The sequence below is a fragment of the Nilaparvata lugens genome, chromosome 4 (genome assembly GCF_014356525.2).
Source record: "Nilaparvata lugens isolate BPH chromosome 4, ASM1435652v1, whole genome shotgun sequence".
Classification (NCBI taxonomy): domain Eukaryota; kingdom Metazoa; phylum Arthropoda; class Insecta; order Hemiptera; family Delphacidae; genus Nilaparvata; species Nilaparvata lugens.
Window position 1 is genome coordinate 63,811,455 of NC_052507.1, and position 125,951 is coordinate 63,937,405.

General features: G+C 34.9%; 3 protein-coding genes across 5 annotated transcripts in view; all 3 read left to right on the top strand.

Annotated features, from left to right (window-relative positions):
- The window catches only part of LOC120350903 (riboflavin kinase), an 18,733-nt gene extending 12,491 nt beyond the window's left edge, over positions 1-6,242 (top strand). The window contains exon 4 of the mRNA XM_039426160.1: positions 5,278-6,242. Coding sequence (XP_039282094.1) covers positions 5,278-5,417 — 140 coding nt within the window. The 3' untranslated portion in view covers positions 5,418-6,242. The remainder of the gene's footprint in view (positions 1-5,277) is intronic.
- A 14,624-nt stretch (positions 6,243-20,866) lies between these two features.
- On the top strand, positions 20,867-82,042 carry LOC111064227 (eIF-2-alpha kinase GCN2). 3 transcript variants are annotated; one of them, XM_039426162.1, is made up of 20 exons: positions 20,940-20,955; positions 21,238-21,493; positions 22,187-22,279; positions 25,352-25,530; positions 34,942-35,077; positions 36,716-36,835; positions 38,901-39,025; positions 43,513-43,579; positions 44,457-44,609; positions 45,735-45,935; positions 48,818-48,951; positions 51,675-51,881; positions 57,006-57,203; positions 60,619-60,805; positions 63,074-63,240; positions 66,963-67,137; positions 68,470-68,860; positions 77,105-77,283; positions 78,776-79,009; positions 81,848-82,042. In XM_039426162.1, exons 3-20 carry the CDS (start codon positions 22,229-22,231, stop codon positions 82,025-82,027), a joined length of 3,084 nt encoding a protein of 1,027 aa, XP_039282096.1. In that variant the 5' UTR covers positions 20,940-20,955; positions 21,238-21,493; positions 22,187-22,228; the 3' UTR covers positions 82,028-82,042. The 3 variants fall into 3 exon arrangements, with proteins under 3 accessions (XP_039282097.1, XP_039282095.1, XP_039282096.1); XM_039426163.1 differs by lacking the exon at positions 21,238-21,493 and having other exon boundaries at positions 20,867-20,955; XM_039426161.1 differs by having other exon boundaries at positions 20,876-21,493.
- A 17,271-nt stretch (positions 82,043-99,313) lies between these two features.
- Positions 99,314-101,835, top strand: LOC120350904. Its single transcript, XM_039426164.1, has 2 exons — positions 99,314-100,533; positions 101,707-101,835. Exon 1 carries the CDS (start codon positions 99,334-99,336, stop codon positions 100,513-100,515), a length of 1,182 nt encoding a protein of 393 aa, XP_039282098.1. The 5' UTR covers positions 99,314-99,333; the 3' UTR covers positions 100,516-100,533; positions 101,707-101,835.
- Positions 101,836-125,951: the final 24,116 nt, after the last annotated feature.

Genomic DNA, 125,951 nt, shown 5'->3' on the forward strand with positions numbered 1-125,951 from the left:
TAATAAACTACTAATTATGTATCGTGAATCGCGGTATTATGTCTATAATAATATATTTTATAAATTACTGTTTCATAATTAATATTTATTATTGTGCTTTTGATATCAAACAATAGAATACGGTGATATATCTCCATAGCATCAACAATATAATGTTGGCTACATTGTCCATTGTCAGAAAGGTACGTATCGCAAGTATTTAAAAGTGAAGAATCGAATTTGAATTCAAAGTACAATAATTGTATCAATATTTAAAAGTGAGGTAGAGTAATAGGCTAATTGTTTTTTTTTTATTATCGAATTCCACTTCTTAATGCAATACAATCAACAATAATAATAAGCAAATACAGCAGAGATCTGAAGTTTAAGGTAAGCCTACTGGTGAAACTCAGCCTTGACTGAAAATGCCTAGTAATTTTTCTGTAATTCATTATTAAAACTTTTAGATAATTTTTCTTCAATATTAAACCATAAGAGAAAACATTAGGCCCACTCAAGATTGAATCTTCGAATGTTTTCTCTATGATTTAACTATTTTCAGAGCATATTTTGTTGTGAAATGCCAGCAAACCGGCTTCAATTTGCGCTATACTCTATTATTATAGTGCCTACATAGCCTACGTTATCTGACTTAATTCAGAGTGAAAATTTTATTGTGAGACAGATAATAATATTAATTTTAATAATATAAGTCATGAGCCAAAGTCTGTTGTACGGTTTCTTTTTAGGAGTGAAGTAAACTTTTTTAGAAGTCTAGTATTACAGTATTACGTGTATGCTAAGGGTTATCAGTCAGGCCCAAACGTTCAACAGTACGGAATAGCCGAGAGCGTAAAGGCGTATACATCAGTCAGAACTCAAAGCTCAGTGAATAACAAACATGATCTAGGTTCGAATCTCGGTCAATGACTTTTTTTTTGTCGATGAATTTCAACTTTTATTACCTATTTTTATATTAGTTACCGTAATTTAAATTTCAATCAATTTTTAGATATATTATTTTGAGACAAAACTGTGAAATATGCAATTATATTAATTTTTCATCACATTATTTCAAAATAGTAATGAAAATTCTATTCATCCACCTATCCATGATATTGCACCGGGCGCAAAGCTCGCGCCTAATATTAATAGTATAAAAATATGGTAATTATGTAAATTATTAATTAGTAATAATAAAATTACACAGAAAAACATTTGATGCATTTCAGGCAATTTTACCCATAATTACCCACTTTTCATATTCAATGGTAACTGTAGGAAAAACTTAATGTGAAATACGTGCGCAAAGTTCCTCTGCTGCACTCAAGAAACCATTCCGCCCTCGCCTACGGCTCGGGCGTAAACGTTTCTTTCGGTGCAGCAAACTGTCACTTTGCGCACTAGTTGCACAAATAACTATTTCAGATTGATGAGTTGGTGTAGAAATTGAAAAGGACATAACCTATGTATGATATTTGGACAATTTTAAACTAAATTAGGAAATTGAAAAAGTTTTGGGCAATAGCCTGTTTTTCCTTTGCCGATCATTGTATTGTTTGTGCTAACCCGATAAATGAATACTACAAACCTCAAGTTGGAGGCTTAAGATGATTATATACATTTTCTTGTTGACCGAGCGAAGTGAGGTCTAAGATTCAAGTCGACGGTTTGGCATTTCTCTTAATGTTTAAATGTTTTTATGTTGCGCATTTACGGCGAAACGCGGTAATAGATTTTCATGAAATTTGACAGGTATGTTCCTTTTTTAATTGCGCGTCGACGTATAGACAAGGTTTTGGAAATTTTGCTTTTCAAGGATAATATAAAACGAAAAAGGAGCCTCCTTCATACGCCAATATTAGAGTAAAAATCAGACTATAGAATTATTCATCATAAATCAGCTGTCGAGTGGATTATAAATTGCATGCAATTCAATATCTCAATGTAACTTAGTGAAAAAACAGCTGTTGTGTGGACTATTAATTGCATGCAGTGAGGCATGCAATTGATAACTTGAAGTGGCATAGTATTTTCTCCCGACTTTTCTCTGCTTTCAACTCGGTAAGCTTTTGATGATACTGTAGTAGCATAGTTGTTTACAACAAATTAGCATTCAAATGATAATAAGTATAACTAATATTAATAATTATTGTCGATTCAACATTTGAAACAACCATTAGTTGTTTACACACCGATATCTCGCCGACACGTCAGGAAGGACATAATTCACTCTGATGTAGGCTGTAGTTTTTAACTGCGCGAGGTCTACTGTTCACAGAACTACTAGTTGTATAATTTGACAAATCCATACACCTCTTTTTGTAGGAGGTCAGTGGATGAAATGAAATGAAATATAAGTTACATAGAGGAAGTTGTTGAGTAATAGATTATTGAGAAACGAAGAACATTTATGGTACTCAAAATTATTGACATTCTCAGTCAATAGAGAGAGAATCATACTTAAATAAAATAATTAATAAAATTAAATATTTATTAAATCATGCTTTATTTTGTGGGACGAATTTGAACAGTACAGAATACAGAAACTGTAACCGTAATGATTAACTCTTAATCATTATTTGAAACTCACATCTACTGAAGGCTATTTTCCAATTACCTCCGAAAGTATGGTCTGTGAACGATGTAAATAAAACATAATTATTAACATTCTATTATTAAGTAGTTATACTAGTAGTTCTGTGAACATTAGACCTCTGCAGTTAAAAACTCCAGCCTCCATCAGAGTGAATTATGTCCTGTCTTGACTTTTATAACCTTTGTTGCAAAAGTTTTATCAATAATAACGGGAAAGTTTCTTTTTACTTCCACATTTTATTAGCAAAGTAGTGTTAGCTGTTTAGTCACATTGTTCTATGTAAATTTTCGGTAATGCGCATTTGTCAATTGAGAATAATAATCCATTCATCAAATTACAATTGAAAAACAAAACAAATCTTGGTTTCTTAGCTTTGAAGTTGAACCTGAATTCTTTTAATAATATTGTTCAGTTATTCAGGGCTCGGCCACACAGAGAGCGATCTGATATAGGTTTCTATATACTTAGTGAGGTCCATGTTATAATGACAGTGGAAAAACGTAGGAGGACAGCGTTGCCGATTCTCTGTCTTTCCACTGCCTTCTATAGATTATAGCTGATACCGGTATATCTGATGTAATATTAAGTGTTAATTTTTGTTTTATACAATCATTTATATTTTATTCGTCAAAAAATTCATTTTTCAACTATTAATAATCATTTGTATAATTGAAATTGAATATTTTGCTAATTAATTATATTGCTACTTTGTTAAAACCCGATCTGGCAATTTAACCGAGCTAGAAAAGGATAGCGCTATCTGTATTGTTGAATGATAGACAAGAATAGCAACACAAATTTCAATAAAATATTGCCATTATAGCGTGGACCTCACTATAGGGTGTCATCCTCAGTATTTTCATTATGTATGTCGCATGTTTTTCGAACCCCTAGTACTATGCGACGGAAGGGGGTATTGCCCTGGAACAAATGTTGGCAGACGGCTCATACTCTGCCATTTCAGTCGCTATGGAGCGTTGGAACTTAGAACATCGTGTGTTCGCTGTGGAGCAGTTTTCTAGAAACAATGAATCTGTAGTGACAGTGCAACGCTTTTCCGTCAATATTTTAGAGTAGGACGTCGAGATGCAGTACCTGATCGAAATACTGTACTCCGATGGGTTGCAGCGTTAAAAAGTATTGGTTCTGTAATGAAAAAGAAACCACCTGGTCTTCCCCGTTCAGTTCGTACACCGAAAAATGTAGATCGAGTCAGTGTTGTCTACTACTGAGACCATATCGTCAATTCGATCGTCTAGGAGTAGTAACAACCGCTGTTCTGACTCGGTCTACATTTTCCGGAGACCGGTGAAGACCAGGTGGTTTGTTTTTTCATTACAGAACCAATACCTTTTAACGCTGCAACCCATCGGAGTACAGTATTTCGATCAGGTAACGATGTTGTGTCGCTGTGTTGAGTAGTTTTTTCAGAAACAATGAATCTGTACTCAAAGTGCTTCGTTCTGACTTGATCCACATTTTCCGGAGTATGGACTGAACGGGGAAAACCAGGTGGGTTTTTTTTTCATGACAGAACCAGTACTTCTAAACGCTGCAACTACAGTATTTCGAACAGGCACTGCACCTTGACGTCCAACTCTAACATATTGACGGATAAGCGTTGCACTGTGACTACAGATTCAATGGGCCATATGAATAAAGTTGAGAATTTGCTTCATTTTCTATGAATAAACGTGAGCAAAACCTTTTGCTCATGCTCATCGAAAAAATAGTTTGAGCATTTGCTCAAAAGTAAAAGCTTATGCTCAAAATTGTATGAATAAACTAGAGATCTAGAGCATTTGTTCAACTTTTGAAGCAAATGCTCCAAAAAAGGTGATTCTAGTCTGGAGCAGCTTATCACCTTTTGCTCATAGTAAACTACTATGCTCAAATACTCAACTAATTCGTGTGAGTAATAGGAAACCATACCAATACAATCACAACCAATAGTTAAGAACTAAAGAACTATAAAACTCTTTTTAGATTCAACCATGATATATATCACCATTATTCCTACAAAAGAATAAATACAAAAGATAAGAAGATAAGAGTGTAGACGATTATAAGAAGGCTATTGATATCGTAAGAATATGCTGAAGATTATTATAGAGATGACATTTTTACGCTATTATTTCAAAATTCTAAACTCAACTAACCTAAAACTCTATTCATAAATAGAAAACAGAGCAGATGACGCAAACATAAGCGGTGCCCCCTACTTGCATATTTGGCGCTTCCGTGAGCTATAAAAACAAAGTAAGGCTACAAAAGCGAATCAGCTGATGAAAAATCTTTAAAATACGTGAGCATTTGCTCCAGAGTTCAGGAGCATAAGGTAAGAGTATAAGGTAAAGCTTATTCATATAAAAATGAGCAAATGCTTTTGCTTCTACCTTATGCTCCATGCTCTTGCTCATGAGCATTTGCTCTGCTTTTATTCATATGGGCCATTGTTTCTGAAAAAAAACTGCTCGACAGCGAACACACGATATTGTACGTTCCAACTCTCCATAGCGACTGAATTGGCAGAGTATAGGCCGTCTGCCAAAACTTGTTCTAGGTCAATACCCCCTCCCGTCACGGAGTAGCGGTTCGAAAAACATGCGTTTCCTCTGCACCACTCTGTATATCACCACATCTCACCAAACACTGTTCCACTCATGTCTTATAAAATTTGACTTTGATTTGTTTTGCAGATGAACTAATTGATATGATAAAGAACGACATATCAACTGCTAAGGAAAGGCTGACTCAACCCCAGTATGAAAAATACAGGACACATCCGTTCTTCAGCCATGAAAAGAATGGCTGTGAAAGCAACGGTGAACATTCGTGAGATTCCTCCTGGTGATGTAATCAACAAGCCAACATTTCTAGATTTTGTACATTTTATAAAATTGTGGGGTGGTAGCACTGTGATATATAAATAACTTTATAGGTTTCACTAGAAAAATTTGACAATTTGAGTTAAAACTCAAACTTTGAAAACTTTGAGTTAGCACGAGAAACTTTTGACAATAAATGCATCAGTGTATTAACCAATAATAAAAATTCTTAGAGTTCATTTTAATTAAATCAACTATTATTTGGTTGATGAGATAGAAGAACGTTGTTCAAGGAAACAAATGTTAGAATTTAACAATGAATTTTAGTGCTTAGTGCCGGTTGTACAAAAGCCAAAGTTGATGAACGAATCAGAGAAGCCGTCTTATCAAAGAGGCCTTCTCTGATTGGTTCTCCTGAAATTAATGACGGTTAAAATTCAACCGGCTTCTGTGCAACCAGTCCTAAATTTATATTAAATCAATATGCTTGGTTAAAAATATGAAAGAAAGTTGTTCAAGGAAACGAACTCTAGAATTTAATACTGAGTTATAGTGCAGTTAGCTTTTACAAAAAGCCTGCTTAGAAGTAATTTGTTTGAAAATTTTGAATTTGAAATTCATACATTACAGACGTTGATTTCGATAAGATTAGTTTAAGTATAGCCTAATAAAAATGAATATCTCAAACTAAAACTATTGTAACTTATAAATAGTAGAGTATAAATACTATGCAATCTAGAAAACTTTTAGGAGAAGCCCATTATTTTAAGAATAGCCGGCTTAAAATAGTTTATTTGAAATTTTAATTTGAGAATTCATACATTACAGAAGTTAATTCTAATAAGTTTAGTTCAAGTTTAACAGAAACAAATATCTTAAACTAAAATTTGAATTCTGTAGTTGTGATACAACCTAGCAAACATGATAGAACCCCAGTTTCTATCATTTTCTCTGAATTTATAATAATTATTATAGCAATTTATAATAATTATTATAGCAATTTATAATAATTATTATAGCAATTTATAATATAATATAATTTATTTATAATAAATTGCACTGTAACTACAGATTCATTGTTTCTAGAAAACTGCTCGACAGCGAACACACGATGTTGTATGTTCCAAAGCTCCATAGCGACTGAAATGGCATAGTATGGACCGTCTGCCAACATTCGTTCCAGAGCAATTCCCGCTCTCGTCGCCGAGTACTAGTGGTTCGAAAAACATGCGTTTCTTCTGCACCACTCTGTATATCACCACATCTCACCAAACACTGTTCCACTCATGTCTTATAAAATTTGACTTTGATTTGTTTTGCAGATGAACTAATTGATATGATAAAGAACGACATATCAACTGCTAAGGAAAGGCTGACTCAACCCCAGTATGAAAAATACAGGACACATCCGTTCTTCAGCCATGAAAAGAATGGCTGTGAAAGCAACGGTGAACATTCGTGAGATTCCTCCTGGTGATGTAATCAACAAGCCAACATTTCTAGATTTTGTACATTTTATAAAATTGTGGGGTGGTAGCACTGTGATATATAAATAACTTTATAGGTTTCACTAGAAAAATTTGACAATTTGAGTTAAAACTCAAACTTTGAAAACTTTGAGTTAGCACGAGAAACTTTTGACAATAAATGCATCAGTGTATTAACCAATAATAAAAATTCTTAGAGTTCATTTTAATTAAATCAACTATTATTTGGTTGATGAGATAAAAGAACGTTGTTCAAGGAAACGAACTCTAGAATTTAATACTGAGTTATAGCTTTTACAAAAAGCCTGCTTAGAAGTAATTTGTTTGAAAATTTTGAATTTGAAATTCATACATTACAGAAGGTAATAAGATTAGTTCAAGTTTAACAGAAACAAATATCTTAAACTAAAATTTGAATTAAGTCCTAATACGAGCCAACGTGAAGTTCTCGTACAACCTAGCAAACATGATAGAACCCCAGTTTCTATCTTTGCATAACTGATTTGAAAGAATTAAAATAAGATATACTTAATTACAATTTTAATGAATCATTGCCTACTTGTTTATAATTATTACAAGAGGGTATTACAACGTACATTACCATTACTATCATATTACAGCATAAATTATAAGGGTGGAAGCATAGTGGGGCGGCGAAGGTAGCTCCAAGCTTGAAAGTGCTGCATTTAATGCATGTTATTCAATGGTGACGCTGTATGTTACGTCCCATTTAAATACATGCATTACATCCAACACTCCACTAACTATGTTTGCACCATAGAGAAAATATAGCATAATAAGATATCCCTTATATAGTCGTTTATGTTCCAAATTTCACTGTTAACTCAAACCGATAGTCCTAGTAGTTATTTTTTGTGAAGCTGTGTGACGTTGGTAGTCTCTCATAGTGTGCTGTTCTTACACTCTCACCTCAATAACACAGTAATCTAATAGACAGTAGTTGACAGTAATCTGCTTGAGTTAACAAAAAATGGGCTTGATATTTGGAACATAAACGACCTATACCATGGGATATCTTCTTATGCTATCTTCTCTATATTGTTTGAACCCTCAGTTGGTCTACAAGATCTATCCACTTAGATAGAGTTCCGTCAAATAAGCTCTTGTGAGTGGTTCAGAAACATTCCTCTAAATAAATAAATCATGTTCAAGAAAGAAGAAATCAGTTCTTAAGATGATCATTTTCTCTGAATTTATAATAATTATTATAGCAATTTATAATAATTATTATAGCAATTTATAATATAATATAATTTATTTATAATAAATTGCACTGTGACTACAGATTCATTGTTTCTAGAAAACTGCTCGACAGCGAACACACGATGTTGTATGTTCCAAAGCTCCATAGCGACTGAAATGGCATAGTATGGACCGTCTGCCAACATTCGTTCCAGAGCAATTCCCGCTCCCGTCGCTGAGTACTAGTGGTTCGAAAAACATGCGTTTCCTTTGCACCACCCTATTTGTATCAATCAGGTCCACCTAATACTGCAGACAGCAACGTTTTAAATATCTATTGCAAATTGAGAGAAAATGATCATCTCAAGAACTGTTTTCTTCATTCTTAAACATGATTTATTTATTTAGAGGAATGTTTCTGAACCACTAACAAAAACTTATTTGACGGAACTCTATCTAGATAAATCATCTTGTAGACCAACTGAGGGTTCAAGCCATATAGAAAAATAGCATAAGAAGATATTCCATTGTATGGGTTGTTTATGTTACAAATTTCAAGCCGATTTTCTGTTTATTCAAGCAGACTACTGTCTATTATCACTGTTTTGTTGGGGTGAGAGTGTAAGAACGGTAGAGTATAAAGACTACCAGCATCACATAGCTTCACCAAAAAATCTGGTGTGGTGCACTCACACAACTTTCCTTGCCGTTATGAAAATTGATCCCTTGACGCTAGTGTTCACGCGCATCTCAAGTCTACTATTTAAAGATCTGAGCCAGCTGGTGACAGGACAATACGCTGGAGACACACGAGGTCTGCTATCTCTTCATAGTGAATGATTTAATAGAATCAACAGGTGCAAACAGTTTGCAATTGAATAATCACATTTTCTCGAATTTCGAGCTTATTTTCAATTTTAGGTGAACATGTTACAAGACATTAATTGTAGAGATTTTCATGCTCAATCTTTTCCACTTGAAATATTTTTGTTTAAATTGTATCTGAAGCCTGATAATTGGGAAACTAAAATCAAACTTTGCATAGATGGGGCGGATCTCCTGAAATTTTTACAGATATGGGATTTGTGGCAGTTGATAGAGCTTATCAATACCTATTCTAGGTAGGTGTGAGGGGCCGAAGCCCAAAAATTCCCGGACACAGGAGCCGACTCCTGTATCCACCTTCCACCCCTGCAGTATATAGGCCCAAAGGCCTCTCCTGCAGAACTTGCAACTCTCCCGCGCGTGCGAGCTGCTACTGAATACTCAGGCCGCAGTGATGTTAAGATCAGCACTGAGTTAGCGTGGCACTATGATACAAGTATCACAGCACCACTCACTGTCCTCGGCCTGCTACCAACACTGTTACCAGTGTCAGGAGCAGACCGAAATTTTCCGCCTAGTGTTAGTCCTCCTACTTCGGTCTACTGGTGCTACGAGGGCACCACTTCTAAGGGTTACTGTGGCTATTTATGAATAGAAAATGTTTATTACGATAGCTTGTCTTGTTATTACTCAATCTTTAGTCAATTTAGCCCCAGATGCATAAGCATCAACAATAAGTCAGTCAGTCAGTCAATTAGAGATTTTTGATTTTATGATTTTTATGTGCTTTTCCCATTTTTATTAGTTTTTATTTGATTTTATCAGTTATATTGATTTTTATGGATTTTCATTATTCATCAGATGATATTTTTGGGCCACAGTACCTCATAAATCTAAAGCAAACCCACGTCAAGTCATTGTCAGAACCTCCGTCACTAATTTGGAGGAACTAACCCCAGTCAGTCTTTAGTCATGATTACTCCAAGAGATCACTCCACAGTACAGCATTCATTACTCCTGAAATCAGCAGTCAAGTTTAAGTTTATGTTGACATAATTTCTCATCAGTCCGGTATACGACCAGCACAAGCAAGGGCATGGGGCCGCCGCCAGAAGCCATGAACGGAAAGAGGCATATGCAGAGCATATCCTGTGGCACAGCTCAACCTAGCCCGCTCGCTGCCTCTTGACCCCTTCCGGATACTATCCAGGCGGGATCGTGGGAAAGCCAGACCGGGGAACCACCCACTGCCCAGTGAGGTCCCCGAGCAGCCAGCAGCACCATTTGACCTCTCCCGGGTTCTAGCCAGTCGAGATCGCAGGATACTACCTTATGCAGCCCGGGGAACCACACAAAGGCCTCGCCCACGACCTCCAGAGGCCACACCACACACCTACCAGACAAGAACTCAATTTAGAAAGTTTACATTTAAGTTTTACATTCAAGTCAAAGCTACAAGTTGTCAATTTCGCTCACCATTCACTGGAGACAGCAGACCAATCCAAGGACGCTGGAAAAGACAAAATTACACACAAAATTTAAACACAAAATAGAAACATTTTTCAGAGTTGGCTCATTCTAGCTGTTATTAGATGTTTGACATACAGACTAGTGATTTTCCATTCAATTTCTTTTCTTATATTTCCTCTGAGATCCAGTCTGGCACCAAAACGACGCAAGTATCTCTCCGTTGTTCTCCTGTCCTCTACATGCATGCTACATTGATACAAAGCATGAGCTACATCATCCTCCTGTCTCAAGCACTGAACACAACGAGGATCCTGCAAAACATGAAATTTCCGCAAATATGTTCCAAACTTACCATGTCCAGTCAATACCTGGGTCGAGTAATGGTCAGGCTGAAACCAATACCAATCTCTTCTTTCAGTAACACTTGGTATCACTTCAAATAGTGATCTTCCGACTGCCGCGTTCCTCCAACGCTGCTCCCAGGCCAACCAAGTTGCCTCCTCAATCTCCCTCTTCCTTCTCGATGTTAACCGGCCTTCTGCCTTCAATTCATACATTGTCTTCAATTCTATCGCTCTCAGGTCAGCCGGAAGAACTCCACATAATACGCACAACGCCTCATGTGAAACCGTTCTGTAACCACCAGTAACCACTAGTAAAGCTAGTCTTTGGTATCTGTTCAGTAACTTTCCATACGTTGACAATCTTACTCTATGTGCCCACGTTGAGGCCGCATAGAAGAGAATTCCCTCAAAAACTGCTTTATACATTAGTAGTCTATCTTTGAAAGCTAGACCCCAACTTGCTCTACTTATTCTCTTTATCTTAGCAAAGGTATCCACCGCTTTCCTTCCGGTGCGCATTATGTGCTCTTTGAAACTCAGCTTCTCATCCAAACAGACTCCCAGGTACTTGACCACATCTCCATAGGAAATCAGTTCTCCCTGCAAATGTATTCTTGGCCTCCTATATCTATTAAAATGTCCTTTTAGCATCAATGCTTGTGTCTTGGCTACACTTATATTCATCTTGTGCATTCTGCACCAATTTTCAATCAGCTTCATTGAGGCTTCTCCTCTTTCCTCTATCTGTACTCTTGATGACGCTTTCACAACCACAACCAAATCATCCGCATATGCCAAGACACTACACCCTTCTGGCATTCTTATTCTTAACAACGAGTCAAACTCAACTATCCACATAGTAGGTCCAAGAATACTACCTTGCGGACATCCACGAGTCAAATATTTTCGACCTTCTACAGCTCCAACCTTATACATTACTTCTCTTTGGTCAAAATAACTTTTCATTGCAAGGTATTCCTGTTTACTCACTTCTCTCTTCTTAAGCTGATATAGGACTGAAGGCCACCACAATCTGTCGAAGGCTCCAGCGATGTCAATGAAGATGACATACACGTATGTCTCCTCTGCCTCATCTGCAATCGACAAAAGCTTGTTTATAGCCATCTCTGTACTTTTACCACTTCGGAAACCATATTGGGTATCCTGCAAGTGTCCCTCTATTCTTGATGTTATCCTCTTATTAAGCACTCTTTCGTACCATTTCCCAACTACAGACAATAGCGTGAGTGGCCTATATGACGATGGACTGTCAAAAGGCTTGCCCTGTCCTTTATGAATCAGCCTAAGATTACCTTTTTTCCATTCGGTCGGGAAGTAACCCGAGAAGTACAAACGGTTGAACATACACAAAACAAAATCTTTAATTTTTGGATAAATACTCTGAATAATTTCAACAGTGAGAGCATCTTCACCTGGTGCCTTCTTTCTTGCCATACCATACAAGGCTGTTTTCACTTCATCTTCCACAATAGCTGCACCCTCTTCTAGGTTCCCAAACACTTCCAACTGTCCTCTCATTCTTCTATGAAACCAATCCTCATTACCAACCTCATCATCAGGCATAAGATGGTTTAGCAACCTGGAAACTACAAATCTTGGTTCAATCTCAATGCCATTCTCAAATCTCATCGCTTCTAGTGGCACGTTTGTCTTCATCTTTCCCATTACCACTCTATATGCCAAGCCCCACGGGTCCTCACTCGACTCTTCAACAATACTTCTCCACGAGGCCCTTTTACTCTCCCTTATTTTTGAAAAATATTCTCTCTCAAGCACTTTATATTCAGCCAGGACAAATGCTCTCCTCTCTGGTTCCGGAGTTGACTGCAATAGTCTTCTCTTCCTTTTCACATTTCTTTTTAAGTTGGTCAACTCGTTATTCCACCATCTTGTTGACACATGTTTTAATCCACTTCTTCCCAGTACCTGCTCACACACATTGGTCAGACAGTTCATGAAATTTGTCACAACAGTATCCACTTCAATATCCAGTTGCAGTTCTCCAATCTGACGGGCAATCTCTCTCGATAGTCGAGTCCAAGCAGCATTTCTCGTGTTAAATCGTTTTACTGGTCTAACTACATTCTGAGGTCTCTCTCCTTCCATCTTCATACAAATTCTTATAAGCCGGTGGTCACTGCTGCTGTCCTCGGTGACAATCCACTCCATGTCACAGTCCTCCAAGTTCTTAATCAGTGTAAGATCGATATTTGTACCTTCAAACTGTCTTCTTAAGTCAACATTTCCCCTGTACGTACTTAGTTGTCCAGGTTTGTTCAAAATTTCCAATTCTTTAACAATAATAAACGTTTCAACCTCAATACCTCTCGGGTCCACGACCGATCCAAACCATAGTGGTGACTTCGCATTGAAGTCCCCCCCTATCAAGATCTTACCATTTCCGAGTCTATCCACGACTCTTTCAAGCCTTAACAAATACATATCTACTGGATCACGAAATTGACAATACAAACTAACACAAGTAACATTAAAATCAAACAACAAAATATTAACGACAATCATATGTTCTGAAGACATTTCTCGAATCAGAATCGAATCAATTTCCTCTGCCACTAAAATAGCAGTCTTTGGGTCTTCACCAAAAGTATACTTTTTCCAGCCATTAAATCCTCTCATTTGTCCTTCAATTGTATAAATCTCTTGTAAAAGTAGAATTTTGAATCGTCTTTCTTCAACTAGCCTTTCCAGTTCAGACTGGCAAACGTAGGAACCCTGCAAGTTAAGTTGACACACTTCAATCATCATCAAGATTGAATCTCCTCCTTTCCATGTCTACTGCTCTCAGATAGACAGGGCATCTCTTAGCATTAATGCTGTGATTACCCGGCTTCTTTTCTCTCAGGCAATTTACACAGGATGACTCTTTGGAACTTCTTTCACAATCTTTAACAAGATGATCTGTCTTTCCACATCTGGAACAATGAGCCCTTTCTTCCGAACAGGACTTGGCCATGTGTCCATATCTCAAGCATTTGTTACACCTCAAAGGCCTAACAAAATCCACAACTCTGTGTGACTCATATCCTCTGTAAAGGCGACCTTTGGTGAGGAACAGTTTCCTCACCGCAGGTGCCACTTCAACCACATAGTGTCTTCTCTCCTTCTCTCTCTGTCCAGTTTTGAATAGGACTTTCACACTTTCTTTGAAATGCTCTTTAGAGAGCTTCGTGTTCTGCGCTCTAAAATCCTCAAGGACCTCCTCTTCCCTGTCTTCTACAGGCACATCGAAAATGATCAAACGCGGTTTCCTCTTCACAAGCTTCTCTATCTTCAGTCCCGGTTTTTTCTCTTGGATTGATTTTTCAATCAGATCCGCAGTCCTCTTATCCTCAACCGCTACCACCAGACCACCGGCTTTAGCTTCTCGTACTCTTTTCACATGCAGTTGTTGCTTCCTTGGGCTAAGGCAGGCCTCAAATTTTGCTCTCAATTCTTTAGATGTTTCCTTGCCTTTGAGACTGTTCACCCTGATTACAGTCTCTTGTCTTTGCTGGACTCTCACAGCTTCAGCAAACGTCTTTTGCGGCCTTACCTCTTCCTTCCTTGGGCCTTCAGTCAGGACGTCCAAGGAGTTGCCCAGTTTAACAACACTGGTTTTGACTTCTCTGATCCTCTTCGACAGGTATTCAGATGCTGTCTTTGACATGTTCTTGTTTCCACCCTTTGTGTAATTTGCCATTTCATTCAAAAGTTTCTCAATATCTAGTAACAATGCCGCTGATGTCATTACTTTGCCCCGTTCAGGTGTTTTCACGAAGACTTCTTCTTCCACCTCATCATCTGAGGAGGATAGGTCACTCCTTGCTGTTTTCTCTCTGGGCGGACTCTTAGGTTTCCGCTGCTCCTTAGGTGCCAAGGTCTTATGTGGGCTACCCTTACCATGCTCTGGTCTGGAGCGCTTCTCCTGTGTTCTATCCTCCTCTGGTTCTTTCTCGGATCTTGTCCGCTTCTTCTCTCTTTCTTTCGGGGACTTCTTCCTCTTGATTTTTTCTAGAGCCTCCATAATGATTTTACGACTGTCCGTGTCAGTTGTAACAGCCTCTGATGTTCCAGCATCGCTTGATGGGCCTGCGCGCTCCGCATCATCAGCCCACGCCGTTCTGGTAGCCAGACTTTGTTGGATCTCTTCCTCTAGTGATTTTCGTTGGCCGGAGCCAGATGCTTTTCCACTTTTTTCGCTCATATCAAACGCCTTCTGTAGAAGTAACTACTCAAAATATCGATAAGTTGCCAATTTCCAACAAGTACCCAATACCCCTATTTAATACAGCTTTCACTTGGCTACGATCCTCAAGATCAATGCTCCGACGGTCGTTGGACTCCGTCCAGCACCCTTCGTGCAATGTGCTGATTGATTACTACTGCACTGGGAGTAATCTTCCACCCACGACGAACGATAGTCTTCGCCCAGCACTGTGGTGCAATGTGCTGCTTAAATTTTCCTCACTCTCCATCCCTATCTGGCCCTGGGGGTACTCTCTTAGCCCGCCGGTCACTACCGCGTGTCTGCAGGATGCGCGCATCCTGCACACGACTTACCGACCGGCTGGTTTCCAGCCGCACCTCGGGGAGGTGGAGTACCATTTTCGCCATTTTAGCCGCCATCTCGAATTGCATTTGAAGAAACGTATAGAAATTTAGTAATTTGGGTACCTTGATTTTTTTCGGAAAGCTATACTTTCCTTACCTCTGTTAATAGGGAAAGGAAAGCAAAACAACAACTAGGACTATCAGCTCGAGTTAGCATTGAAAATTGGAACATAAATGCCCTATACCGTGGGATATATTTTTGTGCTATTTCTTGTCTATGCCAATACTTACTTAGAAAGTAATATAATGTTCTAATATACAAGATAATATTCTAATGTACCAAGAGTTAGATACATACTTCTTGTATGAGAATGTAACATGTGTTTGTCACAAGAAATTATGCATTAGTAAGACGATTTTCTTGCAAGCATAAGTTGTTTTGTTTCTTTAGAAACAATAGTCAGCTTGAAGCAAATTACGAAAATAAACAAGATTCGTTTACAGAATAAGGGTAATGTGCAAAATTTCAAGTCATTATTATCATTGGGAGGGCTCAAAATTTACTTGAAGTCAGAATACAATATTTAAAGCCAATGTGTTAATATTATCAACGAATATAATATACAAAAATTGGATGAGTCATATAATATACTAATATAATAACTTATTATTAAGTTACTCAGAATAATATTGTTTTAAGAAAGTCTTGTTTTAAAGTATAGGACAATCCTACCTGTTATTATTTGTAGGATTGCTTAAATTAATCGGTTACTTATTAAATTACCATTTTATCCAAGGCAAAATTAGTTAATTAGTTAGATTGACTTAGTTCCAGTTGCACAAAAGCTTGTTAAATTCTAATCATGATTAAATGCGACAAGAACCAATCAGGGAACACTATTCTGGTAATAAGGCTTCTCTGATTGGCTCTCGAAGCATTTAATCATGGTTAAAATTTAACAGGCTTTTGTGCAATCGAGTCTGAATCTTTGTTACTTACATTTTACTTACAATTTTAATTATGATTGAATGCGACGAGAACTAATCAAGGAAGTCTTTTCTAGAAGTAAGGCTTCTCTGATTGGCTCTCGAAGCATTTAATCATGGTTAAAATTTAACAGGCTTTTGTGCAATCGAGTCTGAATCTTTGTTACTTACATAAATACCTGAGTAGATCTTATTTTTGTTTGAATGTTTTGACATATATTTTTGTTTTATTATTTTTATAAACTTGAAAAAAAATTAAAATGTTTACCGTACTATTCAAAGCATTACCAAATTAAACCGTAAGCTTGAGTACGATGTTTGCTTCCGGGTTTGAATTGTTTTCTACAACAGGGATATTATTTTAATATAATAAGATATTATCTTATAGAATATTTTCGTAGTCTTCAATTAGACAAGTTGTAGGTGTTATATCAAATTTGTTATTGAAATAATTATATATTGTGCATAAAACTTGAATAAACGCATCTGTTGTTTTGAAAATTTAATATTTCAGTTCTGGTAACCCAATTGCATAGCTTTTATTTGTAGTGTCAACTTTTTTAATGAGGGCTACTCTAGTAAGGTCCACGTTATAATGGCAGTGGAGAAAGATAGAACAACGTTGCCGATCCTCTGTCTTGTCAATGCCTTCTATAGAGGGTGACTGGTACCGGTTTATTGATGTTATATTAACTGTTCATTCTCGTTCAAAATAATCAATTTTATTTTATTAAGCAAGAAATTATATTTTTCAATAATTGCATAATGAATTTTTATAATTAAGATAAAATATTTTGTTGATTAGTTATTAATTCTACATTGTTAAAAGACGATCTGGCAACAGAGCAAAGCGAGAAAGAGATAAAGCTTTCCGCTTTGTTGAATGATAGACAAGGATATGCAATAGCATTGGTAATCAAATAATGCCATTATAACGTGGACCTCACTATAGTATTAATCTGATTTTTTTTAAATTGTAGGTAGTACTTTTTTAAATACTTTACTTTATATACCGTACATCACTTTAATACTTTATACTATACTAATACTTTACTGTACTCTACTAATGAATACTTTACTAATCCTTTAGTATATACTTATGCTATACTAATACTTTATACTATATACTTTACTTTGAATGCTTTACTCACTAAATTTGTAGCCTTGGCCGGTACTGCAAGCCAAATATGGTCAATCTTTTGGGTTTCCACCTGGATACAAAACTGCAGTGGATCTAGCATACTGATACTTGATGTCGTTGAATTGACAAATCCTTCATACCTGGCCCATCTTGTACAGAAATGTGCCAGGGGTGATTAGGGAAGCAGAGGCATTTAGTTTGGTAGTGTTTAGGAAGAGGGTGGTCAGGTGGATGTACCAGATTGTTTGGGAAGCTTCAGAAGAACTACTCCAATCTCGTTATGCTTGGTGACCAACACGACTTCAAGGTTTCCAGACAATTGATTGGTATTTATTTTATCATTGATATAACCGATTTGACTGTTTTGCCTTTCTGGTTTATGCTTTTTTTCATTCTCTCTTCTGAGAATTTCTGGAATCCCTGCCACTGCGGTCTTCAATAAAATATTGTTTTTTCTTCTTTATTTATTCTTTTAAACAATCAATGTATTAAGTATACTTATTCCTACATACTCATTCTTAAATATACATCAGCACAATATATTATCTACTTTATAATCAGAATATTAATAATACATCCATAATATAAGTGTATTCTCTATTATTTACTTCTATGCCAATCAAAAAATCAAAATAATAGTCCAAGTGAGACAGTCAAAGTCAATCTAGCTTGGATGTGGGAGATGATCAATGATGAATATTCCACTGCAGATGAGCAGATTAAGCTTATTATGTATAAAGTGGAACTCCCCCCCTACACACAGATGGATAGTCTAGTAGGGGGATTCCAAAATATGTTGTATATTGTATTTCTTATTCGTGTATTATGTTTTTTTGGAAATAAACTAAATTGAATTGAATCGTTGACAAGGAATTGGATTTACAGATGGGCAGTGTCTGAATTTTCCAATTATTATTTTATTTATTGTATAATTTAACATAAATCACATAGAAGAGCAGAGCTCCTGTGATGTATGAAATGTTTCTATTACAGTATTACAGTAGATTTCAGTAGAAGTACAATTAAAATTTCAATTCAATTTATTCACAACAATTAACAGTAGAATAACCCGATTATGTCTGCGAGAAGTTATCTTGAGTTGTCCACCTGCTGTGCAGATTTAAGTCTGTGTTGATGGACAAGCATCTAGTTTTCATCTACCATGGGCTCTTCTAAAGCCACCTGAGTTATGGTCTGCAGTTGTGGGGCTACGTCTCCAGCTGTGAAAACATCTGTGGGAGTGATCTCTGCAAGTGGCTATCTGGATCGATGTAGGCTAACTTTTCGGCTGCTAGAAACCAGAACACTACACAGTTAAACTTGAATTAAAAAAAAAACACTTTTGGAGTGAAAATGCACTTACTTTGGTAGTGACGATCAAATTTAACAGTGAAAAAGTATGGATATGCAACAGAGAATACAGTTACTACATTTCAGTAAATTCATCAGTCTAATTCACGTGAAGACAACCTTTAACAAGTTCTCAACAAGAGCATAGCTTTATGGCCGGAATCCTTGACACAGTACGTCAATAAATCTCCCGCACATCAATAAATATTCCACATCCATGACCAGTTTACTGGATAGATGGCAGGTCAAACTATACTGTCCTTGTGCGCATCAAAATAGACCTTCACTGAGTAGAATGGATTTCTCTTCAACCAGATTTCAACTGGGTTTCCAAAAGCGAAATCCTGCAGGTTCTTCACCATTTTCTAGGGATTGTTTCCCCAACCTGGTCCTCAGGATTTTCTACAGACTGCCAGCTGCAGTAAAGGGCCTGGATGACAGCAGCTTTAGAAAGAAATCCTAGTCTAGGCTTGTTGGTAGAGTTTACTGCGCGCTGAAAGAGTATATTCGGAGGACTTCTGTCTAGACCCTTCTGTGACGCAATCAATCCAGCTCGGTTGGTCAAATATGACGACATCAAGATCAAGTAAGTAGCATATCATAGAAGCATAGCTTCATATCGTCCCCGTACTGGCAAAACTCACCAAGTCAAAAACTACAGTTTTGAGTTATAAGCACATAACACTTGGTGAGTTTTGCCTGACTACCAAACAGCAAATATTGCTCACCATTTCCTAAATAATGTTATCACTATCCATTAATGATTAGTTTGTGGGAAGCAAAACTCACGAAATATGTTTAGTGAAGTGATGAATAGTGAATTTATGTATAGTGCTTGATGAAGCTCTGTATTCATGAGGATGAAAACTCATTAAAGATGGTTAGTGAAAATTGCTAGGCGATTCCTTGAAGACTAAAGGACTTTGGTGAATTTTGCCAGACAAGAAAAATGTGTCTAGCAACTTAGTGAGATCTAATAAAGTGGAAAAATAGAAATAGTAATAAAACATATGACTTGGTGAGTTCTGCCTACTCAAAGAACTACATTTTTTGAGCCTATCGAAATACATTACTGAAAATGAGCATTTTTGTAGTTAGTGAGTTTTGCCAGAACGGGGACGATATGCTAGCATATCCTCTTCAAATTTGCAAGGCTGGTAGTCCATTGTGGATTCAAGAAAATAAATCGCTCCAAGTGCTGTGAACTACAAAAATTCAACTGCTGATGAATAAATACAGATGAATATCTTCAATCTATTTTTGTTGCATTTTCTCATGTTCTTGAGAAAAAAGTTCAGCTAAATACCTATAAGATATTACAATAATTTCTTAGATATAATAATACAATCAATCTTCATTTGTAGGACCATTAACCAGCAAGATGAGCTGGGTAGGTCATCACGTCAAAAAAAGTACTGAGGGTGATGCCCACATAAGCTCTCAGGCTTGTGCGTGGGTAATGAGTGAGAGGGATGATGATGAGAGATGACGAATACTTTTTAGGTAGTCGGGACCGACGCCTTATCGGCTCCTTCGAAAGACGGCGGGGTGGCCGTATCTATGAGATTGTGCTGTGGGCAAAAACTTTTGCTCACAATAAAATAAAATAAATTGAGAAATTTATTAATTCTGCACATTTTTTGAACATCTCAGTAACCATTGAATATATTAATTTGAATCCGGTTGTATTGGACTTTAAATAAAATTTTACAATGAATTTTACCATTATTTTATAAAAGATTGGTGCTTCAAGGAAAGTATATAGGTATCGTAGGTAGCCAACGGTTATGGAGATATTACAATAAATTGGGTATTCCATGAAATTTACCTACTGACTTCTCTACACATTTTTAGAAATATTTCAATAATCATTGAAGATATAAACTTGAAACCGGTTGCAATACGACTCTAAATTCAATCAAATTTTACATGAGATTTGATCATTCTACCAATGCTGACAGATTTAACTGAAACTGAATCTTCCTATAAGGTGAGTTGACTATCGAGTTGTCGTTAGTATCAACTTTTAGTATCGATCGAAAATCGATATGATAGCACGTCAACCTAACCTCACTTCTATGTGATAGTTTTGAGTTTTGTATTTTGTTTTGCACCTTTGAAAAAGTTGAAATTCAACCTGTTTTGGAATGCATTTATGTCCGTTATCATTGTAAGTCAATTTTCTAGACTATTATATTGCGTTTTAAGTAAAACTTAAACTCAAAGTATACTGTAATTCAAAAAGATCTATCATAGTTTTACTTGAGACGTTTTTGGATTGCTAATTATGTGGAGTCAGCAATTTAAACGTGAAAAATAGATTATCAGGTCAAAGAAGTTCTTGCAAATTTGGCATTTTGAGTTTATTGGGAAAAGTGTTTGTCATGTTTTGCTTTCCAAAGTGTAAAATTTCTTGTAAACAATAAGCTAACAGCAATGAATTTTGTTACAGCGTATTGTATACATCATAATATTTTGATTTAGTTTGAGGGCATGCTGTATTCATGACGAGGAGCTATAGCAATTTTCTTCTTCGTTGGATACGTCAGGTTGTTTATGAAATTATTAATCAAATTCCTCGATAATCGTTTTTAGTCTTCTTCACAAAGTTAGCTAGCTGGCTTCATCTTCAGATCTTTACTGAATTAGTTGATCCTTAGCTGAAGAAAATATTTTCCACATCATCATCATAGTTAATTATTACTTTGGTAAGTCAAACATTCATTGTTTACCACTCAAATTTAAGGTAGTCACAGTTAACACTTCATTGTATTTGTGGTTTTGTAATCACATTAGATTCTTGAAAAATACGGAATGGAGACTATACTTTAGCCAGTCCTTAAATTCCTGTTCTTACTCTCACCTCTATCAAGAGATGGAATTGAAGGTTTCCAATGTCTATCGGTTTTTGTTTTTATGAAGGACTGAGCTAAAATTAATTCATATCTAGGTGAACTATTAATAGATATGTGATAATAATATCAATAATCTAGTATTTTTCATTCCTTTTAATAGATATCTCAGTTTTGATTGAAAATTGCGCTAAAGTTAAGACTGTGTTTTATGTAATTTCAATTTGTGTCTCAAGCCGGCCCCCCGAGGGGAGCCTTCAGACAATAGACATCAGGATGATAAATATTCTTGTTTCTGTTATATCCTTACGTGTCCCTGGGGGGCAAACGCCCACCTTATGGACTTCACATAAAATAACATTGAAAAAAAAGAATATATAACAGTATGAATATAACAGTAAGGTTCACTGTAGAGGATCCAGCTGATGAAAATTTTAATTTTGTAATTTAGAATAATTTATGGCCTGAAATTGTCTCAAGCCTAATACTTCTGCCCTAATTAATGTGTTATAATTTCATATAATATGGAATATTTCTCTTCTTCTACAGTAAAAACAAATGAAAGAGACGGGTCTCTGAAGAGATGTGCCTATGGCAGAAACGGCTCAAGAAAGACAAGAAAATGAACTCGAAGCTCTCAAGGTAATATCAACAGTCAGATAATTTTTCTTTTTTAACAGCCAAGCTACTAGAAAGTGTTTTTCAGACGAGTCGTCAAGGCAGGTAGTTCTCCGATTATCAGCTGATCTCCGAACGCCAAACCAATCAGCCAATCGGAGAGCTTCCTGCCCTGCCTACTCGGTTGAAAAACGCCTCATTTGGCTTGGCCCTTAGACACTCTTTATACTGTGAAGTTTATTCCATTTTTGCTAGGCCTACTAGCCTACAAGTATTTTTATATTATTTTTACCAATATGAACGGCTTTCCATACGTCATATCCACAAAAAATGGCCAAGAAGATTTGTAATGCCCTTCCAAAATCAATACGCCGGCCGGGTTGGTCTTACCATAGAGAAACAATAGCATAAGTAGATATCCCATGGTATAGGGCGTTTATGTCGCAACTTTTACTGTTATCTCAAGCTGACAGTCCACGTAGGCTAGTTCTTTCCTGTGAAGCTTTATGACGCTGGTTGTCTCTCATATTGTGCCGTTCATACACTCTTACCCTGTCAAAACAGTAAACATCGACAGTAATCGGCTTGAGATAAAAGTAAAAGTTGCGACATAAACGCCCTATACCATGGGATATCTACTTATGCTATTGTTTCTCTATGGTCTAACTTAGTGGTGAGGAGCGTTACAATCTTCGGTCTGCTGGCACCGCTTGGTTCGAATCCCGCCAATGGGATGGACGTTTGATCATCTTATTAGTATACCAAGGCGCTTTCCATTACCCATGCACAAGCAATAAGTTGATGTAGCCATCATACGCAATGAAAAAGATATTTTTGAGAAAATCGTGAAAAACATGGTTTTTTAGTAATTATCTGCCATTTTTCTCAAGAATATTACGGAGCTTCTGCAATTTTCCCAGAAATGAGACTGAAGTCAGTTGATGCTATCCATGGTATAAATTCGAAGAAAATCGTTGAAGCCGTTTTCAAGAAAACAGTGAAAAACATTGTTTTTTAGTAATTATCCACCTATTTTCTCAAGAATATTACGGAGCTCCTGCAATTTTCCCAGAAATGAGACTCATGTCAGTTGATAGGGCTTATAAATAGGTATTCATGGTATAAATTTGAAGAAAATCGTTAGAGCCGCTTTCGAGAAAAACATGGTTTTTTAAGTAATTATTCGCCATTTTTTCCGCCATCTTGAATTGAATTTTATTGAATTTCTTATTGTCGGATGCTCATGGTATAAGGACCTTAAGTTTAAAATTTCAAGTTAATCGGTTAATTAGAAATGGAGTTATCGTTTTCACAGACATACACACACATTGAAACGTATAGAAAACTTGAAATAAGTGTACCTTAATTTTTTTGGGAAAGCAATACTTTCCTTACCTATGGTAATAGGGCAAGGAAAGTAATAAAAACTCTTCAGCTGAACCAATCAGAAGAAGATTGTGTTCACATTGAATGCGTGTATGTGCAAGTGCACGCTTGGTTATGCATGACCAAGTGCAAAGATTAAAAATAAACTATGGAAAGAGCAATTGGAACACTCACACTGAACGCATCCACGTACCGGTGGCGTTCAGTGTGAGCAGCTACATGCAAGTCACAACGTGTTTGTATGAAATATATGTTCGATAACAAATAAAAATGTTGATTGATTGAGATTCAATCCCTGGAAGCATCTAGGAGATGTAAATTACATTTACATTTTACATTTTTTTTTTGCTGTCTTCATTCAAATGTAATTTATTGTTAAAGATCATAATCCCATCTTGTGAAAAGCACACTGATTATTGTATAAAGTTTATTTTATTGTTTGATACCTCAAAATTGTTATTGTATTATAATTAAGTTGACTCAACTAGAGAGCGAGACATCCCTCAACACAGGTTTAGCCTAAAGAGGGATGCACTGTGGTTTTTTCTGCTACATGCTTGATTATTATTATTATTATTATAATTTTATGGCCTTAATTGGACCACTGTAGTCAGTATCTTCCACCTTTACTCCGTCCTCTCTCAGCCCAATATTTCTTCATTCGTTCAGAAATTAATTTCCTTTCCTCGTCCGAAATCACTCTTCCCATTCTGTGTCTGACTTTGATCTGCAGTCTGGTCTGTTTGTCCTTCAGGATTCTGATGTTGTCCGACTTGTTCTTCAAATCTTCGAATGTTATATTCAACTCTCTCATATCCTCCTTGAGTTCGTCAATCCATTTTATATTTGTTTTACTTTTCCACAACTTTTCAATAATTCTTCTGCTTAGTCTGTCCTCCGAAGCTCTAATCAGGTGACCGAAGAAAGATATTCGCTTTTTTTTTATTGTACTTGTGACAGGTTCAATTTCTTTGAACATGCTTAATATTATCATCTATGTTCAATTATTATGCTTAAGGTATGTATTTGTATTACCAATTGTAATGTTCAACCATTATGTTTTATGTATGTATTTGTATTACCAATTATTGTAAAAATGCAGTGAAATAAACGAATTATGATTAAAATATTATTATAAAATTGCTTCTGTTCCTGTACTATATTGAACAACCGTGTTCTTTCCACATTTTGTTTTACGGTTCATGCATGATCTGACGTTCCCTTGCAAATTCAATGTGATCACACCCTTGAATTGATTCCCAACTGTGTGATATTCTCAGGGTACAAACACACTGAAGGCGGGGCGGAGCGGAGCGGAGCGTGGCGTGGCGTGGTCAGAGCGTTCATGATACACACTGGAAGCGTCTGAGCGTCAAGCGTCAAGGGCTTAGAAAAGTACAAGAGTAGACCAGACTGGCACTCGCACTGTGACGCTCCGCTTGTAGACGCTCCAAAAACAAACCAGCTTGTTCCAAAGTTTGACGCCACGCTCCGCTCCGCTCTGCGAGTAGACGCTTCCAGTGTGTTTTAGCTCATTACTTAACATGATATTGTTCACGACGCTCCTCAACGCCACGCAACGCTCCGCTCCGCTCTGCGAGTAGACGCTTCCAGTGTGTTGCAGCTCATTACTTAAAATGAATTGAATTGATCTTGTGAACAATTCGATCAGGTTTTGATAAGTAAGATGGGTTGTCTGGTTGGTTTCAGGCAATATTCGGCGCACAACTCATCAGCACAAATGAGTGTCGCAACTCAGAGGGTGACACGTGGTCGCCGCTGGAGTGTGTGCTCAGTCTGGGCCCTCAGCAGGGCAGTCACTGTGGGCCACAGGAGAGTCATGCTTTCATCAAAATACGAATCGTGTGCGGTGTCGACTATCCTGAAAAGTGAGTGTTCTTCCCCGTTCACAATCATAATTGAAACAAAGTATTAAGTACTAGCAGGCAACCCGTGCTTCACAAGGGTCTATTTTAAAACTTGACAAACTGAAAACTTGAAGAGTTTGAAGTAGGCCTAGAGTTAATTAATTACTTTAAATAATTAAGAATCTATATGCAACATTTCAAGTTAATTTCAGTCCAGTAGTTTAGAGGTGATGATGCATCAAACATAATTTCCCTATCCCGTACGTGTATGAGCCAGTTCTTCCCTTTATTATAGTATAGATAAGTTCTTCAACTTGGTACTTACATAATAAAGTGACAGAACTCAAATCTTGCTTAGAAACCTTCCTCAACTTAATGCCAACCCGACAAAATTGGACTGATTATTAATTTAGTAACCAAAGAGTTTGTGCCACCCGGCCAAACTGTAAACGACCAGTACTACAGAAAGGTGCTACGTCGACTAATCGCCCGGGTTCATCGAGTCCGTCCGGGGATTGCCGATTCGTGGATCCTCCATCACGACAATGCTCCGTCGCACATCTGCCTGCTCGTCACCGAGCAGTTGGCCAAACAGTCGAGGGTAACGTTGCCACATCCTCTTTACAGCTCGGATATGGCACCACCGGACATCTTTTTGTTCCCCAAGATCAAGAGACAACTTAAGGGGACGCCGTTCAGGTCTCTGGGAAACGTTCAAGGTGCTACGACGAGTGCTCCAGACAGCATAGAAGTTGCCGACTTCCAGGGAGCGTTCAGGGATTTGAAAATCCGATATCAGTGTGTTATCGACTACTTTGAAGATATCTAATGAAAAATTGTACATATTTTGCCCATAATAATCCAAAATTTGGAGATATAAATCATTCCCGTTTTTCCTGTATGCAATCCACAGGTTGACATGTTTCGTTGCCAACAAACGAACAAACACTACCCCACTCTCTTTCATTATATAGATGAGAATAGTAGTTCATACAACTTGACAACTAGAGTTTCCAATTATCTCTTACCACCGCTTTCTCCAGTAGATAGCTTTGATTCAAATTATCCGGTATGTCTGAATAAAAATAACGGGTTAAAGCAACGAGACGGAGACGCCGAAAACAATGGATGGACAGGTAGAAGTTCTAGAGACCCTTCAGTGGTCACCTATTGTTATTGAATTTCGACATTTTCGTGGTCTATTGTTAAAGTTTCCACTCCGAGCAATATTTATTTATTTATTTATTAGAACAGACACAAACACGATATTTGGAAAGAGAAACAGGCAATTGCCCAAAACTTCTTCAATTCCTTGATTTTGGCACCAATATATTGGTGGATATGAAGATCAATATTTGGAACAAACAATAGATATTGAAAATGCATTTAATTTCAATTTTGTTACTGAAACAGAAATCAAGGAAGTAATCAAAAGTTTGAATGATAATAAGGCACCGGGATGGGATAACATATCCAACAGCGTGCTAAAACTATTAACTGACACAATCTCTAAACCTCTTTCAGAAATTTTCAATTGTTGTTTTTCATCTGGATACTTTCCCTTGCATTTCAAGCATGCAAAAGTTATTCCTTTACACAAGGGGGGGAGTAAAGAAATACCTCAAAATTATAGACCAATTAGCTTGCTAAGTTCTATTTCTAAAATTTTCGAAAAATTGGTAAAGAAAAGATTAGTTGAATATCTAGATGTTAATAAAATCCTTGATAAGAGGCAGTTTGGTTTCCAACAGGGTAGAAGCACAGAGGATGCATTGGAGTCCTTAACTGAGACAATATACAATGGTTTCAAAACAAATAAAAAAACCTTGGTAATGTTCCTGGACCTGGCCAAGGCTTTTGACACAGTATCACATGATAAAATGATCCAGAAACTATCTAATATTGGTATTCAAGGAATAGAGTTAGATTTCTTTGAAAGTTATCTAAGGGGTAGAAGCCAAATCGTTAGCTGTGGTGGTAGTAATAGTGAGATTAGAGATGTGACATGGGGTCTACCTCATGGGACTGTATTGGGACCAGTTTTATTTTTTATCTATGTTAATAACCTGCCTAGTGTAGTGGACTCAGTTGGGTCTAAGACAATTTGTTTTGCTGATGACACAGCACTTATCTTCCAAGAAGGTTCCTGGGAAGATGTTATCAAGCAAACAAAAGTGGGTTACTATAAGGTTTCTCAGTGGCTAAAATGTAATTATTTGAGACTAAATCTTGGTAAAACAAAATGTATGACCTTCAATCCAACAACAAGAGGAAATCTAGAGATGAACAGGCTTTGTTTGAATAATGCTTGTAACAGGTATCCATGTGATTCTTGCAATGAGGTTATTGAGAGTGTAAACAATTACAAGTATCTTGGTATTTTTGTTGATAAGCATCTACGCTGGTCACCTCAGATTAGCTACCTTTGTAGAAAATTAAGGGTGGTCAATTTAAAAATGTACATGCTTAGAAGTATTTTGAGTCTAAAATTACTAAAATCTGTTTATTTTGCTCTATTCCAATCCTTAGTTCAGTATGGTAATACTATATGGGGAGGAACTTTTGATTCAACTTTAAAACCTCTATTTGTTTTACAAAAGTTAGTTATCAAAACAATAATGAGGTATCCGAGAGATTTCCCAAGTGTCACATTGTTTCAAAATTCCAATCTGTTCACTATAAGACAATTGTTCATTTTAAAGACTATTAAGAAACATGTGCTCAAATTAAAAAATATTCAAAATTTTCAAAGAGTAACTAGACAAGTCGCTCAAAACTTAATCACAATTGAAAGAGTTGATAGCACCCTATCCCGTAGAAGTATTTCATATTTGAGAAATAAACTCTATAATAAAGTTCCAAGAGGATGGTTGATAAAGAAGCCTAAAATAAAAGATTTCCATACCTGGGTGAAAGAAAATTATTTTTATTCAATTAATGATTTGGTTTAATATTGATTGATGTTGTATGAATCTTAAATTCAGCTTTATGTATATCTTTAATTTATTGTTATTTCTTAGAATAGAATATTTAGTTGGTTGAATGTTAATTACTGTTAGCCTATATTATAATATTGTAGGATCATTTTATATATTAATATTAATGTATAAGTGAATAAGTTATATTAAGACTCCACGTCGGCGTACAAGTTTTCTTTTGCCGACGTGTAGCACAAAGTTGTCAATTTCCTTTCAGTTGTATTCTGTATATATCTTTTGCAATAAACGATTTGATTTGATTTGAACCAGTGTGGTTACTTGAAGACACTTTCAGCTGTAAACCAGTGCTAGCATACAGTGATTGGATAAACACACACATTACCATCGATGACAAGTGATCTATGACTCAACACATTTAGTCAAACGTACATGGTGTGTAAAGCCCACATCGATTTTTGGACGTACATTTGTTAGCCGTCTTTATAAATTTTACGAGATTGAATGGGACTTGACAAGCACACGATACACATCATATGTTTGCCAAGTTGTGTTCAATCTAATGGAATTTGAAAGGACACACATATTACCATCGATGACAAGTACACATTTAGTCAAACGCACGTGGTGTGTAATGCCCACATAGATTTTTGGACGTACATTTGACAGCCTACCAGCTCAGCAGCTGAGAACTACTCGACAAAAGAAGAAGAATTGGCTAAAGAAACTGAATGGATCAGAACTCGTACTAAGCGGGCTACCAAGAAGAGGAAGCTTAGCACCCCATCGCCAGAAATCAGAAACTTATCGGAATATTACCAGAGAATTGATTAAAGATGGGCTCAACTGGCACTCCTATGAAGATAAACAGTCGAGACCAATAAGAGTGATGATTAAAAAGCTTCATCACTCTTGTAGTACAGAAATGATTCTGGAAGATTTGAAAGTAAGAGGATTGAAAGTTCTAGAAGTTGTAAACAAGCTGAGGTGGAAGACAAGGGAACCATTAGATATGTTCATGGTATCATTCAGCGCGGAAGAAGATATAAAAACAGTATTTGAATTGAAAAATATACTTGGATGTAGAGTAGAAGTTGAAGCATTGAAGAAGGCCAATCTGATACCGCAATGCAAACGTTGCCAAGCATACGGCCACACTCAAAAATATTGTTACAAGGAGCCTAGGTGTGTTAAGTGTGCAGGTAAACACCAAACAAAGGAATGTTTGAAACCCAACGATGCTCTACCAAAATGTATTCATTGCGGTGAAGCACATCCAGCCAGCTATCGAGGTTGCATTGTTGCAATCGAATTGCAAAAAATCAGGAATTCTACTAAAAAAAACTATTGCAGATTCACGAAAGAAAATCATTCAAAATATCCCACCAAAAATCACGGAAAATACAGAAGCTCACAATCTAAACAATGGTAGTGCAGTTAAAAAATTGACTTTCGCCCAGATTGTCTCAAAAGAAAATAGATCGAAATTGGAAGAGCCAAAAAGTGGAGTAGAAGAAGGCACCAATAATATTTTGCAGCTAATCTTGGCAAAACTGGATAGACAAGAGCAAATAATCACCTCACTACAATCTAAATTTCAGAAGTTAGAACAGAGTAGACTACTGAAATTCAAATGATTCATTCACTAAAAATAATGGAATGGAACGCGAATGGATTGTTACAACGGCAACAGGAGTTAGAAGCAGTTCTAGACATAGAAAAAATAGATATATGTCTTATATCTAAAACTCACTTTACAAATCAATCGTTTATCAAATTCAAAGGCTTTAAGATCTATCATGCTTTACATCCCAGCAATGTCGCGAGGGGTGGGAGTTCCATCATTATCAGAGACAATCCACAACATCATGAAGAAGTGAATTATGAAAGTGATAGACTTCAATTGATAGGTGTAGCAGTTCAAACAGTAAATTATCACTTCGTTGTTGCAGCTATTTACTGTCCTCCCAGATATTCCATCAGAAGAGAGGAGTATTCGACATTGCTTGATATGTTAGGAGAAAAATTCATTCTTGGTGGTGATTTCAATGCAAAGCACGTGCATTGGGGATCGCGCTTAACAACTCACAAGGGAAGACAGCTCTTCGAAGCAATGAAAGAGATGAGGTGCGAAGCTCTTTCAACTGGTAAACCAACCTACTGGCCCACCGATACGGAAAATCCCAGATCTCATAGATTTCTTCCTGACAAAAAATGGCAACAAATGTATCAGTTAATTATTTGCATTTAGAGGATAGTTTCGACCTTAATTCCGACCACTCACCCATCATTATGACTCTGAGTGATTCAATTCTACGGAAGGAAAATACTTGTCCAGCGTTAGCAAATAGCCGCACTGATTGGGATGGCTTCCAACAGATGCTGGAGGAAAGAATAGAATTGAACTCACCATTAAGAAACGAAGAACATATTGATCGGGAGTTGGAGAAGTTTGTGACTGATATCCAACAGGCAGCATGGTGTAATACCCCACAAATCAGAAGAAGAACCACTGGAAATAATTACCCTGCGGAAATCAGAGAATTAATTGTTGAAAAACGAAGAGCTAGAAGGAGATGGCAGCAATCACGTTTCCCCAAGATAAAAGAGTTTTGAACAATCTAACTCAAGAACTAAGGAGAGAGATTCAATGTATCAAGGATGAATCAATTAATAGTTACTTGAGAAACTTGACAGCAGAACAGAATGCAGTACGGACTACTCACTCTGGAAGGCAGCTAAAAAAATGAAACGAACCATTCAACAATCTCCTCCTCTCAGAAAGCAGGACAGACAATGGGCAAGGAGTAGTGATGAAAAGGCACAGACATTTGCGGATCATCTTGTAAACGTTTTCCAGCCAATCAACTCAGGTGAAGAGGAAACTTTAGAAGCGGATGAGAATATCTTACAGCCGAATTAAGAAATAATGCGTGTCACAGTAGAAGAAGTGAAAAGAGAAATAAGAAATCTGAATAACAAAAAAAACCTGGATTTGACATTATAACCGGCTCAGTCCTCAAACACCTACCAAGGAAAGCAATAGTGAAATCAACAAACATTTTGAATGCTTCTTTGAGACTAAAATTCGTACCAGGAATATGGAAAGTAGCAGAGGTTATAATGCTACTGAAGCCAGGTAAAGAGCCACATGAAGTATCATCATATAGGCCAATATCATTGTTACCGGTCCTATCCAAGTTGTTTGAAAGGATTTTACTTAGTAGGCTAAAACCAATAATTGAGAGACAGCACATAATTCCAAATCACCAATTTGGCTTCAGAGTGAAACACTCAACATTAGATCAAGTGCATCGGATTATAAATGTAATAGAGAAGTGCTTAGAAAAAAGTTTGTTCAGCAGCTTTCCTTGATATAGGGCAAGCTTTTGATAAAGTATGGCATGAAGGTCTCATTTTCAAGATCAAAAAAGTGCTACCAAAGCAATATACAGATATATTACAATCCTATCTGACTGACAGATACTTTAGGGTCAGGCATGAAAGTTCATATTCTGATTTGAAGGAAATTAAAGCAGGAGTTCCCCAAGGCAGTGTTCTGGGACCAGTTCTTTACCTACTCTATACCAGCGATATTCCCAGCCTTGATGAGAATACTACAGCAACATTTGCAGACGACACAGCCATATTATCAGTAGACAGTAATATACATATTGCAACAGAGAAACTACAGAGATCCATCAACAAAATTCAAGATTGGACTAGAAAGTGGAGAATGAAATTGAATGAAACCAAGTCCATTCACATCAATTTTACCAATAAGAAGGACCTGCCCATACCAATAACTATCAACAACCGAGTTGTACCATATGTTAATGATGCCAAGTATCTATGTATGACCTTGGACGCAAAGCTTCGCTGGAAGGCCCATGTCAAGAAGAAGAGAGAAGAGCTTGGAATCAAATATAAGAAGCTGTATTGGCTGATCGGAAGAAACTCCATTCTTTCAATCCGAAACAAAGTACTTCTGTACAAACAGATATTAAAGCCAGTATGGACCTATGGTATACAACTTTGGGGGTGTACCAAAGACAGCAACATCAATATCATTCAACGTTTTCAAAACAAAGTGCTAAGGAACATTGTGGATGCTCCTTGGTATGTCAGGAACAGCGATCTTCATAGAGACCTGCACGTCGACCTGGTGTCCACCGAGATCCAGAGGCATGCGGAGAGGCACGAGGGGCGACTGCACCAACATGACAACGTCGAGGCGATCCAGCTGCTAGACAATGGAGGGTTGGTGCGGAGGCTCAAAAGGAGGAAACTGTTTGAACTAGTGTAGTGCTTGTTCAAGTAGTGTCCAGTGAAAGAGCAGAGCAGTGATTGAGTGAATCTAGCTTCTATAGTGCAGTTAATAAGTGTACATATTATTTAAACAATAGCAGTAAGAGTTTCTAATGAGAAATTCACTGTTCAATTTTTCAAGTAGTAATTTAGGATAGAAAAAATTAGCTCATTAGTCTTTAGACTAGATGGCTATAGTATTGACCAATAGAAAAAAACATTTGTTAGCCGTCCTTATAAATTCTACGAGATTGAATGGGACTTGACAAACACATGATACACATCATATGTTTGCCAAGTTGTGTTCAATCTAGTAGAATTTGAAAGGACGCCATAAAATAGTATGTTCAATAAGTATCGAATTGTATGTAACCATAGAGAAACAATAGCGTAAGTAGATATCCCATGGTATAGGGCGTTTATGTCGCAACTTTTACTGTTACCTCAAGCCGATTACTGTTGATTATTTTCGATTTTTACTGTTTTGACCGGGTAAGAGTGTATGAACGGCACAATATGAGAGACTACCAGCGTCATAAAGCTTCACAGGAAAGAACTAAGTGGACTATCAGCTTGAGATAACAGTAAAAGTTGCGACATAAACGCCCTATACCATGGGATATCTACTCATGCTATTGTTTCTCTATGATGTAACTCAAGTTAGTCTGTATACAGCTTGTGAGCAAGTTGATTTTCATCAAATGAACCATTTAGAATAATACAATTACAAGTACTGGATCACTGATTTATTTATTCATATGCAAATACAATTCAGGTAAAAACAACAGGCATTTGCCCAAAACTGCTTCAAACCTTAATTTGGAATACACAGTCTAAAGGTTATGCTACTTACGTAACTTAAATGATAATTCAATAATTCAATAATTGCAGAAAATACAAGTAACAGATGTAAGGTGCAAAGTAATAGAGAAGTTGGTGCTTCCAGCTAGAATTGCCTTCAAGAAAGCACACGGGGCCACTAATGAGTGCAATGAAGCTGAATCAGGGGACAATAAAGTATGCTTGTTGAGAGTTAGAGGATGCACCTTTTTGGAACGACAGCCCAATGCACAGGTAGCGCGGCCTCGTCTCCTTTCTTTTACCTAAAACAACAAATATGTTGATCTCTGGAAGCTAATCATGGGTTGTATAATGAGGTTCACTTTTCAAAATAAGTGGAAATGATGGGACAACAGAGTTGCCATTTGTATGTTACCATCACATTTGTCACCTGGTCATATGGGACATATATATGAATCATATATTCATCTCATATTGATCAGTATTTTAGAGTTTTAAATTGGAAAAGTTTAATGAACAGTGTTTTTGTCTTTGAACAATTTTTGTAATCGACAGAAAGATTGTTTATTTCATTTGTTGTCAAAATTAATGTAGCTTCTCTTTTGTTTTTAATAACAAACGTGCCGCTTGTGTGACAGATAAAAATATGTACTTGAAATGGCTTTCATGTTTGGCATTGACTGAGTTATATTTAATACCCAAAATTTTACTTTTGGTCAGTGTGTGAGCTCGTTCGATAGGACTGAGAGAAAAGTCCGGCTGTTCTGGTGAAGGGGATAGATTTTGCTCTTGTTTTATAATACAGTTTTCCTGTCACAGTTCGGGCAGTTTAAAGAGAATTGTATTATTGAATAGGACGGGATCTGAACCCATTTCATTAGATCAGTTATTTTGATTTTTTAATTAATAATTAACGCCGCGAAATACCAGTGGATGCCAAAGTGGGAAGCTATTTCAAAAAGGTAGGTGACTACTGAATCATTGTTCTTAAATTTTTCATAACCACAAACATTGAATCCTCATTAGCAGCAAGCGAGTGTTTCCCCATTAATTCATATAAAATATTGTTTTATAATCAAATTAATCTTGTTTTGTTCAAATGTATATATGTTAATGATTCATTAATTAAAGTTCTAGTTATTCTGTTCTTTTTTGTTATCATAGTTTTTTCCTCCTTACATATTTGGTGGAGGCTTCTCCTGCCGTTCCACAACTTGCTTACATATTTGGTGTAGGCATATCTTGCTTACCCATTCTCCAGTAGATAGCTTTGATTCAAATTATTCCGGTATATCTGATGTAATTAATTGTAAATGTTTGTTAAATATAATGATCAACTCTATCTCAAATATTTTCTATGTCAATGTTGGAATGTCTTAATTTTCAGACCGCCGGAACTATTTGTACAGGAAAGCAAGGGATTGTCGACTCTACAGATATCGACACTACAAAACGATCTTAAACAGTTGACAGAGGAGAATAAGGGCGAAGTTGTCATCTACGAGGTCGCCCATTATATTATGGTGAGTTTTCATAAATTCAGTATCGATTCAAATCAAAAATTAAGGCTCAACTTACACTTACTCGACTCAAGTCGAGAAGAGACTGCGACTCTAGTCTCTTCTCGACGCAGCATGTGTTTCCAAATGGTGACACTCAGACCAGTCGATTCTAGTCTCCGCGACGTCACCGTTTGAAAACACATGCTCTCAACTAGAGTCGCGTAAGTGTGATTTGAGCCTTATTGCTTCATTCCCATAAAATATACAACAACATAATAATAATAATAATAACTTTTATTCACTTCATTGTACAATTTTACAAAGCAGAATAACATAAAAAATATCAAGTGCACTCCTCATTAGGCTAGGCCTGCGTCGAGGAGTGGTTCGTCTTATGAATTACAGAAAATATATAAGAAAAATGATTCAGCTGCTTCAAGTACTATATAGAGCTACTTACATAAATAGTATTATCTAAAGCCATTAAGCAATCTAAACAAAAATACACATCTTCCACAAAAAGAAACAAATTGATTACAATGCTTAGTTTATATAGCCTAGTTTACAGAATAAAGTTAAACATATTTCAATGAAACAAAACGAAACGAAACGAAACAATTCATGAAGCCGTTAAATACAGTCTTAACCTTCTACAGAAAATCGATAAGGAGGACTCTGTAGAAATACCGAAAGGTAAAACATTAAATAAACGAGGACCCTGAAAGGCTGCATGACCAGCCGCAGATGCAGTTACACATCTCGGCTCATACAGTTTCTCTCTGGCTTGACCACGAGTTGTATATCCATGTTCATGAGTCACTGGAAATATCTAATGGTCGTTCAAATACATATTTTAATAAGTTCAATTTATATAAATTCTCAGGGCTTAGAACTTTGAATTCTTTATAGATTAGGTTAGTGGGATATCTAATTGGTCTATTCAGACATATTTTTACAATTTTCTTATACTGCAAAATAAGGGGTTGTAAGATGGAAGATCCACAACCTCCCCATCCAACAATGCCGTATTCAATTACAGAAGAGATTAGGGCAAGGGATACCATCCTCAACTGGTACAATGGAAGAATATTTCTCAATTGAACAAACTTATAAAATGTTTTCCTTAATCTATTACAAACATAAGAAATATGTGGCTCCCACCTTAGTCGAGAATCTATCATGATGCCTAGGTATTTTACAGAATCATGAACAAAGAGAGGAACACACTGGCAATAAGACTGGTTACAGTCAGGTTTATGAATAATAATTTTAAGTTTGTACTCCTCAGAGGGCTTACCAGCCATTGTGAGATAAAAGGGTAGAACATGATATTGTATAATAAAGAAAAATATAAATTTTTATAATGAAGATTAAATGTGGATTCCCACATTTCAGTATCAGTGCAGTTACAGTGAGAATATAATTCTCATGTGTTCTAATGTGGCAATTCACACTCGCTCGGCCGGGCTGAGTGTGACTAGTCCTATAAGAACTTATGAGTATTATATTTTCACTGTACCGGATACTGCAATGTGTATTTAGACTTGTGTTATTGTATGTTATAACTTGTCTTCTGTGTCCTTGAATATTGAGTGATTGAATTTGTCAACATTGCTATATTTGTGATTGAGTTGTAATAGTTGTGTTGGTGTTGACCAGACCTACTTGCACCGATACAGCCGTCCAGGGTTCGAGTCCTTCTACGATGAAATGCTGGCTAGAAAGAGACTGCAGCAACAGAGAGAGGCTGATCGTCGACGGGCTGTTGAGAACAAGAAGGTCAGTTTCATTCAGATTCAGATTGCTTCATTCATGAGTTGTACAACAAAAACATTCATCATACGTTCAAGAGTTGAACATAATTAGCAGTTATAGTAAAATACCATGACGAATCATATCAACCTACAGACTGAAGAGTTCTACAATAATATTGAGCAAAATCTTGAGACGAAAAGTGCAGAGTGTGATCTTTGGGTAGAAATAAGAAAGAAGGAGTCGTGAACCCCACAACATCGAACAGCCAAGAAAGGATGAAATTGATGGCAAATGGAGCAGCCGAACATTACATAATAGTGACCCAATATAATGATTAGACGTGCTCTCTCAAACGAGCTATTCGGGAAATAATATTGAACATAGGAATATGATGAAATATGCGAAAGTTGAGGTATTACTGTAATGTTTTCACAAGAAACTGTCAAGTTTGGACCTTTAGTAGTTCATTCTCAGAAAGGGTATCTGAGGATACCCTCCCCTCCAACACTTGACCGTTGATAAAGAAAGTTAAAAATGGCATGAGCGAATGATCCGTGGTCTAGTGGATATAGTGATTGCCCTGGGTTCAAACCCAGATACGAACCAAACTTTTTAGCCAGATCACTCCTGTGGCCAGTTAATTGTCGAGAATGATCCGTGGTCAACAGTGAGGTCCACGTTATAATGGCAGTATTTGATTAACATCGGTGTGGCTACCCTTGTCTATCATTCGACAAAGCAGATAGCGCTATCCTTCTCCAGCTCTGCAACGTTGCCAGATTTCTTTGAACAATGTAGAAATATAGATAATTAACAAAATATTTGATCTCATTCATGGAAATTCATTATTCTATCATTGAAAATTCTATTCTTGACGAATAAAATATAATTGATTATTTTAAACAAGAATGAACAGTTGATATTACATCATTTACACTGGTATCAGCTATCCTCTATAGAAGACAGTAGCAAGGCAGAGAATCGGAAACGTTGTTCTCCTATCTTTCTCTACTGCTATTATAACGTGGACCTCACTATATTGGATATAGTGCTAGCCTAGCAGACTAGAGATCCCGGGTTCAAACCCAGATACCAACTAAATTTTTTAGCCAGGTCACTCGCGTGTTATCGGATGGGCACGTTGAACTTTTGGTCCCAGATGATGTATGTAACAGTTGTGAGACCCATTGAGGCCTATTTAGGCTATAGTGAAGTCCACGTTATAATGGCAGTGAAGAAAGATAGCAACCAATCCTCTGTCTTGTGAATGCCTGCTATAGACGGTAGTTGATACAGGTTTATTGATATAATATTAACTGTTCATTCTCGTTTAAAATAATGAATTATATTTTATTAAGCAAGAAATTATATTTTTAAATAATTTCATAATTAAGAAATATTTTGTTAATTAATTATCAATTCTACATTGTTGAAAGACGATCTGGCAACAGAGCAAAGCGAGAAAGAGATAGCGCTATCCGCTTTGTCGAATGATAGACAAGGATAGAAATACCATTGCTAGTTAAAAACTGCCATTATAACGTGGACCTCACTATAGGTGAGCTGCCTTCCCGTGAGGGATTCTCCAATGCCATACGAATTTATTAGTTGCATGAGAGTATAACATAGAATGTAAAACCATAGAGAAACAATAGCGTAAGTAGATATCCCATGGTATAGGGTGTTTATGTCGCAAAATTTACTGTTATTTGAAGCCAATAGTACACATAGTACTTTCCCGTGAAGCTGTGTGACGCTGGTAGTCTCTCATATTGTGCCGTTCATACACTCTCACCCCAACAAAACAGTAATAATCGGCTTGAGATAGCAGTAAAAGTTGCGACATATACACCCTATACCATGGGATATCTACTTATGTTATTGTTTCTCTATGGTAAAACACAACCTACAAATCGAGAGAATTTGAGAGTTCAAAATTCGAGTAACTCACAAACTTCAAATTTAGCTGTCGATATTTTCAAGAAAAGTTCAGTATCCGTGAAAATGTTAAATATAGGACTTTTAATATGATATGAAATGTTTCTTATTTGTTATGTACCTTGTTAATTATTCACCATCATCATTTCAGAGGCAAGAGATGATTCAAGAAATTCAAAGTAAACAAGAAGCCATGAGACTAGAAAATAACAAGAGACGGAAAAATAGTTTCATAGAATCTGAATCAGACGATGAATCTCAAAACACAAGATGCAAGTGAGTACAAAATAATTCATTATTTTAGTAAAAAATGATAATATGAGGGTGTGATCACATTGCATGCGTATATGTAGATGCAAGTGAGTACAAAATAATTCATTATTTTAGTAAAAAATGATAAGATGAGGGTGTGATCACATTGCATGCGTATATGTAGATGCAAGTGAGTACAAAATAATCCATTATTTTAGTAAAAAGTGAAGATAAGGGTGTGATCATAATAATGAATGCGTATATGTGTAAGTACACGACGAATCATGCATGAGTCGAAAAACAAAATCTGGAAAGTGCCATTGTGACTTGCATGTAGCTGCTCACCCTGAACGCAACCAGCAAGTGCACGCGTTCAGTGTGAGTGTTCCAATTGCTCTTTCCACATTTTGTTTCTCATCTGCACGCGTGGTCATGCATAACCTAGCTTGCACTTGCAGATATACGCATCCAATGTGATCCACACTACCTCCGTAAACAAAGCCGTAGTGCATTCGTGTGACGTCAGCACAGGTAGGTTTCCTACACTAGCTGATATAGATCAGCTGAAATCAACGAATTTTTATTGGTGTAGGACCCTACTTGTGCTGACGTCACAAGAATGCACTACGGCTTTGTTTACGGAGGTAGTGTGTGATCACACCCTTACAAACAATGTTAGGATATTAGGCCTAGAGTATTTTGTACCTTACTTTCAACTAATTTTTAGAATTCCTGTAATTTATTTGGGTAAAAGAAACCAGCCGGGGCCGCCGAAAACAATTGATGAACAGGTAGAAGTTCTAGTGACCCTTCAGTGGTCGCCTATTGTTATTGAATATCGACATTTTCGTGGTCTATTGTTAAGGATTTCACTTTGAGGAATAAATTGGTGGACCAGTCTGATTACTTAAAGGCATTTTCAGCTTTAAACCAGTGGTAGTCTACAGTGATTGGATAAACACACATATTACTATCGTTTATAAGTACAAATTTAGTCAAACTAAGAACGTATTGTTGATTTTTTTATAAAGATTACGTCCTAATACGTCATTTTATACTTATTCTTACCTCCTATTATATTCAGTGTACATGATGAGACTAAATAGATGAGCACGAACACACGCCGTACACTTTCCATAAGCTGATGCTATAATTATCATATTATACATATTTTCGATTATATGATTACTAGCCGTCAGGCTCGCTTCGCTCGCCATATTCGTCTAGCCAGGGGGCTCCGCCCCCTGGACCCCCGACTGGATCGTCCAAGAATAAGATTAGCAGGCTAGCTTCGCTCGCCTGCATTTTTATCATGTTAGGACAATCCAGTCGGGGGTCCAGATTAAACGTCTGGCTAAACGGATATGGCGAGCGAAGCGAACCTGACGGCTAGTAATATAATATTCCCAGGATTGAAGTAGCAGTGCCCAATCAATTTTTCCGCGATAAATGCATTTAAATCTTCAACTTGGTGCCAACCTAACAAAGTCAACTCAACTTAATGCCAACCTGACAAAATTATTAATTTAGTCGCCAGTTAACAACTGTTTCGAAGAGGTACTCTATCTAAGTCCATAAAAGTCAATTTCTCAGGAAATCAATTTCTAATTTCTAACATCAATCATAATTTCCTTATAGTGATTTTTCACAAAATGATATCATAATGCAAGAAATGAAATATTCTTCATTTGTTTGATAATTGATTTGATTTAATATTCATAGTTTATAGAATTAATTAAAAAATCATGAAAAAAATGGGAAAATTGCACTTGGTGCATTGTACGCCCATGATATGATATGGAAATTTCAATTATAATTTAGAGATTGAGAGAAGAAGAATATACATGCTAAAAGACGAACTTTAAACCCTTCAAAACAACCTTTAGAGTTAAAATATTGCCAAAAGATTTCTTAGTGCGCCTCTAAAGGGCCAACTGAACATACCTACCAAATTTGAACGTTTTTGGTCCGGTAGATTTTTAGTTATGCGAGTGAGTGAGTGAGTCAGTCAGTAAGTCAGTCAGTCAGTCAGTGAGTGAGTGCCATTTCGCTTTTATATATATAGATTATATACGAATAAATATAATACGCATATCATCAGCTGATGAATAGCGCACGTTGTGTGTTACGAATTGTATGTAACTCAAGTCAGTCTGTATACAGCTTGTGAGCAAGTTGAGTTTCATCAAATTAACCATTGGGAATAATTTAATAACAAGTATTTGATCACTGATCTAGATTCAATAATACATTTTAGAAAATACAAGTAACAGATGTAAGGTGCAAAGTAATAGATGAGTCGCTACCAGCTAAAACACTCCGGCTACTAATGAGGGTAATGAAGCGGATTCAGAGGACAATAGAGTGTGATTGTCGAGAGTTGGAGGATGAACCTTTTTGGAACAATAGCCCAGTGTACAGGTAGCGCGGCCCCGCGGCCCCGTCTCGTTTCTTTCACCCATTTATTTTTGTTTTAAGTACATTTTAAACCAGTCTTATAAATGACGGTAAACTGAATTGATTTGGAAGAATGCATTATCATACATTTATTCTAACTTATCATGTGTATTTGACAAATAAGACGTTGATATTGTCGATAACACTATATTCTATCTTCTATCTATATATATAAAAGCGAAATGGCACTCACTCACTCACTCACTCACTCACTCACTCGCATAACTTAAAATCTACCGGACCAAAAACGTTCAAACTTGGTAGGTATGTTCAGTTGGCCCTTTAGAGGCGCACTAAGAAATCTTTTGGCAATATTTTAACTCTAAGGGTTGTTTTTAAGGGTTTAAAGTTCGTCTTTTAGCATGTATATTCTTCTTCTCCCAATCTCTCAATTATAATTGAAATTTCCATATCATAATTATGTTACTATAGAACTATAATCTAGATAGAGTACCTCTTCGTAACAGTTGTAAACTGGCAACTAAATTAATAATTTTGTCAGGTTGGCATTAAGTTGAGTTGACTTTGTTAGTTTGGCACCAAGTTGAAGATTTAAATGCATTTATCGCGGAAAAATTGATTGGGCACTGCTACTTCAATCCTGGGAATATTATATTACTAGCAGTCAGGCTCGCTTCGCTCGCCATATCCGTTTAGCCAGCCGTTTAGTCTGGACCTAACATATGATAAAAATGTCCAAATGAAAAATGCAGGCGAGCGAAGCGAGCCTGCTGATCTCATTCTTGGACGTTCCAGTCGGGGGTCCAGGGGGCGGAGCCCCCTGGCTAGACGGATATGGCGAGCGAAGCGAGCCTGACGTCTAGTGCTACTATATAGTACTACAACATCAACGTCTTATTCTTTCGAATATGGAGGAATACCATAACATCTCTTACCATACAATCAACATATCATGTGTATTATAATTTCAATACCTTTCACGTTTAAAATACTGTAAACATATTTTGCTGTAGAGAAAATTAAGTTGTTTTATCGTTGAATAACAATCCTATAGAAGAGCTATTGATAATATGTTGTATTATCATGAAATCTTTTTGTGTTCATTTTCAAATACTGGTGGTGATCCAGTATAATAAGTATTAATAATACTTTTGAATTTAAATTCTACCTGTGAACATATACGTTGATATAAAAAGAGTTTAGTTTCGTACTAAACATTTTGATAGTTCAATATTTTACAAATGAATAGATGCCTACCTATAGTGATGTCCACGTTATAATGGCAGTGGATAGAGATAGGGGAACAGTGTTGCTGATTTTCTGCCTCAATTAATTGAAAAGATAAGACGATTGGCAGCCCATCATGAGTCACGTCTTCATCAACACGACAACACCGAAGTCATCCAACTACTAGACAACACTGAACTCACTAGGAGGTTGAAGAGAACAAAGCCCTTCGAGTTGGTGTAGTGCTAGTGGAGTGATTAAAGTATATTGAATAAAAGTGTAGTGAAATAATTTAAAGTATTGAAATTATAAATTGGAACTGTAGCCTTCACTGGAAGACTTTAGCAATAAAAATTAATTTAGGATAAGAAATAACAGAACAAAATTAATGGTTAGTCCTAGTGACTAGTTTTAATAGAAAAAAAATAATTAAATAAATGTCTACATTGTTAGACAAAGATAGGAGAACAGCGTTTGCCGATTTTCTGCCTCAATTGATTAACTAAATGTCTACATTGTCTACAATGTCTTTTAAAAATGTCTATATTGTTGAAAACAAAAATTTGGTAACATTCCAGAGCTAGAGATGGATAGCGCTATCTGGTTTGTCTTATGATAGACAAGGATAACAACACCATTGTTAATCAAACACTGCCATTATAACGTGGATCTTACTATAGTAGAACTCGTTTTATCGGTCGATATTTGCAAATTACAAAGATGTAAACTTATCATGTAAGCTTGCAATCATTTGTAGACATAATGATTCATCCAACTCACTTCAAACAAATAATTTAAATACATAATATCATAGAAACACCTCATTCTTTTGAATTGAATTTTAAATTTTCAAATTTCTTTCCTAGGTCACAGTCTCCAACTAAGAAGACTGCCCACATCAGTGCTGAAGCTAGGAAGACAAACGAAACAAAGGTTTGCTATTATTATTTTATAATATACTAGCAGGTAACCCGTGCTCCGCAAGGGTCTGTTTAAAAAATTGACAAACTGAAAACTTGACCTACTGAAATCTTGACGAATCTAAAATAGGCTTATAACCATCCTCGGTAAATTAAGAATATTTATGCAAATTTCAAGATTAATCAGTCCAGTAGTTCAGACGTGATGATGTGTCAGTCATGTATTTTCCCATCCCATATGTGACAGCCAATTTTTAAATTATTATATAATAGATTACTGAAGAAGACATAATACTTGAAAACCTAACAGTATCATATTGATTTTTTTTAATACATCAATTTTAGTATCGATTAGATCCTCCACAATTTTAATCAAGCAGCCTTTTGTTTCCCCAATTTCCCAAAAAAATACCTACAATATTCGTTTCACTCCGAATTTGTGTCTGAGAGTACATCCTAACTGAAGAATATAAATTATTACTAATTTTATTGTTATCTATATTGTACCTATGTTTCATTTATACTATATTGTACTGGTTGCAAAATTTTACATTTAATAATTATTTGATGAAATCCAATTTCAAACATAATGAAAACAATTTCCTTGAAAAAATAATTTATAATAATACGTTTCGAGGGAAAAAATCAAGAAAAAAAGTTGTAGATGGTAACTGATAAATGGTAAATTATAACTAATTCTCTATAAATTCTCGTTAAACTCTATAAATTCTCTCTATAACTCTAACGTTTTCATTGGTAGAGTTCACAAGATAGTTAGTACTTGCCCAGTGAACTCTACCACTAACTCTACCAATGAAAACCAGGCTATTCTGCTATTATAACGTGGACTTCACCATAACCCACTAAACTGTGATGTATTTATTTTGAAGGTGAAAGAAGAGGAGCTTGAGAAGGAATCGGAGTGCAAGGAAGAGGAAGATTTCTGTCCGTGGACTTTCTCTTCTAAAGGAAATTCACGAATTGAAAGTGAATTTCAAGTGTTGAAGTGGCTGGGTGAAGGTGCATTCGGAGATGTGATCAAGGTACGTTTCAAGAATTATAGGATTCGTTGATTATATTTCATTCTCATCTTCAGATCTGCTAGATTTCAAATCGTCTTGTATATAAACATAGCCACCTATAATACAAGGCCGTGTTAAAATAAATGTATGATAATGGATTCTTCCAATTCAATTCAGTTTACCGTCATTTATAAGAGCATAGCCACCTCTAATACAAGGCCATGGCCTACGATATTGCAACGTCGCAGCGTAGGCCTAGAATCTAATACATGATTGGTGAAAAAGATCAGCTGGTATTTAAAAAAAAATCACCACTCATGTATTAGATTCTAGGCCTACGCTGCGACTTTGCAATATCGTAGGCCGCGGCCTTGTATTAGAGGTGGCTATAATATAAATAATGTTTTAAAGGTAAAACGGAAGGTTAGGTTTTGGCTTTTGAATGGCAATTATGTTGATTTCATTCAAAATGTTTCATAATTCTTGATAATAAATACAACTAACGAAAAGATGAAATACTTGAAGATTTGAAATACCAAATGACAATCTATTTCCTTGCTCATTCATATCAATAACATATTTCTCTCATAGAGTTTCTTAGTTTTTTTCAAACGATGTTAGTTAATTAATGTTGAAACAATGTCAATTTTTTGAATATTTGTCGCTACCATCATGATGTAAAAGACTAGCTTCCAGAGTGAGGCTCACGTTATTCTCTCAGTGGAAATGATAGGAACACAATGTTGCCACTTTTCCGTTTACACTGTCTTCTATTCTATACTATTAATAGTGAGGTCCACGTTATAATGGCAGTGTAGAATTGACAATACTGTTGCTGACCTTTTCTATCATACAACAAAACAGATAACGCTATCTCTATCTAGCTTTGCAATGTTGTCTGTTTGCCAGAATATTCTATTGTTACTTTTGACAGTGACTGTACAAAAGCAGACAAACAATTTCTCAGCCGCCATTTTTTTCTCTATCCACTCTATATACCACTCTTTTCTCTATAAACTCTATATAAATATATAAACATTTAAACATTAAGAGAAATGCCAAACCGTCGACTTGAATCTTAGACCTCACTTCGTTCTGTCAATTATTTAATTACATTAATTAATATATTGATTTTTTTCTCTCTAGGCTCGCAACAAATTAGACGGTTGCCTGTATGCAATCAAAAGAATCAAGCTGTCTTCAACCACCAATGTTCTCTACAGGAAAATCACGAGGGAAGTCAAACTGCTGTCAAGACTTAACCATGAGAATGTCGTCCGTTACTTCAATTCGTGGATTGAGTCAGCATCGGATTCTACCGAAAACTCCAGCGAGTGTTCTCCCAAAGTAAGTGTACAACACTAATGGCTGGTTTCCGAGCTCGGGATTTAGCTAAGTTCTAGACTTTAACTGGCTTTAAACTCTGGAGTCAGGAAATTGGCTTTACGAGTCAGAGCGTTAACGTAGTCGAGGACTCAAATAGACCCTGGAGTTTAGAGATCACGTTAGACTCTGGAGTTTATAATTTCGCTTTCTGAGTAAAGGGCTTATAAGTCCAGGACTTGAATTAGATTCTCGCCTCTCTCCGAGTCATGGATTTATCAAAGATTGTTAAGTCCAGAACTTGAAACAGCGTGATTTTAAACCCTCGACTGAGGTATGTTTTTAAATTACGTTCTGGACTTAAACTGAAAAAACTCATCTCAGTTATTGTTTTGGAGTAAATGAATAGCCAAATAAATATCGTGGATTACGTAAATTATTTGGATTAGTACATCTAAATTCATAATTTATAGTTTGCAAGTCTATTTTAAAATAAATTTCTATCAGAATTATGCGTAAAAAACTAATCTTATTTTACCACTGTGACATAACCTAAAAAAATTCAAGAAAAATAATACAAGGATTGCCTTGGAATTTTATCTCCCAATATGTTTTATCTGTCCAATAGCCTCCTAAAATTTTTATTCAAAAATCACTGACAAGGATCAATGATCAATAATAGCATAACGTGAAATTAAATGTTCATTCATTCATGTTTCAAAAGGCTAGGTTTTACTTTAAATAGACCGACAAATACATTGAGACGTATTTTCACAAAATAATTGTTTCATAATAGTTTTGAGAGCATGCTCATTTGAATAAGCCCGCTTCTATCAGCTGTCTCCCATTTCCAAAATAACAACAATATACTATTGTGAATATCCCTCTTGTTTACTGCGTTAAAGTCCTGGACTCAAATAAGTCGAGAACTTGATAGACCCCGGAGTTTCGAAGATAAACCCGTGACTCAGAAAATCGATTTAGACACGAGTGCTGTCACCTGGTCATATGGGACATATATATGAATCATATATTTATCTCATATTCATCAGGATTTTAGAGTTTTAAAATTAAAAAAGTTCAATGAACAGTGTTTTTGTCTTTGAACAATCTTTGTCATCGACAGAAAGATTGTTTATTTCATTTGTTGTCAATATTAACGTAGCTTCTCTTTTGTTTCTAATAACAAGCTTGTGCAACAGATAAAAATATGTACTTGAAATGGCTTTTATGTTTGGCATTGACTGAGTTTATATTAATACCAAAATTTAACTTTTGGGCAGAGCTCGTTCGTTAGGACTGTGAGTAAAGTCCGGCTGATCCAGTGAAAAAGGCTAGATTTCGTTTCGTTTTATAATACAGTTATTCTGTCACAGATCGAGTAGTTTAAAAATAATTGTATTGTTAAGGGAGACGGGTTCTGAGCCTATTCATTGGTTCAGCTAATTTTTGTTCTTTTAAAATACTAACTGTAAAGTCGCGATTAAACCAGTGTATGCCAAAGGGGGAAGCCATATTCAAAAGGTAGGTGACTACTGGATAAAATCATTGTTCTTAATTTTCATAACCACAAAGATTGAATCATCATTAGCAGCAATCGAGTGTTTCCCCCATTAATTCATATCAATAATGTTTTTATAAAAAAATTGATCTTGTTTGGTTTAAATGTAAATATGTTCAAGACTCATTAAAGTTCTAGTTATTCTGTTCTCTTTCGTTATCATAGTTCTTTCCCCCCCCCCCCCTTATATAAAGGCACAGCCTGCTTACAGTGCTTATTTCAGTCATGGACTCTGTAAGTCCAGAACTTATAGATCCTGTGCTCGGAAACCGGCCTTAAATCATGTAACATAGTTTACGAAATAATTAAACATGTTCATTAAGAAGCGTTTCGGTGGGGCCAGATCGTTAATTGTTGTCGAGTTATTGTAGACCCCGAAACACATAAACAAGGGATTTCAAAAACCCCCATAGAAAAAATCACAAAGGTTCAAATCGGGAGGTCGGGCTGGCCACTCCATATCGCTCCTAATTGAGATGAGGCGTCCTGGAAAGTGCTCCATCAATTGAAGTCATGTTCAGAAAGTTCCTACTCAATTGCCATCTTGTATGGATGGAAATGAAGATCATCATGAGGAATTCGTCTCACAGAACGATCGGAAAGTCCAAGAGCAGACGCATGTTTGCGCGCAGAACGCTGTGGTGATCGCAACATTGAAACTCCTGCTGCATCAATTTTCTCATGTGACCTAATGGGCCGAGGGACCCCAGTTCATCGTCTTGTCACACTTGCAGTTTGTATGAACGTAGTGACCCACCTAAGTAATGACAGAGACAAGCAATATAGGGTTCATATTGGGGCTTCATATCAAACCTAGCAATTTGATCTTGTCTCATTTGATTTTGCTCTTGCCTAATTTGTTTTAAAAACTCTATAAGATTAAAATCATTCCTAGCTCCTACCATACTTGTTTTATTTGATATTTCTACTACTTATGCTTATCGTTTATCTATGGTAATGATTTCCGGTCCGGGACAGTATCCAAAAGAGGTTTAATTGAAGCGATTTCGAAATGCAGGCTGGGTTGTGATGTCATAACATCCACTCGAAAAATAAGTCTCAACGGCAAATGGACGCTTCTCATTGTTCCAATGCATGATGGCGTCTGAACATGTCGGGAAGAAAACTTTATGATCTGACCTCTGTAACGACACCAAATTTTGTTCTACTACGACATCAGCTGATTGAATGGCGTTCACTTTAAAAATGGAAGTTTTGCTGCCGCACTCGGTATAGTACATTTGTGATTGTCGATAAATGAAAAATATGTCCCTCGAGCATACTTCGGTGTGTATTGTATTATCTGTTTTATTGAATTATTTGAACAAAATTTGTAAATTTTCAGTCGGAGGAGAGTAAAATTGTCGAAATGCTTCCAAAAAAGGAGTTGACATTGGATTGGAGCGTGGGAAATGAGGGCGTGGCTAATGCTAGTTCTGATGATGATAGCTCTGACGATGAGTGTTGGATCACTTTCATGTAAGTTTTCATTTTAAAATTTTAAATTAAATCCAAAAATTATTTTGGATCACTTTCACGTAAGTTTTCAGCTACAAATTAAAAATTAAATCATTAAAAACTCTATGGCTCGGTTGTACAAAAGCTCGTTAAATTTCAGCGGCTAACAAATGCCACAAGAAACAATCGGAAAAGCCTTCTCTGATTGGTTCTCGTGGCATTTAATCCCAGACTTTTGTGCAGCCGGGCAACAGACAAGTTTTTGTAATTTTTGGTTTTGGGAAACGTCGCTTGCTTTCAAAACTCCATCGTAGAACAATTCTTAACTTGAAATGATTATATAGTTTAAGTAATTCAGTTTCAATTGATTGAGAAAACATCTGATTGAGTGATTTATTGAAGGGGGATTTCCACAAACCAGTATCAGTGATGATATTATAACCATGACTTCTAATGTATATTTACACTCAGCTCGGCCGAGCGAGTAATTTGAAATTACCTTGAGGCAGAAAAACTATTACGACTGTTTAATAAGATTGTTTTATTCTATGATTGAGGTTAATCATGAATGAACTGAACTTTACCAGATGATTTTATGTTTGTTTCATTCTATGCTTGAGGGAATGCGACTAGGTGCCACCCCGACTACTTGACACCCCGTCAACCTGTCTCCTTTTAAACCCGGTTTTGAGGACACACGTTGTCGTGAGCCGTCCCGTCTACTGGTCTCCTTTTTGAGGAGGTGATAACTTTTCGGGGGGACACTCTGACGCGAGGGTGCGAGGTGTCAAGTTGTCGTTTATGGTCATGACAAGTTGGCACCTTTGGTCCAGTAGGTGACAAGTAGTCGGGGTGACAACTAGACCAGGCACGGCCCTAGGGACTTTGCCGCCTTGGGCGAAATCGGCAAACGCCGCCCCCCCCCCCCCACCACCAACCAGGTATCCCGTCTAATAATTGTTTAATCAGCTGTTCAAGTTAAAAATGACATTTTAACAAATATTTGGCAAATATAAATATTGAGGAATTAGTGCATGCAACGAATGCTCAAATAAAGGTATGGAGAGAACATTTTGAAACACAATTTTCAACTCTACAGCTCTTTCAAGGATAGTAAGAGGATTGAAACATTTTTTAAAAAAACACGTCTGCCTCCAATTTTTTCTTCTTTTCGGCCTTAATTTTTGAACGATTGATGAAAAAAAACCGTGCTGATTATAAGCTGACGGAGCATCAAATTATCTTCAATTTGATGTATATTTTCACTATTTTATGCATTTCCCTACGACTGTTGCAGCAGTTTTAGTGGTTTGTTCAACACACTTGTTTAATTAAGTAGAACTCGTCTGACCTTTGCATAGAAAAATTCCTTTTCCAGTTCTTCAAGATCTAGGGATTGATCTATTTTATGTTCGCTAGACCACTTAGACGTTCCTGGGACATTGTTGATCTTAGATATATGTCTTCATTAGCTTGAGTTTGGAAAAGCTACTCATAAAATTTTACTATTCACATTGAGTTTATTATTTATTTGCATTTAAAAATTTTCCCTTCCTTAAAATTTGCCGCCCCAAAAAATCTGCCGCCCTGTGCAGCCGCCCGGTCCGCCCACCCCTGGGGCCGGGCCTGAACTAGACGGCAATGTTATATTTTTACGAGGTTACAGGCTGTCGTCTACGGTCACGACAACCTATCACCTGGATTCCACACCACAAAAAATCACCATTCCAGCAAGCTCTTCATTTGAAAGTTGGAAAATGAAGCCAAACTGTCAAGTCTTATATGAAAAGGCATTAAGATTCCTAGTTTTGTATTTTCAACATTATGTATTTGTGAGTGAACCTTTTTAACCATGGTGCAATCAAGAACAAGTATAGGAATCGACTGGATGTTGAAAGATCCTCAAAATATTTGTCTAGCATTAGTGACAAGTTATTAGTAATCTTGAGTAATCAATAAACCCTAAAACTTTTCAATTATTCGGGCGAATATCTCCCGAACCGTGCGTTTGACGGGAAAATGTTACTGAGCTGAAAGTGCTTAGGCGGGATGCACACCGGAGAAACGCGTTTCATGAAAAAAGTTTCAGGAAACGTGAAACGAAAGTTGCTCGCAATCGACTGATAACATTAAGCAGGGAACGTTTCTTTTGTATGCATGCGCGAGTGAAACGGATTGCATGAAACAAGTTTCATGAAAGAGGGCTTCACGAAATGCGTTTCTCCGGTGTGCATCCCGCCTTAGAATTCAATTCTACATCATAACCAGCAATAAAAATGGCTTGAACCCCCTTCTCCACGCCGCGGGGGTGTAAGTTGTGCCAACTGGTATTCTGTAAGTGACAAGTAGTCAGGGTGACACCTTGACACCAGCGTGCAAGGTGTCAGGTTGTCTTGAACGGTGCTGACAAACTATCCCCTGCAGGTACAGGAGACAAGTAGTCGAGGTGATACTCTGACGTGTGTGCGAGGTGTCAGGTTGTCGTTTACGGTCATGACTAGTTGGCACCTCCGGTTCAGTAGGTGACAAGTAGTCGGGGTAACAACTTGACGGCAATGGTATATTTTTACGAAGGTACAGGTTGTCGTCTATGGCCAAATTGACCAGGTGTCAGGTAGTCGGGGTAACACCTAGACGGCGACCCAATTTATTGAACTGTACTTTACAATAAGATTTTTTTATTCTATGCTTGAGGTTATTTGTGATTGAACCAAACTTTACAATACGATGATTTTATGTTGAAGGCCAGGCGTGGACGATTCAAGCTCGTCGATCGCTGAGGAGTCGAAGAGTTCGGATAAAGAAGAGCAACCGTCGAACGGAGATGGTGGAAGAGAGACAGCGAATGAGAGAGAAAGAGAGCAAACAGATGAGACGACTACAACAACTAATGTCACACCTCTGCACTTCATGTATATCCAGATGGAGTTCTGCGAGAAAAGTACATTGAGGTGAGTTGAATAAGAGTATACTAAAAGAAAGATCTACTATTCAATGGTGCAGAGCACTCTCTTCTATGGAATCATCATTCATTATTTAACACCCAAATATATAAATAGCCACTGCATAGGGCCATCGAAAGAATATTAAAAACACTTTTTAATGGTGGTGAACTTCACTTGTTCGGCATTATGACGGTGAAAGCTTCAGCCAGGTTCACAGATTTGTCACGAAACTACTTTAAGAACGAATATAGAGAAATGAACTAAATAGAATACACATTGAGACAAAGAAGTTATAGAACCCAGAAATATAACAATGCCTATGGTAAAAGAGAGCTCCAGAATTCAGAATCCCATTTCTTTTAAATTCATTGCCATAAACCTAGCTCCGCAGTGCAGGCTGGATGCTTGTCTGACTCGGACTAGGCGCCGAGACAGCAAATAATAGCAGCGTTGGTGGGAATGCGAGCGGCCGCAGTAACATCTTCCACCCAGCAATGGTCGGGGTAGTTCCGCCTAGCGGACAGACGAAAGATCAATCCAGTCGGTTATTTGATCCCTCCAGTCAGGCTCAGCCAAGCAGTCGAGACAATAGAACAATGGAGTGGCAGTCTTATTCGCGTTCATCTGCAGTTTTCTTTCTCACGTTTATTTTTATTTTTGTGTTGCCTATAAACTCCAGTCACCAGTAAAAAGTTTCCAGAAACGTGGTGTACTACCATATTAATGACTTTTCATGATGAATTTCAATTATTTAAAAACATTGTTGACATTCTGAGCCTTCAGGCTAAACTTGGGGTCGCTGAGAACGAATCTGCAATCAGAATTTCTCTATCACGAAAAATAGCTAAAAAACCCAGCTGTTGATCTTCCGCCAACCGTTAACAGTCATCCTGCAATGCGGCCGAAACACTTCCAAGCCAGACACCCATCTCAAATGACAACAACGCCAAGCTGTGAGAAACCATCCTGCACTGCGGCGCTAGGTTTAGAGTTGACAATGTTGCAGAGTAAAAATGAGATTCAAGCAAAATTAAAGTGCACTGCATAAGAATAAATCATTTTTATTAGTTTCAGGAAGGAATATTATGCATTGTTGAGTTTAAAATTATTTTAATTTTACAATGAAGATGTATTATGATTTAAATAAATATTTGTGTCAGAGTGAATAACATTAGGTAATATACCAAAGTTATACAGTCGAACCTCTATAACGAACCTCCACTTAACGAAATCCTCTACACAACGAATTTTTACCTGGTCCCATGACATTTTAGAGTTTTTGCTGCTTACTTACCTCTATTTAACGAATTTTGGACCTCTCAACAACAAAGTTTTCTCTTAACTTCAACATACAAAGTGTAGTGTGTATAGAAAGCAGACGGTCATTTTCAAGGAATTCTTTAGTTTCAACAGAAAGGTTAATAGACTAAAAATAATGGCAATTCAGGTAGGAAGAAGATAGGGTGGTAACAGTGAATAGAGGGTAAAACACATGTCGGAAATTGAATTCCTAGAGCTTGTCATTATTGGGTGAACGACTGGACTTTCCCCCTTCTTGCTTTTGTCATACATTCACAATTCTTTGAACTGACTATGATGATGATGATGATGATGATAATGATGACTGTGACGAACCTGAGGAGAAGAATCCGTCAGATCAAGAAGTTCTAGAGGCTTTCAATATTATCAGGCAAGGATTAAAACAGAAAAATAGTGAACCAGACATGTCCGACTGTTTGAATAGATGTGAGTCGTTTATCGAACATGATGTTATATTCAAATGCAAAATTCAACCGATATTACTCACTTTTTCAAATATAAAACAAAAAAAATAGGAAATTTGAGTATTTATAGTGAAGTTATTAACAAAATAACCGTATTTTGCGTTCCATCTAATAGTAGTGTAAAAAGTTGAAAAATATTGCTAAAGAGTAAGTACTTTGATTAAGCTCTACTAATAGTACAAATCAAGCTTTCTAGAAATAAATTGGTGAGTTTACTTATTACATTCTACAAATATAAAAAAACATGTTTTTTCAACAGCATGAATTTTTAAATTTTTATATTAATATTGGCCTAATAGGTACCCTACCTACGTTCGCGAAATATGTTTTATGTACCATATTCATTTATTTATGAGTGTATGTGTGTCTGTGTACACGATATCTTATCTCCCAATTAACGGAAAGACTTGAAATTTGGAACTTAAGGCCCTTACACTATAAGGATCCGACACGAACATTTTCATCAAATGCAATTCAAGATGTCGGCTAAAATGGCGAAAATGTTGTCAAAAACAGGGGTTTTCGTGATTTTCTCGGAAACGGCTCCAACGATTTAGATCAAATTCATTCCTAGAAAAGTCATTGATAAGCTTTATCAACTGCCACAAGTCTCATATCTGTAAAAATTTTAGGAGCACTGCACCATCTATGCAAAGTTTGATTTTAGATTACCAATTATCAGGCTTTCGATACAATTTAAACAAAAAATTTCAAGTGGAAAAGATTGAGCATGAAAATCTGTACAATTAATGTCCAGTTACATTTTCACCTAAAATTAAAAATGAGCTGGAAATTTGAGAAAATGTGATTATTCAATTGCAAACTGTTGGCAACTGTTGATTCTATTAAATGATTCACTATGAAGAGATACCAGACCTCGTATGTCTCCAGCGTTATTATCCTGTCACCAGCTGGTTCAAATCTTTGTTTATAAGTAGACTTGAGATGCGCGTGAACACTAGCGTCAGGTGATCAATTTTCATAACGGCAAGGAAAGTTGTGTGAGTGCGTCACACCAGATTTTTTATGAAAATTATCCAACAATCAGTATTTACATTAATTTTATACCTCAATATGGATTTCCTATGTGCTTAGTTAGTTGTGCAGCGGTTTGTATCTTTTCATTACTTATTATTTGGAAAGTGCTTCTATTCTCCTCGAACATTTACTGTTAAAATTTTAGTATATAAATTTTCCAACTGCAAAATAAATAATGTACAAAAAATCAATTGATTCTGAACACCGAAGACAGCACAATTATTCGAAACAAAGCAATGTCTTTAGAGCATGACAGTCTTCAACCTGAGGTCGCACTGCTGGATGGTTACACAAAGAACAGTCATTTTGATTTTAGTCGGGGGGTTTAGAATAATGAAATTCATGGGCGGTTATGGAGCAGCACACACTATTGTCAACTATATAGCGACGACTGTTGGATGACGCGAAGATTATAACAGCTGATTTTTATTTCTGTGTGTGGCCAGCTCACAAATCTTCTCCCATAACGATTACATGTAAACTTTGAAGGACCGTAGGAAAGAGTCCTGAAGTCGGATTATAAATTTGATAGGCCATAAACCTGGTCCTGAACATAACAAACACAACTAAATAAAATCATTAATTCGGTGCACATATAAAAAAGTTATTGAACGTCAAATTTGAGGCTCGAATTTTATTTATATAGATTACCCATGTATATGGATATTATACAGTCGAACCTCTCTAAAACGAACCTCCACTTAACGAAATCCTCTACACAGCGAATTTTTCTCGGGGTAATCGACTTCGTTATACAGAGGTTCGACTGTATATTGTTATTTGTCGCTTACCGAGCAAAGTCTTTTTCTATTTTATATTTAAGTGCCATGTACAAAAGTATGTACTAAAAGTATTTAAGTATGGTGCCATGGACAAAACAGGAGAATCAGTTACAAGAAATTAAGAAATGTAATCTGGTCGCATAAGAAAACAGAACTGTTGTTATTGATTGTTTTATTGTATGTAATGGATTATTTATATTCATCCCTCAAATAGCTTACAGCTAGAAGGATACTATCGCACTATTGTAATATTCAAATAAATAGTGAGGTCCACGTTATAATAGCAGTATTTGATTAAGATTGGTGTTGCTATCCTTGTCTATCATTCGACAAAGCAGATAGCGTTATCCTTTTATATGTATAGTGAAGTCCACGTTATAATGGCAGTACTGATCAGCATTGGTGTTGCTATCCTTGTCTATCATTCGACAAAGCAGATAGCGCTATCCTTTTCTATGTATAGTGGGGTCCAAGTAATAATGGCAGTTTTTGATTGACATTGGTGTTGCTATCCTTGTCTATCATTCATTAGAGTGGAAGAACATAACCTTCTTTCTGGACGTTATAATAGCAGTGAAGAAAAACGTTGTCGATCCTTTGTCTTGTCAATGCCTTCTATAGACGGTAGCTGATACAGATTTATTGATGTAATATCAACGGTTCATTCCCGTTTAAAATAATCAATTATATTTTATTAAGCAAGAAATTATATTTTTTAATAATTTCATAATAAAATTAATATTAAGATGAAGTATTTTGTTAATTAATTATTAATTCTAAATTGTTAAAAGACGATCTGGCAACAAAGCAAAGCGAGAAAGAGTTAGCGCTATCCGCTTTGTTGAGTGATAGACAAGAATAGCAATACTTTTTGTGTAGTTGAGAAGTTGATATTGTGGTAATTATTCATATTAAATAAAAAGACTAAGAAATTGTCAAAAACCACAGATTTATTGATAGTTAGAAAGACCGGTTTCGGTTGTTACACCATTGTCAATCTCTGATAAACCCCGTTTATCAGAACTCTCTGTTTATCAGAGATTGACAATGGTGTAACAACCGAAACCGGTCTTTCAAACTATCAATAAATCTGTGGTTTTTTACAATTGTTTAGTATTTTTATTTAATATGAATAATTACCACAATATCAACTTTCTGTCTATGATAAACTCCGTTATCAGAACTCTATATTTATCAGAGATTGACAATGGTGTAACAACCGAAACCGGTCTTTCTAAGTATCAATAAATCTGTGGTTTTTGACAATTTTTAGTCTTTTTATTTGAAGGAAATACCATTGCTATTCAAACACTACCATTTTAACGTGTACCTCACTATAGTATATGGATCAATATTCGGGGGAGGAACAGTTTGGGCTTTGCCTGTTGGTCGTTTCCAACTATTTTAATTAATAATTGTGTATCTTGTAAGAATAATAAGAAATTTTTATTGTAACTAACTATTGTATGTAATTTTAATTTATATGTTTTCTGTAATAAATTAATTATTAAATTTATTTGTTGTAGGAACGCCATCGACGAAGGCCTCTATTTGGAGGAACCACGAGTCTGGCGCCTCTTGCGAGAAATAGTTGAAGGCCTGAGTCACATTCATGGCCAGGGCATAATTCACCGGGACTTGAAGCCGGTCAATATTTTCATCGACTGCGATGATCATGTCAAAATCGGTGATTTCGGTTTAGCCACTTCGAATATTTTCCACAGGTAAGTCATTATAGCCCAGTTTCTAAGACATTTATTAATACCGGGTGCGGCAGCAAAGCTTCCTTTTTTAAATTCAAATTCAAAATGACTTGTTATTGACAAAGTCATCAGGTAAACATATACATACATTATACATACATTTCACATACTCAAAACAGAGAAATACCATCACGGCCAACAATTTCTTCACATTTATATTTTTAATTGGCAATAATAATATTATAATAGACGTCAAATATTAAAATGAAATTTCAGCTTTCAACATCTCTTCAATCCAATAAAAAGCCCTATCTTTGAATAGTTTGGAAATTGCGTTCCTGAACGATCTAGAATTTTATCATGGATACTCTCTGGAAGTTTATTGGATAATTTTATACCGGTATATACATACATATTTTGCGTTTTGGAGAGTCGTACCCGCCCGGTATTTATTTGATTACGCTCTCTTGTAAAGTGCTGATGTACATCGCATCTTAGATCGAATTGCCTCAGATTATCTTTGATAAATGTCAGAGCTTGCAGCATAAATATACAGGGCAGAGTCAATGTGCCGTTTCTTTTAAAGAATGGCCTGCAGGAATCCATTCTACCAAGATTAAAAATTGTTTGCAGAGCTCTCTTCTGACACAAAAATACGTTACTGGCACCACTTGAATTGCCCCACAGAAGGGTGCCATACTGTAAATGAGAGTGGAAAGAGAAAAATATGCCATCAACGTTATACCAGCACTAGTACACAATTTCAACCTTTTCAATAAGAATATTACTCTGGATAGGCGACTGCAAAGAGTTTCAGTATGAGTACTCCAAGTGATTTTGGAATCAAGGTTAATCCCTAGTAGTTTTACTGATCTTTTCTCACAATTTCTACTCAAACCAAACAATATAGATTCTGTTTTGCTCTCGTTCACCATAAGCTTATTTGCAGAGAACCAAATATTGGCTCTGTTGGACATAGTAAAGTAAGTGAACGCCATTCAGTCAGCTGATGTCGTAGTAGAGCAAATTTGGTCTCGTTAGAGAGGTCAGATCTTAACGTTTCTCTTCGCGACATGTTCAGTCGCCATCATGCATTGGAACAATGAGAAGCATGCATTTGCCGTTGAGACTTATTTTTCGAGCGGATGTTCTGTGGTCACAACCCAGCGCGCATTTCGAAATCGCTTTAATTTTACCCCTTTGGATACTGTCCCGGACCGGAAATCAGTTGTTACTACGTTCAGACAAACTGCAAGTGCGACAAGACGAAGAACTAAAGTCCCTCGGTCCATTAGGCCGGTTACAGAGCTCGACCGACCGTCAGTGCGTGTGTACCATCCTGACCGTACGCATCGATGAATCAGTTTTACACATTCAGAGCTCGACCGACCGTCAGTGCGTATGCACCATCCTGACCATACATCACTTTTTCTGACTCACAAAATGGACGCCTTTACAGATTGTTATTGCAGCTTATTATCTTCGTAAACGAAAGATTAAAAGACGTAGATATCAAGTTCACCCGATGGTCGCCCAAAGAGCATTTCAAAGTGAATTTAGTACCATTATATACATCATTTCTTGGGGTGAAGATACATTTTTCAACTACCTCAGAATGTCCATCAGAAATTTTGATGAGTTATTTCGAGCTTGTATCACCATTGGGAATAAGTTACTAGCAGTCATTTTAAGCTACGGATCAAATAAATGTAGATAATATTAATAATATATGATTTTTTCAATAAAAAAATTTAGAAATGATTGAATAAATGTATAGAAAAACTCTGAATTCAAATATGACACTATTAATTGAATTCACTCATTATGCTATTCAGTTCAATATCAGCTGATTGTTGGGCAGAGGTGTCAGCACATTGGTTATGTTGCGATCGGGCTACTGATCAGTACAGCTCTGAAAGCTTCTATTTGTTTCAATAGCGCATCAGTCGACCGATGGAACGGATGCGCACGAGCTCGACCGATGGTCTTCGTACGCTGTATAAAACGCATGGTCCTGACCGTGCGCATGCGTGCCGTCAGTCCTGCTCTGTATGGATACATGGAATATCTATGGAAAAGACAAGCGCGACCGACGTACGCACTGACGGTCGGTCGAGCCCTGTAACCGGCCTTAGGTCACCTGAGAACATTGAGGCAGTGAGAGTATCAATGCGGCGATCACCAAATCGTTCTGCGTGCAAACATGCGTCTGCTCTTGGACTTTCCGATCGTTCTGTGAGACAAATTCTTCATGATGATCTTCATTTCCATCCATACAAGATGGAAATTGAGCAGGAACATTCTGAACGTGACTTCAATTGAGGGAGCACTTTCCGGGACGCCTCATCTCAATTAGGAGCGATTTGAAGTGGCCAGCCCGATCTCCCGATTTGAACCTTTGTGATTTTTTTCTATGGGGGTTTTTGAAATCCCTAGCTTATGTGAACCGTCCAAGGACCCTACAACATTTGAAAACCAATATCAGGGAAGAAATTGCTAACATAACGCCTGCAATGCTGGCAGGAGTCATGACAAACGCCAGAAATCTGTTTACTCAGTGTATGAAGAATGGGGGACGTCATCTACCTGATTTGATATTCAAAACTAATTGAAACAAAACTTTATGTGTCTACATTACAAAGAAATAAATACAAACTTTCTGATCCATACAAAGGGTTTTATTCACTTTCAAAAAAGGAAGTTCCGCTGCCGCACTCTGTAGAATAGACTATGGAACCTATGGATTTAATTCAGATTTTTCTGAGGCATTTATTAAATCAAATTGGGTATTAGACCTCTAGTTTAACGATAATATGGATTTAATGGTCCCCCCACCGCTTGACTGTGTCTTATGATGTGTTGAAAAATGGTCCTCGTACAATAATATTGAATGACCACTTCAATCACCTAGCACCAAAACTCCACAATTTACTTCCTGTACACATCAAGATAATAGAAAACTCAAGAAATTTTAAAATGCGCCGTTAAAAACTGTATAACAACAACTGGAAGACATAATATAGTAAACATAATTTCGAACAATATGTGAGCTGTCTCACCCAATGTATTTGCACCCCACTCTAAATTAAATGTATTACACTTGCTACACCTGCTCTAGAACATGGGTTTCCCATAGTTGGTGTGATGTACGCAAGACAACTCTACTCCCTAAGGAGGTTAATTTCCGAAAAAATGCAATTTATTTATATTTGTAGTAAAATCATATATTGTATTTTTGAATATTAGACTATGTACATTTTATTGATTAGATTGCTTATTTTTATATATTAATGGAAATAAAATGTATTATTGTTATTATACATTGAGGAAAGGATATATCACTTGAGGAAAGGATCAGTCCAAAAAAAAAAGTTTTAAGAGTCACATCTTGAATTGATGAAAAGGACCTCACAATGGTAAATTTTGTTCTCCACAGTGCCTTGAAGCCGGGTGGCGAGCAAGGTGGCCTCCTGGTGGGCCTTGCTACAAAATCCCCGGCCGTAAGTTCTTCAGCGCATGCGCAGATGGGCACAGCTCTGACGTCACACACGGGACAAGTGGGCACTGCGCTTTATGTGGCTCCCGAACTCAACACGTTTGGAGTCAAGGCGTCCTATGATCAGGTATGAGAACTTGCATACTCCCATAATTATTTACTAATCAATTAATTGAATTTAAAAATGATTTTTGTGTGTTTTGAATTGTTAATTGAGTGTGCAATTAAAGCATGTTTGAAGAATGTTGGTAGTGAGTTTGTAAACACTCTGTATAATGAACATAACATACATAAACATATGATAATTATTGTAACACCCAATTTTATGAGATCGTACAATAAATAAATGAGAGAGGCTAATGTAATTTAACTACAAGCGTTAGATGTAGGGGCAGGGCCAGCCGGCTGTTTGCCGAACCGTGTGTTCATCTCCATATGTACAATGCCCACCTACCTGCCGGACGGCGAACCAGCCGTAGAATCGGCGAAAAAGCCGGCCGGTGAAGTAGAGAATAGCCGGCTGATTTTCTCGCCGGGTCCGGTTTTTCGGCGGCCAGCTGAAGTGTGTCCTTCTCCATGCCTTTCTGTGTATTTTGCACTTCGCCCGACAAAAAAAAAACGGCCGGCAAAAAACCGTTCGTGTGTCCCCGGCCTCAAGTGACCTAACATAACCTAGCTACATTAGGACTGTTGTAAATAGTATATTTCGCACCTAGAGCAGAAAATGAGATTTTTCCAGCTCGAAATCGGTTTTTAAGTCCGAGACCGTAGGCCGAGGACTAGAAAAGATTGAGAGCTGGAAAAACATTTTTGCCCGTGGTGCGAACGATATTTTTCGCCACACTACAGGTATTGCTGACAAAATAAATAAAGAATACTCGTTAAGCTATCGTACCTATCTCTTGATTTTAGTGGTAGAAGATTTGCAGTCAGGATTTCAGATTCTTTTAAAATTTCACTTGGAATACCACAGTCATCTTCAAGCATTTTTGAAAATTCGGAATGCACTAATCAACAATAAATAATTGAATAAAACTGGTTGCGAAGCGAATTAGTTTGATTCGAAACTGGAACTGAAATCATGGCGACTTTAGCTGATGATGAAAGTGGACACTCGCCCGATCTAGCGGATGACTTATTAACTACTTCCATGAGCGGCTGGAAAGAGACAACTTTCTGGCCTAGACCGGAAAAGAAACCCTTTTCTGACGTCGTCTGCAAACAAGGTCTTTCAGATCTACGTAGGGACTGGAAAACAGCTGCTTTCTGTGCAGTGTGGCGAAAAATTAGAATTGGAACCGTTTTGGGTGTATAAGCTTGTGGTACTTTTCTGTAAGTTGTGTAATTTTGAATGATTAAATAAATAAGTAATTCATGGTTATACAGAGTGTTTCAAAAGTCACTTTACATCATTCATGAAAATGTAATGAAACAAGGTTGAGAGTTGATTTTGGTGTTGTTTTAGAGAAAAAAACGTCAAGTTTTTATTAGAATAGTGCCAAATTGCGTCATAGCATGAGCTAGCAATAGTTGAATAGTATTGATAATAGGACTCAAAATTGGGCAAAAATCATGAAGTTTTAAGCATAACCTATTTTTGGACTATTTCTATCTAAATTTGGGAAAGGAACAGTTTTGGGCTCTAAGCCTGTTGTTCCTCCCTCAATCATTCATAGTTGACAATGATATTGTATCTATCAATGTATAAATAAATAAATAATAGCATTAGAATTTTGATTTTAGTAATTCTTAAACGATATTTGTTATCGAAAACTGGTTTAATATTATTTAAGATAAACAATTTTAACTCCATTGAGTAGATTATTAATTTACTCACTCCAATTAAAGTGTAAGTTAGTCATGGATTGTAATAGTAGGCCCCAACTTGGGCTAGGCGCACACCAGTTAGTCAAGGCAAGACATAATCAGACACGTTTAGTCACAATTCTTCACATTGTTGCTTATGAAGACATGTCTAATTGCAATGACTAATCAGTGTGAGTTGCGTCATAAGCAAATATGTGAAGTATTGTGACTAAACGTTTCTGATCATGTGTTGTCTTGTCTTGACTAACTGGTGTGCGCCTAGCCTTACATTTTAGACCCGATTATTCCAGTTTCAATTATTTCTTTATTTTAAATTCAAATTTATTTTGTCAAATTTAAAACAATAAAATGTAGATTATGAATCATGAATCATAATAGACAAGCAAGATATACATAATAAGATTCCAATAACACATAAACTCTTAAATTAAAAATAATTTGTTTTCTATCTGACGAAGCCAGCGAAACCTAGGTTTGTTCATTTAGCTATACTCACAATAAGTACATCATTGAAATAATGATCAATTATAATCAATTTCAGCTTAATATCGTATTGTCTTTTTCACAGAAAGTGGATATCTACAGTCTTGGAGTGATTTTTTTCGAGATGTGCTATCATCCAGTTAGCACAGCTATGGAAAGACTGAAAATACTCACTGATCTGAGACAGCCGGACTGTATTTTCCCGTCAGATTTCTTGGAAGATAAGAAGCCTGAGCAAGCTCATGTAGTCAGGTACGGCTTTTATTGTTCTCATTATTTATTAGTCTTCAAATCAAATGATTTAGCCTTCACCATTAGACCAACTCTTGATTGATAATTATTATAAAATGAAAATCCAAATTAAATGCTGTAAATCACCCCGAAGACTTCTGCTACTGCAAATTTTGACAACAGGGTAAACAGCTATGATTGCTCTAAAGACTTGGGACTGTGAGTAAGTCATAAGCTGCGTACACATATACGCGCCTCCAACCCGCACCGAGCACGCTCCGCCCTCGTACCGCCCTCGTTCCTCCATCGCACCGCAGTCGCTCCGCCCCCGCTCTGCAGTCGCACCCATCATGAACGTTACGGAAGATGTTAGCTCTTCTCGCGTTCCCCCGGTCGATCCACTCTTGTTCCCCGGTCGATCATCAATCGCTCTGCTGGAGTGACGTTCGGTTGCGGAGCAGAGCGAAAGTCTGTACGCACCTTTAAGAATAACGGTCTGAGAAGCGTGGAGGCTTTTAAAGCATGATTGAAATAACACATTTTAATCTTTGTCACATCCACATTTACTAGATTTGTTCACATGACTGCAGTTTCGTGTTGAAATTAACAAATCTTCAACTGCACTCTTGTACTGAACTGTATTCTCAACTTGTCATAGAATTACAATCAAGTAGACAAAATCATAGAGAAACAATAACATTAGAAGATATCTCATGGCACAGGGCGTTTATGTCGCAACTTTTACTGTTATCTCAAGCAGATAGTCCACGTAGTTCTTTCCCATGAAGTTGTGTGTCTCTGGTAGTCTCTCATATTGACTCTCACCCGGCTAAAACAGTAAAAATCGACAGTAATCGGCTTGAGTTATCAGTAAAAGTTACGACATAAACGCCCTGTACCATGGAATATCTACTCACGCTATTGTTTCTCTATGACAAAATGCAGTGGAGTATGAATAAATGCATGAACATATCAGTGCTCAATCATAATTATCTCAATATAATATTAAATATGGAATAATAATGTAAATATTTTGCAAAATGTCAAATGTTAATACAAGTATGGTCTATTAATTTTGGCTCGACTAGCATAAGATAAAACTTGTCTTTTACAGTACAACCATAGAGAAAAAATAGCATAAGAAGATATCTCATGGTATAGGGCGTTTATGTTCCAAATTCCACTGTTAACTCAAGCCGATAGTCCTAGTAGTTATTTTTCGTGAAGCTATGTGAGGCTGGTAGTCTCTCATACTTTGACGTTCTCACACTTTCACCCAGCCAAAACAGTAATAATAGACAGTAGTCGACAGTAATCGGCTTGAATTAACAAAAATCTGCCTAAAATTTGAAACAAAACGACCTTTGTTATTTTTGGGGTATGGGATATTTTTTATAATCTCCATGGGACAGCTAAAGATGTGTTAGTTTCAACTCGAAGTGGTAGTCATGTGAACAAATGAATAAATGAGGATGTGACAAAGTATGAACTGTGTTTTTCAACTATGGAGAAATCCCACAATATTAATTCCTATAGTGTGGTCCACGTTATAATGGCAGTGGAGAAAGATAGGAGAACAACGTTGCCAAACCTCTGTCTTGTCAATGCCTTCTATAGACGGTAGCTGATACAGGTTTGTTGATGTAATATTAATTAATTGCTCATTCTCGTTTAAAATAATCAATTATATTTAATTGAGCAAGAAATTAAATTCTTCAATAATTTCATGATGAATTTTTATAACTAAGATGAAATATTTTGTTAATTAAGTATTAATTCTACGTTGTTAAAAGAAGATCTGGCAACAGGGCAAAGCGAGAATGAGATAGCGCTTTCTACTTTGTTGAATGATAGACAAGGATAGCAATACCATTGCTAATCCTATGGTTCAAATCCTATCTTGTGGGTAGAAGTCAGTGTGTGGAGATGACTAGAGAGGAAAATGGGCAAAAAATTGAATACAGATCAAATAATCTTAGAATAAAAACAGGTGTACCACAGGGTTCGATCCTCGGACCATTATTATTTATTTTATATGTTAACGATTTACCACAAATAATAACAAGTGGTAAGGTTTTGATGTATGCTGACGACACATCCTACATTTGTAGTGCAAAGGATGCAGAAAAATTAGAATTAGATACTTTTGTCAATGTACATGCCATAGCCCAATTCCTCAGTCAACATAACCTCAAAGTGAACGAAACTAAAACGCAGTTCTCGCAGTTCAAACATAGAAATAATTATAGAGATCTTGAAGAAATAAACGTTCAAATAAATGGAGTGAATGTTGAACAACCTCTGTCTGTGAAATTTCTAGGTGTCTTGCTGGACCAGAACTTGTCTTGGGATAACTATATTGATCATTTGTGCTGTAAAATATCATCTGGAGTGTTTGCACTAAGGCAGATTTCAAGATTAAGTACTGGTAACACTATCTTAACATGTACAGTATATCATGCCATCATAATGTCACATATTCGATATGCAATATTGGTTGGGGGGGCTTCAGTCTCAAAAATTTAGATAGAATCTTTAGAATGCAAAAGGGAGCTGTGAGAGCGATTAAAGGTCTTAAGCCATTAGAGTCCTGCAGAGAGTATTTTAAAGATCTAGGACTACTAACTGTGCCTGCACTGTACATTTTCGAAGTGATCATGTATATAAGAGATAAAAAATTTATAAGAAACTGTGACATACATAATTATGACACTAGAAATAAGAGTAAATTTTCTGCACAATACCACAGGACAGCTCAGTATGAAAATAAGCCTTCTTATATGGGTATGAAATTTATGAGTAAACTGCCGTCAGCTTTGAGAGAAAATGAGAATAAGGATATTTTCAAAAAGCTATTGAGAAAATATTCAGCAAACGGGGTTTACTACAGTATTCAAGAATTTATGGATGGAGAATGAGGATTTTGGGAGGATTAAATTGCAATGTACATTGTGGAATGTGATGTATAATAATATATGTTTATATGTATTCCTTTATTTTTTTGACAAATAGTCCTTGACGATTTCCTATACTCTTTAAAGAGTCTCCAGGGAGAAAATTTAATCAAATCAAACACTGCCATTATAACGTGGACCTCACTATATATAACAGGTTTTATCATTTTTAAACATGACTACTTCTATTTGATGTGGCAATTTCCAATACAATTAAATTCCATATTTTTTTATAGACCTATTGTATTGTATTTTATATATTTTGTACTTTTTATGTTTATTACTTGTTTGTATTTTTTAAAGGAAATACATTTATATTATTATTATATATTATTATTATTATTATTATATTATTATATATTATTATTATTATTATATTATTATTATTATTATTATTATTATGTATTTAATTTTGGCTTGTATTTGACGTTGATATAACATTGTTCAATTTTTTATACACTAAAGATATTGGCTTTCAATTGTTTTGAACTTTTTTTTTGTGTAGTTGAGAAGTTGATATTTTGGTAATTATTCATATTCAATTAAAAATACTAAGAAATTGTTAAAAAACCACAGATTTATTGATACTTAGAAAGACCGGTTCAATCTCTGAGAGATTGACAATGGTGTAATAACCGGTCTTTCTAAGTATCAATAAATCTGCGGTTTTTTGACAATTTCTTAGTCTTTTTCATTCAATATTGTCTTTAAAATGTATTTATTGGTAGTCAGGTGCATTAAAGATATTGATTTTGTATTGCCTTAGATATCTATTTGATTTGTGATCAGATGGCTGTTGAACCACGACGCATGTAGACGCCCGAGTTCACAGGAGTTGTTGCAGTCTCCGCTGATTCCTCCGCCCCAACTGGAGGACGCCCAGCTGCAGGAGATGGTCAGGCATACACTGTCGAATCCACAGAGCCGCGCATACAAGCATCTCATCGCTGCTTGCTTCAGTCAGGTGATTACTAAATCATCGGATTACTAATCCGAAATTAGTTTTATTCCAACTAGTTTGGCCAACAGTTTTGGATCTTTCACCACTCACGCTCCGGCTGGCTAGGTGGTCTCGCCCTTATTCTATGCTATGAGACTTTTAATTCAATTCAATTCTTTATTGCCAGAATTAACAATGCAACAAATCAAGGTTAATAAATCAACACATATTACACGAAAATAAAATAAAATTAACTACCAAGAACTAAAAACTAAAAAATTTTTCAGGCACCACCAGCAAAAAGAAAAGTCTTTGACCGCTGGTGGGAGTCGCAAAAAGTCCTATTTAAAATAAAAACTAAAAACAAAATACAATTTACAATACAAAATCGAGTTGATTACAAGAAAAAAAATACTTCACTGAAAAACAAAAGAGTGATAACGAATTTTGAGAGAGAGAGAAAAAGATTTTCCAATAGGAAAAACTAAAATAAAACAGAGATAAAAAATATGACTACCAACCAGGTCTCAGGAATTACAAAAAATAAAATAAAGATTGCTTTATAAAATATATATAAATATAGGCTATTATTACCACCATTCAGGTCCCAGGGAAAGAAATACTTTTCCTTAATCTAATCCTCTATTCCCTCCAAATCTACTCTTTGATGAATATCAAATGTGAATATTAATAAATCTAGAGCTCATACACATCAATTGTCTTCTTAACAAGCTCAACTAAGAATCTTGAACAACATACCTCAGCGAACTGTCTGGTCTCAAGTTGTAAAATGTTTTATCAATCCTACAGAATTTATCATTATTTTTGACTATATATTTGAAAAGTCTCTTGAAATAAAGTTGCCTTACTGTCAAAACTTTGAAATCAAAAAATAGAGATCCACTTGGATACAGCCTAGGTTTATTTAATATTGTTTTTATTATGCACTTTTGAATTATGAATAAATCACTAATGTGGTTATCATAGGCCCCACCCCAAACGACTACACCATACTGTATTAACGATTGAACAAAAGCAAAATATATCATTTTAAGGTACTCTAGATTTAAGATTTTATAGAATTTATAGGAAATGTATTTGCGTTTTTTACAAATAAAGCTTATGTGAGACTAAAGCTACTTTTAAATAGTAGATGGACAAAAACGTTTGCTATTTGTTTTTCTCTTTGAATTGTATTGATTCACATTGTTTTTCTTGATTTGTCTTGTTTTTTGTTTGTGAGAAATAAAATATATATTCATTTATTTATTATCCAATTTTTTAATGTATTGTTTTCTCTTGATTTTTTTTTGTATTGTGTTTGTGAGAAATGAAATCTATTTGTTTGCTGTTCAGGAACTATCGCCGGCGCAAGACGTGACCTTCGATATGTCGCCGAGTGTTCGCGGCGCGTCGCACGCGGCACAGATCGAGTTGGTCGCCGAGAATGTGCGCACTGTGCTCAAACAACATGGCGCCGTGCACCTGCCCATGCCTCTGTTGACACCGGCTGCATCACACGCGGCGACCGGAGTCGTACGACTCATGTCGCGCTGGGGTGGCGTGCTGGCCGCGCCCTACGACCTGCGACAGGCGTTTGCGCGACACTTGGCGCAGAACGCGTTTGTCGCGCGACTCAAGCGGTATGCGATCGATCGCGTCTACAGGGAGAGACGGGTGCTCGGGTTTCATCCGAGGGAACTGTACGAGTGTGCCTTTGATATTGTCACGCCTTCTTCCGCGCCTGGTCAGTTTTATACAGTTTAAAGGTAAATCATTTTAAAGCAAGAAAATCCATACAGGAAAACATTTTTGTTCAATTCTATTTGGAACTCGCTCCTCACTCACAGGCATTTGCCCATACAGGCATTATGCCTCCTTCACATTTAATATTCTATTTTGTAAAAGAAGAAGAGAATAAATCAATTTCAATGATCCAAGCGTTTTGGAGACAGGGAATGAATAGAATAGAGTCTTTATTGCAGCAATATCTGAGGTCTTCAGATACAATAAAAGAGTCAAATGATACAAAATACAAATATATTACATCAGTAAGTTACACTATCAGTACCCTATGATAATATGTCACCTGATTTTCAACTTATAACCTAATATTCCTAGCTAATGTATAAAAATCTTCAATCTTGTTTAAAGGATTAACTGCTAAGAAACGTTTCACATGATTTTTAAAAGTTCCATTCTCCATATTTCTAAGATCTTCAGGAAGTGAATTAAACAATTTTATTGGTAAAAATAGAAATGTTTTTGTGTACTAGAATAGGTATACCGATAAGTAGTCAAATTACCCCTATTTCCAGTGTTATGGCTATGAACTACCCTCTGCTCCACAAACTGCTCCAAATTCTTCTTGACATAAATAAGGCTTTGTTGAATAAATATTGGAGGTAGAGTCAATATTCCTAGAAGTTTAAAATGCTCATCACACTGTGCTCGCTTAGAAAGCCCACAAATCAGTCTGATAGCCTTTCTCTGTATTCTAAAAAGTCTACCACTGTAAGCTCTGGAACCCCAAAGTATGGTGCCATTTATGACAAATGAGAATTGATGTGAGCGCAATAAATCACCTTCAAAACATCCAAACTGACATATAACCTCAGTTTTCTAATTAAAAAGACTCCCTTATTCAGCTTGCTAGCAACAATGTCAATATGCTGGGACCAACTAAGGCAAAAGTGTCAAGTGTGAAGCCCAGAAACTTTGTCTCTTTCTCCTCATTCATAGTCAGTCTTCTATTATAACTGATAGTCAAAGAATGTAGAATCTGACACGTTAAGGGGCTTATTGACAGGTAATGTTTTTAGACTCGAATTCAAAAGTGAATGAAACATATCCTACTTTTTGGATTTAGTATATCAGTCAAAACTCGGGGAAGAAACAGTTTTGGGCTATGTCTGTTGGTCCTTCCCCAATCATGTTAATGATTTGTGTTTTGTCTATTATTGAATAAATAAAACACACTGAGCTTAATAGAAACTGGAGGTAACAGTGATTGTGGTAGCAATATTTTATTCATTTACATCAACCTTGTGGCAGCAATATTTTATTCATTTACATCAACCTTGTGGCAGCAATATTTTATTCATTTACATCAACCTTGTGGCAGCAATATTTTATTTATTTACATCAACCTTGTGGCAGCAATATTTTATTCATTTACATCAACCTTGTGGCAGCAATATTTTATTCATTTACATCAACCTTGTGGCAGCAATATTTTATTCATTTACATCAACCTTGTGGCAGCAATATTTTATTCATTTACATCAACCTTGTGGCAGCAATATTTTATTCATTTACATCAACTTGTGGCAGCAATATTTTATTCATTTACATCAACTTGTGGCAGCAATATTTTATTCATTTACATCAACCTTGTGGCAGCATATTTTATTCATTTACATCAACCTTGTGGTAGCAATATTTTATTCATTACATCAACCTTGTGGCAGCAATATTTTATTCATTACATCAACCTTGTGGCAGCAATATTTTATTCATTTACATCAACTTGTGGTAGCAATATTTTATTCATTTACATCAACCTTGTGGCAGCAATATTTTATTCATTTACATCAACCTTGTGGCAGCAATATTTTATTCATTTACATCAACCTTGTGCAGCAATATTTTATCATTTACATCAACCTGTGGTAGCAATATTTATTCATTTACATCAACCTTGTGGCAGCAATATTTTATTCATTTACATCAACCTTGTGGTAGCAATATTTTATTCATTTACATCAACCTTGTGGTAGCAATATTTTATTCATTTACATCAACCTTGTGGTAGCAATATTTTATTCATTTACATCAACCTTGTGGCAGCAATATTTTATTCATTTACATCAACCTTGTGGCAGCAATATTTTATTCATTTACATCAACCTTGTGGCAGCAATATTTTATTCATTTACATCAACCTTGTGGTAGCAATATTTTATTCATTTACATCAACCTTGTGGTAGCAATATTTTATTCATTTACATCAACCTTGTGGCAGCAATATTTTATTCATTTACATCAACCTTGTGGCAGCATATTTTATTCATTTACATCAACCTTGTGGCAGCAATATTTTATTCATTTACATCAACCTTGTGGCAGCAATATTTTACTTTTAGTAGAATTGATGGTAATGTTGTGAAATCTCTCCATAATAAGAAAACAAAGATATTGTCAAATTTCACTAAAAATTCTATTAAAAACTTTATAACATAACCATGGTTTCACGTAGAGGCCATTGAAATCCACAAATTAGAAAAGGATAACTCAGTCACAAGCCTGAATGAACAAACCGAATTTGTAAATTGTAGAATATAAATTTATTGTGAATTGTGAATTTGTAAATTGTAGCATAAGTAGAATAGTTGAAAATCACCTATAAGTTAGATTTACAATTGCTTAACAATATCCTACAGTTTTTAAATTTGAAGAGCTTCAACTTCAGTTCATCATCCCATTATAGTCAAGAATAATCTTTCACTGATTAGAAGATGATACAATAGTAGTAATTTTGTTCTTTCCATAACTAGTTTAAAATAATCATGTTTAAATTTTTCCCAATAGTAATTATTAGCCCTGTATAGAGTACCGGGTGATTACAAATGAAATAGACAACTTCAATAGCCTGTACAAAATTAAACTGGTGTATTTCAACATAGTAGGTGATATAGGTTTGTAGGGAATTTCTTAAAGTTTATGTTGGTAGAACTGTTGGTGGCTATTGTTGGCTGCTCCGTGTTTCAACAGCCAGTTTAGTTTAGCAATATGGCCGCTACTCAAGTGGAGAAAGCTTATTGTGTTCTTGAATTAGCCAAAACAAACTCTGTTACTGTTGTGCAGCGTCATTTCAGAACAAAATACGGTAAATACGGTAATATACAATATTTTATTCATTTACATCAACCTTGTGGTAGCAATATTTTATTCATTTACATCAACCTTGTGGCAGCAATATTTTATTCATTTACATCAACCTTGTGGCAGCAATATTTTATTCATTTACATCAACCTTGTGGCAGCAATATTTTATTCATTTACATCAACCTTGTGGTAGCAATATTTTATTCATTTACATCAACCTTGTGGTAGCAATATTTTATTCATTTACATCAACCTTGTGGCAGCAATATTTTATTCATTTACATCAACCTTGTGGCAGCAATATTTTATTCATTTACATCAACCTTGTGGCAGCAATATTTTATCATTTACATCAACCTTGTGGCAGCAATATTTTACTTTTAGTAGAATTGATGGTAATGTTGTGAAATCTCTCCATAATAAGAAAACAAAGATATTGTCAAATTTCACTAAAAATTCTATTAAAAACTTTATAACATAACCATGGTTTCACGTAGAGGCCATTGAAATCCACAAATTAGAAAAGGATAACTCAGTCACAAGCCTGAATGAACAAACCGAATTTGTAAATTGTAGAATATAAATTTATTGTGAATTTGTAAATTGTAGCATAAGTAGAATAGTTGAAAATCACCTATAAGTTAGATTTACAATTGCTTAACAATATCCTACAGTTTTTAAATTTGAAGAGCTTCAACTTCAGTTCATCATCCCATTATAGTCAAGAATAATCTTTCACTGATTAGAAGATGATACAATAGTAGTAATTTTGTTCTTTCCATAACTAGTTTAAAATAATCATGTTTAAATTTTTCCCAATAGTAATTATTAGCCCTGTATAGAGTACCGGGTGATTACAAATGAAATAGACAACTTCAATAGCCTGTACAAAATTAAACTGGTGTATTTCAACATAGTAGGTGATATAGGTTTGTAGGGAATTTCTTAAAGTTTATGTTGGTAGAACTGTTGGTGGCTATTGTTGGCTGCTCCGTGTTTCAACAGCCAGTTTAGTTTAGCAATATGGCCGCTACTCAAGTGGAGAAAGCTTATTGTGTTCTTGAATTAGCCAAAACAAACTCTGTTACTGTTGTGCAGCGTCATTTCAGAACAAAATACGGTAAATACGGTAATATACAGTATTTTGTTCAAGTATAATGAGCACCAACACATTTCAACATCAATTTCATGAGACTTAATTTAGGTTTTGGCTGCAACCCAACTTTATATTATATTTCCAATATTTCTGCTCATTGTAGGTTAGTATGAATAGGCACACATAACTATTAGCCAAAAACTCGATAAAAGTTTAACAGATTAGAGTAGTCTTGATCAAACAAACATTGTTTGAGTTGTATACTTCCATTTTATTCTCAAGTTCCTAATTTTTGTAAGTAATGAGCTATTGTAGCCTATATGGCCATATTTTCCATCTTATTTCTCAAGTTTTTCTGATACATAATATAATATAACCATTATAGGACTGTTGTATTGAATTTGGGACATTGGAATTCAACTCATTGTTATCATTGAAATTTGAGTTAAACTTTATTTTGCGGTAATTTTTAAAAGGTTTGAAATATAACCTTTCAAGTAAATTTTTCTCTAATAGCCTTTAGATTGTCAAGCCAAATGCCAAAGACTTGATAGACAGTCTCCAAGTCATAGACAGAGTAACAGACCAGCTGTATTATAGAGTGGTCATAAAAAAAATCATCCCTTTTACTGAAAGAAAATTCAATTTTACCTAGAAAATAATCACAAAGGTATATATATTTTGATATTATAATATTCATTACTGTCATTACTTTAGTTATTGCCACCCAATTATTTAGGAGCTCTAGACTACTAAGATTAGGTTAAGAATGTTTCTGTATCCTCATTCCTCATTCCCCATTTTGGTAGAGAGTTAGTGGGGAGGATATTTTTAATATTCTTTCCGAAGAATGGACATTGATATGTCCAAAGCTCCGCCAATTTATGTAGATGCATAACAATTTAATTATTATCTATAGTTATTATATTACAAATTGCTTTTTCATATCATATACAGTTCAATAATTATTTTCTTAGTCTATATTATGTAAATTCATCTATAATTTTGCTGTATTGTCAGCTATTGTATATAAGTGTATAAGACAGTATTTATATTGTAATCTACATAAATAAAGTACTCAATCAATCAATCAATTCCTCAGTACAGCTGATGATGCGTTGGTTAACTACGTGAAACCATGGTTCAGTTTTAAAGTTTTTAATAAAATTTTTATTGAAATTTGACAATAACTTTGTTTTCTTATTCTAATATTTTATTTATTTATCCACTTACATTAACTAATGCACAAATCAAATACATGATTAGAAAACGACAAACAGGCCTAGCCCAAAACTGTTCGTTTTCCGAATTTTGATTGATATACTAAGTCCAAAAAGTAGGATATGTTGCTTCACTTTGAATCAAATTCCGAGTCCAGGAATATACAAACCAAAATTTAGAATTTAATTAGATTGAACCCCGAAAAGAATAAAAATATTGCACCAAACTGTAAACTGTAAAGTTTTCAAAACTTGTAAACATTGAATTATTTAGAAATATTTTGTCTGGTATTACTTGAAGGAAAAAGAAAACAGTATTTTTTGCTGGTTCATTTCAAATTCATCAAAACTGAAATCTGACATGAGTTGAAATAAAATGAAAATATCATTCAATGCAGTTCTCTTCTATATTTTATTAGTGAATAACATTTTTCAACTCATGAGAAACATTTTCAAATAATGTGGCTTATAGAAAATGAATTCAGAAAATATAGACAGCTGACACGTTACATGCGGCAACATGCCTCTTCAACGTGCCGTTTACATTCGCCGTGTAAATGGGTACTTGCCGCGGTCACATTGACATGTGATAACCGGCGGAATGTCTATTGATAGACAAGGATAGCAACACCAATGTTAATCAAATACTGCCACTATAACGTGGACCTCACTATAGTAGAATCTTCTCTTTGAAGAACTGTCAATTTCAATTTATCAAACACACAAAACAAGACAAAACAAAATGACAAAGAATTACAAAACAAATGAAATAAAATGTTACAAATATAAAGAAACCATGGGCTTTGTGGTTGGGTGTGTTGGAGAAGAAAAAAAAGAGAGGAAGATACCTAGCCAACTATGGTTTCCCATGTTGGCAGGCAAAGAAGAGAAGAGAGAAGTGATGAGGAAAAAAGGAAGGGAGAAATGGGGGAAGGAAGAAAAACAGAGGAATAGGTACGCAAAATAAAGGTAAGCGAGTCCACTGAAAAATGAGAAAAAAAACAATGCTGGAGCAGAAATCTTGAGTCTTATTTATATCTAAATGGAAGAAGAAATTACTGTATGTCCAGTTTTTTTATAACCAGTTTAATTTTTCCGCTGATCTTATTGTCCATGAGAAAGTGATTTGGAATAAGGTTTATTATTTTAGTACCTAAACTAAATTAACTGCCTCCTTATACATTCAATATTAGTGTTATAGGTTACATATTTCTTAGCAGTGGCCCTTAGATTATAATAATTAAGTGTAGAGTTTAATGTAAGAGGAAAACCGGATCTATATTTTATTAAGTATTCAATTACGGTTTTTATGTATAATTGACGTATAGTTATGACCTCAAAATCACTAAAAACCATTTCCGTTGGATAGAACCTGAGTTTGTTTAATATAGTTTTAATTATCAGTCAATTTATGGATTTCTTGCTATTCTTTGGTGAATGTATTATTGAAATAATTTATGAATTTCACTTTATTATTGAATTGATGGAAATTACTGAGATGTTGCAATTACTCAAATGCTAATGAATTGATAATATTATTATTGAACGATGTGGATGTCGATGTGGATCTCAGTGCTCTTGAACAAAAGATGTCCAGATGTCAGAGCGAGGCAGAAGCCTGGTTTAGGGCAAACCGTCTATTTTTGAATACAACCAAGACCCAGAAGCTAGTGCTTGGTTTGAGACAGATCAGTCAGAGTGCAAAAGTGCTAAGCTTCTTGGCATTACACTAGATTATAAACTCACATGGATACCTCATATAGAAAGTGTCTGCTCCAAACTTAGTAGGGTTATATACCTTCTTCGAAGGCTCAGGGATTGTGTACCCGCACACTATTTAAGAATGTGCTATTTCGCTTTTTTCAGAGTGTCTTTATGTACGGATTGGGGTTGTGCCCCAGATGTGCAAAGAGTGTTCTTACTACAGAAAAAGGCTATAAGAATTATATCAGGTGCAGCGTATTTGGAGCATTGCAAGCCATTATTTATAAAGGAAAAAGTTATGACAGTTTACAGTATGGTAGCTTTCAAACTCCTACTTCAAGTAAAGAAGGATATAGGATCATATAGATGCAGAGTTGACATCCACAGCCATAATACACGAAATAAGACAAAAATAGATGTACCTTACACAAGACTGAAAAAAGTATTAACTAGTCCTAATCATGTATCCATGAAACTTTTTAATATTCTGCCAGACTCAGCCAGAAACTTGCCTTTAACAGTATTCCGACAAAAACTTGAAAACCTTCTCTTACAGTTCCCACTATACTCGCTTTCTGATTTCCTCCAGCTGCCAGTAGAGAATCATTTTTGGAAACCATACGTGATAGTACTCTGTAGTCTTTTATATTTTTATGTGTTTATATTTAAATGATGCATTATGTACGTTGGATTATTTTACTCTTGATATTATTGTTTTATTGACATATATGGAGGAAACCTTAAATAGAGGTTTCCAATAGCATTGTTTGTGTCCTGAATGGAATGATACTTATATTCTATTATTCTGTTATTTTATTATGATGTATTTATAATGTTTATTTTGACGTTTCCGATAGCATTGTTTGTATGCACTAAAGGAATAAAAACATTCTTATTCTTATTCTTATTCTTAACGAAAATCCTAATTAAATGCTGTAATTCACCCCGAAGACTTCTGCTACTGCAAATATTGACAACTAGCTGTTCACCCTTTTGTCAATATTTGCAGTATCAGAAGTTTTCTGGGTGAATTACAGAATTAAATTTGGATTATCGTTAAAATTGAATTGCTTTTTGTTGTCAGCGACATTGGCGGCCGCCGAAGCGGAGTTGTTGTTTGCCGCTAGACAAATAGTGGGTACTAGATCCGGCAGTTGCTTCATAAGACTGAACCACATGTGCCTCGTCACAGCTGTGTTGCTCCACTGTGGCATCGACTACTCGAGTCATGAGAGAGTGTGTTCGCTCCTCGCCAAAACCAAGGTATCAGAAATGCACACAATGTTTCAGTTTTCTGCCATTTGCTGTTTTAGAGTACTTCACAAAAACAAGACTTCTGACAGCAATATATTACTTCAACTAGTGGGCCCCCCGAGCTGCAGAATTCGCTCAAAATGCCGCTATTCTATTGAAAGCAGTGAAAATCTATAGAAATAATTCACGTTGCATTGGGTTGTCAATTGCATTCCTTAATATTCTAGCGGATGTGTTTTTAAAATGATAAATTACTAAATGGATAAAATCTCCTCTTATGCACTTCCAATGTTATCCAGTTATATCCTCAAAAATCTGGTGTGGCGCACTCACACAACTTCCCTTGCCGTTATGGAAATTGATCACCTGACACTAGTGTTCACGCGCATCTCAAGTCTACTATTCAAAGATCTGAGCCAGCTGGTGACAGGACAATAACGCTGGTAACACACGAGGTCTGCTATCTCTTCATAGTGAATCATTTTAATAGAATCAACAGTTGCCAACAGTTTGCAATTGGATAATCACATTTTATCGAATTTCGAGCTTATTTTCAATTTTAGATGAAAATGTTACTGAACATTAATTTATTGTAGAGATTTTCAGTATCAATCTTTTCCACTTGAATTTTTTTGTTGAGATTGTATCTGAAGCCTGATAATTGGGAATCTAAATCAAACTTTGCATAGATGTTGCGAAGCTCCTGAAATTTTTACATATATGGGACTTGTGGCAGTTGATAGAGCTGATCAAAATCGTTGGAGCCGTTTTCGAGAAAATCGCGAAAAACCGTGTTTTTGACAACATTTTCGCCATTTCAGCCACAATCTTGAATTGCATTTGATCGAAATTGTTCGTGTCGGATCCTTATATTGTATGTACCTTAAGTTCCAAATTTCAAGTCATTCTGTTAATTGGGAGATGAGATATCGTGTACACAGACACACATACACTCATATATATATATATATATATACACCAACACCCAAAAATCACTTTTTTGGACTCAGGGGACCTTGAAACGTTTCGAAATTAAGGTACTTTAATTTTTTTCGCAAAGCAATACTCTCCTTACTTTCCTATGGTAATGGGGCAAGGAAAGTAAAAAGGACAAAGAAATGAGTCAATTTCGTTGGCCAATGAACTAAATTTGTATAATGGCACAAAGGATATGAGTTGACAATTTGAAGTTCATTGATGGAAGCAATTGAAACTAATCGTTTAGAATTCTATTAATAAATGCCTATAAATAGGTACTAAAACTTAATTCAAATTAACCACCGTATTTCGGAGGAGACGATAATTCGTCGGTCCGGACTACCTCAAAAGTAGTCTTCATCTCTCATCATCATCCCTCTCACTCATTACCCACGCACAAGCCTGAGAGTTTCAGGTGAGGCATCACCCTCAGTATTATTATTATAAAATTTTATTCAATCCAACTGTGGCATTTGAATTTGGCATTGTTTTTCCAGCATTGTTGGCATTGGTTATTTTCCAGCTGCAGGAAGGAGGTAGCAGCAGTCGCGCATCGGCTGAGTCGGCACTGATCGGCAGTGATCTGGCTGAACAGACTGTGGCGATGCTGATCTCCCTGTTGACCAAGGAGGATTCCTACGAGCGGTTGTCTGCGTGGCTGCGTCCCCTCGTGCAGAAAAAGGCCAAGTCGGTCTGTCAGCAAGGACTGCTGCATCTCAAACAGCTGATTGAGTATATCGGGTTGCTGGGAGTTGAGGTTAGTACCTGTTTCACCAAGGTCAACATATAGAGGTAATAATACCAATGCTAATTTTGGAGTGAGATTCAATGGGCCATATGAATAAAGTTGAGCATTTGCTTATACTTCTAAAATTTGGAGCATTTGCTTCATTTTCTATTAATAAACGTGAGCAAAACCTTTTGCTCATGCTCATCAAAAAAATAGTTTTAGCATTTGCTCAAAAGTAAAAGCTTATACTCAAAATTGTTTGAATAAACTAGAGCATTTGCTCAACTTTTGAAGCAAATGCTTCAAAAAGGTGAGTCTAGTCTAGAGCAGCTTATCACCTTTTGCTCATAGTAAAAAATGGCTCAACTAATTCGTATGAGAAAGAGAAAACTATACCAGATACGATCACAACCAATAGTTGAGAACTATAAAATTATTTTCAGATTCAACCATGATATATATCACCATTATTCCTACAAAAGAATAAATACAAAAGATAGCCATCACAAAATAGGAAATAGGCATTTAAGAAGATGGAGAGTGTAGACGATTATAAGAAGGCTATTGATATCATAAGAATATGCTGAAGATTATTATAGAGATGAATGCCATTTTTTCATGCTTTCATTTAAAAATTCTAAACTCAACTAACCTAAAACTATTCATAAATAGAAAACAAAGCCGACGACGCAAACACAAGCGGTGCCCTCTACTTGCATATTTAGCGCTTCCGTGAGCTATAAAAACAAAGTAAGGCTACAAAAGCGAATCAGTTGATGAAAAATCTTTAAAATACGTGAGCATTTGCTCCAGAGTTCAGGAGCATAAGGTAAGAGTATAAGGTAAAGCTTATTCATATAAAAATGAGCAAATACATACATACATTAAACATAATGGTTGAACATTACAATTGGTAATACAAATACATACCTTAAGCATAATAATTGAACATAGATAATAATATTAAGCATGTAACAGAAAAAACCACAGTGCATCCCTCTTTAGGCTAAAAGAAGCTTTGCTTTAGGCTAAATGCTTTTGCTTCTACCTTTTGCTCATGAGCATAACCTTTTGCTCCATGCTCTTGCTCATGAGCATTTGCTCTGGTTTTATTCATATGGACCATTCAATTAATAATTTCTCGTTTCGTTTAGTTCAAAATTCAGCACGAGTAGTGTAAGGGTATGATCACATTGATTGTGTATATGTGCAAGTGTAAGCTTGATTAAGCTTAACCAAGCTTGCAGATGAGAGACAAAATAAAATAACAAAACAGTCAATAAGAAATTCATCATAATCAAATCTGTAAAAATTCTTCAAATGAATATAAGGACAATCCTATCAGATATTTCTTCAGCTTAGCTCTAAAAATCGTTAACTCCTCTATGAACTTTAAATTTCGGGGTAAAATATCTATATCCCATGAAAGTTGTCTCCATTTTGAGAAATTCTAAATTATGTCTCTGTACGATTCTTTCTGATCTAGTATTATAAGCATGTTAAATACTACTTCTCTTTTCTAAATCAATGAATTTTTTAAAGTACATTATGACATCAAAAATATATAGCCCATAGTCTGTCAATATGCCTAGGTGATAGAAAATTTGTTTCACAGAGTCCCTCCTTTTAATATTCATTATTATTTTCAGTGCTCTTTTCTGCTGAACTAATATCCTATTATCCTTCACTTTATTATCCTATTATATTAAGCGAGCAATTTCTGTATATTTATATATGGTTATTTTTATATCTGGTTATTCATGTTCAACGGATCTCGAAAACGGCTCTAACGATTTGGAACATAGTAGATCTATGATATAAAAATTCGATTGCACTACTTGGTCTCATTCTTTGGAAAACTCGCTGAACGACACTAAAAGGATAATTATTCATCCTTGGAAAACAGATGATAATTTCGTCGTCTCTCGATAACAGAAGATTCGTGTGCCTGTGTGGGATAGAGACAGAATTATTTTCAGCTGTGTAATCATAATCAATCAGCAAGAAATTTCATCTAGCTAGACATTTAATCGATTTGATCAACATAATTTGATTTGTTGACATGACATGATAATTCTCCTAAGCTAGAGTATATCATATTTTCAAAGTTGATCTTTATTTGACAATTTTAAGTGATTAGTGAGTGTTATTTTGTTATTCAATTTGGTTTGTATATAATCTAAATTATAAACTTTTTGTTTTTGAATGTTTGAAAAGAAAATTGAACCTGAATTCAAGTGTATGGAACATAACCTACTTTCTGGACTATTTATAGGGTATAAATCAAAATTCGGGAAAGAAAAAGTTTTGGACTGTGCCTGTTAGTACTTCCCCAATCATTTTAAATAATTGATTTGATTTGAAACTTCTTTATTGTCAATACAATTTTACAAAACAAAAATATATAAATATCCTTGAAAACAATAAAGCCCAAAGGTAAAAACCTGTTTGGGAAACATAATTTTTAAATACATACATACAACTCTTGAGAATAACATCGAGAATATAATAATTGTGTTCGGTTTATGAAAAGTAAATAAATAAATAACGAGCGAAGCTCGATGCCCCGATATTTTTGATTATACATACATTTTCCATACACAGAAGCAGATAAATATTATATCAACAAACAATGTCGGTATATTTATAGCAATTACATATTCCAATAAATTGTAACTAAGCACTGCAGAAATATGGAGAGCTCAAAAAACTCCTCAATACTCAATAAGAGTTTCTTAAAAGATACTCATCTAGTTTGTGAAAAAAAATCTTCTTTGAATACTTTTTCAAGAGGTTTAAAACTTATTATAAATCTTTTCTCTTCTTGTTTCTTGTTTATTTGTCAATAAAGTTGATTGATTGCAGTGGTCAGTGGTTGTAAGCCTGGGTCTGATTCACGAGCTGCGAGACTACTCGGGGGTTGTGTTCCAAGTGGTGTGGGATCAGAGAGGCAAACAGGGGCGCACTGAGCGATGTGTCATCGCAGCCGGCGGACGGTATGACTCCATGATACATCGGCTCAGGTATGTACCAATTTTGATATGAAACAATTTAAGATTTCATAACAATGAGATTGAATTATATCTCTTTAAAGGATAGATCCCAAAATATTGACCTTAAATTCACAGAAAAGCATCCTTAACCTCACATCTTATGGATTACCACAGGGTACGGTCTTGTCACCTGTTTTATTTCTCATTTATGTGAATGATCTTTCAAAATTAAAATTGAAAGATGGCAGGATTGTGTCTTTTGCGGATGATACAGCAAAAATCTTCACCAGTGCTGACTGGCGGTGCTTGTTCAGCGATACAGAAGGTTAGGCCTATATATTGACAGTCAAAAGATGGCTTGACATGAATACCATGAGTCTTAATGTAAATAAAACAAAATATATAACATTTTCACCAAATACAACTGAAAAACCAGAAAATCGTTTCAAGCTAAAACTGCATTCACTTTGTTCAAATCATTCAATATGTAACTGCCCAGGAATAGAAAAAGTAAATAATACTAAATATCTTGGAGTAATAATAGATGAAAACTTGAAATGGCAATCTCACATATATTATCTGTGTAAAAAACTGAAATATATATCTTATAAATTCTATAAACTAAACAAAATATTGAATATAAATAATTTGAAAACAGTTTATTATGCCATACTTCAATCAGTTTTACAATATCAGTGTTACTATTCTTGTCAATCTCCCTGTTAGCCTACTTGTATATACATACTCTGAACTATTGTTATTCTTGATATTGTGTTATGTATCTTATTATGTACACTGTATTTTTTTAGACGAGCTTATACATTGTAAAAAATGTCAGGCAGAATAAAGAATTTGAATTTGAATATGGATTAATGATATGGGGTGCTGCATATGATGTACACATCCAAAATCTATTCATCATTCAAAAAAATATAATAAAAACTATTAAATAAACCAAGGTTATACCCAACTAATCTATTTTTTCTGAATTTTGATGTTTTTACTGTGAGACAACTATATGTCAAAGTCTTAATGAAATACTTCAAATCATTTCAGACCGGGTGTAACAAAAATATCAAGTTCATTCTACAAGACTTTCATTGATCAGAAGGCAGCTAATTTACACAAGCAGTAAACTGATCAATGAGATACCTTCTGATTTGGATTTCAAAATTAGTAAAAAGAGCTTGAAAGAGTGGATTAAGAGAGAATATTGTTTTACATTGAATATAACGGTTTAATATAATTTAATTTCCTTTATTTTTATTTTACAGTGTTTTCTCTGCACATTATTTGTTGATTTTTCTACTGTTCTAATGTTAAAATCGTTAGAGCCGTTTTCGAGATCCGTTGAACATAAATATATACCCATATAACCACATAACCAGATAATCATATAACCACATAACCATATAAATAAATATATACAGAAATTACTCGCTTAATATAATAGGATTGATGACATCCTGGGTACATTTTTATTCGGTGCTCACCACAAATCAGTTACAGTTTCCAATGTGAAAGATATCTGGCTTCTCTTTTAATGCAAATTAAAGTATGAATGGTTCTTTGAAGCACTGCTACACGCCTGGTTGTAAATTCCTTGAGGGTGTGGAGGGATTTTTGATTCAATGAAGTCATGCGTAAAATTCACGCATGATTAGTATTCTAGGGTTGATTGAAAATACTATACATTATATTCAATTCTAATTTCTCCACAAATTCCCTTCTTTCAAACGGTTATATCTAAAAACAAGAGAATATAATAATTCAAACAATATAAGTGGATAATGATAAATAGTTCATAATAGAGCCTATAGTTGCTTTTTGCTTGTCAATCCTGAACCGTTGACTTCCTTCTTCCACTTTCCTGATTTGGTTTTCTTAACTATCTACAGATATCTGTCTGATCAGCTCAAGGCTGCGACTACAGTTCGTATAATTTTGACTACCTATACACTGTATAGTGGATTGTTGAATGAGCAGGTTGCCGTGTAATATCTGTAAACACTGCACCCTGTGACATTCGCCTTTGGCCCGGGGTGGGACGGGGCACACGCGAATTCAACACAAGCCACTCTCTCTAGTAACTTGAATAGATTTTCAAATTCTTCATTGAATTGTTATATGCCGTAGATTTTGAACATTTTCGGGTTTTTTATTTGTGTCTATCTGTTTTTGAGCGATTAATTCAACCTCTCCCGGTCTGTAGATTATCCTTGTAAGCTATCTTATTATTCCTTATATTCCTTGTCACCTTCTCTTCACAAAATCCTCTTTTGTTCTTCTTCCACAAAACCTAACAACTTTTCTGAACATTTTTGTTTTTAAGGTTCTAATTGATCGAACGAACGTAAACCCAATTTTTCACGTCAATTCTTCAGGTTTTTTCTGTAAAATTATAATTTTTGATAGGCTAAAAATAGATAAATCAAATTATTTCCCGATTTCATTCTAAATTAACTGGTTTCTACATAACTAAATAAAAGTAGCTCAAAATAATAGCATTCAAATTAGTAATAACTGTGGTTAAACAACATTTCCATAAGTTTCCCTTTTGATAAGTTGAGCTTCATAATTGTTTTTCTATAATATCTGAAACAAAGACTATAATAATTCAATATAAGTAAATAACTATAAATCGTTCATAATAGAGCCTAGTTGATTGAAAATACTATACATTATATTCAATTCTAATTTCTCCACAAATTCCCTTCTTTCAAACGGTTATATCTAAAAACAAGAGAATATAATAATTCAAACAATATAAGTGGATAATGATAAATAGTTCATAATAGAGCCTATAGTTGCTTTTTGCTTGTCAATCCTGAACCGTTGACTTCCTTCTTCCACTTTCCTGATTTGGTTTTCTTAACTATCTACAGATATCTGTCTGATCAGCTCAAGGCTGCGACTACAGTTCGTATAATTTTGACTACCTATACACTGTATAGTGGATTGTTGAATGAGCAGGTTGCCGTGTAATATCTGTAAACACTGCACCCTGTGACATTCGCCTTTGGCCCGGGGTGGGACGGGGCACACGCGAATTCAACACAAGCCACTCTCTCTAGTAACTTGAATAGATTTTCAAATTCTTCATTGAATTGTTATATGCCGTAGATTTTGAACATTTTCGGGTTTTTTATTTGTGTCTATCTGTTTTTGAGCGATTAATTCAACCTCTCCCGGTCTGTAGATTATCCTTGTAAGCTATCTTATTATTCCTTATATTCCTTGTCACCTTCTCTTCACAAAATCCTCTTTTGTTCTTCTTCCACAAAACCTAACAACTTTTCTGAACATTTTTGTTTTTAAGGTTCTAATTGATCGAACGAACGTAAACCCAATTTTTCACGTCAATTCTTCAGGTTTTTTCTGTAAAATTATAATTTTTGATAGGCTAAAAATAGATAAATCAAATTATTTCCCGATTTCATTCTAAATTAACTGGTTTCTACATAACTAAATAAAAGTAGCTCAAAATAATAGCATTCAAATTAGTGATAATAATAATTAAATTGATATTATTAATAGATATATTAGAGATTTACTCTGTGATGAAGTTGCAAGAGGCCATAACTAGTAAGGGTAATCCTGCGGTGATTCTCGATGGATATAAATTTAGGAAAGATAGAACTTCATCCCAGGGTTACATAATTTGGCGATGTTTAAAAAAGGAATGCAAAATTTCAATAAAAACAGACCAAGCGTATTCTCTTGAGTCCACTCCAACCTGCAAGCATAATCATCCACCTAACACCTCAGGCAGCGCTATGGAAGATAATTCATTATCTCTAAATGATTCAAATAGGAAATCTCCTGACAATGTTGCAGTAATGGAGAGATCCATAAATGATCATTTACCGAAAGTCACTGATATCTCGACTACTGATAATAGCTTGTTATCGCTGAATGAAATAACCTTTCATGATAATAATGTTGCTGCTTTTAGCGAATCTATTTTGCCTGTTGAAAATTCTGAAGTGATAGCATCAGCTGATCCTGAAGTCTTTAATAAAAACAACTCGTGTAGCACCCCTATAAATACGAGTTCTCCAACATAATCGATTTCGAATGCTATGCGTAACGATGAAGATTTGACAGTTCTATCATTGCGAAAAGAAATCAATGATTTGATGGATAAAATGGCAACTTTGAAACAGCAATGGAACGATGCAATAGAACATGCTATTGAAACTGATAAGAAGCTGATGGAAAATAATAATATATTAGATCAAATGAAAGTAAGCATAGAGGTTTTGGAGGTTGAAAACACTGCCCTGAAAAGTGAGAAAAAATGTATGGAAATTGAGCTCCAGGATCTAAGAAATTTTTATAGGCCAGGTGATACGTTATCAAATCATTCATTGAACTCCTCCATTACTGTAGCGAAAAACTCATTTGACATTTTAAATAATTATGAAAAACTGACAGATATGACTTGTAGTACTAATAAACGCTCAAACGTAAGAGCACGAAGAGTGAAACACAAAAAAGAGTGTTAGTTTTGGCAGATAGTCATGGACGAGATTTAGGTTGGGATCTAAATCGTGAATTCGAGAATGACGGTTATGAAGTAACTGTAGTTGCGAGACCAGGAGCGAATTTCAAGACAGTTACACATGACATGAATAGATTGACCAGAGATTTCAGTTTTGACGATAAAGTTATTGTAATTGCCGGAACAAATGACGTAGTGAGTCACACAAAACAGCCTACTGAACTTGACTTGCAACCAATCATGGAAACAGCTAAGAAAACTAAAGTATCAATCTCGACAGTTCCTTACCGATACGACAGACCGCTCATGAATGAGAATGTTGGTAAATTGAATGCATGGCTGTCTGAACGAATCTCTCATATCAATGATGTACAATTGCTAGAGCTTGCAAACTTTGAAATAGCTGATTTCACTCGCCATGGTCTGCATTTGAATAATAATAGAGGAAAGCCTAAACTTCGGAAATTGATTCGTGAGCACGTAACAGGCAGTTCAATAGCAAAGAGTACAAATCATGGTAATGGAGATACTAGTATGTCACAGATGACTCAAGAAGGTAGAGATATTTCGGTACTGTCAAATAGTGCTTTTTTTATAGGATGTGAAGTTTTCCATGTAAATTGTCAGGGCCTCTCGAATGCCAAGTTAGACCTGGAAATTCTGCTTTCGAATAAAAATTCAAATATCGACGTTTTGTGTTTGACGGAGCACTGGCTTACTGAGTGTGAATTGAATGTTTTATCACTGCCTGGTTATAGACTTGTGTCACAATATTGCAGAAAAAACAAAATTCGAGGAGGTTCATGTATATTCACACGAGAAGAATCCACAAAACATTTCAAGTGTAGAGAAGATCTAGTTGCATTGGCGGAAGAAAGTCATTTTGAAATATCGGCAGTAGAGCTCAAATTGAATGATATGTCTCACAAAATGGTATTCTTGAACATATATAGGGCCCCAAATTCAAATTTTGAAGTGTTCATCGAGCTTCTCAGGTCAGTCCTTTCTAGAGTCATAAGAGAGAGGAGGAAATTGGTTTGCCTTTGCGGCGATTTCAATATAGATTTTCTTAAAGAAGATAGAAATAAAAAGTTATTTGAGAATCTATTATCCACATTTAAATTGAACAAGTTGACAGATGGCCCGACACGTATCACAAGAAAAACAGCATCAGAAATTGATTATATTATATCCAATTATCCTCAAACTCTGTGTTCCAGCGAAATAATTCCCTGCTCATTCACGGATCATGAGGGAAGTAGTGTTAAGTTTGGATTAGAGAAACCAAAATCAAATTATAAAAAATATGTTAAACCAAAATGTGGGAAAAGGAAATGTTTTCGTGTAATTGATACACCTAATATAAATGCTCTAAATGACGGGCTATCAAAAGAGACTTGGCATGCAGTATATGATTCAAATAATGTTGAAAATATGTTTGACAATTTCATGAGCTCCTACATTAACCATTGCAACAGCTCAGTTCCAGAGAAATCAGTTAGCAGGGAAAGAAAGAGAGATCAGATTCCCTGGATTACTCCTGGCATTAGAATATCCAGTGATAGGATGAAAACTCTGAATTGTCTTGTTAAAACTCAATATTTTAATGACTCTCTCATTTATATCAAAACAAATACAGGATTTAGATACCTTAGCTTTGAAATATATTATAAAATTTACAAAAGTATCTATAAGAAAGTTTTGAAAGTTGCTAAAAAAAAGGCCGCCACTGCTTATATAAAAATTCTTCTAATCAAGTTAGAGCTATCTGGAAGTTTGTTAGGCTTGAATCAGCGAAAAACCAGGAATTAACCTCAGATATGTGCATTGCTAATGAAATAGGGAATATCAATAGAGGAAAGCCTAAACTTCGGAAATTGATTCGTGAGCACGTAACAGGCAGTTCAATAGCAAAGAGTACAAATCATGGTAATGGAGATACTAGTATGTCACAGATGACTCAAGAAGGTAGAGATATTTCGGTACTGTCAAATAGTGCTTTTTTTATAGGATGTGAAGTTTTCCATGTAAATTGTCAGGGCCTCTCGAATGCCAAGTTAGACCTGGAAATTCTGCTTTCGAATAAAAATTCAAATATCGACGTTTTGTGTTTGACGGAGCACTGGCTTACTGAGTGTGAATTGAATGTTTTATCACTGCCTGGTTATAGACTTGTGTCACAATATTGCAGAAAAAACAAAATTCGAGGAGGTTCATGTATATTCACACGAGAAGAATCCACAAAACATTTCAAGTGTAGAGAAGATCTAGTTGCATTGGCGGAAGAAAGTCATTTTGAAATATCGGCAGTAGAGCTCAAATTGAATGATATGTCTCACAAAATGGTATTCTTGAACATATATAGGGCCCCAAATTCAAATTTTGAAGTGTTCATCGAGCTTCTCAGGTCAGTCCTTTCTAGAGTCATAAGAGAGAGGAGGAAATTGGTTTGCCTTTGCGGCGATTTCAATATAGATTTTCTTAAAGAAGATAGAAATAAAAAGTTATTTGAGAATCTATTATCCACATTTAAATTGAACAAGTTGACAGATGGCCCGACACGTATCACAAGAAAAACAGCATCAGAAATTGATTATATTATATCCAATTATCCTCAAACTCTGTGTTCCAGCGAAATAATTCCCTGCTCATTCACGGATCATGAGGGAAGTAGTGTTAAGTTTGGATTAGAGAAACCAAAATCAAATTATAAAAAATATGTTAAACCAAAATGTGGGAAAAGGAAATGTTTTCGTGTAATTGATACACCTAATATAAATGCTCTAAATGACGGGCTATCAAAAGAGACTTGGCATGCAGTATATGATTCAAATAATGTTGAAAATATGTTTGACAATTTCATGAGCTCCTACATTAACCATTGCAACAGCTCAGTTCCAGAGAAATCAGTTAGCAGGGAAAGAAAGAGAGATCAGATTCCCTGGATTACTCCTGGCATTAGAATATCCAGTGATAGGATGAAAACTCTGAATTGTCTTGTTAAAACTCAATATTTTAATGACTCTCTCATTTATATCAAAACAAATACAGGATTTAGATACCTTAGCTTTGAAATATATTATAAAATTTACAAAAGTATCTATAAGAAAGTTTTGAAAGTTGCTAAAAAAAAGGCCGCCACTGCTTATATAAAAAATTCTTCTAATCAAGTTAGAGCTATCTGGAAGTTTGTTAGGCTTGAATCAGCGAAAAACCAGGAATTAACCTCAGATATGTGCATTGCTAATGAAATAGGGAATATCAAAAGAGGAAAAGAGGCTGCTGATATATTGAACAATTATTTTATTAATGCACCATTAAAAATACAAAATTCACTCCTAGAAAAAAATGATATATGGGATTATCGTTCAGTATTCAATATGAATCTTAAAAGTAAACAGAGGTTCTCAATCTTTAAGCCTTTAAGTTGTGAAGAATTAAAAGAAATAATTAAATCCTTAAAAAATAAAAAATCCTGCGATTGTTTCAATATATCAAATTTTCAAAAATAATTCCTACTTATAAAAAAGGCAGAAAGGAGCTTCCAGAAAACCATAGGCCTATCGCTAACACTCCTGTTTTCCTAAAAATCTATGAATATGTAGTGCTTGAAAGAATGAGAGAGTATCTGAGTCAAATAGGTTTGTTGTCATCTAATCAATTTGGTTTCCGGCCAGGTTTCTCAATAAACGATGCACTTTTCTCGGTTGTAGATGAAATATTGTCATCTGTGGATAAAAAAATGAAAGTGTATGGGTTGATAGCAGATCTCTCATAAGCTTTCGACCTGGTAAATGTTGAGATCATGATGAACAAGCTGCAACTGTATGGATTTGATGGCGCCGTCCTTAGATGGTTCTTTTCATATTTTGATAAAAGGTATCAGCAGGTTGTTATTGACTCCCACTTATATGAGTGTCATTCTGATTGGATGAGAACAAGAAGTGGGGTCCCCCAGGGATCAGTACTCGGCCCCCTGCTTTTTGCTCGCTGTGGCGCAGTGCGCAGCCAGTTCTTTATCGCTTGTATTATTTCCGCGTTACTAGCAGTTTTTGTTTTCTCGTACAGCTCCTGTGGGATGTTAAAAATTATAATAAATCAGAATGTATTTAGACAAAGGAGCATTTTCAATTTATAAAGACTGGCTTACCATGGTTTGCTTATAAAGACAACTTTCTTTATAGAATTATAACACGAACATAACTGTAAAAACACTTCCAGTTCTTAGCAAGAGGGACTAAATAGTTGATTCTTTAAACAAATTTTTCCTATTGGATGTTGGTACCGACGCAATTTTAGCACACTGGGCAGATTGCCTTCTCATCTTGCAATGTCTATACCACTGAACTACTTTTCAACATAAATTGTTTTAAAAATTCCAATCAATTCTTAATTAATACAGAATGAAGAGATAATATTTTATACTCGCGGTATAGGTTACCCCCAGTGAGGTGGGTTAGCTTCGCCTGCCCAATTGCCTTTTATGATTGTAGAGGGGTCGGGGTGGAGTCCAAGCAACCTCCGCGCTTGGCGCTACCTGTTGGTACTCCATAATAGTTGAACAATGCATGTGTCTCAAACACTTTTGAATTCAATGGTGATTTCTCTAGTTGCCAGAACATTTATTAGTGCGTATAGAACTAATGTAAACCCAGCATTGGGAATATAATATAGTAAATGCATGCATTTTTACTTTCCTTGCCCTATTACCACAGGTAAGGAAAGTATTTCATTTCATTTTTCATCCCACTGACCACCTATGAAAGGGGTATAAGGATTTGTCAATTATAAAGTCGTCAATCTTTGCATTCCATAATGCAAAAAGAATTCCTCACTGGAATAAGGACAAACCTGCAACAACTCCTACCTCACCTTAATTCTGAACTGATTATTACTTTCCAAAAAAATTAAGGTATCCTAATTTCATGTTTTCTATACGTTTCAAGGTCCCCTGAGTCCAAAAACATGATGTGTGTGTGTCTGTGAACACGATAACTCCATTCCTAATAAACCGATTGACTTGAAATTTTAAACTTAAGGTCCTTATACCATAACGATCCGACAGTAAGAAATTCAATAGAATTCAATTCAAAATGGCGGATAATGCCTAAAAAACCATATTTTTCACGGTTTTCTCGAAAACGGCTCTAACGATTTTCTTCAAATTTATACCCTAGATAGCTATTTATAAGCCCTATCAACTAACATGAGTCTCATTTCTGGGAAAATTGCAGGAGCTCCGTAATATTCCTAAGAAGAATGGATTTTGTTAAATTTCTATCACGATTTTCTCAAAAATGATTTGACCGATTTTTTTTCAAATTCCATACCCTGTATAGTTATATATCAGCTCTATTAACTGGCATGAGTCTCCTCCCTGAGAAATTAACAGGGGGTCCACTCCATCCTTGAAAAATTTACTTTGTAACCTCCTTTTCGTGCGTGAGGTAGGTAAGTAGAGCAGTTTATTCAAAAGAACACATGTCGATATTTTATTTGTAGAACAGCTGTTTAGACAACTTTTAAAATATCCTCAAATTTCATAATATTCAAACAAAGGAAAATGTACTCTGAACACAATAACAATAGTATAATCATAGTTTTAATTATTTAGCCGCCAATCGGCATAATGTTATTCCCCGAAATAATGATTATCCTTGTTTAAGAATGAGGCTTATAGATCAATAAGCAAGGAAAGTTGTGTGAGTGTACCACACCAGATTTTTGTGAAAGTGATTTGGTATCGAATGGAGAAGACTAGAATAAATTTACTTGGAACTGGCAGCCTGGTTTGAGTGGGAAGCATCGATGTGTATTCAAGAGAAAAGCTGACAATTTGAATTAAAAATATACTGTAATGAATATTGAGTGACCTGGCCGGCTGTGAGTTTTCGGGTAATCTCATTAATTCAATGGCATCTAGCATGACCTATCGACTGTTTTAGCAGCTGGAACCGACGGCTTAACGTGCCCATCTTGAACAGGAAAAAAATATTTTGGACGGGCCTGTGTTCGAACCCAGGACCATGGAATTATAAAGTCAGTCATCTATATAGATTTAGTCATACATTGAAATCTTGTTAGTAGTAAGTTGTTATTAATATTATTTGTTTTCATTTATTTTTGGAGTGTAGTAAATCTGGAGGACGTCATTCAATGTTTTGGCAGTGATATTTGGACGACATCTGTTTCGGGCTTAAGCCTGTAGTATGATTGAATAAATAAATGAATTATTATAGAATGAATCCTACTGACCTTCATATAGCGATAGTAGATCACACCAACATAATGGTTAAGAAAATTCGGGTATAATTCCAGTGCCTTCTTAATGGATTGCACCGCCAAATTAATCCTTCTATAAGGTTTTGGAAGGTTTGCCAAACCAAATGCAGTGCAAACACCATTCTTTCATTCTCTCACATCTTCCTGGAATAAAATTTAGAATAGTTCAAAAACATGTTGTATTATAATTTTTTTTAAATAAAAAAAATAAATACAGTATTATTGAAGTAATAGATGGTCTATGAACTGCAATGTTCATTGAAATATTAATGACATGAAGTATAGCTTTTGAATATAGAATATTTATGTAGAATCAGTAAATTTGTCAGCACAAGTAAGAATCACTGAAAAACAATTGCAAATTCCAAGAGAGATGAAAATGAATCGATCTCGGGTGAAATTCCGTACTCTTTTACACTTCATTGTTAATGTTAAACGTGCTATCGTATCGATACGGAATATTGCCTATGATTATGTTTGTTCTCTCTGAAAGTGGAATGAGTTTATTCAATTGATGTAGATGAGCGTTTAAATCGATTTCATAATAATAATAATAATAATAATAATAATAATAATAATAATAATAATAATAATAATAATAATAATAATAATAATAATAATAATAATAATAATAATAATAATAATAATAATAATAATAATAATAATAATAATAATAATAATAATAATAATAATAATAATAATAATAATAATAATAATAATAATAATAATAATAATAATAATAATAATAATAATAATAATAATAATAATAATAATAATAATAATAATAATAATAATAATAATAATAATAATAATAATAATAATAATAATAATAATAATAATAATAATAATAATAATAATAATAATAATAATAATAATAATAATAATAATAATAATAATAATAATAATAATAATAATAATAATAATAATAATAATAATAATAATAATAATAATAATAATAATAATAATAATAATAATAATAATAATAATAATAATAATAATAATAATAATAATAATAATAATAATAATAATAATAATAATAATAATAATAATAATAATAATAATAATAATAATAATAATAATAATAATAATAATAATAATAATAATAATAATAATAATAATAATAATAATAATAATAATAATAATAATAATAATAATAATAATAATAATAATAATAATAATAATAATAATAATAATAATAATAATAATAATAATAATAATAATAATAATAATAATAATAATAATAATAATAATAATAATAATAATAATAATAATAATAATAATAATAATAATAATAATAATAATAATAATAATAATAATAATAATAATAATAATAATAATAATAATAATAATAATAATAATAATAATAATAATAATAATAATAATAATAATAATAATAATAATAATAATAATAATAATAATAATAATAATAATAATAATAATAATAATAATAATAATAATAATAATAATAATAATAATAATAATAATAATAATAATAATAATAATAATAATAATAATAATAATAATAATAATAATAATAATAATAATAATAATAATAATAATAATAATAATAATAATAATAATAATAATAATAATAATAATAATAATAATAATAATAATAATAATAATAATAATAATAATAATAATAATAATAATAATAATAATAATAATAATAATAATAATAATAATAATAATAATAATAATAATAATAATAATAATAATAATAATAATAATAATAATAATAATAATAATAATAATAATAATAATAATAATAATAATAATAAGAGACCTCTTGAGATTGGAGACTGTGTCGTCAACAGGAAGACAGACTGCGGAAATACTTCCAGAATGCAAACAGTGGTCTGCTAAAGGCCGTTTGTCTGGTAGACAGGAAGTACAGCCCATTGCAGCTGGCACATGGAGTCCAACAGCTAACAGCCAGCTCAGTAGAAGAGAGGCTGGAAGCGTGGAAGCAGAAAGAGCTGCATGGAAGATTTGCTGCAGCACTTCATTCTGATTGTGTTGACAGAAAAGAATCAATTGAATGGTTGCAGACTAGTGGAATATTCGGTGAGACTGAAGGTTTCATGTTTGCCTTTCAGGACCAGGTAATCAGCACTAGAGCTTACAAAAGATATGTGATGTGACTCACAGTGGATAGTAGCTGTCGGCTCTGCAGGAAATCGATACAGCATATTTGTGGTGGTTGCTCGTTACTAGCTAATACAGAGTATTTGCAGAGGCACAACAATGTGGCCAAAGTGGTTCATCAGGCAATGGCGAAAAGATATGAGTTGATAGCGATTGAGGTGCCCTATTACAAGTGTAAGCCAGAAATGGTCTTGAATGGTGAAAAGGGAAGACTTCTTTGGGATTGTTGTATGACAACTGACAGAGCAGTGGAGGCTAACAGGCCAGACATCGTCTTGTTTGACAGAAAGAATAAAGAGGCTTACATAATTGATGTGGCAGTGCCCCTTGATGAGAATCGTGTGAGTACCATTGCCGAAAAGAAAAGAAAATACCAACCCCTGTCAGTTGAATTGAAAGATAAGTATAAATAAATTAAGGAAGGTGGTGATAATCCCTATAGTAGTGTCTGCCAATGGACTGGTCACAAAAGAATGGAGACAAGCAATGGAACAACTGCAGTTGGAGAACTGGCATATGATAATTATGCAGAAAGCAGCAGTTCTTGGTACAACTAATATTGTACGTAAGTTTCTAAGCCTCTGATCTGGAGAAGAGTGAATGAGTCTCTGCTTTGAATTGTAACTATTTTAGTCTTGAGATCAGAATTGATCTACGGCTACTTAGTTATTAAGACAAAAAATATTTTTCAATAATAATAATAATAATAATAATGTGTAGAAAGAGAATGTCTATGATGGCAATCTCAAAAATATTTGCCCTCATAGAAAAATCCACAATGGCTTCATCATTGACAGACACTTTTTTGGACTGTCAATAATAATATCTTAGATTTTCCTATGATGACAAATATTTTTGAGATTACCATCATAGACATTCTCTTTCTACACATCATCACGAAGAGAATGATACCATTTCCAAGTCTGCACCTTCAAGGAGTCATTGGGCAGACCTGCCTGCAGTGAGAAGTTGGTAGTGAAATCGTGTCTACAATAAATCGTGTTTACTTTCGATAAATTTAATCTTTGTGTCTCCAAAAGAGTAGTGGTGTTTTTATTCAGGTGTTACTTGGTTGTGTACTTAGATATTTTGATCCTGGAAACTGTAAGTATTCTATTATATGTCCTTCTGGAGTAGCTCAATTGGAGTTGGAGGTTGGATTCTTGAGCGAGTGACGGGATTTTCGAAGACAGGTTGACCGATAAGGAGTTTTTAAATTTACCTTTCAGTATAATATTACTTTATCACTGGTTTTGTTTTTCGGGTGTGCCTTTATCGTTTTGATAAGAATCGTTGGTTCCGATTGATATTGGTGTGAACACTAAAGATAACAGTTTCTCTTCAATTGAGCATCAATTTTCGAATCCTTTTTTCTTACAGCATTTCAATTCTCTAATTAATCATAAATTAAGTACCGTAACGTCAAATTATTTCTAGAACACTGTTCGATAAATTTGTCTTTTGTTAAATAATTTCACTCTTCTAAACATTTCTATTATAAAAAAAAAACCAAAATTAGTAATAACTGTGGTTAAACAACATTTCCATAAGTTTCCCTTTTGATAAGTTGAGCTTCATAATTGTTTTTCTATAATATCTGAAACAAAGACTATAATAATTCAATATAAGTAAATAACTATAAATCGTTCATAATAGAGCCTAGTTGATTGAAAATACTATACATTATATTCAATTCTAATTTCTCCACAAATTCCCTTCTTTCAAACGGTTATATCTAAAAACAAGAGAATATAATAATTCAAACAATATAAGTGGATAATGATAAATAGTTCATAATAGAGCCTATAGTTGCTTTTTGCTTGTCAATCCTGAACCGTTGACTTCCTTCTTCCACTTTCCTGATTTGGTTTTCTTAACTATCTACAGATATCTGTCTGATCAGCTCAAGGCTGCGACTACAGTTCGTATAATTTTGACTACCTATACACTGTATAGTGGATTGTTGAATGAGCAGGTTGCCGTGTAATATCTGTAAACACTGCACCCTGTGACATTCGCCTTTGGCCCGGGGTGGGACGGGGCACACGCGAATTCAACACAAGCCACTCTCTCTAGTAACTTGAATAGATTTTCAAATTCTTCATTGAATTGTTATATGCCGTAGATTTTGAACATTTTCGGGTTTTTTATTTGTGTCTATCTGTTTTTGAGCGATTAATTCAACCTCTCCCGGTCTGTAGATTATCCTTGTAAGCTATCTTATTATTCCTTATATTCCTTGTCACCTTCTCTTCACAAAATCCTCTTTTGTTCTTCTTCCACAAAACCTAACAACTTTTCTGAACATTTTTGTTTTTAAGGTTCTAATTGATCGAACGAACGTAAACCCAATTTTTCACGTCAATTCTTCAGGTTTTTTCTGTAAAATTATAATTTTTGATAGGCTAAAAATAGATAAATCAAATTATTTCCCGATTTCATTCTAAATTAACTGGTTTCTACATAACTAAATAAAAGTAGCTCAAAATAATAGCATTCAAATTAGTGATAATAATAATTAAATTGATATTATTAATAGATATATTAGAGATTTACTCTGTGATGAAGTTGCAAGAGGCCATAACTAGTAAGGGTAATCCTGCGGTGATTCTCGATGGATATAAATTTAGGAAAGATAGAACTTCATCCCAGGGTTACATAATTTGGCGATGTTTAAAAAAGGAATGCAAAATTTCAATAAAAACAGACCAAGCGTATTCTCTTGAGTCCACTCCAACCTGCAAGCATAATCATCCACCTAACACCTCAGGCAGCGCTATGGAAGATAATTCATTATCTCTAAATGATTCAAATAGGAAATCTCCTGACAATGTTGCAGTAATGGAGAGATCCATAAATGATCATTTACCGAAAGTCACTGATATCTCGACTACTGATAATAGCTTGTTATCGCTGAATGAAATAACCTTTCATGATAATAATGTTGCTGCTTTTAGCGAATCTATTTTGCCTGTTGAAAATTCTGAAGTGATAGCATCAGCTGATCCTGAAGTCTTTAATAAAAACAACTCGTGTAGCACCCCTATAAATACGAGTTCTCCAACATAATCGATTTCGAATGCTATGCGTAACGATGAAGATTTGACAGTTCTATCATTGCGAAAAGAAATCAATGATTTGATGGATAAAATGGCAACTTTGAAACAGCAATGGAACGATGCAATAGAACATGCTATTGAAACTGATAAGAAGCTGATGGAAAATAATAATATATTAGATCAAATGAAAGTAAGCATAGAGGTTTTGGAGGTTGAAAACACTGCCCTGAAAAGTGAGAAAAAATGTATGGAAATTGAGCTCCAGGATCTAAGAAATTTTTATAGGCCAGGTGATACGTTATCAAATCATTCATTGAACTCCTCCATTACTGTAGCGAAAAACTCATTTGACATTTTAAATAATTATGAAAAACTGACAGATATGACTTGTAGTACTAATAAACGCTCAAACGTAAGAGCACGAAGAGTGAAACACAAAAAAAGAGTGTTAGTTTTGGCAGATAGTCATGGACGAGATTTAGGTTGGGATCTAAATCGTGAATTCGAGAATGACGGTTATGAAGTAACTGTAGTTGCGAGACCAGGAGCGAATTTCAAGACAGTTACACATGACATGAATAGATTGACCAGAGATTTCAGTTTTGACGATAAAGTTATTGTAATTGCCGGAACAAATGACGTAGTGAGTCACACAAAACAGCCTACTGAACTTGACTTGCAACCAATCATGGAAACAGCTAAGAAAACTAAAGTATCAATCTCGACAGTTCCTTACCGATACGACAGACCGCTCATGAATGAGAATGTTGGTAAATTGAATGCATGGCTGTCTGAACGAATCTCTCATATCAATGATGTACAATTGCTAGAGCTTGCAAACTTTGAAATAGCTGATTTCACTCGCCATGGTCTGCATTTGAATAATAATAGAGGAAAGCCTAAACTTCGGAAATTGATTCGTGAGCACGTAACAGGCAGTTCAATAGCAAAGAGTACAAATCATGGTAATGGAGATACTAGTATGTCACAGATGACTCAAGAAGGTAGAGATATTTCGGTACTGTCAAATAGTGCTTTTTTATAGGATGTGAAGTTTTCCATGTAAATTGTCAGGGCCTCTCGAATGCCAAGTTAGACCTGGAAATTCTGCTTTCGAATAAAAATTCAAATATCGACGTTTTGTGTTTGACGGAGCACTGGCTTACTGAGTGTGAATTGAATGTTTTATCACTGCCTGGTTATAGACTTGTGTCACAATATTGCAGAAAAAACAAAATTCGAGGAGGTTCATGTATATTCACACGAGAAGAATCCACAAAACATTTCAAGTGTAGAGAAGATCTAGTTGCATTGGCGGAAGAAAGTCATTTTGAAATATCGGCAGTAGAGCTCAAATTGAATGATATGTCTCACAAAATGGTATTCTTGAACATATATAGGGCCCCAAATTCAAATTTTGAAGTGTTCATCGAGCTTCTCAGGTCAGTCCTTTCTAGAGTCATAAGAGAGAGGAGGAAATTGGTTTGCCTTTGCGGCGATTTCAATATAGATTTTCTTAAAGAAGATAGAAATAAAAAGTTATTTGAGAATCTATTATCCACATTTAAATTGAACAAGTTGACAGATGGCCCGACACGTATCACAAGAAAAACAGCATCAGAAATTGATTATATTATATCCAATTATCCTCAAACTCTGTGTTCCAGCGAAATAATTCCCTGCTCATTCACGGATCATGAGGGAAGTAGTGTTAAGTTTGGATTAGAGAAACCAAAATCAAATTATAAAAAATATGTTAAACCAAAATGTGGGAAAAGGAAATGTTTTCGTGTAATTGATACACCTAATATAAATGCTCTAAATGACGGGCTATCAAAAGAGACTTGGCATGCAGTATATGATTCAAATAATGTTGAAAATATGTTTGACAATTTCATGAGCTCCTACATTAACCATTGCAACAGCTCAGTTCCAGAGAAATCAGTTAGCAGGGAAAGAAAGAGAGATCAGATTCCCTGGATTACTCCTGGCATTAGAATATCCAGTGATAGGATGAAAACTCTGAATTGTCTTGTTAAAACTCAATATTTTAATGACTCTCTCATTTATATCAAAACAAATACAGGATTTAGATACCTTAGCTTTGAAATATATTATAAAATTTACAAAAGTATCTATAAGAAAGTTTTGAAAGTTGCTAAAAAAAAGGCCGCCACTGCTTATATAAAAAATTCTTCTAATCAAGTTAGAGCTATCTGGAAGTTTGTTAGGCTTGAATCAGCGAAAAACCAGGAATTAACCTCAGATATGTGCATTGCTAATGAAATAGGGAATATCAAAAGAGGAAAAGAGGCTGCTGATATATTGAACAATTATTTTATTAATGCACCATTAAAAATACAAAATTCACTCCTAGAAAAAAATGATATATGGGATTATCGTTCAGTATTCAATATGAATCTTAAAAGTAAACAGAGGTTCTCAATCTTTAAGCCTTTAAGTTGTGAAGAATTAAAAGAAATAATTAAATCCTTAAAAAATAAAAAATCCTGCGATTGTTTCAATATATCAAATTTTCAAAAATAATTCCTACTTATAAAAAAGGCAGAAAGGAGCTTCCAGAAAACCATAGGCCTATCGCTAACACTCCTGTTTTCCTAAAAATCTATGAATATGTAGTGCTTGAAAGAATGAGAGAGTATCTGAGTCAAATAGGTTTGTTGTCATCTAATCAATTTGGTTTCCGGCCAGGTTTCTCAATAAACGATGCACTTTTCTCGGTTGTAGATGAAATATTGTCATCTGTGGATAAAAAAATGAAAGTGTATGGGTTGATAGCAGATCTCTCATAAGCTTTCGACCTGGTAAATGTTGAGATCATGATGAACAAGCTGCAACTGTATGGATTTGATGGCGCCGTCCTTAGATGGTTCTTTTCATATTTTGATAAAAGGTATCAGCAGGTTGTTATTGACTCCCACTTATATGAGTGTCATTCTGATTGGATGAGAACAAGAAGTGGGGTCCCCCAGGGATCAGTACTCGGCCCCCTGCTTTTTGTTCTCTATATAAATGACTTGCCTTCCTACCTTGATCCAGCTAGGAGTGTTTTGTATGCGGACGATGTAAGCATCTTACTGAAAAGCAATAGCCAGCCAAATGCTGAACTAGAGAGCAAAACAGCCCTTATTAAATTACAAAAATGGCTATCAGCCAATATGTTGATTTTGAATAAGGATAAAACTAAAGAAATACCTTTCCGAACTACTAAAGAAGGCAGCTTGAAAATTGATGGTCATAAAATAGAATCTGTAAATAGTATAAGAGTACTTGGGGTGGTGATTGACTCTGATCTTTCTTGGAGACCCCATCTGGATAGCCTGAAAACAAAACTAATCTCAGCAATTTTTGTTCTGAGAAACCTGAAAACTTCTCTTGATTCAATGGCTCTGAAGAGTGTGTATTTCGCTTTGTTCCACTCCCATTTAAACTATGGAATAATTTTTTGGGGAAATTCTAGTAGTGTAGTGGAAGTGTTCAGATTGCAGAAGTGGGCATTGAGGGTGATGATGGGAGAATCAATTAGAACAAGTTGTCGGCCCTACTTTAAAGCACTTGGTATTCTACCACTCCCAAGTCAATATATCCTAGAAACAGTCTGCTTTATAAAGAAACACATAAACGAATTAAATACAGGCGAAACATTTCATCAATATCCAACCAGATTCAGAAATAATTTAAGAGAAGATGCTCATCAAAGTGCTATGTATAAAAAAGGCAGAAAGGAGCTTCCAGAAAACCATAGGCCTATCGCTAACACTCCTGTTTTCCTAAAAATCTATGAATATGTAGTGCTTGAAAGAATGAGAGAGTATCTGAGTCAAATAGGTTTGTTGTCATCTAATCAATTTGGTTTCCGGCCAGGTTTCTCAATAAACGATGCACTTTTCTCGGTTGTAGATGAAATATTGTCATCTGTGGATAAAAAAATGAAAGTGTATGGGTTGATAGCAGATCTCTCATAAGCTTTCGACCTGGTAAATGTTGAGATCATGATGAACAAGCTGCAACTGTATGGATTTGATGGCGCTGTCCTTAGATGGTTCTTTTCATATTTTGATAAAAGGTATCAGCAGGTTGTTATTGACTCCCACTTGTATGAGTATCATTCTGATTGGATGAGAACAAGAAGTGGGGTCCCCCAGGGATCAGTACTCGGCCCCCTGCTTTTTGTTCTCTATATAAATGACTTGCCTTCCTACCTTGATCCAGCTAGGAGTGTTTTGTATGCGGACGATGTAAGCATCTTACTGAAAAGCAATAGCCAGCCAAATGCTGAACTAGAGAGCAAAACAGCCCTTATTAAATTACAAAAATGGCTATCAGCCAATATGTTGATTTTGAATAAGGATAAAACTAAAGAAATACCTTTCCGAACTACTAAAGAAGGCAGCTTGAAAATTGATGGTCATAAAATAGAATCTGTAAATAGTATAAGAGTACTTGGGGTGGTGATTGACTCTGATCTTTCTTGGAGACCCCATCTGGATAGCCTGAAAACAAAACTAATCTCAGCAATTTTTGTTCTGAGAAACCTGAAAACTTCTCTTGATTCAATGGCTCTGAAGAGTGTGTATTTCGCTTTGTTCCACTCCCATTTAAACTATGGAATAATTTTTTGGGGAAATTCTAGTAGTGTAGTGGAAGTGTTCAGATTGCAGAAGTGGGCATTGAGGGTGATGATGGGAGAATCAATTAGAACAAGTTGTCGGCCCTACTTTAAAGCACTTGGTATTCTACCACTCCCAAGTCAATATATCCTAGAAACAGTCTGCTTTATAAAGAAACACATAAACGAATTAAATACAGGCGAAACATTTCATCAATATCCAACCAGATTCAGAAATAATTTAAGAGAAGATGCTCATCAAAGTGCTATGTATGAGAGAGGTGTAAGAAGTTCAGGTATCCGGATGTACAACATATTGCCCTCTCACATAAAAGATACTTCTGGAAAGGTTTTCAGATTTTTATTAAAAAAAGAGTTGCTGTCCATTTGCGCTTACTCAGTGGAGGAGTATAGAAATTATTATAAACCTCAAAATGGAGGTTTACGTAGGTAGATGATAACATTTTATGTTTGACTAATGAAAAATTGACATATCCTTATACCCCTTTATCAGGTGGTCAGTGGATGAAAATAAATAAATAAAAAATAAATAAATTAATTTATTACACAGTTGTTTATTGATATTTCTGTATTACTTTTTTGTGAAAAACCGAATAGCTTTGAAGCCTGCTCTTGCATTGCATGTTGTGTATTATCTTTATTTATGTATTGTTATTGTAATTCTGTTAGAAATTTTATTGTAATGACATGGCCTAGTGTACTGTATGTATTTTCTAGCTTTAATAAAATAATTGAATCATAATAAAATCATTGAATCATTACACGATTTTCTAATTGTTGAAATGACATTTTGAAGCTTATGAAATATTCTACAACACTGTACCAATAATACTAGAGCATGTCTACTGCGAATACAGAGCGGGAAAGTGAGATATTGTCCCCGAAAAATGTATGTTTAAAGTTTTTGTAGTTGAATAAATCATGAAAAGAGTTGTCGAAATGAGACGTTTCTCTCGAGCATCATATTTTGGTTAATTCTAAACACTTTGGTGATAAAACCAATCCGTTATTTCTCACAATAACTGAATAGCAAGCGATATAGAAATTTCTGTCAATAATGACCGCCATCTTGAATTTTTCAACAATGTCGAATATTTTCGTTGTTTCCATCATCAATATTCTTATTCGGCTTGTTGTAACGAAGAGATTGAGACAATTTAAAAGTCTCTATCTTGAAGTAGTCATGAAAAAATCTATTTTATATAGTTCTAGCTTGTTACCTCATGCATATGGAAAAACGCACCAGAAAACATGCAGGGTTTTCTTTGGAGGATTCATTTTTCGACGTACAGCGCATGAAGAGATTTTTATGCTCAATCTTTTCCTCTTGAATTTTTTTGTTTAAATTGTATTTGAAGCCTGATAATTGGGAATCTAAAAATCAAACTTTGCATACATGGGGCGGAGCTCCTGAACTTTCTACAGATATGGGACTTGTGGCAGTTGATAGAGCTTATCAATGTCTATTTTAGGTATATATTTGATCGAAATCGTTGGAGCCGTTTTCGGAAAAATGTCGAAAATCCTGTTTTGACAACATTTTCGCCATTTTAGCCGCCATCTTGAATTATTCAAGAATCAAAACATTTATAATAATATCATCTTATTGTCATTTGGAAGAATAAAAAGTATAAACTCAACCTCTTACATAATTGAACATAATCTTTTAGGTTATTTAGACAAATCAGAATAAAAAATAAAAGTACTTGGACAATTTCCTGATATTCAGATTTACTAGAGCTATGACCTTCCTGTTTTGCTTTCGGAAGTGCCTAATAAACAATTATTCTCATATTTATATTGTTTATTTTTCTGTGTGGCGAAAAATAACGTTCTCACCATGGGCAAAAATGTTTTTTCCGGCTCTCAATCTTTTCTAGTCCTCGGCCTACGGCCTCGGACTCGAAAACCGATTTCGAGCCGGAAAAGTCTCATTTTCGGCCCGAGGTGCAAAATATACTATTAAATTTAAAATTTAAGACACAGTCACGGGTTCTTTATTTTATACTTTTTGTTGTTTATTTTATCATCTATTATTTCAAGTCTATTATACCTTTGGCTTAACTTTTTTAATACTTTTATTCTTGATTTAACTTACTTTTCTTTTAAACTATATTTCTCATTACTTTGAATTTGAATTTATTACTCTTTGCATGTACAACAATAAAATTATTTGGCAATCGTCACATATTACAAAAATAAAAAATAAAATCACAACAAAAAGTCATTCATATCATAAAAACACTTATCAGCCAGCCAGTCCTTCAATTTTTTCTTGAGCTGCACTCTATTGTCAGTGTCCGTAAGATGGTGCGGCAGGGAGTTGATCATTTTTTGGCTCATGTGAATTGGATTTTTCTCGGTGACTTTGATCGTACAAAACTGGGAAATTCCGTATCTCCGTACGAGGCCGCACCGTCACTATCAAAAAGTAGATTGAACTAGTCGGTGACGGCGCGGGCAACAAACACGGCGACGGTGCTGGCGCGGTGCGGTAGTATGTCTCCCTACACGTTTGAAAGCCATTGCTTTATCACTCGCCGTAGTATGTCCGACACTCGGCCGTATGTCGGCGCGGGATCGGTGCAGTTATGTGTGTTTCCATCTTCCATTTTAGGATGAATATAGGCTAAGTTAAATTCTAAATTTTTTTAGTTTATTCTGTCATTCTTCAGTAATTAATGATGCAATATGAACAACTCTCTTTCATGAGGTGAATAATTTTTTCCAACATTTTCCAGTTTCTCAATGATAGGGGACTGATAATTATTTGTATAGGTCTTCTAAGGAACCATTATCTACAGCTGGTACCAATAAACTACATTTCAACTCCAAACTACCGTTTTAATACCAGTACACAATTTATCACAGGGTGACCTGTTTATTAGATCTGGTAACTTTAGATGCTAAATCATATGATCACAACATGCTCTTGAATCATTATCATCTTTCCGTTCTTCGGTAGCCGCTCGGCCGACAATTTCGAAACTGCGGACCTGCCAGTATCTAATAATTTCACTTCAATACTTCAAGTTCCTCATGAATTCTGCTCAATTATTTTACACTTATAATTGAGTTTATTGTACACTTTATAATTACAGTACAATATCAATAATTTCACAGCAATACTCCAAACTCTTCTTGACTTGTTCTTGATTATTTTAAATGGAATGACACTTCTAATTGGGTTTATTGTCTACTGTAGGTGCTGAACAGCGTCAATGGAATGCTGCAAAAGTTGTCAGGTCGAGCCCGTGTGGAGATCCTAGTTCTCAGTCTGGAGTCGGAAGCAATCAGGTCGCTGGCTTCCCTGACTAATGTCGATCGTGCTCAACTTGATCTCTCATCTGCTATTAAAAGGTGATCATCTTCAATATATTATAAAGGAAAGAATTGGCTTTAAATAAAAATATAAATCTGAGTACCTTTAAATTATAGACATGTTTCGGTTACTAATGCTATTTTCTTGAAAATGTTCTGCATTAGTAGCAGAAACATGTCGTGACGAAATAATTTAAACTAGTAGTTCTGCGAACAGTAGACCTCGCTCATGAATACAACTTTCAATCTAATGAGAAGGGCCAGTACAGTAAATACAGAATATTGTGAAGATTTAGCCATGTCATCTATTATTTTCTCCATTGAAAGTTCTAGAGACACTGTTTCCAGGGACACCGGATTTATCAAGGAGGTACCTTTATATCAAATACATGAATACATACCTTTTAAATGAAAAAGACTAAGAAATTGTCAAAAAAACACAGATTTATTGATACTTGGAAAGACCGGTTTCGGTCTTTATCAGAGTTTATCAGAGATTGACAATGGTGTAATTACCGAAACCGGTCTTTCTAAGTATCAATAAATCTGTGGTTTTTTGACAATTTCTTAGTCTTTTTAATTTAATGTGAATAATTTCCACAATATCAACTTCTCAACTACACAAAAAGGAAAAGTTTACCTTTATATACAATTTTTTCTCTACAACTGCAGTGTTGGACTCCAATACAATAAAGATTTTTTAAAAATAACTTATCCAATTAATTTGATAAATCAATTTAATAATAATAATAATAATAATAATAATAATAATAATAATAATAATAATAATAAGATGATTCAATTTAATTATTCTATCTAATCATAATAATTTATTTTATAATGATATATTATTGGAATAAGATAAAACAATATTAGTATCATCTGCAAAAAAAATCTGGTAGGAACGAGATTTGAACCTGGGTCCCACAGTGTGAGAAACCACGGTCTAACTGACTCGACCACAATGTGCTCGTAAAAATAGATGCGAAAAAGTATGAAAATGAATTGCTGTATCTTCAAAGACACATCCTTTCTGGATGGAGGTTAGTTTGCGGTTTTTTAAATATTAAAAAAAAAACAGAGGTCTTATCAAAAATCGTTACACATACGTTTGTGCACCTTGTTTCAAAAAACTCGCATACCAAATTTCATCCAAATTGAACAATAACTACCACTGTATCTGCAGTACAAACAAACAAACAGAAAAAAACCGATCGAGTCGAAACTAAGACCTCAGCTTCGCTTCGGTCAAAAAGTAACTCAGATCTATATTTTTATTTACATTCAATAGTAGCCATAAGGAAAAAAACAAGAATTGGATTATGCAAGTATGGGATAGGGAATTCACAAATGACGCATTATCACGTCTCAATTACTCAAAAAAAGCCCTCAGAATTGTTGACAACTTGAAGCCTTATGAATCCTGTAAAAACACTTTCAAAAGACTTAGGATTCTAACAGTTCCTGCATTGTACTTCCTAGAAATTGCAACTATGACAAAGAAAAACGAGAAGATATTGAGAGAGAGTCATATCCATCAAAGTTACAATACTAGAAACCAGATAGGTCATCTTCACTACCCGCAACACAGAACCGCAAGCTTAGAGAAAGGGCCACATTATAGTGGACTAAGAGCTTATAACTCTCTTTCTACTGAAATAAAATGTATTGAGAGCTCAGAAAGGTTTGAGAATGCAATAAAAGCTAAATTGATTGATGCATCTCCGTACAGTTTAGAGGAAAGATTTAACTGTTGGCGCGTGTAAGCATTTTTTTAACAATCATATTTTAACACCTTTGTATTTTCTGATTTTCTTCACTATTTTCTCTTTTATAATATTAGTTTTTTTTTGAGTACTGTAATCAATATTTTTGACGTGTCTTATACTACCAAGCTTAGCTTGATTTTTGTAGTGTTATATGACGAAAATTAAACTAACTGACTCAACTGATTACTTGAAATTTCGCATATAGATTCTTAATTTACCGATGATGGTTGTAGACCTATTTTAAATTCTTTAAGATTTCAGTTTGTCAAGTTTTAAATTAGATACTTGAAGAGTACGGGTTACATGCTAGTCTATAACATTATAAAGGAAAGAACTGGCTTATACACGTATGGGATGGGAAATTCACGAATGACGCATCATCACGTCTGAACTACTGGACTGATTGACTTGAAATTTCGCATTTAGATTCTTAATTTACCGAGGATTATAGGTCTATTTTAAATTATTCAATATCTCCGTTGGTCCAGGTTGTCAAGTTTTTAATTAGACCCTGATGGAGCACAGGTTACCTGCTATATTATAAATAAATAAATAAATATATCTCACTATAGTTCACATTCAAAGCTCTGCTATAGTGATATCCACGTTATAATGGTAGTGGAGAAAGATAGGAGAACAACGTTGCCAATCCTTTGTCTTGTCAATGCCTTCTATAGACGGAAGCTGAACAGGTTGATTGATGTAAAATAAACTGTTCATTCTCGTTTAAAATAATCAATTAAATTTTATTAAGCAAGAAATTATATTTTCAATAATTTCATAGTAAAAAAAGTAAATTCGTATGGCTTTTGTTGGTGGAGAGTCCCTTGCGGGAAGGTCCCACCGCCTGAATATATAATTTGAGCCGTCAATGGGCCTTACGACTGTCATACTTCAGCCGGGACCGACAGTTAACGTGCCCATCCGATAACACGGGATTGATCTGGTTAAAAAACTTTTGGTTGTGAAAGGGTTCGAACCCGGGATCTCTATACTGCTACGCAAGCTCTCTATCCACTAGACCACTGATCACTCCAAATAATTTCATAATTTAGATGAAAAATTTTGTTAATTAATTATTTATTCTACATTGTTGAAACACGATCTGGAACAGAGCAAAGCGAGAAAGAGATAGCTCTATGAGCTTTGTTGAATGATAGACAAGGACAGCAATACCATTGCTAATCAAACACTGCCATTATAACGTGGACCTCACTATAGGCGAGTAAGGCGGACTATACATGTCAGTATAGTTTTAGAAAATCATAATTTATTCATTTATTTCTTTCAACAGATTTCCACGACACAAGAAGTACCTGGAGAGAATTTCAGAACGTGTTCAGGAACTGACCAATACAGTGAGAAGAAACAGTGCTCCAGTTCTCGTATTCTACAGTATAATCGATAACAGTTTTCAAACTGTTCTATAATATTATTAAAATTATGTTTTCTTATTCAATATTTGATGTCTTCGATCGCCTCTGGTTAACAAGTACCTATTTATCATAGAGAAAATATAGCGCAAGAAGATACCCCATGGCATATGGCGTTTATGTTTCAAATATATTTGGAAAATTATTTCTTTAATATTTGAATATTTTCTATTTAAGACTTAATTTTGATAATAATGTGAAATATTTCTTCTATATTTGGTTTTGAAGCATCTAAATTTAACTAGTAGTTCTGTGAACAGTATACCTCACGCAGTATTCTCATCCACAAGTACCTGATGTCAACTGTTTTAAATGTTAACAAAATCAGTTCACGTTTGAATCAATAAATCGGTATCAGTTACCCTCCATAGAAGGCATTGACAAGACGGAGGATCGGCAAAGTTGTTCTCCTATCTTTCTCCACTGCTATTATAACGTGGACCTCACTATAGTCGAGAGTTGGAGAATGAACATTTTTGAGCCTTCATTGTACAATACCATTCCAACCTCTAATACAAGGCCGCAATATCGTAGGCCGCGGCCTTGTATTAGAGGTGGCTATGATAATACCATCAGTGGTCAGGTAGCGCGTCCCCTATTCTATTGATTAGCACAATCAATAAGCACATGACCAAAATGATAGGGGGAGAAAAAATAAGGTAACCTTGTGCTATTTGTCTCCCAAATTTAGACTAGTAGTTCTTTGAACTGTAGACCTCACGCAGTATTCTCATCCACAAGTACCTGATGTCAACTGTTTTAAATGTTAACAAAATCAGTTCACGTTTGAATTTGTATTCCATGATTTATTAATATTTATTTTAAATTAAACAATGAATAGAATATATTTCTATTCCAGAATTTATATAATATTCATCCAGTTCCGTGATAATCTTTCCATCTAATGAAAATTAATTTTTTTCAATCAAAAATATTATAATTTCTTCAGCATTATTTAGTTCATTTGATTATTTTTAATCACCTATTTAATAAGTTTTTTCGAATGTGAGAATACTGATACTGATGGACACGCATAATAATACCATGACTGCAAAACAAAATATTGAAACCAAAGACCTTAAAGCTGCGATTAGACCAAATTTATTAACACAATGTTAACAACTCAATCCTTATAGATTATATTGGATTGAACATAACTTATCATACACATGATGAACATGTGTGTTTGTCAACTTGCGTTCAATCTAATAGAATCTATAAGGATTAAGTTATTAACATCTTGGTGTAAACCCAGCTTAAAGATGCATACCTCTTTAATGTCTTTGATTGAAACTATAGACCTTATGGAAATACGGCAATAGACTGGCTTCTCCACACATCTGTGTAATCACTTGTCAGCTGATTTATGATGAATAATCCTATAGTCTGATTTTTACTCTAATATTGGCGTATGAAGGAGGCTCCTTTTTCCTATTATATTATCCTTGAAATGCAAAATTTCAAAAAACCTTGTATATACGTCGACGCGCAATTAAAAAAGGAAGATACCTGTCAAATTTCATGAAAATCTATTACCACGTTCCGCCGTAAATGCGCAACATATGAACATGTAAACATTAAGAGAAATGCCAAACCGCGCTCAGTAAATTACATTGACCTGTTATGTTTTCCCAAAAATTAATTAATAATTCATCAATTTAAAATGTCTAGAAAAAATCCTAAATAAATATAGAGCTTTCTGTCCTATCGTACCGTGACGTGTCGTCCCGGAATGTGAGTGTGAGCGCTGTTATCAGGTCTGGCTGCAACTGTCTACAACGTTGATGGAAAGATACATTTTCAAGATGTTCAATGTTTTTGAACGGGTAGTATTATAGTCCACTAGACAGCTGATTTATGATGAATAATTCTATAGTCTGATTTTTACTCTAATATTGGCGTATGAAGGAGGCTCCTTTTTCCTTTTATATTATCCTTGAAATGCAAAATTTCAAAAAACCTTGTATGTACGTCGACGCGCAATTAAAAAAGTAAAATACCTGTCAAATTTCATGAAAATCTATTTTCCGCCGTAAATGCGCAACATATGAACATGTAAACATTAAGAGAAATGCCAAACCGTCGACTTGAATCTTAGACCTCACTTCGCTCTGTCAAAAATCTACTTTGTGAGAATAGTTAAGGCCTGAAAATTATGTGAAGTGAACAACTAAAAGACTTAACCTTAACAGAAAGTAGTGGAGTCTCGTACATTTGTGGACCGTTGTTTCCCGTGATGTATTCTATAGAGAAATACACTTTTTTTAAAAAGGGTACTTGGGGATTATTTTTCAACTAGCAATCAAAACGGACTATGTGTAACCATAGAGAAACAATACCATAAGTAGATATCCCATGGTATAGGGTGTTTATGTCGCAACTTTTACTGTTATCTCAAGCTGATAGTCCACGTAGTTATTTCCTGTGAAGCTTTATGACGCTGGTAGTCTCTCATATTGTGCCGTTCATACAGTTAAAATCGACAATAATCGGATTGAGATAACAGTAAAAGTTGCGACATAAACACCCTATACCATGGGATGTCTACTTACGCTATTGTTATCTATATATGGTGTAACCTTATAGTTTACATATTCTATAGTCTACATATCTATGGTGTAACCTTATCTAAATTTGGGAAAGGAATAGCACAAGGTTACCTTATTTTTTTCTCTCCCTATCATTTTGGTGATGTACCTATTGTATGAATCGATAAAGAATTTCACTGTTAACTCAAGCCGATAGTCCTAATAGTTCTTTCTCGTGAAGCTTTGTGACGCTGGTAGTCTCTTATACTGTGCCGTTCTCACACTCTCACCCCAACAAAACAGTAATAATAGACAGTAGTCGGCTTGAGTTAACAAAAAATCGGCTTGAATTTGGAACATAAACGATCTATACCATGGGATATTTTCTCTATGCTATTATTAAACCATGATCTGTTCATAGGTGTAGATGTTTTAACAGCTTAGAATACGCTTTTAAAGAGTTTTAGGCCTGATTGCACAAAATCCTGTCAAGTTTTAATCATGATTAAATGCCGCGAGAACAATAATTCAGAGAAGGGTTTTTAGAAAAGGAGGCTTCTCTGATTGGTTCTTGTCGTATTTGACAACTGTTAAAATTCAACAGGCTTTTGTGCAACTGTGCTTTAATGTTAGCTGCTTTTATAAAATGAAAATAGTACAACTTTCCAGGTTTTATCAGTAGTTTTTTGTGATACACATGTGATGCCTTAATCTCCTCAGGTTATTAAGTAATTGATAATGAATGTTCAAAGTTGAAGACATATTTGTCAATGCCTTAGAGTTCTCATGTTTGCTTATTTTAATAAAAACAATTTGATTTTACATTTGTTTATCAATGTTATCCTAATCCTTATCAGTGCTTCAATATGAACACGATTTTTATTGCAATTTTTGAGGACTGTTTATGCTAATAGGAAATCACTACTAGCTCTTATACGGAGTGATTTAAAGAGCTGCAAGAATAAAATTTCAAATTTTCAAATGGTTATATCTCCTGAATGTTGCAAATCTGATTCCAGATTCTCGTGTTCCTCGCATCAAAGACCATGAGATCAAGTAGTTTGAGCGATTTTTATTGTTCACAACAAATTGAGAAAAACCATGAAACAAAAAGTATCTCAGATTTGTCTGAAATATGCACCATAGATGAATCTTGACCTGAGAATTGTCAGAGCCAATTTTGGCACCCCCAGCTATTTTACAGGGTGAGTTATGAAGCTGCAAACATAGAATTTACAAATTTTCAAATATTGTCTTATCTCCTGAACGGTAAGGAATTTCGCAAATATGATTCCAGATTTGTGTTTCTCGCATGAAAGACCATAAGATCACGAAGTTTGAGCGATTTTTATTTTTCACATAAAAATGAGAAAAAGCATGGACTAACAAATTTTATGTTTGCATCTTCATAACTCATCATGTATAGTAGCTGAGGGCTGAGGGTGCCAAATTTGGCTCCGACATTTCTCAGGTCAATCTTTATCTATAGTGCAAATTCAAGCCAAATCTGAGATACTTCAGCACACTGAAACAAAAAGTATCTCATATTTGGCTTAAATTTGCACCATAGAAAAAGCTTGACCTGAGAAATGTCAGAGCCAATTTTGGCACCCCCAGCTACTTTACAGGGTGAGTTATGAAGCTGCAAACATAAAATCTTCAAATTTTCAAATTGTCATCTCCTGAACGGTAAGGAATTTTGCAAATATGATTCCAGATTCGTGTTTCTAGCATCGAAGACCATAAGATTACGAAGTTTGAGCGATTTTTATTTTTCACATAAAAATGAGAAAAAGCATGGACTAACTAACCATCGTGAAACACACTGAAACAAAAAGTATCTCATATTTGGCTTAAATTTGCACCATAGAAAAAGCTTGACCTGAGAAATGTCAGAGCCAATTTTGGCACCCCCAGCTACTTTACAGGGTGAGTTATGAAGCTGAAAACATAAAATTTGCAAATTTTCAAATTGTCATATCACCTGAACGGTGAGGAATTTTGCAAATATGATTCCAGATTCGTGTTCCTCGCATCAAAGACTATAAGAATACGAAGTTTGAGCGATTTCAATTTTTCACTAAAATTTGATGAAATCCATGGACTAACCATCGTGAACCACACTGTAACAGAAAATATCTCGCATTTGACAGAAATTTGCACTACAGATAAAGCCTGACCTGAGAAATGTCGGAGCCAAACTTGGCACCCCCAGCTACTATACAGGATCAGTTCTGAAGCTGCAAGCATAAAATTTTCAAATGCTCCTATCTCCTGAAAGGTAAGGAATTTTGCAAATATGATTCAAAATTTGTGTTTCTAGCATCGAAGACCATAAGATTACGAAGTTTGAGCGATTTTCATTTTTCACATAAAAATGAGAAACAAAAAGTATCACACTGAAACAAAAAGTATCTCAGATTTGGCTTGAATTTGCACTATAGATAAAGATTGACCTGAGAAATGTCGGAGCCAAATTTGGCACCCTCAGCTACTATACAGAGTGAGTTATGAAGCTGCAAACATAAAATCTACAAATTTTCAAATGGTCATATCTCCTGAACGGTAAGGAATTTTGCAAATATGATTCCATATTCATGTTTCTAGCATGAAAGACCATAAGATCACGAAGTTTGAGCGATTTTTATTTTTCACATAAAAATGAGAAAAAGCATGTACTAACTAACCATCGTGAACCACATTGTAACAGAAAATATCTCGCATTTGACAGAAATTTGCACTACAGATAAAGCCTGACCTGAGAAATGTCGGAGCCAAACTTGGCACCCCCAGCTACTATACAGGATCAGTTCTGAAGCTGCTAGCATAAAATGTTCAAATGTTCCTATCTCCTGAAAGGTAAGGAATTTTGCAAATATGATTCAAAATTTGTGTTTCTAGCATCGAAGACCATAAGATTATGAAGTTTGAGCAATTTTCATTTTTCACATAAAAATGAGAAACAAAAAGTATCACACTGAAACAAAAAGTATCTCAGATTTGGCTTGAATTTGCACTATAGATAAAGATTGACCTGAGAAATGTCGGAGCCAAATTTGGCACCCTACACTGAAACAAAAAGTATTTCAGATTTGGCTTAAATTTGCACCATAGATAAAGGTTGACCTGAGAAATGTCAGAGCCAAATTTGGCACTCCCAGCTACTTTACAGGGTGAGTTATGAAGCTTCAAACATAAAATTTGCAATTTTTCAAATTGTCATCTCCTGAACGGTAAGGAATTTTGCAAATATGAATCCAGATTCGTGTTTCTAGCATCGAAGACCATAAGATTACGAAGTTTGAGCGATTTTCATTTTTCACATAAAATTGAGAAAAAGCATGGACTAACCATCATGAAACACACTGAAACAAAAAGTATCTCAGATTTGACTTGAATTTGCACCATAGATAAAGATTGACCTGAGAAATGTCAGAGCCAAATTTGGCACCCCCAGCTACTATACAGGATCAGTTATGAAGCTGCAAACAAAGAATTTGCAAATTTTCAAATTGTCTTATCTCCTGAACGGTAAGGAATTTTGCAAATATGATTCCAGATTTGTGTTTCTCGCACCATAGATAGAGCTTGACCTGAGAAATGTCGGAGCCAAATTTGGCACCCCCAGCTACTATACATGATGAGTTATGAAACTGCAAACATAAAATTTGCAAATTTTCAAATTGTCATACCTCCTGGACGGTAAGGAATTTTGCAAATATGATTCCAGATTCGTGTTTCTCGCATTAAAGACCATAAGATCACAAAGTTTGAGCAATTTTCATTTTTTACATAAAAATGAGAAAAAGCATGGACTAACCATCCATCGTGAAACACACTGAAACAAAAAGTATCTCAGATTTGGCTTGAATTTGCACTATAGATAAAGATTGACCTGAGAAATGTCAGAGCCAAATTTGGCACCTCCAGCTACTTTACAGGGTGAGTTATGAAGCTTCAAACATAATATTTGCAAGTTTTCAAATGCTCATATCTCCTAAACGGTAAGGAATTTTGCAAATTTAATTCCAGATTCGTGTTTCTCGCATTAAAGACCATAAGAATACCAAGTTTGAGCGATTTTCATTTTCCACATAAAAATGAGAAAAAGCATGGACTAAAGCAACAAACATAACATTTTCAAATGGTCATATCTCGCGAACGGTAAGGAATTTTGCAAATATGATTCCAGATTCGTGTTCCTCGCTTCAAAGACCATATGATCACTAAGTTTGAGCAATTTCCATTTTTCACATAAAATTTAGAAAAAGCATGGACCATCGTGAAACACTGAAACAAAAAGTATTTCAGATTTGGCTTAAATTTGCACCATAGATAAAGGTTGACCTGAGAAATTTCAGAGCCAAATTTGGCACTCCCAGCTACTTTACAGGGTGAGTTATGAAGCTGCAAACATAAAATTTGCAAATTTTCAAATTGTCATATCTCCTGAACGGTAAGGAATTTTGCAAATATGATTCCAGATTCGTGTTTCTCGCATCAAAGACCATAAGAATACGAAGTTTGAGCAATTTTCATTTTTCACATAAAATTTAGAAAAAGCATAGACATCGTGAAACACACCGATACAAAAAGTATCTCAGATTTGGCTTGAATTTGCACCATATATAGAGCTTGACCTGAGAAATGTCGGAGTCAAATTTGGCACCCCCAGCTACTATACATGATGAGTTATGAAACTGCAAACATAAAATTTGCAAATTTTCAAATTGTAATATCTCCTGAACGGTAAGGAATTTTGCAAATATGATTCCAGATTCGTGTTTCTAGCATGGAAGACCATAAGATTACGAAGTTTGAGCGATTTTCATTTTTCACATAAAAATGAGAAAAAGCATGGACTAACCATCATGAAACACACTGAAACAAAAAGTATCTCGGATTTGACAAAAATTTGCACTTTAGATAAAGCTTCACCTGAGAAATGTTGTAGCCAAATTTGGTACCCCCAGCTACTATACAGGATCAGTTATGAAGCTGCAAACAAAGAATTTGCAAATTTTCAAATTGTCTTATCTCCTGAACGGTAAGGAATTTTGCAAATATGATTCCAGATTTGTGTTTCTCGCACCATAGATAGAGCTTGACCTGAGAAATGTCGGAGCCAAATTTGGCACCCCCAGCTACTATACATGATGAGTTATGAAACTGCAAACATAAAATTTGCAAATTTTCAAATTGTCATATCTCCTGGACGGTAAGGAATTTTGCAAATATGATTCCAGATTCGTGTTTCTCGCATTAAAGACCATAAGATCACAAAGTTTGAGCAATTTTCATTTTTTACATAAAAATGAGAAAAAGCATGGACTAACCATCCATCGTGAAACACACTGAAACAAAAAGTATCTCAGATTTGGCTTGAATTTGCACTATAGATAAAGCTTGACCTGAGAAATGTCAGAGCCAAATTTGGCACCTCCAGCTACTATACAGGGTGAGTTATGAAGCTACAAACATAATATTTGCAAATTTTCAAATGGTCATATCTCCTGAACGGTAAGGAATTTTGCAAATATGATTCCAGATTCGTGTTTCTCGCATCAAAGACCATAAGAATACGAAGTTTGAGCAATTTTCATTTTTCACATAAAATTTAGAAAAAGCATAGACATCGTGAAACACACCGATACAAAAAGTATCTCAGATTTGGCTTGAATTTGCACCATATATAGAGCTTGACCTGAGAAATGTCGGAGTCAAATTTGGCACCCCCAGCTACTATACATGATGAGTTATGAAGCTGCAAACATAAAATTTGCAAATTTTCAAATTGTAATATCTCCTGAACGGTAAGGAATTTTGCAAATATGATTCCAGATTCGTGTTTCTAGCATGGAAGACCATAAGATTACGAAGTTTGAGCGATTTTCATTTTTCACATAAAATTGAGAAAAAGCATGGACTAACCATCATGAAACACACTGAAACAAAAAGTATCTCGGATTTGACAAAAATTTGCACTTTAGATAAAGCTTCACCTGAGAAATGTTGTAGCCAAATTTGGTACCCCCAGCTACTATACAGGATCAGTTATGAAGCTGCAAACAAAGAATTTGCAAATTTTCAAATTGTCTTATCTCCTGAACGGTAAGGAATTTTGCAAATATGATTCCAGATTTGTGTTTCTCGCACCATAGATAGAGCTTGACCTGAGAAATGTCGGAGCCAAATTTGGCACCTCGAGCTACTATATAGGATGAGTTATGAAGCTGCAAACATAAAATTTGCAAATTTTCAAATTGTCTTATCTCCTGAACGGTAAGGAATTTTGCAAATATGATTCCAGATTTGTGTTTCTCGCATCAAAGACCATGAGATCACGAAGTTTAAGCAATTTTCATTTCTCACATAAAATTGAGAAAAAGCATGGACTAACCATCGTGAAACACACTGAAACAAAAAGTATCTCATATTTGGCTTTAATTTGCACCATAGATAGTGCTTGACCTGAGAAATGTCGGAGCCAAATTTGGCACCCCCAGCTACTTTACAGGGTGAGTTATGAAGCTTCAAACATAAAATTTGCAATTTTTCAAATTGTCATCTCCTGAACGGTAAGGAATTTTGCAAATATGATTCCAGATTCGTGTTTCTCGCATCAAAGACCACAAGATCACGAAGTTTGAGCAATTTTCATTTTTCACATAAAAATGAGAAAAAGCATGGACTAACCATCGTGAACCACACTGAAACAAAAAGTATATTATATTTGGCTTAAATTTGCACCATAGAAAAAGCTTGACCTGAGAAATGTCAGAGCCAATTTTGGCACCCCCAGCTACTTTTCAGGGTGAGTTATGAAGCTGCAAACATACAATTTTCAAATTTTCATATCTCCTGAACGGTAAGGAATTTTGCAAATATGATTCCAGATTCGTGTTTCTCGCGTCAAAGACCATAAGATCACGAAGTTTGAGCGATTTTCATTTTTCACTAAGAATTTTTGAAATCTATGGACTAACCATCGTGAACCACACTGAGACGAGAAAATTTTAGATTTGGCTGAAATTTGCACTATAGATAGAGCTTGACCTGAGAATGTCGGAGCCAAATTCGGCATCCCTAGCTACTATACAGAGTTAGTTATGTAGCTGCAATCATAAAATTTGCAAATTTTCATATGGTCATATCTTATGAATGGTAAGGAATTTTGCAAATATGATCCCAGATTTGTGTTTCTCGCATCAAAGACCATGAGATCGCGAAGTTTAAGCAATTTTCATTTTTCACATGAAATTGAGAAAAAGCAATGACTAACCTTCGTGAAACACACTGAAACAAAAAGTATCTCATATTTGGCTTTAATTTGCACCATAGATAGTGCTTGACCTGAGAAATGTCGGAGCCAAATTTGGCACCCCCAGCTACTTTACAGGGTGAGTTATGAAGCTTCAAACATAAAATTTGCAATTTTTCAAATTGTCATCTCCTGAACGGTAAGGAATTTTGCAAATATGATTCCAGATTCGTGTTTCTCGCATCAAAGACCACAAGATCACGAAGTTTGAGCAATTTTCATTTTTCACATAAAAATGAGAAAAAGCATGGACTAACCATCGTGAACCACACTGAAACAAAAAGTATATTATATTTGGCTTAAATTTGCACCATAGAAAAAGCTTGACCTGAGAAATGTCAGAGCCAATTTTGGCACCCCCAGCTACTTTTCAGGGTGAGTTATGAAGCTGCAAACATACAATTTTCAAATTTTCATATCTCCTGAACGGTAAGGAATTTTGCAAATATGATTCCAGATTCGTGTTTCTCGCGTCAAAGACCATAAGATCACGAAGTTTGAGCGATTTTCATTTTTCACTAAGAATTTTTGAAATCTATGGACTAACCATCGTGAACCACACTGAGACGAGAAAATTTTAGATTTGGCTTAAATTTGCACTATAGATAGAGCTTGACCTGAGAAATGTCGGAGCCAAATTTGGCACCCCCAGCTACTATACATGATGAGTTATGAATCTGCAAACATAAAATTTGCAAATTTTCATATGGTCATATCTTATGAATGGTAAGGAATTTCGCAAATCGTGCTAGGATAAAATTGAAACACTCTTTCATTCAAATTGTTTTATTGTAAAATTTCATTCACAAAAATATCTACATGAGTACTGTGTAGTAGTATTTTTCACAATTATAAAAATATAAATTTATCCGACATTTATTTTCTTGACTACTGAAAAATTGATAATTATTAACAAGAATGACCCATTAATATTATTCAAGATATACCCGGTTGACTTCAATCTTGTTATCTGCTATAGAAGGCGGTGGAAATATGATAATTGACAACTCTGTGGTCTTATTATTTCCACAGACTGTAACTATAGAGAAACAATAGCGTAAGTTATTATGCTATTGTGATACTATGTGATGATGCTATTGTTTCTCTATGCTATAACATAGTTCTAGAGATAATTCAACACCTTTTGGAGGAAAATCAGAGATATTTAACACTCTGTATTAAAGCTAAATAGATCCAGCAATTGTTATACAGTATGCTATATTAGAACGTTACTATAGTGAGGTCTACGTTTCAATGGCAGTGGAGAAGGATAGGAGAACAACGTTGCCGATCCTCTGTCTTATCAATTCCTTCTATAGACGGTAGCTGATACAGGTTTATTGATGTAATGTTAACTGTTCTTTCTCGTTTAAAATAATCAATTATATTTTAACAAACAAGAAATTATACTTTTCAAAGATTATATGATGAATTTTCATAATTAAGATGAAATATTTTGTTAATGATTAATTCTACATTGCTGAAAGACGATCTGGCAACAGAGCAAAGCGAGATGGAGATAGCGCTATCCGCTTTGTTGAATGATAGACAAGGACAGCAATACCATTACTAATCAAACACTGCTATTATAACGTGGACCTCACTAAAGCCTAATGTTACCCTCAACATGCCTTCTAAATATCAAATAAAGAGAATTGACACCAAATTGTGTTAAAAGAATGGGAGAATATTCTCTAGAATGAACAGTTAATAAGTCATCAATAAACCGGTGTCAGTTACCCTCCATAGAAGGCATTGACAAGACAGAGGATCGGTATTATAACGTGGACGATCACTGACATCATAACAAGGACCCCACTATAGTACTATTCTAAGTAACCTGGAAATATCAGAAAAATTCCAGAATGACGTTAAGAGAATAGCAGGATCAAACATCTCCACTTTGGCGAAACACTTGGAAAACAATAACTTAATAATAAACATGAAAAAACAAATCTATTGATATTTACAACACAACAGACAACCATTTTATCCTACAATAATTTTAGAAAACTTGATAATAAACATGGAAAAAAATCCGATGACATTTACAACACACCAGACAAAACCATTTTATCCTACAATAAATTTAGAAAACTTAATAATTAACATGGAAAAACTAATCGATTGACCATTTACAACACAGCAGACAAAACCATTTTATCCTACAATAAATTTAGAAAAGTTTGGGTAGGTATCTTTAGAAAACTTGGGACAAATTTGGGTAGGTATCTTTAGAAAACTTGGGACAAGGACAAATTTGGGTAGGTATTTCCCAATCTAAGTGCCGGTTGCACAAAAGCCGGTTAAATTTTAATCAGAGAAGCCGTATTTTTAAAAAAGACTTTTGATTGGTTCTCGTGAAATTAATCACGGTTAAAAATTTAACCGGTTTTTGTGCAACTGTGCTTATATCTTCCAAGATCTTAGGCTTAACAATTATAGATCATTATCTGAATTGGACGGAGCATGTCACAGGGATATTGGATGTATCGATATCGTATCGATGTATTGTACTGTATTATATGTATCGAGAAAGATGTTGCAATATGCAATTGGCAATATGGAAACGCGGAAAACCATCTACTTTGCTTAGTATTCAATAATATATTTTGGTATACGTGGACCAATAAATCCAGATAGATTATAGATTAGATTATATTATATAGATAGACAGTAGATTATAGATTTATGGATCTACTTCCAACCAAATTATGGATTCAATTCTTAAAACTCAAAAATAAGTAATCAGAATAATTCTACGCCTAGATACTGAAGCATCATTGAATAACATTTTTCTTCTCTAAAAACAATGACAGTCTACATCTTTGAGACAATAATGTGTGCAAGAGAAAACTTTGGAAATATTTTACAGTTAGGACACAATCATGGATATAACATAAGAAACATGACTCAGAATAATTCTACACTTAGATACTAAAGCATCAGTAAAGAACTTTTTTTCTAAATATAATGACAGTCTACATATTTGAGACAATAATGTGCGCAAGAGAAAACTTTTGGAATATTTTAACGCTGGGACAGAATCATGGATGTAACACAAGAAACAGAGATAGACTTTTACATTTGCATCTTGTGTTCTACAAGAAGAAACCCACATACAGGAGCCAGTTTTATAATAAGTTACCAACAAGAATACAAAATAATCAAATTCTAATATTTCCAAGCCTCAATTAGAGAAATATGTAACGGAGAGATATAATATTGGAAAATACTTTTCTTAATGAATAAATAATAAGCATATATTGGTTGAGGATATCGTATGTTATAGCTGACTTATTGTATCTATTTTAAATTGCAACTAAATGTTATTTTACAGATGGAAATTATTGAGAAATTGCATTTTATTCAAATGCTAATGAATTAATAATTTTTTTTGAACGAAAATCCAAATTACATGCTGTAAATCACCCCGAAGACTTCTGCTACTGCAAATATTGACAACAGGGTAAACAGCTACATGGAAATTCGATGAGCGCTACTATACAAAAATATTATATATTAGAAATAAATTATTTTTGTATAGACATCTTGATAAAAGACAAAGACAAAAATATTGGATATTAAAAATAAAATAAATTTGGGTAGGTATTTCCCAATCTAAGTGCCGGTTGCACAAAAGCCGGTTAAATTTTAATCAGAGAAGCCGTATTTTGAAAAAAGACTTTTGATTGGTTCTCGTGAAATTAATCACGGTTAAAATTTAACCGGTTTTTGTGCAACTGGGCCTATATCTTCCAAGATCTTAGGCTTAACAATTATAGATCATTATCTGAATTGGACGGAGCATGTCACAGGGATATTGGATGTATCGATATCGTATCGATGTATTGTACTGTATTATATGTATCGAGAAAGATGTTGCAATATGCAATTGGCAATATGGAAACGCGGAAAACCATCTACTTTGCTTAGTATACATTCAATAATATATTTTGGTATACGTGGACCAATAAATCCAGATAGATTATAGATTAGATTATATTATATAGATAGACAGTAGATTATAGATTTATGGATCTACTTCCAACCAAATTATGGATTCAATTCTTAAAACTCAAAAATAAGTAATCAGAATAATTCTACGCCTAGATACTGAAGCATCATTAAAGAACATTTTTCTTCTCTAAAAACAATGACAGTCTACATCTTTGAGACAATAATGTGTGCAAGAGAAAACTTTGGAAATATTTTACAGTTAGGACACAATCATGGATATAACATAAGAAACATGACTCAGAATAATTCTACACTTAGATACTAAAGCATCAGTAAAGAACTTTTTTTCTAAATATAATGACAGTCTACATATTTGAGATAATAATGTGCGCAAGAGAAAACTTTTGAAATATTTTAACGTTGGGACAGAATCATGGATGTAACACAAGAAACAGAGATAGACTTTTACATTTGCATCTTGTGTTCTACAAGAAGAAACCCACATACAGGAGCCAAGTTTTATAATAAGTTACCAACAAGAATACAAAAATAATCAAATTCTAATATTTCCAAGCCTCAATTAGAGAAATATGTAACGGAGAGATATAATATTGGAAAATACTTTTCTTAATGAATAATTAATAAGCATATATTGGTTGAGGATATCGTATGTTATAGCTGACTTATTGTATCTATTTTAAATTGCAACTAAATGTTATTTTACAGATGGAAATTATTGAGAAATTGCATTTTATTCAAATGCTAATGAATTAATAATTTTTTTTGAACGAAAATCCAAATTACATGCTGTAAATCACCCCGAAGACTTCTGCTACTGCAAATATTGACAACAGGGTAAACAGCTAGATGGAAATTCGATGAGCGCTACTATACAAAAATATTAGATATTAGAAATAAAATTATTTTTGTATAGACATCTTGATAAAAGACAAAGACAAAAATATTAGATATTAAAAATAAAATTATTTTTGTATAGTAGCGCTCATCGAGTTTCCATCTAGCTGTTTACCCTGTTGTCAGTATTTGCAGTAGCAGAAGTCTTCGGGGTGATTTACAGCATGTAATTTGGATTTTCGTTCAACAATAATTATTAGATGTTATTTTAGTGACATTGACTTAAGATGTAAACTATGCTTCCTCAAGTATAACTTATCATTTACGATTCAACTATGAGTTATTGTGACACTATTCTATGTAAGTTATTTACAAATTGTTGAAATTAAACACTAGGAGGTACTAAACACTATATAGATGATATATATCCCCATCGCTCTCCAGACCACAAACAGTATTTAGAGATCATGATTGTAATAAATGATTCATGGATGAATTATTTATTCCAGTCATGATCTCTTAATTCTCTTGTATATTAAACAGACCTTGAATCTTGCGACAAGCTATAGAGCATGACGCTTAAACATGTTATTTAGATCGTATAAAAGCTTTTATGTTATTTGGTCAAAGCCTTAAAAATCCTCTGAACAAAGAAGCCAACTTCAAAGTTTCTTAACATAGATCGTTAAAATGGACAAATTTTAATATATTCTTGTAAATAGAAAGTTGGATAGCACGTTTCAAGAAACTTATTTCTAACTATTATTATTTTATCTGAAAATGGTTGAGCTTCATTCACTTGTGGACCATAGTTTCCCGTGGTGTATTCTGAAGAGGAATACATTTGTTTTAAAATTGGGTCCTTTGCGATTATTTTTCAACCAACAATCAAATCGGACTATGTGTTACGTTAACTAAATTTGGGAGAGGAATAGCACAAGGTTACCTTATTTTTCCTCTCCCTATCATTTCAATGATGTACTTATTGTATAAATGAATAAAGAATAAAATAGCCCTAATGAATTACGTTATTAGAATTATAGAGGAAGATCGTTCATACCCATTACCTATTTATCACTCTCTCTCTCACACTCTCGCTTTGTTAACCGTTTTCAACGGTCACGTGTTGGAGGGAAGGGTATCTTCAGATACCCTTTCTGAGAATGGGCAGGCAACTAAAGGTCCAAACTTCACAGTTTCATGCGAAAACATTACAAAGCCTTGAAAGAAAGGAGCCATCTTCAAAACTTCTTCACATAATTCGTTAAAATAGTCAAATTCTTGTAAGTAGCAGAAGAAGCCAACCAAATTTTACATATTCCATGAATAATACCTAAACTTTCAAGCCTTGTTTTCACTAGTAGAGTTAGTGGTCGAGTAACTGGCATACAAACTCTACTCTACTTACTTGGTCGAATAACTGTTTTCACTACAATTGAGAATAGTAGGTAAAGTGTGTTGTCTAGTGAACAGAACTAACCTTAAAATGTCAATACGAAACATTCATTATCGCCGTTCAGCCACAGAAGTTTTACAAAAAGCAATGATATATGCGGCTGATCTTTTGTTTGCAGAGATAACTACGGCTATTGAAGGAAAATAAAATAAACTACTAGCTCAGTAACTTGACTCTACTCTACTAGCTCGAGACTGTTTTCACTAGAACAGTAATGGTAGAGTAGAGTGAGAAGCGGTGGTGGGGGAAGGTAAGTGGTAGAGTACTATCCCACTCTACTCTACTAAAAACTAGTACTCTACCATGAACGTTTTCATTGGGAGAGTTCACAAGATACTTAGTACTTGCCCAGGGAACTCTACCACTAAGGTTCAACTCACACTTACGCGACTCAGGCCGAGAAGAGACTCGACTCTAGTCGACTTTGAAAACACATCTCGACTAGAGGCGAGTCTCTTCTCGACCTGAGTCGCGTAAGTGTGAGTTGAGCCTAATTCTACTAATGAAAACCAGGCTTCACACATTCAGTCATTATTGTAAATAGAAGAAGAAGCCAACTCAACTTACATATTCCAAATTCCATACCACAAAATATATAATACCTTAAGGCTGTGCAAAGGCTAAAAATAAACTTCCTACTCGTGATATTTTTCAAAGTTTTCCGATTTGTATATCAGCAAGCTGTCAAA

What these genes read in the sequence shown, in the direction of transcription:
- LOC111064227 (XM_039426163.1), top strand. Translation starts at nt 22,229, where the DNA reads ATGGCAGAAACGGCTCAAGAAAGACAAGAAAATGAACTCGAAGCTCTC. An exon ending in CCAGCGAGTGTTCTCCCAAA is followed by an intron (nt 45,936 to 48,817) that starts GTAAGTGTACAA and finishes GTAAATTTTCAG; the next exon opens with TCGGAGGAGAGTAAAATTGT. An exon ending in CACGCCTTCTTCCGCGCCTG is followed by an intron (nt 68,861 to 77,104) that starts GTCAGTTTTATA and finishes TTTTGTTGTCAG; the next exon opens with CGACATTGGCGGCCGCCGAA.
- LOC120350904 (XM_039426164.1), top strand. Translation starts at nt 99,334, where the DNA reads ATGTCTCACAAAATGGTATTCTTGAACATATATAGGGCCCCAAATTCA.